The sequence below is a fragment of the Lampetra fluviatilis genome, chromosome 23 (assembly GCF_964198595.1).
Source record: "Lampetra fluviatilis chromosome 23, kcLamFluv1.1, whole genome shotgun sequence".
Classification (NCBI taxonomy): domain Eukaryota; kingdom Metazoa; phylum Chordata; class Hyperoartia; order Petromyzontiformes; family Petromyzontidae; genus Lampetra; species Lampetra fluviatilis.
In genome coordinates this window covers 5,863,399-5,996,112 of record NC_136297.1, presented here as the reverse complement: position 1 = coordinate 5,996,112, position 132,714 = coordinate 5,863,399, and the positions used below count along the sequence as shown (strand labels likewise).

Below are 132,714 nucleotides of genomic sequence, written 5' to 3'. Positions count from 1 at the left end.
AAGCCTAGGTCGACCCAGCCTTGAATAAGTGCCTAATGGTTATGGTGAGCGGTGTGTAAGCATCGGCACTCGGGAGACAAATGCGGCCTGCCGTCGTACCGCTCTTCCTCGTAGGTGCTTTCTGACAGCACTTTGCGCTTGTTGTCTGTGCAGGCTACATGGGGAGCTTTGCCTGTATGTGGACGTGGGCTGGGCGTGCGAGCTGCCCACCGCTAATGGGTCTGCGCGTGCCGCATTCATTATTCAGTAAAAACAAGAGCGAGTGTGACCGCACCCAACCTCACACACACACGCACGTGTCCACCAAAACACGCACACGCACATACACCCAAACTCACACACACACACACGCGCAAATACACCCAACCTCACACGCACACACACGTGTCCACCAAAACACACACACACACGCACATACACCCAACCTCACACGCACACACACGTGTCCACCAAAACACACACACGCACACACACGCACATACACTCAATCTCACACACACACACGTGTTCACCAAAACACACACACACGCACATACACCCAACCTCACACACACACGTCCACCAACACACACACGCACATACACTCAACCTCACACACACACACACGTGTCTACCAACACACACACACGCACATACACCCAACCTCACACACACACACGTGTCCACCAAAACACACACACGCACATACACCCAACCTCACACACACACACGTGTCCACCAAAACACACACACGCACATACACTCAACCTCACACACACACACGTGTCCACCAAAACACACACACGCACATACACCCAACCTCACACACACACACGTGTCCACCAAAACACACACACGCACATACACCCAACCTCACACACACACACGTCCACCAAAACACACACACGCACATACACCCAACCTCACACACACACACACGTGTCCACAAAAACACAAACACGCACATACACCCAACAACCTCACACACACACACGTCCACCAAAACACACACACGCACATACACCCAACCTCACACACACACACGTGTCCACCAAAACACACACACGCACATACACCCAACCTCACACACACACACACGTGTCCACCAAAACACACGCACATACACCCAACAACCTCACACACACACACGTCCACCAAAACACACACACGCACATACACCCAACCTCACACACACACACACACGTGTCCACCAAAACACACACACGCACATACACTCAACCTCACACACACACACACGTGTCCACCAAAACTCACACACGCACATACACCCAAACTCACACACACACACGCGTGTCCACCAAAACACACACACGCACATACACCCAACCTCTCACACACACGTGTACACCAAAACACACACGCGCACATACACCCAACCTCACACACACACACACACGTGTCCACCAAAACACACACGCGCACACATCTACTCATCTTCACTCAAACTCGTACACGTGCCCATCCATGTACCTTTGGGTGTGCTGATCATCACCAAAATTTGCGAACCCAGTACATCACCGTCCCTTGAATGTCTGCCATGAGACTAATGCGTATGGTCATTAGTCGGACTGTAAACACAATACTTGACCTTAGGAGACTGCATGTGCGTGTGTGTGTGTGTATTCTATGGGGAGTCGTAGTGTCGTGGTCAGCGCACTGCACTTCGAACCCGGCGAATCGAGTTCCATTCCCGCTCATAGCCAACATCGGTGTTGGATATTTGAGCCAAATCCTGAGTGTCGCCTAGGTCAACTGAGCCTTAAATGAGTACCTGGGTGCCGTGTGCAAACATCACCACTGCTGAGACAATAGCAGCCGAACGTAGCGCTCACCACACACCTCCCCAATATTTGTGACCACACCGACACCGCGGCATTCCGTGGCCGTGCTGGCCTTAAAATGATCTCGCTAACTTGCACTTGCCCCATTGAGCTACTTGGGGGATCTTTGCCTTTATTTGTATGTCAGGAAACGCGTGCATGTGCGCGCGCGCGCTGCAATACGATCCTGGTGACCCGCGTTCGATCCCTGGTCACGAGAGATCATCAGCTTCATCATCCCCCGGGGATCAATTGGTGTCTAAATCTGGTTTGGGTCTCCTTTAGGTTAACTCGGCCCAATGTGGTGGGGCGGCGGGCGGAGGGAGTTATAGACCCAAGGGTTTGAGTGAGACAAATGCGGTCGGGCGTGTGTATGCTTCTGGCCGAACCACCACGTTCTGTCCCGGGCCTTAATAATAATATGCATTGGCTAGCAACACTTAACGTCCCACAAGGTCTAAAATGGTAGGGGGAGGTTGTAAATAACGTATTCAATAAATAATGTGCCGTCAATTTAAACAACATCCAGGTGCATCAGCCTATCTATCCATCGGCGTTCTGAACCAACATTTTAAAGCAGCATTTAAAATCGTCATCATCAGCCATGGTCGATCCACCGTGGGATCAAAGCCTTCCAAAGCCGTGCCAGGTCACTAGAGTTGTTGTTTCACCATACTTTATGATTCCCCCCCCCTCTTCCCAAAAGGAGAGGTAGGGGGAGTGGTATCGGTTGAGATATCATCACGCACCACCGATGTTAGCCGTGGTCGTGAATCGAACTCGGTTCGCCGAGTTCGCAGCGAAGTGCGGCTTATCCATGGCTTGCACGCGTCATTTGTTTAAGCAGACACAACCTTAGAAGGGTTTCGACTTTTCTGGGTCTCATCGGCATAGTGTGACCCACGTAATCATTATTATTGATGAAATCAGGCGGCAGTCTGTTTTACCGCGTGAATCATGTTTTAGCCCCCAACCCTCAATCATCCCATGAGATTCTAGAGCAATGATTTGCAGCTGTCAAACGCAACCACGTGGGGAGCGGTGGCATCGTGGTGAACGCGCTGAGCAGCAATGTTGGGGTGTCGGGACTGTTGGCTACTCGTCACACGTGCCGTCTGACCAGGTTCTACGAATATTCGGTGAGAAATTCCGGTGTAGTTTGTTCAACCACGCAGGTGGGGAAGGCAAGTGACCAGGAAAGCTTCATCTGCTAGAGCGACCCCCCCCCCCCCCCCCCCCCGATAATATTTTTTTTTTGTTTTTTTACAAAAGCCAAACCGAATAAAATTACGATGTAAAGCAGTTCAACTTAAATTTCAATTTAAAGCTTTCGTGACTGCAGGGATTCATCTTCTTGGTTCTTTCGGTAAAGTCACGCTTGCATTGTGGCCGAAACGTCGTGAGAATTATTTTATTATGTTTTATTTTTTATTATTTTATTATTTCCATTCTACGTCACTTTACCGAAAGAACCAAGAAGAAGTTCAACTTACACACGACGATTCTCCACTCCACCCTACTCCTGACGCAATAATCTGCCTCATCCACCACCTCAATGTAAAATAAAATTAACCCGTAAAAACAAAGTTTTTCACTATAAATCCTTTATATGCGTGGCGGCTAGAGTCCTCTCGTCCTCTGGCTTGAGATGGCTGCCACCTATGGGTCAGATGATTGCCTGCCACCATTAAGCAATTGGTAATTAAATATAATTTATTTTTTCCTAAAAAGTGGAACATTTTGGAAAAAAATTTTCACGAAAATAAATTGTCACGCACAACGAGTCTGTGTGCAAAATGTCAGCTCGATTGGATCACGGGAATTGGGTAAAGTCACGTAGAAGGGAAAACATTTATTTATTTATTTATTTATAATAATGAATTACTTTTATATATTTTGTTTAAATTGAGTGACTTGCTTACTTTTACCTCTATTTTGCACTCCTATCGTTGTTGTTGTTGTTGTTATTGTTGCTGTAACTTGCTAATCCGCTCATACTGGACATCCGTGAAAAAGAGCTTCATAGCTCATCGGATTCCTCCTGCAAGGCTCTCATGTTGATCATCACAGAGATACACTCCGCAACTCCTGGCACAATCATCTGGCTCAACCACCACCTCAATACTCTTAGTTCTACACTATGAAATCTCTTTTACCAGTGGCAAAATATAATGGTAGGTTTTTACCCTTTTAACTGGTACAAAACTGACACCTTTATTCAAGGCATCATGTTTGCAATGACCACAACACAAGTAGTCAATAAAGCAAACAAAAAGAAGCAACTCTGATAAGGATAATAATATGCACTGTCCTTGAAGTTGATTGGCCCACACCCGAGACGGCTTTCTTTAGAGCCTAGTCCCCATTGGTGTAGGGCCCTAGTCCCCATTGGTGTAGGGCCCTACACCAATGGGGACTAGGCTCTAAATAAAGCCGTCTCGGGTGTGGGCCAATCAACTTCAAGGACAGTGCATATTATTATCCTTATCAGAGTTGCTTCTTTTTGTTTGCTTTATTGACTACTTGTGTTGTGGTCATTGCAAACATGATGCCTTGAATAAAGGTGTCAGTTTTGTACCAGTTAAAAGGGTAAAAACCTACCATTACTCTTAGTTCTTTCGGTAAAGTCACGTAGGTAAAAAATGAAATTAAAATTAATAAAAATAAAACAATAAAAAATAAAAAAAATCACGACGTTTCGGAGGCAACACAAGTCTCCGTCATCAGGTGGGACCGTCACATGATGCAGCAAATCTGGCTGTGACGGTCCCACCTTTTTTTTATTGTTTTATTTTTATTTATTTTAATTTCATTTTTTACCTACGTGACTTTACCGAAAGAACTAAGAGTATAAATCCTTGCAGTCACGAAAGCTTCAAATCTAGAATCACCACCTCAATGTCAAGTTGCAGCTGTTGCTCTACAACATCAGCAGCCATGCGTAGGCGGAGAAGTGTCCTCAATGTGCATTGTCCACCGTGGATTTAAATCTTAGCATAAGCAGACATTTGGTAACCTTCATCATGGGACCTCCTTTGCCAGTACCAAAATATACTAATAGGGGTGTTCCCCGCAACAAAACTGATACCTTTCGCAAGGAATCATGCTTACATTAACCACAATACTTGCAGTCAAATGCAAACAAAAAAGCAATACTCTGATCATTTATGCATTGTCTTTGAAACTGATTGGTCCACACCAGAGACAGCTTTCTTTGGAGCCTCGTCTCATATGGTGTTCGACCAGATGACGCCAAAAGGCGCACTTTTTTGTTTGCATTTGACTGCAAGTATTGTGGTTAATGTAAGCATGATTCCTTGCAAAATGTATCAGTTTTGTTGCCAGAAAAAGGGGAAACCCCCTATTAGTATATTTAGTGACCTGTTTCTCTTGTTTGCACTCATGTCGTCTTTTGTACCGTGCGTTGTCGTAACTTGCTGATCCGCCCATGCTGGGCACCTGTGGAAACAGAGCTTTACGGCTCATCGGATTCCTCCAGTCTAAATAATAAAGATTAAGATGATTCCGATGCTCTCTGTTGTACTGGCACACTTGCACACTTCATTGTGCCATTGCGGACTTTCCGATCGCGCGTTTTACCCAATCAATCAGCCTCGACAGAAGGTACGAGGGCAATCCTTCTTTAATGACATAATAATAATAAATAATAAATCTACTACTACTACTGTGACCTTGCTATCATACATATTTGTGCTCGAGAGACACAACGCTTCAGGTAAATCATTGGTTGCATGTGCCACCCGGGGTGGTACCGATGAGCCAGTTGTGGGCCATTGGCTTACGAGGGCCCCCAATCAATATTGGACCTAAATTTGGATTTAAAGCTTTCGTGACTGCAGGGATTCATCTTCTTGGTTCTTTCGGTAAAGTCACGTAGAAGGGAAATAATAAAATAATAAAAATAAAACATAATAAAATTATTCTCACGACGTTTCGGCCACAACGCAATCAGCCTTCCTTGGGTGAAGAACAGGTCTGTCGGAAAAACAGCGTCTGACAGACCTGTTCTTCACCTGAAGACGGCTGCTTGCGTTGTGGCCGAAACGTCGTGAGAATTGTATTTTATTATGTTTTATTTTTATTATTTTATTATTTCCATTCTACGTGACTTTACCGAAACAACCAATCAATATTGCACCTCTTTGATTTTGGGAGCCACGTGTACCCGTCCGAGCTGGTACCTGTGTCTGTTCTGTTCTGCGCGAAGGCGGCTCTCTATAGATCTTGCACGGGGAGTGGAGGGCCTTGTGAAATGAGATGAACGCTGACGAATTCGTAAGTGCCTTTAAAGTAAATAAATTGATAAATAATCTGGCGAGTGGGGAGTTGCGGTGCGGTGGGGGGGATGGTGCTGACGGGCTTGGGTCGATGGGAGATGTGCACTGCTGAGATGACACCACTGGTAGGGATGACATATACGGGCAATTCGAGCCCATGGGGGGGGGGGCAGAGAAGGCGAGGGGGGGGAGGTACATGGGGGCGGGGGGCGAGTGGAGTTTATGTGTATGCATATGTCTGTGTATGTACTTGTGTGTCTGTGTATAGGTGCTCGCGAACAGCACTTGCCCCAGAAGTCTGTTTAAGGCTATACGGGGGATCTTTGTCCTTTTTCGTGCGTGTATATTTATGAAAATGCGTTTATGTGTGTGTGTGTGCCTGTGGCCTCAACGTGTACCTAGCCTGGCACAAGCGCTGTGGTTATGTCACAGTCACTGATATTAGACGTGGCTGGGACTGTAACTGAGGTTGCCCGGGTACACACAGATTGACGTACACTTAGACAAAGATCCCACGCATAGCTCGTCACAAATTGTCGGGATAGGTGCTGTTGGTGAGCACCTATTAAGGTGGGAACGGCACACGAGAGGGTGGGTGGGTGGCCAACACCACGCCCAGCCTCTTTCGTCTCCACTGTGATGTTTGCGCACCGTACCAGCTGTACTCGTTTAAGGCCGAGCTGACCTAGGAGAGACTCAGGACCAGTCCAGATATTTGTCAACCATATTGATCGTGAGCGAGAATTGAACTTGGGTCGTCGGCTTCGGAGCGCAATGCGTTAACCACTTCACCACCGCTCTCCATACAGACAGACACAAAAGACAAAGATCCTTCGTATAGCCTTAACATACTATTCGGGCAAGTGCTGTTAGCGATCACCGATGAATACCGGCACGGGACACGAGAGCTGGGTGACCAGCACCACGCCCCACCACCACACACAGACAAAGACCCCCCGTATAACCTCCAGAGACTTTGGGGCAAGTGCTGTTAGCGAGTGGCCACGTGGGTGGCGATGTTTCCACACCGCACCAGGCACTAATTTGAGGCTGAGTCGACCAAGGGGGAGGTCCAGGACCGGTTCAGATAATCGTCGCCGGTGTTGGCCGTGAGCGGGAATCGAACTCGGGTCGCCGGCTTTGTAGCGCAGCGTAGCGCTAACCACTGCACCACCGCTCCCCAGCAGGCACCACGCGGACAGCACTTGCCTACTCCGTTAAGATCCCCTATTGGTTTTAAAGGACTGGGCAAGTGAAGTGCTGTTAGGGGCCGTCCATAAATGACATCACGCACATTGGGGGGGAGGGGATGGGTCAGACATTTGTGACGATGTGTGACGAGGGGGGGGGGGTGAGAAATGTGACGTCACATCAAAATGCGCAACTTGTAATAAATATAGACAACACGTTCTACTTAATTAAATAGACTTTTTAATAAATGTTTTCTCCTACAATATCAGAGGGCAGCGCCACATTAAATACGCACTACAATGACAATAGTTTAAAGCGATTTGAAGCATGTTTAGGTTTTTTTTGGGGGGGGGGCAGAACTTTGTGACATCATATTTGAGGGTGGGTCTGACTTTTTGTGACGCCGCGTGACGATGGGTGAAGGGGGGTGGGTAAAAAAATCGTCCAAAATCGCGTGACGTCATTTATGGACGGCCCCTTAGCGGGTAATTCCACAAGCACGTGCACACTGACCCCCCCCCCTATCCACCCCCCTCCGCCTCCCTCCCCCCCCAATATAAGTGATCTATGCGGCACCACTGGATCCTTAAACCCGCGTGGTCGCGCATGAACGAGAGTGGGAAGTGACACAACACCGCACACAGTGGGCTCGCACACACAGCAGGCAAGCTGACACTCCACTCACAGCCCACTCCGCTAACACACACTCACACTCACTCCTGTGTACTCAACGAAGAGCGAAAACAATCACACGTATCAACAACAACAAGCATGCTTTAACAAATCGTGCGCTGCACTCATTACACGCTATTCCTGCACACACGACCACTCGTATACAGCAGCAATGCAAACACTCGACGTTCTACACTCTTATACATATATCCGATCATACGCGAGACCCATAGCCACTTGTATTATATAGAATATACAGCCAGACACTTAGCGAACAGAGACACACGCGCGCATATTATGCGCGCACTCTAGACGCAGCGGCACAAGCGTATAGTCATACATACACAATGTCTGCTACACGAGAGTAGACTGACCACACACTCACACGAGACACACACACACTAGACACACACACTAGACACACACACACACTCACACTAGGCACACTCACACACACCACACTCACACACCACACTCACACTAGACACACACACACCCCACACTACACACACACTCACACTAGATACACCACACGACACACACACACACTCACACTAGACACACACACTAGACACACACGCACTAGACACACACACACACCACACACACTAGACACACACACACCACACGATACACACACCACACTACACACACACTCACACTAGACACACACACCACACACACACGAGATACACACACACCACACACACACGAGACACACACACACACTAGACACACACACTCCCACGAGGCACACTCACACTAGACACACACACACTCACACACACACACCACACGAGACACACACCACACTACACACACACTCACACTAGACACACACCCCACACACACACACGAGACACACACACACCACACACACACGAGACACACACACACTAGACACACACACTCACACTAGACACACACACACACACCACACACACACGAGACACACACACACACTAGACACACACACACACTCACACTAGACACACACACACACCACACTCACACACCACACTCACACTAGACACACACACACACCACACACACTAGACACACACACACTCACACTAGACACACACACACACCACACTAGACACACACACACGAGGCACACACCACACACACACCACACCACACGAGACACACACACACACCACACCACACACCACACTACACACACACGAGACACACACACACACCACACCACACTACACACACACCACACACACACACCACACCACACACCACACTACACACACACGAGACACACACACACACCCCACACACCACACCACACTACACACACACCACACACACACACCACACACACTCCCACGAGGCACACGCCGTCTCTTCGCGCACGACGTGTTCACCTCCTGCGCCGCTGTGAGAAGTCAGAGGGAGAGTCGTGGTCTCACCTGGACCCCAGGCGACTCATTCAGACAGCACAGGTGGGAAACCGTGTGCGTACAAGTGTGTGTGTGTGTGCGTGCAGGTCAACTCAGCCTCAAATGAGTACCTGGTGAGGTGTGTAAAACAACATCGCCACTGGGGAGAGACAAAGGCGGTCGGACGTGGCATTGACCGCCCACCCCTTCCTCGTGTGCCGTGGCGGCCTTCATAGGGGCTGCTCGCTTACAGGACTTGCCCCAACAGTCTGTTGAGGGTATACGGGAGATCTTTGTCTTGTGCGTGTGTATCTGTACGTGGCTAGATTTGAAGTTTTCGTGACTGCAAGGATTCATACTCTTTGTTTTTTAAATCCTTTATATTAAGTTCGCTTGCTTGCTTGCTTGTGCGCTTACGACCGTGCAAATCTTTCGGTCGTTTTTTAACCCACTTCCCGTGATCCAATCGAGCTGACATTTTGCACACAGACTCGTTGTGCGTGACAATTTATTTTCGTGAACAAATTTTCCCAAATTTTCCACCATTTAGGAAAAAAAAAATTCTTATTTAATTTAAAATACCAATGTGATAAAATGAAACTCTTACTCAAGAAAAACTGAAATAAATAATAAAACAAAACCGATGCCACGCATATAAAGGATTTATAGTGAAAAACTTTGTTTTTACGGGTTAATTTTTCTCGGTAAAGCCACGTAGGTAAAACAAATTAAATAAATTAAATCACGACGTCTCGGGCGCAACACAATCGTGCTTTCGCTAAGTTGTCCCCAACTGCAGAAGGACGCTTGTATTCCCGGTTCTTTCGGTAAAGTCACGTAGAAGGGAAATAATAAAATAATAAAAAATATACTTATATTAATATGAATCCCTGCAGTCACGAAAGCTTTCAATCAAAATTTAAGGACGCTTGTGTTGCGCCCGAAACGTCGTGATTTAATTTATTAAAAAAATTTTACCCGCGTGACTTTACCGAGAAAAGCAAAGAGTACCTGCACGTGTGTGCGGGTGTGTCCGTGTGCGGTAGTGTAGCGGTTCGGGTAGCGGCCAATTCGCTGCGCTAAGAACCCGGCGACCCAAGTTCGATACTGGGTCACGGTCGACACCAGCGACGATGATCTGAACCGGTCCTGGGCCTCCCCTAGGTCGACTCAGCCTCAAATGAGTACCTGGTGCGGTGTGTAAACATCACCACTAGAAAGACAAAGGCGGTCGGGCGTGGTGCTGGCCACCCACCCCCTCGTGTGCCGTTGCGGCCTTCATAGGTGCTCGCTAACAGCACTTGCCCCTACAGTCTGTTAAGGCTATATGGGGGATCTTTGTCCGTGTGCGGTGTAGCGGTTCGGGTAGCGGCCAATGCGCTGCGCTAAGAACCCGGCGACCCAAGTTCGATACTGGGTCACGGTCGACACCAGCGACGATGATCTGAACCGGTCCTGGGCCTCCCCGAGGTCGACTCAGCCTTAAATAAGTAGCCGATGCGGTGTGTAGACATGAACGCTGGGGAGACAAAGGCGGGCGGGCGTGGTGCTGGCCGCATCACTCCCACGTGCACGTGTCCTCGCCAACAGCTGCACGTGACCCAACAGTCTGTTCAAGGCTATATGGGGGATCTTTGTCTTTGCATGCAAGTGATTGACAGCGTTGTTATTCACGGAGGTTGTCTGACTATACTTCATCGCTCTAGGCAGTTAAGATATCACTCGCCACTGGCGTTAGCCGGGAGTGTGATTCGAAGCCAGATTTCTGGATTTGTAGCGCATACTCTTAGTATTTTTACGGTAAAGTCACGTAGGTAAAAAATGAAATTAAAATTAATAAAAGTAATAGAATAATAATAGTATTAATTTTAATTTCATTTTTTACCTACATGGTGACTTTACCGAAAAAACTAAGAGTATGAATCCTTGCAGTCACGAAGCTTCAAAATCTAGAATTTCTAGCGCAGTTTGTTAAAAAAAAAAATGTGTACTTTAAAAAAAAAATACATCGTTCCCTGACCGGGAATCGAACCCGGGCCGCGGCGGTGAGAGCGCCGAATCCTAACCACTAGACCACCAGGGAAGCCACGTTAGGGCAAGTCACACTCCACCACTACCACGTGTGCGAATTGAACTCGCAGTTACTGGCTTTGGGGTCCCCACCACCCTCTTTCTCGGCCAGTGGTTTGCGCAAGACACACAGCAACCTAAGTTGGCGTCCAGGTCACGGCTAACGTGGGTGGCGAGTGGTATCCGAATCTGTCCTGGGCTTTCCCTAAGTCAACTCAGCCTAAGGTGACTTTACCGAAAGAACTAAAGAGTATGGATTCATGCAGTCACGAAAGCTTCAAATCAAGATTCAGCCTAAGGTGTTGAAATGTCAGCGCTGGGGAGACAAAGGCGGCCGGGCGTCGTCCTCTCGTGCGCTGTGCTGGCTTTCACAGATGCTTGCTAACAGCACTTGTCCCAATATTATGATGTGGAGCCTACATGGGGGATCTTTACCTTTTTGTGGAATTATTCTTGGGGGTGGGGGGGGGGCTTTATTCAACAGTGGCAGTCGATGTAACGAAGATTCGATTAATAATCACGATTGCACTTTTGAATCGATAAACTATTTTACACTGCAGTACAGTTAATAGTAGCGGCCTCTAGTGGATGCCGAATTCACGTGAACCTATTATATAACTTACTCGAACCATAAACAGAGTCTGATGCATGCGGTTTGATCCATGAAAAATTTCAGAGCTTAACGAATCGATGTTTAATCAATGTTTAATCGATTCATGGTAACCCCTCTATCCACGAGGGCAGTGTGTTAATCCTGATCATCATTATTTATTCATGACGAATATATTGACAAATTGATTCAAACCACGGCTACGGGACTGACCCCTGCAGAGGCACAATATGCTCCAGATTATATGACGTCATACAGGTACACATTTCGATTATAAAACGCACCCCGCTCCGATTTGCCTTCAAACCCGTGCGTCTCATAATCGCAACAGGAAGGCGTTTACGCGCGTCTCTAATTAACCCATTATCACACACACACACATCTGTGATGCAGGTGAGTGGTGATGACGGGGTGTGATCGGGAGAGGAGGGCGGCGGGGGGGGGGGAATATGCAACACATTAATGATCATCATCATCATCATTAGTTAGGCACGGGTGATATCGCTTGTATATAAATGAAGTCGCTGCTCGCAACTCGTGGCTTCCACGTGGTGGGTTCGTTGGCCATCCAAGTGAGAGACGGAGCCGCGCAGCCAAGTGGAGGTGTGCATCGGCGTCTGGTTTGGTGTGAGAGTGTGTGAGTGTGATTCTGTGAGTGAGTGCGAGTGTGATTCTGTGAGCGAGTGTGAGTCTGTGAGCGAGTGTGAGTCTGTGAGCGAGTGTGAGTCTGTGAGCGAGTGTGAGTCTGTGAGCGAGTGTGAGTCTGTGAGCGAGTGTGAGTCTGTGAGCGAGTGTGAGTCTGTGAGCGAGTGTGAGTCTGTGAGCGAGTGTGAGTCTGTGAGCGAGTGTGAGTCTGTGAGCGAGTGTGAGTCTGTGAGCGAGTGTGAGTCTGTGAGCGAGTGTGAGTCTGTGAGCGAGTGTGAGTCTGTGAGCGAGTGTGAGTCTGTGAGCGAGTGTGAGTCTGTGAGCGAGTGTGAGTCTGTGAGCGAGTGTGAGTCTGTGAGCGAGTGTGAGTCTGTGAGCGAGTGTGAGTCTGTGAGCGAGTGTGAGTCTGTGAGCGAGTGTGAGTCTGTGAGCGAGTGTGAGTCTGTGAGCGAGTGTGAGTCTGTGAGCGAGTGTGAGTCTGTGAGCGAGTGTGAGTCTGTGAGCGAGTGTGAGTCTGTGAGCGAGTGTGAGTCTGTGAGCGAGTGTGAGTCTGTGAGCGAGTGTGAGTCTGTGAGCGAGTGTGAGTCTGTGAGCGAGTGTGAGTCTGTGAGCGAGTGTGAGTCTGTGAGCGAGTGTGAGTCTGTGAGCGAGTGTGAGTCTGTGAGCGAGTGTGAGTCTGTGAGCGAGTGTGAGTCTGTGAGCGAGTGTGAGTCTGTGAGCGAGTGTGAGTCTGTGAGCGAGTGTGAGTCTGTGAGCGAGTGTGAGTCTGTGAGCGAGTGTGAGTCTGTGAGCGAGTGTGAGTCTGTGAGCGAGTGTGAGTCTGTGAGCGAGTGTGAGTCTGTGAGCGAGTGTGAGTCTGTGAGCGAGTGTGAGTCTGTGAGCGAGTGTGAGTCTGTGAGCGAGTGTGAGTCTGTGAGCGAGTGTGAGTCTGTGAGCGAGTGTGAGTCTGTGAGCGAGTGTGAGTCTGTGAGCGAGTGTGAGTCTGTGAGCGAGTGTGAGTCTGTGAGCGAGTGTGAGTCTGTGAGCGAGTGTGAGTCTGTGAGCGAGTGTGATTCTGTGTGTGTGAGTGAGTGTCCGTCGTGATCGACTCTGCCTCAAATGAGCACTGCATCTCGTGCGGTGTGTAAACATCGCCACTGGGGATACAAAGGCGGCCGGGCGTGATGCTGACCACCCACCTCCTCTTGTGCCGTGCCGGCCTTCATAGGTTCACGCTAACCGCCCCAAGGGTCTGCTTCTGCTATAAGGGGGATCTTTGTGTTTTGTTGTGCATCGTGGTAAGTGTCGGGCAAGGTAGTTGTGTGTGTGTGTATACTGTTTTTGAATCGTGAGTACTATACTTTAATGGTAACTATTGGTTATGAAGTTATGACGATGGGGCAGAGTGAGTCGGTTTATGTTTTAAATGAGTTGTACACCCTTGAGGCCGGTGGTGGAAATTTCACATTTCTATGGCGAGGGGGGCGCGTCTTTCGCTGTGTTCAATTCGTGAACTACCCCCACCTCCCCGCTACAAAGTGGTACTCGTTTTGATCGATTCTGCAGAGATGGATGATGGGCGAGGTCAACAGAATCCTGTTGGGGGGGGGGGGGGGTTATCTCCTTCCGATTATGATCCGCTGAGAAGTACAAGATTTCTAATTAAAGAGCATTTAAATGCAGTGCTTTGAAAGTCCACTGCTGGATGACGTCTCCCTCCCACGTCGTGTAGGAACGCGGCGGTTTTCATCTCGATGGGAGTTTGACCATACTTCACCACTCGCCGCGCGTTACTCTAGTGTGGATTCCGAGGTGGCGTGAACAGGGCAGGCTGATGTTACCCGTGACCCCGGGGGAATGGAACTCGTAGCGCAGAGTGCCACGTGACACGCCACTGCTCCCGCACAACAAGGTACATGCCAGAGGTCGCAACCGGGTACCCGATAACCGTACCCTACCCGATACCCGGCTACCCGTACCCGGCCGGGTACGGGTAGCCGTTTGCGACCCTGGTAAGGCCGGGTACGGGTAGGCCGTGAGTCACTGGTGAGTAACCGTTTGTCACTCATTCGGGTAGGGTACGGGTAGGGAACGGGTACTCGGCCGGGTACGGGTACCCATTTGCGACCCTGGTGCGGCCGGGTACGGGTAAGGAATCAAACCCCGTTTGCGACCTCTGGTACATGCCAAGTGGTAATTAACTTCTGTGCTGGAGATGCAAGTTGGGAAGCGGGACAAAGAATATTCCTGAGACACGAGGAGAGGAACGCGTGGGATTGGAGGACGGGCAGTAGTTGGGAAGTCGCTGGGACATATGCACTTTTAAATCTATATTGACAATCGAATGTTTTAAAACTCCTTTGTGTTTAGTCTGTCCTTCCCCCGCACCTCCCTCCGATGAGCACGTTTTGGCTACGCACTGTGCGAAAGAAGTTCAACATACACGCGTTATAGTTGGCTGGCTTTCCATTGTCCGTGTAACGTTAGTAGTCGTTGACTATAGGATGGGGTCGATGGGACCGGTGGTCGAGGCGAACGAAGGAGACGATGTTGATGACCAGGAAGTTACATTTGCGCTTTAATTGGCTCATTCTGTATAATCTCACAGAAGCAGCCTGGGTTCGATTCCTGACCGTGGCGTCGGCCAAATATTCTCAGCTGTCCCATGTTTTTTTTAAATCCTTTATATTAAGTTCGCTTGCTTGCGTGCTTGCTTGCTTGCTTACGACCGTGCAAATCTTTCGGTCGTTTTTAACCCACTTCCCGTGATCCAATCGAGCTGACATTTTGCACACAGACTCGTTGTGCGTGACAATAAATTTTCGTGAAAATTTTTTTCCCAAATTTTACACCGTTTAGGGAAAAATAAATATTTAGTTACCAATTGCTTAATGATGGCAGACAATCATCTGACCCATAGGTGGCAGCCATCTCAAGCCAGAGGACGAGAGGACTCTAGCCTCCACGCATATAAAGGATTTAGAGTGAAAAACTTTGTTTTTACGGGTTAATTTTTTTTACTTGTGATGTTTGGTGTCGTGTCCGACGTTTCGGCTCCACGTGCTGTGAATTTCTTCATCGCTGCACTCTCATTTCATTCATCCGTCTATCCATTCGATGATAGATTTGTTATCCAGATCTTGCTGTGGGGTCTCCATCCAGGTTCACCCGGCCATAGAATAGTCACACCTGGCAAGGTGGTTTGTGAATGGTGGTCCATGAGCATTGGGGAGGAAAAAAAGTCTGGAGTTTTAGGTTTTCCTGGCTAACATCGATACATACATCGGGAATTGGTTGTCCGTCTCTCCACTCTCTTGATCTTGTCTGGTCACGTTCACATGTTTTAATCAGGTGAAAACTCGTAGGAGTCTCATTTGCAGGTAGCCTGTACATGTGTTCATCCATTTATTTTCCAGTCTGTCAGTTCATCTACGCCTGTCTTTTTTTGAGCTGTCCATCTTTGTGCTTATGTATTTGTCCTTCCGTTCACCCGTATAACCGTACCCATCCGTATGTCGGTACAATGCCCATGCGTCCATCTGTCCGGTAATACGTCCGCTTGTCATTTTGTCCACGTGCTCATCTCCCGATTTGTCCTTTCATCTGCCCGTAACGTTAGCCCTCTACCGTTCGTCTACCCGTCCCCTCTCGAGCCTCCGTCCGTCCACGTGAAGACTTTGAGGGCCTCTGTCTGGGCTGCTCTGCACAGTGACCGTGATGAGAGCGACTCGGCACTGAGCAGAGGAGGAGCCGGGAGGAGACCTCCCGTCATCGTCAAACAACGTCGTCTCCGTCGTCGTCGTCCTCGCCACCTCCGTCCTCTTCACGATGAGGCGGCTGCTGGTGCTGACCGTCGCCCTTCTGCTCATCGACTCTGTCGCGCTCGCTGTGGGGTCGCGGGAGGGCACGACGCCGCACCTCCCCTACAGGACCCGGAGAAGTGAGTGTATCCCCTCTCACGAGTTCATCTTGCAACGCAACAATCCTTGTGGGTCCGTCTCACAAGCCCCCAGGTTCCTAGAGCCAGGCACTCGTACGAGTCGTGTACCGCTCGCTGCTAATGCCCGAGGCTCTTTGGCAGTCTGAAGAAGCCTAAAAAAGCTTCGGTGTTGATATACGAGGCTTCGAGCCAAATCAAGCCAGTTTTTTGTATTCTTAATGTTCTCGACGTTAATGCCTGTGACTGGAATCCTCGTAAACAAATCGTTGTCACTCCTCGATCTTGTGGCTTTGCATTAATGCCTGAGATGTGTAGGCCAAGGCATTCTTAGCACTGATAGGGTTCACAGTTCTTGTCGGAGGCTCGTAGAGCCAGGCTAAGGCACGCACCGTTTATTTAGTTCACTCTTCATGCCCGGAGCTTGTACAACAAGAACCGTCACTTTGATTTTTATAATTATGTTTTCGTAGTTTGGGCTCTTGTAGAGTGAGGCTTTGGAATCGCAGTTCAATGTAGATTCGGTGATGTGATCTTTAATCCATCGGTGACCACGTGGGAATCTAACCTACCGGTTGCATCGCTTGCGCGTGACCAATCCCCGCCCCCACGTGTGCTTTCCCATGGCCGTGCGGATGAACCGTGTGTGTCCTGGAGCGGTGGTGCAGCGGTTAGCGCGTTGAGCTACGAACCTTGCGACCCGGCTTCGATTCCCGCTCACGGTCAACACCAGGTGACGATTATCTGAACCGGTCCTGGGCCTCCCCTAGGTCGACTCGGCCTCAAATGAGTACCTGGTGCAGTGTGTAAGCATCGCCACTGGGGAGACTAAAGCGGTCGGGCGTGGTGCTGGCCACCCACCCCCTCGTATACCGTTCCGACCTTCATAGGTGCTCGCTAACAGCACTTGCCCCTACAGTCTGTTGCAGCTATTGCAGCAGGGGGGGGGTGTATCTTCTTGGATCTTTCGGTAAAGTCACGTAGAAGGGAAGTAATAACATAATAAAAATAAAACATAATAAAATAATTCTCACGACGTTTCGGCCACAACGCAAGCAGCCGTCCTCAGGTGAAGACCAGGTCTGTCGGGGAGACAGCGTCTGAATGAAACACCACCACGCTTGGAGCGTATATTTAAGCTGGGTTCATTCAGACGCTGTCTCCCCGACAGACCTGGTCTTCACCTGAGGGGACGGCTGCTTGCGTTGTGGCCGAAACGTCGTGAGAATTATTTTATTATGTTTTATTTTTATTATTTTATTACTTCCCTTCTACGTGATGACTTTACCGAAAGAACCAAGAAGATGAATCCGTGCAGTCACGAAAGCTTTAAATCGTTGGGGTGTGTGTGTCTTTGTCTTTGCCCTGCCCCTGCTGCTGCTGCTGTGACCAGGTCTGTCGGCGGTGAGGCCGCTGCTCTCGTGCCCGCGTGGCTGTTCCGTCTGCTCTGCCGCCAACGGCTGCCTGCTGTGCGCGCCGCGCCTCTTCTTCCACCTGCAGCGAGTGGGCATGCGCCACCTGGGCCAGTGCCTCCTCGCCTGTCCCGCCGGACACTACGGACAGCGCAGCGCCATCGCGCACCGCTGCATGCGTGAGCAGCGCCCACCCACGCTCCTCGAGATACGACCACACCCACGCTCCTCGAGATACGACCCCACCCACACTCCTTGAGATACGACCCCACCCACACTCCTCGAGATACGACCCCACCCACACTCCTGAGATGCACGTCCCCCCTCTTCCTCCAGACGTGTGCCTCCCCCCCACACTCCTCGAGATACGACCCCACCCACGCTCCTCGAGATACGACCCCACCCACGCTCCTCGAGATACGACCCCCACCCACGCTCCTCGAGATACGACCCCACCCACAGTCCTCGAGATACGACCCCACCCACACTCCTCGAGATACGACCCCACCCACACGCCTCTGAGATGCACGTCCGTGTCCCCCCCCCCCCCCTTCCTCCAGACGTGTGCCCCCCCACTCCTCGAGATACGACCCCACCCACACTCCTCGAGATACGACCCCACCCACACTCCTCGAGGATGCACGTCCGTGTCCCCCCCCCTTCTTCCAGACGTGTGCCCCCCCACTCCTCGAGATACGACCCCACCCACACTCCTCGAGATACGACCCCACCCACACTCCTCTGAGATGCACGTCCGTGTCCCCCCCCCTTCCTCCAGACGTGTGCCCCCCCACTCGAGATACGACCCCACGCACACTCCTCGAGATACGACCCCACCCACACTCCTCGAGATACGACCCCACCCACACTCCTCGAGATACGACCCCACCCACACTCCTCGAGATACGACACCACCCACACTCCTCGAGATACGACCCCACCCACACTCCTCGAGATACGACCCCACCCACACTCCTCGAGATACGACACCACCCACACTCCTCGCGATACGACCCAACCCACACTCTGAGATGCATGTCCCCCCTCCCCTCTTCCTCCAGACGTGTGCCCCCCCCCCCCTCCTCGAGATGCGTCCCATTGCAGTGTGCTACATTGACCTGGCGGCCTTCACTGAATTCGCATACCCCGAGCTGCACTGCAGTGTCCTGTACTGGTCTCCACGAGCTTGATTTACACACCCCTGCCTACACCAACCTCCACTTGACTTTGGTGACTCGTGCTGACCAAACCCTCGCTGAACTTCGATTTAAAGCTTTCGTGACTGCAGGGATTCATCTTCTTGGTTCTTTCGGTAAAGTCACGTAGAAGGGAAATAATAAAATAATATAAATAAAACATAATAAAATCAGTTTTTTCGACAGACCTGTTCTTCACCCGAGGGCAGCTGCTTGTGTTGTGGCCGAAACGTCGTGAGAATTATTTTATTATGTTTTATTTTTATTATTTTATTATTTCCCTTCTACGTGACTTTACCGAAAGAACCAAGAAGATGACCTCTGAACTGTGAGCCCTAACCTTTAACCGACATGACCTTGCAGTCCGCACTGCACTCACTTGAACTTCACTTCACCCAGTAGCTCCTCGGCGCTGCCAGCTGCTGTTGGCCGACCTCGGCAAGCGCGCTCTATACTTGTCGGCCTGCCGTGCACGCCTCGCTAGGCGCTTGCCGACACGCCTGCTCGCCATGCCGACCTTACTAGGCACTCGCTAACACTCGCTAACACTCGCTAACACTCGCTAACACTCGCTAACACTCGCTAACACTCGCTAACACTCGCTAACACTCGCTAACACTCGCTAACACTCGCTAACACTCGCCCGCTGTCCACGCAGGCTGCCAGGTCCCGCACTGCGACAGCTGCTTCGGCCACTCGTTCTGCACGCGCTGCTCACGCGGACACTTCCTGCACCGTGGCCGCTGCGGGATCGGCTGTCCCAGCGGACACGAGGGTGACAACCGCACGCAGGACTGTCTCCCCACAGGTACGCTGGGGGCGGGGGGGGGGGGGGAGAAGTGGGGGATATGGACATGGGGAGGTCATTGGGACGAGAGGAACGCGCGCTACCATCTCTGATTATCATGGTTTGGTTACGTACGCCACCTAACCCAAAAACTTTTAATTATGAATAATATTAGTCGCGAAAGCCAAAGTGTTTAAACCAAATTAAGTTAAACTTGCATACATACAACCATATGGAATGACGAGAGAGGACATGGGGGACGCAATGCATGTGGACCCGCCTGCCTGCTCGTACGGATCGCGACACGGGGACCCAACTATTACAGTTACAAACCGAGCCATTGGGATATGGGAAGGGGGGGGGGGTGAACACACACCCAGGTCTGCCCACCGGTATACTGGAGACACGCTGGGGGGGGGGGGGGGTGTCGTTTGTGGAATATTGTGGATAATAAAATAATAAACAGACAAGGGTCTGTTTGACCACGTTAACAAAACCATAAACATCACCACCGCCACCCAGGGCAATTGTTCACCATATAGCCATATTATAGGCCGTTGGGTACAAGTGCGGTTTAGCGAAGATCTATTGATGCCGGTGAGGCACACCAAGAAGTGGTGTGGTCGGTGCCATGCCCGGCCAGTGACCTTTGGCTCGCCAGTGCTGATGTTCACATCCCGTACCAGGTTGTAATTTTAAGGCCGAGTTGACCCAAGGGAAGCCCAGAACTGGTTGAGATGTCACTGCCCACAGAAGTTGGCCATGACCTAGGGGCAAAAGTTGGTAGGGCACCCCTCGCTATTGCTACTACCAAAGATAAAGACAAATATCCCCCGTATAGCCTCAACAGACTGTTGGGGCAAGTGCTGTTAGCGAGCACCTTTTTTTGAAGACCAGAACGTGGTGGGTGGTCGGCACCCCACGCCCAGCCGTCTTTTGTATCCGTAGGGGCAATGTTCACACACCGCACCAGGTACTCATTTGAGGCCGAGTCGACCTAGGGGAAGCCCTGGACGGTTTCCAGAAAATCGTCACTGGTTTTGGCTGCGAATGGGAATCGAAATCTGGTCGCTGGTTCCGAGCGCGGCGTGCTAACCGCTCCACCATCAGCGGTGGCATCGCCAACTTCGACAAACGCCTCGAGTCTTCACAGCCGCGGCTGGTTCGTGGAGTTTGCTCTTGTTGCCTGCATTGCCGTCATCCTTGCCGTGTCCCCCACACGCGAGCCGGCAGCGTCCGTAATGAAATCATAAAGGGGGCAAGGGTTGCTTTCTGCCGTATGAAAGAAAAGTTGACTTTTAGCTCCGAAAGCATTAAGATTCTCTTGGACCAAAGATGTTTTGTTTTCCTATTAGCAATCCCTGGGCTAGTTTCTAACGTGACCAGAGGGTGTCATCAGCAGTGTGTGGCCCGTCTTAAAAAAAAAAAAACCCACCACTGGTCCAAAGTTTATTGCCTAAACTGCAAACTCTGCTGGAAAATATTGGTCCAGAAGGTGCATCGACTGGTGGGAGTGGAATGCTGTTGTCATTTCATGTTGAGAGAGACTCTTGCTTGTTTATGATTTTATTACTGAACGGACGTCTGACACGACCTGCCCACATGTAGTATGGGGAAATTGTGGGTGTGGAAAGGTGTGGGGTTGGTGGGTGGGAGGGGGACACGACTCTGTGAGCACGTGGGTGAGCACTTGGGGGCGGGGGGGGGGCACTGGTGGGGGCGGGGGGGGCACGGGGGCATGAGGGGGACGTGAGTAAACCCTGAAATGATGCACGCTATATTTAAATTTAGTCGCTGTGGAGGTGCTCTCTGCGCGTGGTCGAAATTGGATTGCTGCCTTGGTGTAGGTGAAATTCGTGATTGTTTGCTGTGCTGGTGATGAACTTGGTGTGCTACTCGATGTTGCTGGTTTATTCTGAGGATGACAGCAATTCAGTGGCTGCTGCTACTCTACGATATGCTGCTGAGCCTGATTCTGATGGTTATGATGGTTATGATGATTATTATTGTACTCGTGGTCATGCCACTGCTGACGCTGATGGTGATGGATGCTTCTGAGGTTAATGGGAATGATGCCGGTGGTGGTCGTCTTGGTGGTTTGGCGAGGATGATAATGCTGCTACTGCTGCTGCTTGAACCCCCAGTGGACTGCGAGGTGTCCACGTGGGGGGCATGGTCCGCGTGCGAACGGAGGGGGAGGACGTGTGGCTTCAAGTGGGGGGCCCAGGAGAGGAGACGTGGTGTGACCAGGGCCCCCTCCCCCCAAGGGCAGCACTGCCCGCCACTCCAGCAGGCTCAGCGCTGCCTCGTGCAGCCCAGGTTTTGCCCCGGGGACGGTGAGGATCATTGACAATGGTCGTCGTCATCATCATCCTCGTCATCGTCATCATCGATGACGTCGCCCGCGTTTGATGCAATTGTAATCGTTGATACGATCGGTAGATTTCCATCGTTGTCACCGTTATTGCGTTTCCATTCATCACTGCTGGTATTACATAACCGATGCATTAACACGCGTGTCCTCAACAGCGCTTCATGAAGAATAATCGCCAATGCAATTATACATTGACAACATGCTGTATTGGGTTGTATGTCAGCCTGCTTGCGAAATAGTAATAATATTTGGCATTTATCATGAATACGTTGACCATTATCAACATTATGATACATTTTTAATGTGTAATCTGAGGGCAACGTTACCGCATCGGTTTCAACTTTCACACGTCCACATAATCATTAACATCCACCACACCCGTGCACTTTTATAATTCGGTCGTATATAGAGGCATCTGAATTCAACCGCGCCTCGACATGCGCGCGTGTTTAAGTTTCAAGATTATTAAATTCAAGCCATGTGAGAGTTCGACAGACCAGGCGGTAACCTACGTCCCCTAAATGATGAAAGTCAAAACCAAGCGGAGCAATTAGGTAAATAGCAATCGGAACAAAAAAATTTGCATTCCTACGAGGCATGGAAAGTATTGCTCAAACATAAATCACCGTAAAATCGAAGCAAAATATTAAATTCCCTGCAGCTCCGACAGACTAATCCTGATACAGGTTACAAAACTATGTTTTGTAGAAACGATTAACAAATATAGGCTCCACCCACCCATAGCACTCTTACATGAACAAACAGATTCTATTTAGGATTTGTATAGCACCCTTTTCCAGGGCATGTCATATTAGCATCGGTGTAACCCCCCCCCCCCCCCCCACACGTGCACAAAGAGACGTCGATAACGTATCGTCAATTGCCATCGTTGCCGTGCGTTGCAGAGCTGGGACCGCTAAGGCAGAAGATGCGTTTGGAGCAGAAGAAGAGAAGAGGGTTCACGGTGACGAGGAAATTCGAGGTCGAGCCCTGACATCAACCCTGCCGCAACAACCACAACAACCACCACCACCACCACAATAACCAGCGATGACAAACTGACCAGCGGACAGCACTATGCCAACACCACTACCACCACGAGCGGCATCGTCAAGATTGAAACTGCGTAGGATTTTGCGGTTGTGCCGTTACAGCTCTCTCTCTGGTTTGTTCAAGTCGTACCTCGTGTTGTAGGCCACGATGTCTGACATGTGGTCTCCACGTGCGGCAGAAGAAGTTCCTGGAAACAAAACGTCGGACACTGCACCGAACAACACGCAGTGGAAGAAGACTGCGGCGTGTAAACGTTTCAACACTGCCATTTTTATGTCCGTTTTTCGTTTATAGGATCGTAAAATCCCCCACAGAACAACATGGTCCTTATATTGTGCTCATTGGAGAAAATGTCTTGAACATTTTAGAAAATCTCTGCTGTGATCGTTTAGGTTTTTGTACAAATATTTTTGCTTTTCAGGGTTTATTTGGGTGGGCGCTACAGTGCAAAAAAGTCTGTGCTAGTTGGAGACATGTGAAATAATGTCTAAGTTTTGGCCACGGGGGTTTGTACAAATAGTTGTTTTTGTAAAATCTTTTATTTACGTTAACATTTTTTTTTAGTATTTGGTTTGCCCTACAGTGCAAAAACAAATGAAATTTGCACGAGGTCACGTGGCCTACTTATTGCGAGTGCCCCACTATTTTTGAGTTTTTTATTTTGCGAAAAAAGTTTCTTATTTTTTTTTACATATAAATATTACGACTCTTTAGAATTATTACGGTTAACTGAAGTGGTTATCGTCGCTCGTAAAAAAGGGCGCAAAAATGAAAAAATAAAATTGTTGCAGAAATAAGGGGGTGGAGGGGGTGCATATGGGTTTTTTTTCTTTGCCCGTGTGTCGCAATCGCTGAAATTTGAGAACGCGTTGGTGCGGCCATGGATGTTTGTTTTGGTGGGAGACGCTGCGTCCAATTTTTGAAGATTAATTCGGGTGGCCACGCAGCGCGAGACTTTAAATGCTGCAGGTGTTTGCTTGAAGATTGAGAGCTGCTGCAAATGTGCCTCGGTATAGTTTGTCGCTTGTGCGGGAGTTGCTTTGTGTTGCCTGTTCCCCATGTTGAATGGTGCTGCAGTTTAACTGACATCTGCATTTATTCAATACCATTTTATATGTTTACATTACTGCTTTTTTATTGAAACCAACTTCATGTTTTTTGAATTATTACCACCCTTGTGATGCTTTATTATTACAATATCAATGTTAATTGCAGTTGCGCTGATTTTGACATTTGTATTTTTTACTTATTTATTTGTGTATTTATATTTTCCTTTGGGAACTAATTTAAAAACAGTTTTTATTTGCTACTTACAGCTTCAACATTTTTGTTTGTCATCGCGTTGGTTGATCGTCTTATTGCGTGGTGCAGAATTTGTCTTGAAAAGGGGAGAAGTCAATCAACAACTTTTAAACAAACCAAGACTATCAATTGGACCTAAAAGCAATGACATATTAATCTCAAGTTTTGTTTACAAATTTCAGCAGAAGTGGCATAAATCAATACACAAGTCTGTACCATAACTCTTCCCAAGATTCGGAATCTGCATCTCCTAAATCCTAGAAGTCTCAACTGATGCACCAACCCAAGGCTTGCTAGCTTAGGTTATGGTACGTTTTAATTCGTTTTTTGGCTTGGCAAATTTGATTGTGTATTTGCAGCAATCAGGCATGGCTTGATTAAATAATCCCTTGCAAAGACTACACGTGACTTGGGAGATTTAGTCACAATTCACGAGGAACGAATTTCCACCTTAAAGTCAATGGTGCAATATATTTGTCTCGAGTTGCAACTGTATTATAAACCCACACGTAGCATGTGTTTATGTACACAACACAGCATGTAAGTATATGCAGCATCTATCTATTTTACAACCGTATTTAATTTGTGTTTTCACGTGGCGTCACAGGCTCTCTCTTCCACCAGAGAAAAATCCTCGTCCAAAACATTCCATCAATATAGACGAACCTTCCTCAAGCAATTTGCATCAGCTGTTTACCACCAAGCCTATTTGCAAACTAATAATAGGAAAAAAAAATCTAACTTGGCAGTGACTGTTCAAGATAGTGGGGAAATTGAGTTAATTTTGGTAACGGTTACTTTGGGACTTTTTTTCTATAAAATAGTTGAGTACAGCCAGGGAGCATGTGACCAAAACCCTCCATGGCCATTGGCTGACCTCTTGTAAATCACTATCCAATTTTGGTGGCTCGCAAGACGGTCCAGGGAAAAAGTCCTCTTATCCGTGGTTTTGTGATGGACCAATATCATGGATCCTATTAGTCGCGGTGTTATCCAGAATTATTTGTAGGAAATGGTTGCGGATGATGTGGGTTTTTGTGGACTCGTGCAGATAATACGAGTCGTGGATAATAGGACCACGGATAAGAGGAGTTCTGTGGTTGTGTTCAGAACACCAGTGTTTTGAACAGAGCTGCAGTGTTATTGTTGGTGCATTATTATCCAAAAGTACTGCGCACGTGAATTGCGTTTGGGTTTTTTTTTTTCAGTAAATCTTTGCCAAGTTTCGCATTTAAGTTTGCCCATTAAGCGTGGCGTGGGCATTACCTAATATACATAACTGCTTGAGAATATGTGGTGTCTGGTCTGCCTTGTATCGATAGTGTAGTTATACTACATCCTTCAAATGTGACTCGTTCACCTGTTTTTGTCGTTTCTACTATCACTGAAACGTAGGCGCCCATCCGATTTCATGAAATTCAACGAATGCCATCGATTCGCCCAAAAGCGGGTGGCGTGCGATCGGTGAGGTTCAAGAATCGCTATTCAAGAAGGTCGTGGAATGGAGCTGAGTGTGATTGCACCAACCTGGAGGATGGCGATCGTGTTTGATGTTTGGCCATAGCCAAAAATTGAGTGGACGTATAAGGAAAACTAATTTCCTGGAATAACAGTACAATTATAATCGAGCGACACTGGAATGAATGACAAACAAAGTGGACAAGAATGCAAAACATGGATTCGCGACCACAATCTGGGGCGTGAAATTTTAGATGCCATGAAGAGGGCTTAAGGTGTTTGGCTTGGGCATGAAGTTTTATGACCTGGGATGGAGGGGGAAGACTTCTTTTTGAGGTGTGACATTTTTATACGAGAACCTGGAACGTGATTTGAGAGGGACGCCACTTTGGACACGAACATTTGAAGTGTGAAATGAAACCAGAATCTTGAGATTGAAATGTGACTTGATGTCAGCTGTGCATCGGAAGACACGGCCTGCGCAGATGAGACGCGCGGAATGGAGATGCAAGGCTTCAAGTCGTGGGTGGAGTGCGTAAATTAGAGATGTGGATCGCAGAAGGAAAAGCGAGTCGTGGTGTCCATCGCACAGCGAAGACGAACCGAGGGGACCGTTTATGGTGGGAACATGGCAGTGAAAGGTGGAGTGTCTGAAGGTGGACCTCGTAGTTGACACTTGAAGGAGGCAGCCGAGGTGGAGCAATAGATCACCAATGGACAATTGCTTTGTAATGGAGCAGTGGATGGAAAATGTCTGGAGGTGCATATTGTGTTTAACGTGCGCTGTAGCAATTTAGTACATCTTGGTACTGTGTGAAACATTTGTAAGTGGGCTCTGGACAGTGGTTTGCTCAACATTAGAGAAAATGTTTTGCAGTATTAAAGTGCCATTTCTGTATAATCTCTATAAAATCCAATGCTGAATGCTTGTTCGTCTTATGAATTGTAAATCTAAATACCAAATGATGTACTTTGTAATATTATGCAATTCCCTTTGTGCGGTGCGAATTGTAACTTGCATATTTATCAACTTGCAATTGTCCCTAGTTCGTGTCTACAAAATTAACATTGGAATGTGTTAAAAAAAAATATCCATAAAAATGGTCTTCGGGCTTATGTGAGCTACAGAATGTAATGTCGATTACCTATCAGTGTTACCAATTGTAATGCCGTTTGCACACTTAACCTCTGTATGCACACTACGAAATGTGGTGTCCATTCCCTATTAGCGCTACGGAATCTAATGTCGGTCTGTGTACCTTTATAAAATGCAATATTACACACTTTATAACGCAGTGAAGTCAATTGTGGTACAATCCACATTATCGTACAATAAATGTCCTCAAGATAAGCTAAAAAGTTATCTTAAATCGCCTCACGGAATGTACTTTATTGTATTCACTTTACCGTACGCGCTTATCAGCACTATGAATTCCAAACGCGCCGGTCAGTGTGAGCTATGAAATTAACTCCGTTGAATTAAACTCTCAGTATATTTGTTGAGCACATACCAAACAAAGTGTGTGTCATTTGTTTTAAATGTAACCGGTTGCCCTGATGATTCTGTTTATTTGTGCAGTTTGTCGCATTGGTGGCTGGTGTGACGCGTCTAAAGAGAATGGCAGTGTTCGTTAAAGTTCTGCACGGCGAGGTGTTTCGTCTGTTTAAGGGGCCCGCCCATAAATGACGTCACGCACCTGGGGAGGGGGCGGGGTCAGACATTTGTGACGCGGGGGGGTGAGAAATGTGACGTCACATCAAAATGCGCAACTTTAAATAAACATAGACAACACGTTCTACTTAATTAAATAGACTTTAAATTAATGTTTTCTTCTACAACATCGGAGTGCAGCGCCACATTAAATACGCACTACAATGACAATAGTTTAAAGCGATTTGAAGCGTGTTTTATTTCCAAAATTGAAATATGGTTTTGGGGGGGGGGGGGTGGGGGCAGAGCTTTGTGACGTCATTTGAGGGGGGGGGGGGGGTCTGACTTTTTGTGACGAGGGGTGGGGGGGGTCAAAAATCGTCCAAAATCGCGTGACGTCATTTACGGACGGCCCCTTAGACAATAAACGACATTGTTTCTTAAGATTTGGCCGAAATAACAAACGTTCGCCTTTTTTCCTCCTCGATGGTCAACACGTGCGACGGCTGCCGTGACCAATATGACTTCGCAACTCGTCGTGTTTGTGGTGTCGGATTGCCTGAGGTGACGCGTGGCATTGCACACCCTCCGCCACCCGACGGGGCCAATTTAATAAAAGTCGTCAAGTCGACAAGCGCGTCAATTTATTGCTGCTTCGGCAGTAACCCACCACCGGCCACTAAACCATCAGTGTGTTGTTGACTAGCAATGCCACAACGACGTTTCGCCGGTACTGCAGTTGCAAGCAGCATCGTCAGGCCGCTGGCAGAATTGTGGCAAATTCTGGCAGATAACATCATGGGACCTCTCTTGCCAGCATCAAAATATAAGAATAGGTTAATTGGTGTTTTACCCTTTTATCTGGCAAAAAAATTTTTTTATATTTTTTACTGGCAGATGAGGTACCAATGGTGTAAATGCTTACCGCGAGCTCTCATACTCTGATGGTGCATTGTCCTTGAGTTGTGCGCCTTTTGGCGTCATCTGGTCCAACTCATGTGAGACTAGGCTCTAAAGAAAGCTGTCTCGGGTGAGGACCAATCAACTTCAAGGACAGTGCATACATTATCAGAGGTGTTTTTTGTTTGCATTATGACTGCAGGTATTGTGGTCTATGCAAACATGACTCCTCGTAAAAAAGGTGTCAGTTTTGTGGCCAGATAAAAGGGTAAAAAACCAATTATCATAAGAATAGGTTTTAGCCTTTCTAGCAATAAAAAAGTTGTGTTAAGATGTTCAAATACCGAATTGAAACTTTTTGCAGGGAATCGTGTTGCTGCATTAAGCACATATACTTGTGTTGAACATGCAAACAAAACTAAACATTTGTTGGTAGTATGTGATGCATCGTCTTTGAAACCGATTGGTCCACCCCAGAGACGGCTTTCTTTTGAGCCGCGTCTCGTACAGTGTTCGACCAGAGGATGAACAGCACAAGGACAATGCACTATCAGGACATTGAGAGCTCGGGGTGAGCAGCTACAGCATGGGACCTCACCTTGCCACTGTGCCAGTATCAAAATATAAGAATATGTTTTACCCTTTATGGCAATAAAACAGGTGTGTTAAGATGTTAAAACACCAAATTTAAACATTTTGCAGGGACTCCTGGTACTGCATTAACCACATACACTTGTGGTGAACATGCAAACGAAATCACATGCTCCGGTAGTACATGATGCATTGTCTTTGAAAACTATTGATTCACACCAGAGACAGCTTTCCTTAGAGCCTAGTCTCAAACAGTGTTAGACCAGAGCAGGGACGTCACGCGGGTTTGTGTCACCCCCCCCCCACCCCCATGGACCACCAAAAGGGGGCTGGGTGATCACGTGTCCAGATAAAAGGGTAAAAAAACAATTATCATATTTTGCTACTGGCAAATGAGGTTCCAATGGTGTAAATGCTTACCCCGAGCTCTCATACTCTGATGGTGCATTGTCCTTGAGTTGTGCGCCTTTTGGCGTCATCTGGTCCAACACCATGTGAGACTAGGCTCTAAGGAAAGCTATCTCGGGTGTGGACCAATCAACCTCAAGGACAGTGCATTCATTATCAGAGTTATGTTTTTTTTGTTTGCATTACGACTGCAGGTATTGTGGTCAATGCAAAAATGACTTCTTTGTAAAAAAAAGTGTCAGTTTTGTTGCCAGATAGAACGGTAAAAAATCAATTAACAAGCTCCGGTAGTACATGATGCATTGTCTTTGAAAACTATTGATTCACACCAGAGACAGCTTTCCTTAGAGCCTAGTCTCACATGGTGTTGGACCAGATGACGCGCGCCTTTTATTATTATTTTTACCTACTTGACTTTACCGAAAAAAAACAGCATATATCCTTGCAGTCACGAAAGCTTCAAATCTAGAAAGAGCTGATATTATGTTGGTTTAATAACCCATCATTATTCACTTCTTTCGCAAAGCACGTGGCCAACCGTGCTAATAAGAGGTGTGGGTTAGCTTGGTTAAAGTAGTCTAAGAACAATTCTAGATTTGAATCTTTCGTGACTGCAAGGATTCATACTCTTAGTTCTTTCGGTAAAGTCACGTAGGTAAAAAATGAAATTTAAATTAATAAAAATAAAACAAAATCACGACGTTTCGGAGGCAACACAAGCTTCCGTCTTCAGGTGAAACCGTCACAGCAAAAATATCTGTATCACTTGATACAGATATTTTTTTTTCACTTGATACAGATATTTTTGCTGTGACGGTTTCGCCTGAAGACGGAAGCTTGTGTTGCCTCCGACACGTCGTGATTTTATTGTTTTATTTTTATTAATTTTAATTTCATTTTTTATCTACGTGACTTTACCGAAAGAACTAGTCTAAGAACACCCTGTATGACGGCTTCATTAGAGCAAGACATTTCATGGCTGCACCTTTGTTTGTTTTTTTTTCGTTATATTAAAACAAATATATCCCTCGTGACACCTTGGCCATAAACAGCGCGAGGTGTCAGAGAATTCTTCACTGCATAAATTAATACTAAATTTCGATTTAAAGCTTTCGTGACTGCAGGGATTCATCTTCTTGGTTCTTTCGGTAAAGTCACGTAGAAGGGAAGTAATAAAATAATAAAAATAAAACATAATAAAATAATTCTCACGACGTTTCGGCCACAACGCAAGCAGCCGTCCTCAGGTGAAGACCAGGTCTGTCGGGGAGACAGCGTCTGAATGACAGACCTGGTCTTCACCTGAGGACGGCTGCTTGCGTTGTGGCCGAAACGTCGTGAGAATAATTTAATTACGTTTTATTTTTATTATTTCGTTGCTTCCCTTCTACGTGACTTTACCGAAAGAACCAAGAAGATAATACAAAATTCTCACGGATAGAGGGGGCCCTTTAGCCGAGCAGCAATGCAAATGGAGCAACACAATTGAATTACGGACTGTAATTCGAATATTTCATGAACCTGACTAATAATCCCTTGAGGTGGAAAATTTCGTTCGCAAAGGTGTCTAGGGGATTTAAGTATGTGTGTTGAATTTCTTTCGCGCAGTACAAAAGCCAACCGTGCTAATCGGAGGTGCGGGGAAGGACAACAAACTAAACACAAAAGCAGTTCTAAAGAAATTAGTTTTCGATTTAAAAAAATGTCATGCTGCTCTTTGTGGGAGTGCTGGCCAATAAACATCTGCTAACCCAATTGCATTTCGCTTAACACGTTAGACATTGACGCTGATGAGCAGAGGTGTGGACTCGAGTCATGTGACTTGGACTCGAGTCAGACTCGAGTCATGAATTTGATGACTTGCGACTCGACTTGGACTTGCATAACAATGACTTTGTCCCACCTATGAGATGTGGACTCGAGTCATGTGACTTGGACTCGAGTCAGACTCGAGTCATGAATTTGATGACTTGCGACTCGACTTGGACTTGCATAACAATGACTTTGTCCCACCTATGAGATGTGGACTCGAGTCATGTGACTTGGACTCGAGTCAGACTCGAGTCATGAATTTGATGACTTGCGACTCGACTTGGACTTGCATAACAATGACTTTGTCCCACCTCTGCTGATGAGACTCAAACGGTTGACATCCGTCCAAAGTTGTGTTTGCTTAAACAAATGCTGCTGCTGATTAAAATATTGTTCTGGAATGTCAATAGGTTGATGGACTAAACATAGCTATATATGTGGAGACACAGAACGAAGTTGTTGATGCTGTTGTGTGCTTGTATTGCGGGGAGAAGAGATGGGCTATTGAGCCAGTAAACATGCAACGTTGAGGCTAGCGTATGTTAATTTAAAAAAAAATCCTGTAATCCAAACTTTTTACGTGGATATGAGACAATTTCTGAAGGGTCTACAAAATCTGGAAACATTTTGGGGAGTTTATTTCGGACCTGAAATATATTTACAAAATACAACGACACGTGTGAACCTACTGAACATCTGTGAAAAAGAAAAAGCTTCAGCGCTCATCGGATTTGTGCAGGATAAATGAAGATTCTGAGGATGTTCCAGAAGATTCGGTGAGGCTCTTCCGAACCTGGAAGTCAATTGGATGATTGTCTTCCGCGTGTTCAGTTGGGAAACCAGAAGCGGTGGAATCTTCCAGAAGACTCGGTGGGGCTCGTCCGAACCTGGAAGACAATTGGATGAATGTCTTCCGTCCGTTCAGTTGGGAAACCAGAAGCGGTGGCATCTTCCAGAAGAATCGGTGAGGCTCTTCCGAACCTGGAAGTCAATTGGATGAATTTCTTCTGTCCGTTCAGTTGGGAAACCAGAAGCGGTGGCATCTTCCAAAAGACCCGGTGGGGCTCTTCCGAACCTGGAAGTCAATGCGATGAATGTCTTCCGTCCGTTCATTTGGGAAACCAGAGGCGGTGGCATCTTCCAAAATACCCGGTGGGGCTCTTCCGTACTTGGAAGTCAATTGGATGAATGTCTTCCGTCCGTTCAGTTGGGAAACCAGAAGCGGTGGCATCTTCCAGAAGACTCGGTGGGGCTCTTCTGTACCTGGAAGTCAATGCGATTAATGTCTTCCGTCCGTTCAGTTGGGAAACCAGAAGCGGTGGAATCTTCCAGAAGACTCGGTGAGGTTCTTCCGAACCAGGAAGTCAATTGGATGAATGTCTTCCGTCCGTTCAGTTGGGAAACCAGAAGCGGTGGCATCTTCCAGAAGACTCGGTGGGGCTCTTCTGTACCTGGAAGTCAATGCGATTAATGTCTTCCGTCCGTTCAGTTGGGAAACCAGAAGCGGTGGAATCTTCCAGAAGACTCGGTGAGGTTCTTCCGAACCAGGAAGTCAATTGGATGAATGTCTTCCGTCCGTTCAGTTGGGAAACCAGAAGCGGTGGCATCTTCCAGGAGACTCGGTGGGGCTCTTCTGTACCTGGAAGTCAATGCGATTAATGTCTTCCGTCCGTTCAGTTGGGAAACCAGAAGCGGTGGAATCTTCCAGAAGACTCGGTGAGGTTCTTCCGAACCTGGAAGTCAATTGGATGAATGTCTTCCGTCCGTTCAGTTGGGAAACCAGAAGCGGTGGCATCTTCCAGAAGACTCGGTGGGGCTATTCCAAACACGGAAGTCAATTGGATGAATGTCTTCCGTCTGTTCAGTTGGGAAAACAGAGGCGGTGGCATCTTCCAAAAGACTCGGTGAGGCTCTTCCGAACCTGGAAGTCAATTGGATGAATGTCTTCCGTCCGTTCAGTTGGGAAACCAGAAGCGGTGGCATCTTCCAGAAGACACGGTGGAGCTCTTCCGAACCTGGAAGTCAATGCGATGAATGTCTTCCGTCCGTTCAGTTGGGAAACCAGAAGCGGTGGCATCTTCCAGAAGAATCGGTGGGGCTCTTTCGAACCTGCAAGTCAATTGGATGAATGTCTTCCGCGTGTTCAGTTGGGAAACCAGAAGCGGTGGCATCTTCCAGAAGACTCGGTGAGGCTCTTCCGAACCTGGAAGTCAATTGGATGAATGTCTTCTGCGTGTTCAGTTGGGAAACCAGAAGCAGAGGAATCTTCCAGAAGACTTGGTGGGGCTCTTCCGAACCTGGAAGACAATGCGATTAATGTCTTCCGTGCGTTCAGTTGGGAAACCAGAAGGGCGACATCTTCCGGAAGAGGAAGAGGGTTGCCATTGTAAGTAAGTACGCAGATTTCCTGTGAACGCGCAGCAGTTAAACTCGTTTTTTAAAACGAGTACAGTTCCTTTTTAAATAACACGTTTGTAGATTGGAATACGTTGTTGGGAATGTGTACACGAAGACTGAACTTTTAAATATATACTTTGTTTTATTGGCGTTAGACTTGGTGTTAGGCCTGCACGCTAGGCGAGGCGTTTCGGTAAACTGTGAACATTACACTAAAAACACGAGTTACATAATTATAGTCTGTGATAACATTATAACTGTGGTGTTCATACGTTCTATTGTATCGCCGCGCTAGCCTATCATCCCTCAAGAGTAGATTGAGTAAATATATTGTAATCATTGAATCTCAAAGGGCCAAATCAGCTCTTAGGCTACATTATGGGCGTCCCGTGAATGTTTTACAATTTACACTTTAGGGACTCAACAGTGGTTGTCATACACACAAACTTGCTTCCGTCATGGAAACGTGGAATTGCCACCACTGTCTCGGGGTCACCAACGGAGATGAGCGTGTGGCTCCTTTTTTTTGTGCTCGATTGTGTAGTCAGGAGATTTGTGTTTACACTGCGCAGTGTACATTTAAATTCTGCAACGCTTACTGCGTTTGTTTATATACTCATTCACATCCCTTCTGTTAAACCCCTGCTGGATTCAGGCTTTTTTACGTTGTGTAGGTTATGGGGGTTGTTTGACTATACTTCACAATCAGTGCGGGTTGTTGAAAGGGTTGGGGAGCGGTTGGTGGCGCCTTGGGATCTGTTCTCATATCACTCGCCACTTAGGCCTCAGCAAGGTAAGGTCATTTACCCTCTTTACCGGGTAAAAGGGTAAGGGTAAAGGTGTCGACATGCCAAGGGGTAAGGTAAAGGGTAGGGTAAAGGTAGCTCGGAAGAATTACCCGGTAGGGTAAAGGTAGCGCGAAGTATTACCCGGTAAATACGGTGCCTTGTTTACCGCTAGAAGCTCCGTGGCGCAGTCCGTGGCCTCCATTTAATAAGTAATTTTTTAAAATATTTTTTAAAAAACACGCTTTTATGAAATGTACTAGTAATGGCAGAACTCCAGGAAGGGGCCGCAAAGCTTGCCATAACGTAAGGGACCGTGGCCAATTACAGCCAACGTCAGTTGACCGTGGACAAGTAGACCCAAGCCGAAACATAACATGAAAAAAGAATGTTTAAAAATATATATATTTTTTATGATATAATATAGTATTGTCATCAGTATGACATAAGTATACCAAGTTTGCAGTCGATACCATATTGGGAAGTGGGTTAAAATTGAGTTACAAGATTTGAGGATACAACAACAACAAGCGTGTAAAATTGGAATCATCGAGAGTATTCTATATTAATAAAGCGCTCTACCTAGCATTTACCGTTATAAACCTTTTTCACGTGTAGTATCCCAGTAATTACCCTGTAATCGGGTAATTTGTATGGGTTAAGGGTAAAAGGTAGGCTAGTTGCTTTTTACCTTACCTGCTAAAGGGTAGGGTAGAGTGATTGTATTGTAAGGTAAAAGGTAGGGTAAAGGTAGTCTCGTTTTTACCTTACCTTGCCGAGGCCTAATCGCCACTGACACCAGCCGAAATTGCGCTCGGGTTATCAGTTTCATTCTGCGTTATGCTAATCACTGCGCCACCGCTCTTGCCAGACTCATTTTTCTAACTTAAATCTTTGAAAACCATATACGTATCAAATGATGTATAAACTTATTGCGGTATGATTCATTTAATCAATGCACCGGTTCACAGGAATTTAGGACGAGGACGATAGTTTGCCTTTGGCTCCTGCCACGGAGTGAAAAGTCACGATGGGATGCGATGGAGGAACCATTCCCAAGAGACACGAGCTGGTGAAGGGGCCTAAGAAGAAGGCACAGGTAGGGAGTGGGATTACTCCCGATGATGACTTTCCTCACTGGTGTCTCGATCCATGGCTCACCTGTCTCATGAGGCTGTCATGATGGCACAGTGGTAACACTTGTGGCACAACTTGGGCACTTCTATGTGTTTGCACGAGGCACGACGGTGGCGAAATGTTAACTCCTTCGCCGAGGATGCAGGGACATGGGTTCGATCCCCACCCTGACGCCTGTATATTTGGAGTTTACATGTTCTCCCCTTGGTTACGTGGATTTTTCCCCGCCTCCTCTGGTTTTGCCCTCCATATTTATAAACATCCGTTTAGAGTGTTTGGCTGCTATAAATTTCCACGCAAAAAGCAGCTTCATTGAACTATCATTTGTGGCCAGGTCACTTCTGAAAAATAAATATACAGCTCAAGTTGGTCTTACCTGGTAAAATAAAAAAAATAGTTTTAGTTATAGTTTTTTGTTCTCCCCTGCTCTGCGTCAGTTTCCTCCGTGTCTGCTCCCATCGCAAAAAAACAATGTCATTGGTGCTGGCCAAACATCCCAATGTAGGACTTACAACTTTCGTAAATGCAGGAAATCTGGACTTTCTTTGGTAAATAAATAACATTTATTGTTATAACTGCCCGATCAAATGTCTTTAAATTATCTTCTAACAATATTGTATCTTTATGCACTCAATCAAGTGCCTTTTTTATTGTCATTTATTTTTTCCAGAATTTGATAGTCTGTATGTCGTCACTGCTAGAGACCCCTTTATTAAACCATACTCGGCTCTGCGGTTTGTTGCCCTCAAAATGTGCCGTCGTTTTGTTCAGAATTCTGTTCATAAACAATGAATACAGAGGAGACCATTCTTAAAGTGATGAAGATAGAATATTACAATTAGTGGAGGAATGTTATGCAGATGTATTTACACGTTTGTACCTGTGCGTGTGTGTGTGTGTACGTGCTTGTCTTCTGTTGTGCAGAGTGACAAGGATGCGGACCTGGCGGCACGCTGGTTTTATTGCGCGCTGAGTCAGCAGCCACTTCGTCCGCCTATAGTGGCCTGTGAACTCGGCAGGTGAGCAGGAAGGGAGGAGGGGAGCAAAGGGAAGCAGAGAGTGTTTATTTCTGCACATTTGATGCGTGCGTGTGTGTAAGCTTTATTGATAAAATCAGTACCTGTTGCAGTGTGTAATCATCAGCACTTGTGATGCTGACTACACCCCACCCCACCCCCTTGTGTCCATACTGCCCATAAGTACTTGCCCGATTAGTCTATTCAAGGTGTTTTGGGGATCTTTGTGTGCAGGCTGTATAACAAGGATGCCGTCATCGAGTTTTTGCTGGAGAAGAGTTCGGAGAAAGTAGCTGTGGAGACTTCTGCTCACATCCGCACCCTCAAGGTACGCACATGCGTGTTGCACGTCATGACCTGCTGTGGCTGTGTGCCCATGTGTGTCCCTGGGCATGTCTACACTTGTCCCTTTGTGTATGGGGCATTATTGAAATGTGTCCCCATGTGTTCTCATGTGGGCCCCAACCATCTCCACATATCCCCCATTTGTATGGCGTTTTATGGGTGTGTGTTGCTTGTCTCCGTGTTTCCCCACGTCTTTGCAGGACTTGACCGAGATGCGCCTGACGGAGAACACGCTGTGGCAGGGCGAGCATGCACACAGCAAGGGCGGCCAGACCACCAACATTCCCGCCCCACGTTTCTGCTGCCCCCTCATCGGCCTTGAAATGAACGGGCGCCACCGGTCAGTGCCACAACCACAGCAGCAGCAATAATAGCAGCAGCAGCGGTAGTAGCAGTGTCAGAAGCAGTATCTACATCAGTAGCTACAACAATAGCTACAACAATAGCTACAGCAGTAGCAATATCTACAACAGCAGCAATAGAATGTGATCATGGCAAAGTGACCACTGTTAACAGCAGATGGCAACAGGAGCCATAGTATCATGTTTATGTGTGTGGGTCTAACGGAGCAGTGACATGATGGGCATTGCACTGAGTTATTAACCCAGCAACCTGCGTCGTACTCTTAGGTTTTTTAGGTAAAGTCACGTAGGTAAAACATTTTAATTAATAAAAGTAAAATAAAAATAAAATAAAAATCACGACGTTTAGGAGGCAACACAAGCTTCCGTCTTCAGGTGGAACCGTCACAGAACGATAGCTGTATCAAGTAAGAGAAATTCCAAGAAAACAGTCCTTGTATATATACTGGTTGACGGTGGGAGGAGCCAAGGCAGGCACCTGGATATTATTATTGTGAGGTTCGGTGCGGCTGAAGCACGCCGTTAGGAATGAGCCTTTGTTGTGTAGAGTGGTTGAACTCGGAGGTTCCAAGAGTTGTTAAGGTGCGACTGATGTAAATGTGCGTGTAAATGGGACTGAGCCTTTTGTTATGTAGAGGTGGTACGGCTGAAACCGCTGCCAGGAATGAGTCATTGTTGTGTAGACTGAGTCGGTTGTGGGCCTCCCCTAGGTCCAGCTATACTACCTGGGAGGTCTTGTGTAAATAATATATGATGGTGAAGGTGACTTAGCCTTCACAGGGTATATAGTGTTCTGTGCTAAACGTGAGACCTTGGGAGACAGACAGAAGGGCATGGTCCTGGCCGCAACAATCTCCCGTGTGCCATGTCGGCCCGAATAGGTGCTCTTTAACAGCACTTACCCCAAACAGTCTACAAGGCATGTGTTTTTGTCATTCAATGTGATCCTTTGCTTTTCAACTGAGTGACAACCCATTGTGTGAATTGTGATGGTATTCCTGCAGTTTTGTGTTCATTCGGGGATGTGGCTGCACTTTCTCCGAGCGAGCTCTCAAGGAGATAAAGTCCAACGCCTGCCTCAAGGTAACGCAACACCATGGGCCTGCGCTTGGACAGAGTTTTAAGGCTGTGGTGGAGAACCTATCGCGCAGGACCACCCTTCACTCGGCCCGCAGCCAAATTATTACGACCTGCAAATGATAATAGCACGTCGTTACAAGCATCTGAGCTGCACTAATAGGGTACTAGAGGGAAATATTTTCAAGCTGGCAACAAACTGTTGCTAATTTTAACACTGTGCTCAATCAGTAAATTAATGCGTTAATGTGTGGTTGCCCGCTGAAGTAATTTTTTCACCCTTGGGAAGCAAACGGTTCCCCACCGCTGAGCTCAAGGAGACACGCACGATGGCACGCACGTGCAACACGAGGACAGCAGAGAGGAGCTAACACGATGAGATAGTCATAATGAGGTGTGCTATGGTCAGTGTGGCGTGACATTTCAGGACGACGATGTTGTGGTGCTGAACAGCTCCGCAGAGGAGATCAAGCAGCTGAGGGAGCGCATGCTCGAGCGTAGAGAACGTGCCAAGATTGAGCGGGTAGGTACGGCGGTGACGCCAGCACCACCAGCACCAGTACCATCGGCACAACCAGCAACACCACCTGCATTATCAATAGCGTCATGAATATCAGCACTCATAATCAACGATTTTTGGGTTTAGATCGCGTTATTTATAAATGTGTCGTAACCCTCCACCACCCGACACGGCCAATCAGTAAAAAAAGTGTCACGTTGACAAAAGACAAATAGTTCACTGCTTTAGCCCACCGGTGTGTTGAAGCGTGAAACCACAACATTTACAATTTGAGTACGACGTTTCGCTGGTAATTGCATCCAGCATCATCGGGCAATTCGCCAGAATGGTGAGGCTCTGCTGTGTCTCCCGTTCTTATATAGAGCAGCAGCAGGGTGACGTCATCATTAACTCATTAACTCATCAGGTGCAAAGATTTGAGGGGGGGGGGTTATTGTAATTATATACTTGATTAGTAATAAGGCTATTGTTACGATGCGAGTTGTAGATTAGTAATCATTTGGAATGTGTTCTATTGTGATTATGCTACATTAATAATCAGTTAGTGCTTGTTTCCCTTATAAGGAATTGTAATGCATCTTATTTAATAATACGCTTCCAGGCCGCACTAAGCCTGTAGCTGTCTGAGCGATTAAAGTTATTTCTGTTTCTCTCAATCTCAATGGATTCTCTAATTAGTCTTTGCCAGTAGTAACTAGTTTTACACAACACTTCAACGTTGTCAAAATCAATTGAGTGTCCCTGTTGACAAGCATGTTCTGCCACTGCCGACAGTTGTGTTTGCGATAGTTTAATATTTCTCTGGTGTTCTTTTAGTCTTACACTAACGTTACGCCCTGTCTGTCCAATATAGCATCTGCCACATACACAATTAATCCGATATACACCTTCTGTTGATAATTTAGGTAATTCGTCTTTAGTGCACGTTACTAATTGTTGAATTTTGTGTACTGTACCAAATCTTACTGTAATGTTTTGCTTTTGCAAAACACGGGCTAATTTGTCAGTTACTCCTGAGTTAAATGGTATTTTTATTGTTTTAATAATCTGATCGCTTTCAGCAGTGTTGCTTTGCGATCGTGATTTGGCATTTAGTGCTCTGTTAATTTGAGCATTATTGTAGCCATTCTGTCTTAGTGCTTCTTTAACATGTTTAATCTCTCTCACTAGACTTTCATCATCTGACACTGTTTTAGCCCGATGTATGAGCGTCTTGATTAGAGAGGATTTCTGAGCTGGGTGATGATGCGATTTCGCATTCAGATAGGCATCATTGTGCGTTTGCTTTCTGTAAACGCTGTGTGTTATTTTACCATTTAGGCCATGCCCAAGTAAAATATCCAGGAACGGGAGTGTGTTATTCACCTCCATTTCCATGGTGAACTGAATGGCCGGGTTTTGTGCATTGAGATGATTTAGAAAATCGTTAAGTGTATCTTTACCATGTGGCCAGACAACCAAAGTGTCATCCACATATCTAAACCAAAAGGATGGTTTTAATGTGCTCGAGGCAAGTGCTCTGGTTTCAAAGTTTTCCATGTACAAATTTGCTATAGCAGGAGATAAAGGAGAGCCCATTGCTGCTCCCTCCCTTTGTTTAAAGAATTCACCTCTCCATAAGAAGTAAGTGTTATTTAAACAATGGTCAGCGAGTTTCGGAATATCTTTTGGTAAATCTGTATTCTTTACCAGTGTATCAAGTAATTTAAGCGACTCGCTCACTGGAACCTTAAATAACACTTACTTCTTATGGAGAGGTGAATTCTTTAAACAAAGGGAGGGAGCAGCAATGGGCTCTCCTTTATCTCCTGCTATAGCAAATTTGTACATGGAAAACTTTGAAACCAGAGCACTTGCCTCGAGCACATTAAAACCATCCTTTTGGTTTAGATATGTGGATGACACTTTGGTTGTCTGGCCACATGGTAAAGATACACTTAACGATTTTCTAAATCATCTCAATGCACAAAACCCGGCCATTCAGTTCACCATGGAAATGGAGGTGAATAACACACTCCCGTTCCTGGATATTTTACTTGGGCATGGCCTAAATGGTAAAATAACACACAGCGTTTACAGAAAGCAAACGCACACTGATGCCTATCTGAATGCGAAATCGCATCATCACCCAGCTCAGAAATCCTCTCTAATCAAGACGCTCATACATCGGGCTAAAACAGTGTCAGATGATGAAAGTCTAGTGAGAGAGATTAAACATGTTAAAGAAGCACTAAGACAGAATGGCTACAATAATGCTCAAATTAACAGAGCACTAAATGCCAAATCACGATCGCAAAGCAACACTGCTGAAAGCGATCAGATTATTAAAACAATAAAAATACCATTTATCTCAGGAGTAACTGACAAATTAGCCCGTGTTTTGCAAAAGCAAAACATTACAGTAAGATTTGGTACAGTACACAAAATTCAACAATTAGTAACGTGCACTAAAGACGAATTACCTAAATTATCAACAGAAGGTGTATATCGGATTAATTGTGTATGTGGCAGATGCTATATTGGACAGACAGGGCGTAACGTTAGTGTAAGACTAAAAGAACACCAGAGAAATATTAAACTATCGCAAACACAACTGTCGGCAGTGGCAGAACATGCTTGTCAACAGGGACACTCAATTGATTTTGACAACGTTGAAGTGTTGTGTAAAACTAGTTACTACTGGCAAAGACTAATTAGAGAATCCATTGAGATTGAGAGAAACAGAAATAACTTTAATCGCTCAGACAGCTACAGGCTTAGTGCGGCCTGGAAGCGTATTATTAAATAAGATGCATTACAATTCCTTATAAGGGAAACAAGCACTAACTGATTATTAATGTAGCATAATCACAATAGAACACATTCCAAATGATTACTAATCTACAACTCGCATCGTAACAATAGCCTTATTACTAATCAAGTATATAATTACAATAACCCCCCCCCTCAAATCTTTGCACCTGATGAGTTAATGAGTTAATGATGACGTCACCCTGCTGCTGCTCTATATAAGAACGGGAGACACAGCAGAGCCTCACCATTCTGGCGAATTGCCCGATGATGCTGGATGCAATTACCAGCGAAACGTCGTACTCAAATTGTAAATGTTGTGGTTTCACGCTTCAACACACCGGTGGGCTAAAGCAGTGAACTATTTGTCTTTTGTCAACGTGACACTTTTTTTACTGATTGGCCGTGTCGGGTGGTGGAGGGTTACGACACATTTATAAATAACGCGATCTAAACCCAAAAATCGTTGATTATGAACAATATTGGTCGCGAAAGCCTACGTGTTAATATCAGCACTACCACCACTGATCACGAGTACCTCTAGCACAACTACCTTCAGCATCACCGGTATCAGCAGCAGCGAATCCCAGTGCCATGACCAACAGCAGTAGCATCCACATCAACATTATAAGCAGCACCACTACTGTCATGATCATCAGCACCATCACCTCCATCATCACCAATAATGCATCATCAGCAGCAGCAACAGGAGGATGAGCATTAACATATGAACAGTACCACCACTTTAATCACCAGAAATATCAACATCACCACTAGCAGCAGCATAGCCACCTCCACCGACATCATCAGCATCTTCGTCACCTGCAGCGGTACCAGTACTCAGCACCAGCGCTAGGATCGAGATACAAATCTGAAGTAAAATGGGATGTTTTTAGATTTGAGTCAAAAATTGCGTGTGTGTTCCGAGATAATTGTTGTGATATCCCCATCTGTTTCTGCAGAAACTGAAGAGGGTGAAATCCAATGGCTCACAGAGCACTAAAGCCCTCGAAGGTACAGTTGCTCAGACACGTGTGATCGCTGTTTAGACAAGTACATCCTCAAATTACTGGGCCAAGTCAGTTGTGGGTTTTCCTGGTATATTCCTTTTCCTTTACAAAATCCAAAAAATTTTCCACAACTTAATTTCACCTATTAATAGTTTGTAATATATTGCTTTTCATGTTGCTTGAAATTAGTACGGTTGGCTACATGTGGTGTGAAATAAGTTTTAAATACATACAAACCACTGAAAATCACAAGCAAATTCTGAAAGGCACACTCCAATGCAACAGTACTGTAATATACAGTACGAAACTGGATACAATGATGAGAATTGTTATGGTGAATATAATTAACATAATTAGTTATTTGATATGCCTGTTTCCCGTATTTGTCTCCACATAAAACAAATTAATTTATACATCCCATCAGATTACACGGCCTTCTAGTAGTGCATTTTCAACAGCATTCGTATAACACAAGCGAACTCTGGATCGGTTTGACATTGTGTCACAGCAGCAGTTAGGCTTGCTGGAAACAAAGCTGGTGAGACAATGCTGCCAGATATGTATAGGCAAGTACCGTTTTAACTGAGACTGCCTAGCACATCACATTTTACTGGTAGGAACCTCCTGGTTACACCAGCCCACAGGGGATTATTGTGTCCGTCCGTCGTGCATCCAAAAATGGGAGGGGTGGGGCTGGGTGGAGAGGGTGGGGGTGGGAGGGGTGGGGCTGGGTGAGGAGGGGCTGGTCACCCCGTGGTGCCCTTATAAAACTCAACGTTTAACCTACTCGCCCGCCCTCACAGTCGGCCATATTTGCGGAATACACCACGCCGCCGTTGACCCTGGCCATTGACCGAGCAACCCAACGTCCTACCAGCTCCCTCCGCAGGACAATGTGTTTAGAGGCACTCGCTCTCTCTCTCTCTGACAATCTGACCAGGTGGTTAACTTCGGGTCGTCCTTGTGTACGCGTGCGTGTGTTACAGAGCCAAGCACATCCGCTCATGTCTTTAAGAGACCTTGGCCCGTGGCAGCAAGTCCTGCGGTGGAGGAGGTGGGGCTCAGGGCGGAGAAGGTTGCACGCCTCCCCGTGGAGAAGGTTGGCCCTACTGTGGAGGAGACCCACCTTCCAGTGGAGAAAGTTGGCCCCACAGAAGAGAAAGTTTGCCCTACAGAGGAGAAGGTCGGCACCACAGAGGAGAAATTGGCGGCGGGCCCCGAAGGGGAGGTGAAGAATGGCAAGATGCCTGTGGGCAAGCAAGGACGGGAGGGAAAGCGAGCGGTGGGAGCTGAGGACACAAAGTCGGCCAAGAAAGACGCGAAGCCCTGCTCGGAGACGTACAAGTCCCTGTTCACCTCTCACAGCTCGGCCCAGAAGGAGACGGCCCACTGGGTCACCTACAATCCCTACTACAATTGAGCCCGAGTGTGTTCTCGTTACATATAAATGCACGAACACGCTCACGCACATCTTCCCCAAACCCTCGGAGCACTGGAAGATGTTTCGGCATTTGTGGATGTAGTGGAATGTTTCCTAAGTTTTTATTGATCTCCCGGTGCGGCAGTTTGAACATGAGTCAATTTTCATAAATCCGCCCCCTACCCCCCCCGCCTCTGTCTACCCAGCAGTGTGGCTCGGTACACCACAAGTCACTCTGCAAATTCTGTGTGTGGCCATCGTGGAAGAGTAGGCCAAAATAGCCTGTAGAGGGCCTCTCCAGAGCTCCCTCGAATGGAGTCCCTTGCTCCAGCAGTAACATGAGCAAGTTATTGCAGTGCTGCACCTTTTCATCTTGAGCAATACAAGTTAATGTTAGATTTGGAGTGGTTGCATAGCGCACTGCACAATGAAGCCTGTGACCTGAGTTGTATTCCTGGCCTTGGCTAACATCCGTGATTAGTGATATCTAAGCTGGTCCTGAGCATCCCGTCAACTTTGCCAACCAGCATTGACCATACTTCACCATGTGAAGTACAACGCCCATGACTGAAGCAGCCTTGGGAGGGCTTCATCTCGCGTTGAATTGACAAAGGTGCTGTACATTATTCAGTTAATGGATGAAAATAAGACGATACTTTTTTTTCAATATGCTTGCGAGTTCTGATTGTGTTTTTTATTCTCAACATATTTCCATCAGGAAACATTGTCATTGTTTCATGAAGAGCCTGGGACTTGTTGAGCCTCTCTTGATTCTAGATTTGAAGCTTTTGTGACTGCAAGGATTCACACTCTTAGGTTTTTTCGGTAAAGTCACGTAGGTAAAAATAAAAAAAATAATAGAAGTAATAGAAATAAAATAATAGATCACGACGTTGTGTTGCCTCCGAAACGTCGTGATCTATTTTATTTCTATTTTATTTTTACCTACGTGACTTTACCGAAAAAACCTAAGAGTAAGCCTCTCTTGGTTAAATTCTGGTAAATGAAGAACATTGCTGTAATTATGCAGTACTGTGTTCAACTTCCTCCACACGTCTGTGCTTTTTTCCTGCAGAAATATAAAGGAGTGAATTCACATGAATTACAGCATAAACCCGTGCTTTCCGTTTAATATTAATTTTATATTCATCTTAACCACAATCCTTTCGGTTATGTTTCATTCTGTCAAGTAGTGAGTAAAATATGTATTGTCAAGTGTTTTAAGACTTCAGTTGTGCATTCATCATATAGGCTTGGTTTTGGCATCTGTTGACTAACATCAACATTATTACATAGCGGGCCACCAGGGTGAAAGCTTAAATGTGTTAAGGTCCTGTGGTTGAAACGTCTGGAGAAAGCCACTGGATGGTCTGTGTGATCCTTACATTATTGATGATCTTATTCACGACTAAACCACGTGAATTCCCCCATTCCCGTTACAATGAAGGAAACATTTAAGAAGATTCTATTTGGATATCTTGCAGATCAGTGCAACGTCGCATGAGATAACGGCCCACAGAAGTGGATATCACAGAATTCGTGGTTCACAAAGTAGGTGGCAGCACTTGCCACACACCCTACCACCGAGAGTAATGGATGAGTCAACATTTAATTCTCACATTTGGAATGTATCCCTTTGTGCAAGGGCCAGATTTTAGGCGCTGGTTGTTGGGTGCGGTCATTGGTGGCCAGGTTGAGACAATTTACTTGTAGACCCGTTTTAATCACATTCAACTCTAGTCTTACACCGTTTGAGACTAGGCTCGAAAGAAAAGCTGTCTCTGGTGTGGACCAATCAGTTTCAAAGACAATGCATACATTATCAGAGTGTGTTTTTTGGTTTGCATTCTCACCACAAGTATTGTGGTTAATGCAGACATGATTCCTTGTAAAATATTTCAATTTAGTGTTTTAACATCTTCACATCTGTTTTGTTGCCAGAAAAAGGGGAAACCCTATTCTCATATATTAAAATTACTGAAAGAACCAAGAATACGTCTACATTATAGACTGCCAGTACGCTCGCTCAGGTTAAGAACCAGGCTACAGTCTACATTATAGACTGCCAGTACACTCAGTACGATTAAGACTTTATCGAAATAACCAAAGAATTTGGTTCTTTACACTTCTGCAGATGTCGATGCCACCACCGCCGCCTATTGCACGGCGGTGGTGGCATGTTTGTTCGTATCTCTGAAAGTTCATAAGTTGAATATTCGTAAATAGAGTACATAAAATTGGATCACCCTTTACATACAAATATACAAAGTAAAAAAACCTCTGATCTGGCAACCTATTCCGAAACCATTGCCAGCTGTTATTGTAAACCACAGTTTACACAATCTCCACGAACGATTCCAGTCGACAATATCTCTTAACTGACTGTGAATCGGCGCGAAGAATCGATTCCCTTCAAAGCCCCCAAGACAAACAAACCAATGTAACGATTCCCCGACGTGTGAAGGAATCGATCAGGAAGTTAATCGAATCGAATCGCCGGCGAGGCAGAAAGAGTACGTGGCGATGGCGGAGACGGACCTGAACGCAACTCTCTCCGTGGCCGAGGCGGCGGTCAACGCCACGGCCAAGGTTCCCTCCACGCCCGAGGGCGTCGCACTCGCCTATGGCTCCCTGGTCGTCATGGCGCTGCTGCCCATCTTCTTCGGTTCTCTGCGCAGCGTCAAGTCCGCAAAGTCCAAGGTGAGAGGCGCGGTATTCCCCCCCCGCCTCCAGGCCGCGACCACGGTCTTGCCTGAGGGCGCCTACCGGGGGAGGCGCGCGTCACGCGGCGGGGCCCCGCAGAGCGAAGGGGTGGGGGATTATTGCGCCGGTTTGCTTAGGCCGCGCACCATATGTATGTGTGTGTTGAATTGTCCTCAGTGTTATCCATCAGCGGCCGTGGTCAAGCCACTGCTGGATGGACTGCTTCTTGAGCCGTCGCGAGCTTTTTACGATCCCGCGAATTGATTTCGTGTGCCCGTCTTCCTCTGTCGACGCGTTGAGTTCCTTGGCTGTCACTACGTTGATAATTGGTTTTTTACCCTTTTATCTGGCAACAAAACTGACACCTTTTTTTTTACAAGGAGCCATGTTTGCATTGACCACAATACCTGCGGTCGGAATGCAAAGGTGTCAGTTTTGTGGCCAGATAAAAGGGTAAAAAACCAATTATCATATTTTGCTACTGGCAAAGGAGGTTCCAATGGTGTCACTGCGTTGTTTCTTCGTTAGCATCGTCCCTTCGAGCCATGACGTGTCCTTTGCAAGTCCACTCGCTCTTTCTTTCTCATCAGTTATTTTTTTATTAAATTTGTATAATTAACCAGCATATGTTTTCTCGAACCCATATGGTTCCTCTTGCTGTGTCTCGTTAGAATGCGTTAACGTATGAATTGGAAATTAAAAAGGTGTATTAATTTAGAGTAAAATGTAACGTGTTTTTTTTTGTCAGGTCGCAGCCAGGTGTGTGTAAATAATACGTCTGTGCCGACCCTTGTCAAATTATGCTCGGGCGATACCCAAATAAATTTGAAAAAAAAGTTACAGTACTTGGTTATCCCTTATAAAAGACTCGCCCTGTATTAGCCATTCCTTGGCTTCCATTCCGTTATTATTCTTGATCATTGGCCATCATTCCTTCATGCCATAACGTGTCCTGCCCAATCCCACTTATTTATCTTAACAGTTTGAATTAGAGTGTGTCATTAATCCACGTGTACCTGTTTTTATCTCAATATAATGTGTTTGTCAATGAAATACGTCTGCCTTACTATTATATTAAATCATTTTACTTCTAACATATTCTTGGTTCTTTCGGTAAAGTCACGTAGAAGGGTAACAATAAAATAATAAAAATATAAAACAATAAAATTCTCACGACGTTTCGACTGCAACACAAGCAACCATCATCAAACTTACCGAAAGAACCAAGAATATGAATCCCTGCAGTCACGAAAGCTTTAAATCAAAATAGTACTCCTTGTGGTCTAGAAAGGCTAAGTATTTGATATTCATTCGTCCTGGTCAGAATGATTGATAGTAACGCATTTAACTCAGTGGGAAACTGATACAGTCATCCAAGCTGTTAAAACAGACGTAATAAAAAAACATACAACAAGGATAAAAAAAATTGTTTACAAGCATAGAACAGCTGTGCTGAGTTTCCGTGAGGAAGGTAACGATACAAAATCTGTAAGGAGATAAGCTCTCAAAATGTATTCTCAGGAACAAAGATCATGAGAATACATTTTAGGAATATTGGAGAAATAAAGACACATATATAATGCATATATAATATATAATGTCCCATAAATGTCATTTTATGGTGACAGTCACTATAAGTACCAATGGATATCAATTAGAGGAATTGATTTTGGATCAAAAGTGAAAATATTTGATGAAAATAAAATCTATATTTTTGTATGGACAAAACAGGCAAACATAACACGGTATGTATGCCTCAGGTAATTATTTAACGTGGACTGCGATCAAGAGCAGATTGGAGTGTGTTTGTAAAATTTAACTTCGCAATTTGCCCAAGGAAGAAAGTTTTCAATCGGTCCAATATTCTCCGGAAATATGAACACTGTGAAAATATCGGGCAACGACTGTGAAAAGAGGTACGGACGGAGAGGTGCATCCTTGTAATTTCATTGAGAAGCAGCTACAAAAATATACACAAATTACAGACATCTTAGTGCTTGTTGAGAAAAGTAAATGGGTTTGTACAAGAAACATTGACTAGCAGGCATGACAGTCAATAAATGAGACTAGTGATGGAATGGCAGGCAAAGGAGAAACAAGTATAACCCGTTAAAAACAAAGTTTTTCACTATAAATCCTTTATATGCGTGGCGGCTAGAGTCCTCTCGTCCTCTGGCTTGAGATGGCTGCCACCTATGGGTCAGATGATTGCATTGCACCATTAAGCAATTGGTAATTAAATATAATATTTTTGTCCTAAAAAGTGTAAAATTTAGGAACAAATTTTTCACGAACATTAATTGTCACGCACAACGAGTCTGTGTGGAAAATGTCAGCTCGATTGGATCATGGGAAGTGGGTTAAAAAACGACCGAAAGATTTGCACGGTCGTAATCAAGCAAGCGAACTTAATATAAAGGATTTAAAAATGCCTGCGAGCGTGACCACCGGGGAGGTGGAGTGATGAGATCAGAGGCCTCGTTCAGTTCAGGAGTTAGATATATTATTATAGCACGACACCATGTGGTAGGGCAACGACTTTTGAGGACTTTCATCCAGCAGTGGATAGATTGTGGCTGATGGCACTATTGGTAATAAGAATGAAGTACACCATTAATGTTTGTATTAAATTACCATTATATTCACAGTAAATGTGTTATCTTTAGACATTACTTCATAGGATATTCCATTTCAGTCTACTATATACAGCGTTTGTGATTTGAATTTCAAGAAAGTACACTAGACTTCAGCAGTTTTTTCTTGCTGTGGTTGTCCCACTTGATGACGATTGCTTGTGTTGCAATCGAAACGTCGTGATCTCTTATTTTTCTACCTACGTTACTTTACCGAAAGAACCAAAGAGTATGAAAGTACAATAGTTAGGTTTTAACTGTATAATATATCAAGCTTTGTGCTCTTACCCATTTTGAAGGTCGTGGCTGGTAAAACATTTACATTTCAAACGAGGGAAGTTGTATTGTCAATAGTGAACATTTGTGACGGAAAGCAATACTGTAAAATACATATAAAAGCAATTACAGTGGCATATGATAGATATTTACCTGGGAATTTTTTTTTGTGATTTGGGTATTTTTCAAGATAATCATGTGTAGAATCTTGGTCAAATTCCTTTCTGAATATATTTGTTTTTATTACCTGTTGGAAGGAAGCGAGAGTGACCTCAATATAGAAATCAAACTTAGCAGGTGATAGAAATAATGGGCTTTGTGAGACTGTATGGCTATACTGCTTCCTACATAAAGCAGGGTGGCATCTCACATCATTGTCATCAAACAAAATCTCTTATTCAAAGCAGTGGTTTAGGACTTGATCCTTGTGTGATCCAACAACCCCACCGACGAGTCTGCTAGGTTAAATACTCACACTCTTTTGACACACTTCTTGGCAACTAACACAACCCTCGACACACTAATCACCTTTACCACACCTCCTATCACCATCAGCACCACCACCATTATCACTAACTCCATCATCACCTCGCCTATCATTAACCCCACCAACACTCACCACCGCTACCAATCTCATCTTAACCATACTCTCCACTGCCACTCAACTTCATCACCACTACCTCCACCAATATCACCTCCGCCACCACTAACACCTGGTAATGCAGTAGGTGGCCATGATGTAACTAACACACATTGCACGTCGTGGCCCTGTCAACCCTGGAATGGGTCACCACATTCCTCTTGGAGTGGTGCCAATGCAACCTTTGAGCTAGATTCCTCCGAGTGCATCTGGTACAGCGCCTCGGTCTGTGAAATCAAGAAGGAGTCATGCGCCTCCACCGTGCTGATTGGGTTTCGTGTTTTCTTTCATCGGCACTCCTCGCCCACGTGCAGCGACGATGAGCGTCGAGTTCTTAGATTGCCACCCTTTCAGCAAATTGCTCGTCCATTCAGCCGCTGTCTAACATAGTCCGATCGTCAGCTGCAGTAAATACGATCGGAGTGTTATATTTACCTACTACAGAATTTCCAAAAGGGAAGTGCTCCTTGGAAATGCGAGTTGCAAGATTTCCTTCTGCTATCAGAACTGCAGTGGCGCAGTGGTTAGAACTTTGAATGCGGCAGTCCGAGTTAGTTTTTCTATTCACGTTGTGGGCCAGCGTGGTGAAGTATGGTCAAGCAACCGGTATGATAGACAGTCTTCTCGGTTCTTTCGGTAAAGTCACGTAGAAGGGAAGTAATAAAATAATAAAAATAAAACATAATAAAATAATTCTCACGACGTTTCGGCCACAACGCAAGCAGCCGTCCTCAGGTGAAGACCAAGTCTGTCGAGGCGACAGCGTCTAAATGAAACACCACCACGCTTGGAGCATCTATTTAAGCTGGGTTGGAAGGGGGGGAAAATGCGCTTTGACAAAATAATCTGCATATCAAGAGGAATTTAGCATATTTATGGGAAATGCAGGAATGCGACTTGATATGCAGATTCTTTTGTCAAGGCGCATTTCCCCCCCCTTCCAACCCAGCTTAAATAGACGCTCCAAGCGTGGTGGTGTTTCATTTAGACGCTGTCGCCTCGACAGACCTGTTCTTCACCTGAGGACGGCTGCTTGTGTTGTGGCCGAAACGTCGTGAGAATTATTTTATTATGTTTTATTTTTATTATTTTATTACTTCCCTTCTACGTGACTTTACCGAAAGAACTAAGAAGAAGAATCCCTGCAGTCACGAAAGCTTTAAATCGAAATGATAGAGAGTGTGGGCAAGTTTTTCAGTTTGAAGCAAATTGACAAAGGGCTATAAGACTATATTTGCTGAATAGGGAATTATATTTTCATCATGTCAAAAAACATGCCACTAACCATAAATAGATATAAATAGTTTGAAATGCCTTTGATGTCCATCCCTGTTATATTGTTCTGAATTGCAACAGTTTGCATGTTGGCTTATTTTGTTTGACTGTTTGAGTTTTGCATTTGATCCCACTGAGTTACCCAAGCGCATCTAATCCGTGCTCATTTATAAAGCAGTATGTGCTTCATAGTGAGAAATAAAACCCCATTAATGAGCAGACATAAAGCAATCTTCCATATTAATAGACAGCTATTAATACGGTTTGTTTACCGGGACATTCGTCTCAACACACTGGCTCCTCGCCACGAGTTTTTGACACTTAATCCGTCTGAATTGGAGTCCGCATTTCAGTCGAGTGTTTAAAAAGAGGGCACTTTTTTGGGAACTTTTATTCTATATCACAACTTTGCTATCGGCGTCACGTCATCATGAAATTACCCTTCGTGTGAGAGAATGGCCCGCAGAAATAGATATCACCGAGCTGTTGTTGAGATCCCTTCAGGGGTGAATCTTGTGTAGACGGTAGTGGGGCGGGGGGCAATTATGTCTCCCATGACATGTATTTCTCAATGCCAAATTGGGCAGATTTTATTTCAGATGAGAATCCTCTTTAGCTTCTGACCCCAATTTGCCAGGGCCTGTGGCAGAGGTCGCAACCGGGTACCCGATACCCGTACCCTACCCGATACTCGGCTACCCGTACCCGGCCAGGTACGGGTAGCCGTTTGCGACCCTGGTGTGGCCGGGTACGGGTACGGGTAGGCCGTGAGTCACTGGTGAGTAACCGTTTGTCACTCATTTTGGGTAGGGTACGGGTACGGATAGGGAACGGGTACCCGGCCGGGTACGGTTACCCATTTGCGACCCTGGTGCGGCCGGGTACGGGTAAGGAATCAAAACCCGTTTGCGACCTCTGACCTGTGGGTATTTCCAGCATTATGATCATGAGCCACCTATGCATTTACCAGTTTTGACTCCTGATCAAGATGCACAATGCTAATAGTAATTAGTATCTAAACCTTGTCTGGGCCATTCGGCCTTAAAAAAAGCAAGCCTCTGCCCGGACTCATTCGCTGAAAATAGACTTGCACTACTGGGTTTGTGTTGGTATCAACTACATGTCATGCTGTCTTTGAATATGTTCTCACTAAGCATCATATCCTAAACCATGGCCCCAAAAGATCGTTCAGCAGAGGAATGGAAGGGCTGCCCACGGCACTCAGAAACCCCATCAACTGGCTCGGTAAACTGGACTGTTTTGAGTTTTTACATTCAGCAGCACGCCAGAAGAAGATTAACCAACTGTCCGTAACGATTTGAAAACGATGATCTCATTGTTCTGTGTGTTTGGATGCCTGTGCATCTATGTGGGTTTGTGTGGTAGTGTCGTGGTTAGCGCGCTGCGCTATGAACCCGACGACCCGAGTTCGATTCCCGCTCACGGCCACCACCAGTGACGATTATCTGAAACGGTCCTGGGCCTCCCCTAGGTCGACTTAACCTCAAATGAGTACCTGGTGCGGCGTGTAAACATCGCCACTGGGGAGACAAAGGCGGTCGGGCGTGGTGCTGGCCACCCACCCCCTCGTGTACCGTTCCGGCCTACATAGGTGCTCGCTAACAGCACTTGCCCTGACAGTCTAAGGCTATCCGGGGGATCTTTGTCTTTGTTTGTGTGTGCATTTGCATTTGTGCCTGTTTGCATCTCTGTTAGTGTGCCTATCTGTGCATCCTTGCATTCCTATGTACAGTGATACCTTGGTTCACGAACTTAATTCGTGAACTGACTCTGGTCGTGAACCGAATTGGTCGTGAACCGAGGCACATTTTCCCATAGGGTTCAATGTAAATCCGGTTAATCCGTTTTGACCTTTTTTTTTGGTTTTTGAAGCACAAAAATATGAAACAAATGACAATACACATTACTGTAGTACTGTACAGTATAGTAATGTATAAAGAGAGAACACTAACCTTGCTTGAGATGACTTCTGGCATGGAGGAAGGCAGGTGGGAGGCGAGTGGGAGACAGTAAGCACTCAAACGGGTGAACTGTACAATACAGTAAGTACAGTATTGTACAGTACAGTAGTACAGTACAGTACTGTATGTGCTAAAAAGCACACCAAAAATCAAAAAGTCACTGAAAGTGTCTTCACAGTACTCACAGTACAGTACTTCTTTCTGTGTCTCTGCTTCTCTCCACGATCTTCCTACAGGAAGTCACGACCACGTGACAGCCTGGAATTAGCATAAAAATGGCCGCGGCTCCTGTTCATGAACCGAAGCGGAGTTCGTGAACCGGAGCATATTTTTATGAACTTTTCTGTTCGTGAACCGAGTTGTTCATGAACCGAAGCGTTCGTGAACCGAGGTATCACTGTACATCTGTGTGTCTGCGTACATGCTAGTTTATTTGTGTGTATGGGGAGTGGCAGTCTCGGGGTTAGCGCACAGCGCTACGAACCCAGCGACCCGAATTCGATTCCCTCTCATAGCCACAGACAGTGGTGAATATTTGAATCGGTCCCGAGCCTCCCCTAGGCCAACTCAGCCTTAAATGAGTACTTGGTGTGATGTATAAACATAATCACTGGGGAGACAAAGGTGTCTGTGCTTGGTGTTGGTCACCCACCCCCTCGTGTGATTCACCGGCCCTCATAGGTGCTCGCTGACATCCCTTGTCCCAACAGCCTTTTAAAGGCTATACAGGGGACCTTTGTCTCTGTCTGTCTTCCTGTGTTTGTCTCCGTGCGTCTGTATGTTTACGTATTTGTGTCTGTGTCCCTCGTGTTGTTTTTTTCGCAGACGACGTCGGACATGACAGAGACGATCACGAGCCGCGACGCTGCTCGTTTCCCCATCATTGCGTCCTGCACGCTCTTTGGCCTCTACCTCTTCTTCAAGGTGCAATGTCACCGCTCGCGCACGCACGCACGCACTCCACCGCCACATGATGCACGCATCAACAACAACCGCCATTGTCGTTGGCGGTTGTTGTTGATGCTTCGCCCGCTATACCACACACACGCACACTACTCGTAGATGAAACGTAGCAGACATTCACGCTCGGTATGCCCACCGCTGGAACGTAGTGCATTCGGGACCAATGTAGCAGACACCACTAGTGTATGGTACGCATACCAAGAGCATGCCAGCGCACACCCACAAGACCACTGATACTTAGGACATAAGGTGCTGATTTGTGGTAGACTTACACCGCACTTGAGACTGATGTAGCATAGCACCGCCGACACACAGCAGGCACCACTACCATTTAGCACGCATACCAAGAGCATGTTAAAGACACTGCAAGCATGTGGCTCAGAACACTCGTACATAACATAAACTCAAGACGTTTCGGCCACAACGCAAGCAGCCATCCTCTGTGGCCGAAACGTCGTGAGAATTATTTTATTATGTTTTATTTTTATTATTTTATTACTTCCCTTCTACGTGACTTTACCGAAAGAACCAAGAAGATGAATCCCTGCAGTCACGAAAGCTTTAAATTGAAACTCGTACATAACATATTCACTATTAATACATCACGCACACACACACCGCTAGTATGTGACACACAGCCGTATTACATGCACACACAGCACATAGACATAGCGTGCACAGCACTTTCAACTCCAGTAAACAATCACACGTGCACACACACATGCGCGCGCCACTGACATGCGGTGATTACTGTGAAGCCATGGTGCCAGGTTGTGTTCCCATACCACCCGGATTTGATGATCCGTGCGAAGTGAGAAACTTGATGATCCATGCGAAGTGAGAAACTTGATACAAAAATAACTAAACACTTAATTAAAATCGAGTCTAAGCGCACGCCCCTTGCTGGGAGCATCGTCTGTGTGTGCGTCTGTTGAATACGTGCGCAGTTATGTGTGTGGGTGTAACAGATTGTGCATGTGTGTGCATGTGTGTAAGTGTATTTGTGTGTGATGTGTATGTGTGTGTGAAACTGCATGGGTGTACAGACTTAATAGGGCATCTGTGTCTTAGGTGTAAAATGTGTGTATTTTTTTACATATGGGTTGTATATGTAACAGTTTCTTTGTGTATGGGTGTTTATTTTTATGCGTGTGCAGCTGCTACTTTATGCATGTGCATTGTTGAAACTGTGTCGTTAAGTATGCGTGTGCGTTTTGGTGTAAGCATTTCTGCATGTGTATATGGATATGTGTGGGTGTAACTGTGTGTGTGTGTTTGCTTTGGTCCACTCAGCCTCAAATAAGTACCTGGTGCGGTGTGTAAACATCGCCACTATGGAGACCAAGGCGGCCGGGCATGGTGCTGGCCACCCACCCCCTCGTGTGCCGTGCCGGCTTTCATAGGCGCGCGCTAACAGCACTTGCCCTAACAGTCTGTTCAGACTATATGGGGGATCTTTGTGTTTGCTTATATTTCTGTGCATATACTATGTGTCCTCAGGTGTTCTCGCAAGAGTACATCAACTTGCTCCTCTCCATGTACTTCTTTGTGCTGGGGATACTGGCTCTGTCACACACGATCAGGTGAACACACACACACACACAAAGATAAAGATCCCCTATGTAGTCTACACAGGCTGTTGGGGCAAGTGCTGCCACTGCGCACCTATGAACGCCAGTGCAGCGCAACGTGGGAGGTGTTGTTTTTGGTACCATGTCTTTTTGTCTCTGTGTTCTACGTTGTCAGTCCTGCCATGGCCCGGGTATTCCCGGGTGCAGCCTTCGCCTCCCAGTATCAGCTGCTCTTCACACAGGGCACTGGGGAGGCACGTGAGGGTAAGTCTACACGCACACACACACACAGACACCCGTAGACGCACACAGACACACAGACGCAGGTGGACACGGGTAGCGCCACGACACGCAGGCATAGACTCTCACACAGTACCGAGTGTACGCAAATTGACACAAAGAACACCTAGCCACGCACACGTAGCAATAGACGCACACCCACGACGACACGCGGACATGCATCGGGGTGCACGCAGTGGTACCAACACACGCACACACACCAACAACGACACAGTGACATACACATGTACGCACGCAGGCGCTCAAAGCACACTCGCAAAACAGTTGTGCGTTGTGTTTTGGCCACAGTTGAGACGCTATTTTCCTGTCCTGGTTTATGCAGAGATCTTGAACTACGAGTTTGACCGTAAGGACCTCTTCTGCCTTGTGCTGAGCTCTATCGTGGGCGTCTGGTACATCCTCAAGAAGGTGTGACCTCCTTTCGCTTTCCTGGAATCTGCAATGAACACACCCACATCGCACAATCACACCTGTACACTCTCGCTTGCACCCTTGCTTGCGTTCTTATTTTAATTCATCGTCTGACGAATAATCACCACCTTGTCCACGCTGTGGGAAACTGCCACAGTGTAATGGTTAGCAGCACATTGGACTTGCAATCCAGAGGTCGCCGGCTAGATTCCATCGTAGAAACAATTGTGCAGGTTTCTTAAATCCCCCTCGCCCCACCTCCTCTGCCCACCCAGCAGCAGGATAAAATTGGTTACACCACAGTCAGTCAATCGGCAGGTTTGCGTGCGGTGGGGTTAAAGTTTGGTTGACGCCCACTCCTTCCAACATGTCAACGTTGAAGAGTAGACCCTCGATTTGTGTTCGCTCTTGTGGACGCCTTTTCTGCCGGCAGTGGGAGTGAGCAAGCAATTTCAGGGCTGCGCCTTGCAAGTACAGTAGTATTATTACGAACGAAGTTTGTGCCGACTGGTCGTGCCACTGGTTGTGCCGTTAAAACCGTGGTTGTGTCGGCCGTGTCGCGCTGAAGCACTGGATCGCCAACAACCTGTTTGGGCTGGCATTTGCACTGAACGGAGTGGAGCTGCTTCATCTCAACAACGTGTGCACCGGGTGCATCCTGCTGGGCGGCCTCTTCATCTACGACATCTTCTGGGTGTGCGCACGCACTCACGCACTCACGCAATCACACACTCACTCACGCACGCACTCACGCACTCACGCACGCACTCACGTACTCACGCACGCACTCACGCACTCACGCACTCACGCACTCACGCACGCACTCACGCACTCACGCACGCACGCACTCACGCACTCACGCACGCACTCACGCACGCACTCACGCACTCACGCACGCACTCACGCACGCACTCACGCACTCACGCACTCACGCACGCACTCACGCACGCACTCACGCACTCACGCACGCACTCACGCACTCACGCACGCACTCACGCACTCACGCGCACGCACTCACGTACTCGCGCACGCACTCACGCACTCACGCGCACGCACTCACGTACTCACGCACGCACGCACGCACTCACGCACGCACTCACGCACTCACGCGCACGCACTCACGCACTCACGCGCACGCACTCACGTACTCACGTACTCACGCACGCACTCACGCACTCACTCACGCACTCACGCGCACGCACTCACGTACTCACGCACGCACGCACTCACGCACGCACTCACGCGCACGCACTCACGCACTCACGCACTCACGCACGCACTCACGCACTCACGCGCACGCACTCACGTACTCACGTACTCACGCACGCACTCACGCACTCACGCACGCACTCACGCACTCACGCGCACGCACTCACGTACTCACGTACTCACGCACGCACTCACGCACGCACGCACTCACGCACGCACTCACGCACTCACGCACGCACGCACTCACGCACTCACGCACGCACTCACGCACTCACGCGCACGCACTCACGTACTCACGTACTCACGCACGCACTCACGCACTCACGCACGCACTCACGCACTCACGCGCACGCACTCACGTACTCACGTACTCACGCACGCACTCACGCACGCACGCACTCACGCACGCACTCACGCACTCACGCGCACGCACTCACGCACGCACGCACTCACGCACTCACGCACGCACTCACGCACTCACGCGCACGCACTCACGTACTCACGTACTCACGCACGCACTCACGCACTCACGCACGCACTCACGCACTCACGCACTCACGCACTCACGCGCACGCACTCACGTACTCACGTACTCACGCACGCACTCACGCACTCACGCACGCACTCACGCACGCACTCACGCACTCACGCACTCACGCACGCACTCACGCACGCACGCTCGATTGCTTGCGCACATATGTACACGTAACAACAATGACACCAGCCGCCATTCGTCACTAAGTAGCGGTGAGGTTACCACAGCGCTTGTGCCAGCCAGGTGCCATGGGTTGACTGACAAATGGCTGGCAGATGCACCACCTCTGCTCCCCACTGTGCCAACTTTTGCTGCGTTTTAGCCACCTGGCGCTTTGCTCATTGTTATCAGAGTCGCTCCTCTGCCCTTCAGCTGCCTCGTAGCGTCCATTTCGAACTTCCCCTAAAGAAGCCGACCTTGATAAACGCTGATTACAGTCATCGGCAAGTCCACTCGGCTCCAAATCCTCCCGTACCACATCAGCACATCTGATCGGTCATCAGCCCTACCTGCAAACGCATAACGTGCCCGCACGCACACAAGCACTTGTAAAGAGAGATCTTCCATGCAGCCGTACAGGTTGTTGGGTGAACTGCTACTGGAAATCTGTGAAAAAGAGCTACTTATCTTCTCGGTTCTTTCGGTAAAGTCACGTAGAAGGGAAATAATAAAATAATAAAAATAAAACATAATACAATCATTCTCACGACGTTTCGGCCACAACGCAAGCAGCCATCCTCAGGTGAAGACCAGGTCTGTCGGGGAGACAGCATCTGAATGAAACACCACCACGCTTGGAGCGTATATTTAAGCTGGGTTGGAAGGGGAATGGCGCCTTGACAAAAAAAATTGCATATCAAGAGGAATTTAGCATATTTATGGGAAATGCAGATATGTGATTAGTACTACTTGTGAAATGCGTAGGAGGTGGGCGGGGGGTTTCAAAGTCATATTATGCCCGTGCATTATGCAGGATTAGCAGCATCAAAGGGAGGGGATCCCTGCAGTCACGAAAGCTTTAAAGAGCCACTTAGCTCATTGGATTCCTCCACAGTCTAAAATATTAAGATTCTGCTGTGAGCGAGCATCTTTGAAGGCCGGAACGATGCTAGTGTACTCCGGACCACGACGGGTGATCTCTTGTCACACCGCACCAGGTTTTGAGTGAAGGCTGAATCGACCTAGGGAGGAGGCCCATGACCAGTTCTGATATCACCAGCGCTGTTCGCTGAGGCTGGAAACCCAAATCATTTGGTTGGGTTTATAGCGCAGTGCTAATCAATAGAAAACTTTATTTTCATAATGGATTATTAAGATGAATCGGCACCAGTAACAATCACTTGTGCTCGATGAATGGATGCGTTGTCGCATGTCTTTCTGTGTTTGTGATCGTTTCTCCGCGTGTGTGCGCATGTGTTTCTTTTCATGCTTCCGTTCCATCGCCCAGGTGTTCGGCACTAACGTCATGGTGACTGTGGCGAAGTCGTTCGAGGCTCCGATCAAACGTGAGGCCGCTACGTCCGTCTGTCCGCTTGAGTGGGGCTCGTTTGGTATTGACTGACAACACAATCGTTCGTGCAGTTTGTCACAAGGAACACATTCCTGTGGAGGTAGCTGGTAGGAACGTTGAGTTGCTCGGTCAATGGCCAGGGTCAACGGCGGCGTGGTGTGTTCCGCAAATATGGCCGACTGTGAGGGCGGGCACAAGCCGGCGTGAGTAGGTTAAACGTTGAGTTTTATATGGGCACCACGGGGTGACCAGCCCCTCCCCACCCAGCCCCACCCCCCACCCAGCCCTACTCTCCCCACCCAGCCCCTCCCCACCTTCCCCTCCCCACCCTCCCCTCTCCACCCAGCCCCACCCCTCCCATTTTTGGATGCACGACGGACAGACTGCCACAATAATCCCCTGTGGGCTGGTGTAACCAGGAGGTTCCTACCAGTATAACGTTTACTTAGAGGTGGTCGGATGGCTCGGAAGGCAGAACGCTGATCTTGGCCATAAAATGAGCCACCCGGTGAATTGTGTTGTCAACATCAACGCTCGTTAGAAAATGGGGCAGCCGGGCTTGTGGGGGAGGCTGGCTACACCGCCTCTTCACACACGTGCATTGGTGGCCTTGTTATGAGCTAGTTATCCTCACCCACCTTGCGGGAAAATAGTTATGCGATTCACGAGTGCTGTCTTGTTGCAGTGGTGTTCCCCCAAGATCTGCTGCAGAGGGGATTGGAGGCCAGCAACTTTGCCATGTTGGGACTCGGCGACATCGTCATACCAGGTCCGTCCATCCATTTGTGCATTCGTCTGTCTTCCTACATGTTTGTGTGTGTGTATGTGTATGCCCTTGCTTGCCTGTCTGCTTGTCTGTCCATCTGGGTGCCTGACTTTCTTCTCTTTACCTGCCTGTGTCTGTCCGGCTCTCGTCTGCCTGTCTGTCTCAGTTGCACTATTTCCGTGTCTTATCTGTGTGCCCATCATTCTCACTGTCTGCTTACCTGTCTGCCTGTCTCATTTGCACTATTTCCCTGTCTGTCTGTGTGCCCATTATTCTCACCGTCTGCCCACCTGCCTCCCTGCCTGTCTAATTCCATGGGCAATGGTCTATATCATGTATTAATATTGCAGTGGAGTCTGTTCTCTACGACATGGATCAAGATCTGCAACATAAACGACAAAAGTTTGTTAATTGTGCAAGGCGACGTGCTCGGTGCGGGCGCTTGTTTTGCCCGTAGCGTTGATATCACAAGACAGCTCTTGACTAACACCTTGGTCCTTGGGAGAGTGAGGCTTAGATTTAATGTTGGTGTCAAGTCTGTTTCACTGCAGGTTTACCCGAGGCTTACTTACAGCGTTGTCAGCTTCGTTCAATGCGAATGAAGCCTAATGTAAAGTCGTATTGTCTTATTTCAGGAATCTTCATTGCCCTCCTGCTCCGCTTTGATATCAGGTAACAATTTACTTTGCAAATAGTGAGTTGTTTTTTCTCGGAGTGTTTTCTCGTGTGCGTGCGAGGTAGTTGCTCGCGCACTGCGCTATGAATTAAACCCTACAAGCCCGCACTGTGTGGGGAGGCCATCATGCAGAAGCGAATCAATGAAGGGCTGTATTTAACTATCATTATTTACAAGACAAAAAAGAGACACCCAGACCCTGCGGTCAAACCCCGGCTCCCAGTGGCGCTGGCTTCGTGTCTATGGCATGGCCATTATTCATGTACTGAGCAGTGTTTTACTTTCTACTCTATAATCCAGGTGGCCTACGTTGAATTCCCGGCAACGGTGGTCATCAATACCTTATAGGTGTCTTAACCTGGCCTGGGCTTTGCCTATGCGCAACTCTCTTTGTGATTAATGTGTATGTATACGTAATCGGAGTTGCGTGGGGAAGGCCAACAAACTAAACACAAAAAGCAAGACTTTGTTCCTACCAACTGTAAGTGGGACCTTTATCATCATCATCATCTGTGTTTGGAATGAACAGCCTGAAGAAAAACAGCCGCACGTATTTCTACGTCAGCTTCCTTGCCTACATCCTCGGCCTGGGTCTCACCATCTTCGTGATGCACACCTTCAAGCATGCTCAGGTGAGCGTGTGACCCTTCACCCTGATGGCTACACGACCAGCACAGCGGCGGTGTCTCTCTTTCTTGATTTGAAGCTTTCGTGACTGCAGGGATTCATCTTCTTGGTTCTTTCGGTAAAGTCACGTAGAATGGAAATAATAAAATAATTAAAATAAAACATAATAAAATAGTTATCACGACCTGTTCTCCACCTGAGGACGGTTGCTTGCGTTGTGGCCGAAACGTCGTGAGAATTATTTTATTATGTTTATTATTTTATTATTTCCTTTCTTTCGGTAAAGTCACGTGATTTATTTTATTTTATACCTACGTGACTTTACCAAAAGAACCAAAGAGTATGGTGTCTCTCTTGTCATACTAGATGGCCTAAGTCCAGAGGTTGCCAGTTCATTTCGATCTCCTGGCGCATCACGTTGAAAACGTTGGGCATGTTTCATAAATCCTCCGCCGTGGTCGATACAATGAGTACCCCATTGTGGGAAGTCTCCAGTGGTTTTCCCTGTGGGCAAACTCGACCCCCACCATAGGAACATGGAGTTTCCACCACTGGCTTCGAGCTGTTCATGGGAGATGAGGTCTGCCGTAAGCTAGTTTTTTAGTGGGCAATCCACTTTGAATTGTTTACTGAATGTCCATGATCCTGTGATCTCATGTGTTTTCCTAACCACGTGTTCCTTTGTCCCTGTGTTCACTGTCCTGTGTGCCTGTGTTCATATGTCTCGTGCCATCTCTCTGTGTGTCCTTGTCGTCTATCCTCCGTCCCCATGTCCCGGTGTTTCCCCATGTCCCGGTGTTTCCCCATTATCTCTTCTTTGTCTGTGTCTAACCGTGTCCTCTCGGTATCGAAATGCTTCCTGTCCCCATGTGTGTGTTTGTCTGTGTCCCCTGCCCTGTGTGATTGTATTCACATGTCCCATGTCTCTGTGTATGTCTCGTCTCTTGTCTGTGTTCACATGCTCCCCGCCCCCCCCCCCCCCCCGTGTGTCATCGTGTCCCTCTGTCTCCTCCGTTTGCATCCACGTGCTCCCTTCTCACCCTGGTGGTGCATGTCCCTGTGTTGCCTGTCCCCGTGTGGCGTGTTCCTTGTGCCTGTCTCCCTGCAGCCGGCGCTGCTGTATTTGGTCCCTGCTTGCATTGGGCTGCCTGTGCTGGTGGCTCTGCTCAAGGGAGAGGTCAAGGAGATGTTTAAGTGAGAGATTAAAACACACACACACATAAAGTGACATGTATACACACGCACACAAGAACACTACACATATACATGTGTGTCGTGTCCTTGTGAGTATGAACACGTAAAAAGACACATGCACATGAATATGTACACACACAAACACATGAACATGCACATATACACAAACGCACATAAACATACACATGTACGTACGTGAATGCATGCATATGCGCATAATCAAGTATATACAGGACATACGCATAACCACATACATGACAATTTGCAGCACTCAGCTGTGAGCCTTTCATATTGCGACCTCTGTTCCGGTAGTCAATCTCATGTCTGTGTAATAAGACTCTTTGAGACGACTTCTGGAATCCGTCTTTTATTCACTTTGGGTTACAGCTACTTCACGCTGCCGATAGACAACGTGAAGGCGCAGATAGACCGAGAGAGACGCAACCGCCACGTGGCAACTCGGAGCCCCGCTCCCGCGTGGCTCCTTCCTCCGTTGGTTCCCGTTCTGACCACGTGTCGTTCCTCTCTACCCCTATTTTTAATACCCGGGTCACGTGGTGCGCTTCAGCCAATCCTCGTTAGCCTGCGTCGAATCTTCCAGGCTCCCTCGTCAGCTCCCGGGACCACGCCCCTGACTCATCTCCCCATTGGCTGAGGCCAAAGCCAGCAGAACCAATCTCCATAGCTGTCACCCTTCCATCACGTCAGGGCCATGCCCCCAGGCTTCCCCCCATTGGCTGTAAACCAGGACCGGCAGAGCCAATCACCATGACAAGGTGTGATACGTCAGTGAGCCGGATATTCTCATATTACATCTGTCTTGGTGTGTGTCTGTGTGTGGGGAGCGGTGGTACAGTGGCTAGCACGCTATGCTACGAACCAGGCGACCCGAGTTCGATTCCTGTTCACGGCCAACACCAGTGACAGTTATCTGAATAGCTCCTGGGCCTCTCCTAGGTCGACTCAGCCTAAAATTACTACCTGGTGTGGTGTGTAAGCATCGCCACCAGGGAGACAAAGGTGGCCTGCTGTGGTGCTGGTCAACCACCCTCTCGTATGCCGTGCCGGCCTTCATCGGCGCTCGCTAACAGCACTTTCCCAAAAACATCTGTGAACGCTACACAGGGGATCATTGTCTTGTGTCTGTGTGTCTGCGCATTTGTGTGTCTTTGTGAATATGTCTGCATTTGTGTGTGCCCATCCCTGCCAGCAATTCTCTCTCTTTCCTCCCTGTCTCTGTTTTGTCCACATCTCCACCCCCGCCTCTTTCTCTCTCTGTCCACCTTCCACCCCCACTCTCTCTCTCCCGTGCTTCGTGCCTTCTAAAGCTACGAGCTGCCCTTGGAGGATCCCCTCCCGGGATCGGACGATCCCCCGCAGACCCCTCCTATCGCCAGTGTGGGGGAGCAGGGGGCCCCCACCCCCCTCCCCAACCCCGGCCCCTCCCAGTCCCCCCGCCGGAGACGTTAATGGCTGAGGGGGAGCTCACGACCCCCATCCTACCCCCAACGTACGCCGTACAGCGGTACAGCATGCGAGTGCCCTCTAGCAGACTAACCGACTCGCCACTAACTCTGCTGTGCCCTCTCCCTCTCTTCAGTTACCACTAATGCAATAACTCAATAACCAAGTATCCTCATATAGAGAGATTGGCCCCCATTGCAGGAATGTGGAATTTCCAGCGTTGATTCAGGGCCACCAGAGGAGATGAGTTGATGTCACACCCGTTGCTCGCATGTGTATTGGAATTGGAACCTTTTGAGCAATTACACTGGTAAAAAAAAAAACATTTTTTTCTGGCCTTGGACTTTTGCAGCTGTTTTAGACTAATTTCAGGGTAGATTTGAAGCTTGCGTGACTGCATGGATTCATATTCTTAGGTTTTTTCGGTAAAGTCACGTAGGTAAAAAAATTTAACTTTTATTCATCTTAATTTTTTTACCTACGTGACTTTACCGAAAAAACCTAAGAATATAATTTCAGGGTGCTGATTCCAAATCTGATCTCAGATTTGCTCTATCACATCTCATTTTTATGCTATCGGCATACCCCATTTTCATTGATTTTACCCAAAATTAACTGTCACTTATGATTGCAAGTTGTTGCGAGTCAGTGACTGCTTTAGTGTAAAAATATGGTGCTGTATTTTTAGGATAGTGTGTTTATAACATAATTTTATGCAGATATCCACATTTATTTAATATTTTTCTTCTGCAGTTTTTATTGAAAATGCAATATTTGATATCTCAAAAACCTGATGTGATAGACAAAAACCGATGCCAGATTTGGAATCGGCACCCCAAAATTTCCTTAAAGCCGTTGGAATATCTTATGCCAGAAAAAGTGTGTTGACCAGTGTAATTGGTAAATTTACTACCCTTGTACACCCTTTGGTTTTCCTTGTTATAGGCAGCGTGACACATGTCTTTTTATACCTCAATCCTGTGATATTGCTATAAAGATGTGCAAACGCATACGTGGATATAAACAAGTAAACCCGTAAAAACAAAGATTTTCACTATAAATCCTTTATATGCGTGGCGGCTAGAGTCTTCTCGTCCTCTGGCTTGAGATGGCTGCCACCTATGGGTCAGATGATTGTCTGCCAGTATTAAGCAATTGGTAATTAAATATTTACTTTGTTTTCCCTAAACAGTGTAAAATTTTTGGAAATTTTTTTTCACGAACATTAATTGTCTCGCACAACGAGTCTGTGTGCAAAATGTCAGCTCGATTGGATCACGGGAAGTGGGTTAAAAAACGACCGAAAGATTTGCACGGTTGTAAGCAAGCAAGCACGCAAGCAAGCACGCAAGCAAGCGAACTTAATATAAAGGATTTTTAAAAAGTTTGATTCGTGCACGAACTCGCTGACAGTGGAAAGTTTTTGATAGCAGAATCCAAGAATCCCCGTGCGCCCCTAAACGAGCGTTGCGGTGATGCCGATTGCACGGTGCGCGCTGAGCATTGACAGGCACCGATGTTCCCCAGGTATGAAGAGACACCCCCGGAAAAAGCTACCGAGGACTCAGTGCTCCCCAAGGGGCCTGAGGACAAGAAAGGCGACTGAATCCAGCTCGCCGATTTACTCAGTTTTTTTTATTATGATTATTATCGTTATTGTCATTAACGTTATTATGATGATATTAATTTCATTTTTGTATTATTTAAACAAAATGAAATGACCCGCATTTTGTAATTTTTTGTCCGTTTTAAATTTTATTTTGCTTTTCGTGCTAATCTTTTTTTTCAATCGGGCTGTTCGCCTTGACGCGGGTTAGCTCGTGCGGATTGAAGTGTTGACGCAATGCAGTTACTGCTGCACGGCACCGTCAGTCGGAGATGGAGCAATGCTTTGTTTTTGGCCATAACCGAAGCCTCGGATGGCGTTTAATCAAACGGCAGAGGGTGTCATGAGAGATGTCTTCTTGCCTGCAAAACAAATGTCTCATTCAATTTATGTTTCCATTGGCCAGACAGATCTCCGCCAACTCTGTATCATTGCCATGCCAAGTTTCCAGGGTTGCTCATAATAAACTCGGTGCAGGTGACAATTCACCAGCGAGTGTTTGTTTTAAGGTTTCTCCAGCAGTTATTCATGTCTTGGAGGGGCGTGATCACTCTGCCCTGCTGCGTTGGGATGGTTTTAGAACATGACATCGGAGGTGGTGGTTTATAACACGGCGCAAGTCCCTGGTCATGTTCATCCATCCCCAGTACTGACCGGCCTTGCGCCAGCTTAATTTCCAAGATCTGACGATGATTAGGCGTATTCCGAGTTAGGTTTGGCTGGTGAAATGTATTTTAACGAACCAGTATCACCCAACCCTTGTTGAGCTTGGAATGCTGTACCAGTCATTGTTCAGAACTACTTCCATACAGTCTAAACTGAAACAAGTCACAATGCAGTTTGGCTAATGTGTGAGTTGTCTTAATTTATTCCGGATCATGAGTCATTTATTTCAGCGGCAACACGGTCGCTATAACCTCTGTTCTCTTTGAACTATTGTTGTTTCAACACATGATATGGTTCGTCAGTGTGCCCTCGTTCCAAGACTTTAACTCCAAGCAAACCCCCTCAATCTGTCAACAGTAAAGATTTCTGAACGCAGTTTGTGTTCAGGGTTCTGTTGCTGACACTGGGAAGAATTACTTTGGCATTTTGTTCATTTTCTTTTGGAGTAGCAACCTTGAGAGCGGGGGATTGATTCGCTGCAAATACGGCAATGCAATCATGTTAAATTCAATGGACGTGGCTGAAGAAAGAGATCAATGAGAGTGTCATTCGTTTTCAACGGCTGTTACAAAAATAAAATTCGGCAAATTTCACGCACTTCCATGAAAGTTAATGGACGGCTTACCCAGACGTGACTCGTGGTGGAGCTTTGTCACGTGGTGGTTATCGCAATGCGGTATAAACCCAGGTGGCCCTTGGCAATCAAGTTCGATTGCAAAGGTTAGCAGCGGTGGCGAGTGATATCCGAACCGGTCCTAAGGCCTTCTCGAACCCACACTGACCAGTGTGGTGAAGTATGCTTAAACAATTTCCCCCTGTGACCAGCACGGCATGGGTGAAGGACTCTTGAGGTAGGAATGGATTGACACAAGGTTGCATCATTCGGGAAGGTAACGGTGCAGTGAGCTCGATTACACGATGGCTTGTTTTCATATTTAACATTGCCCCCTTTACGCAAACGGAGGTTAACCTCCAATAACGTGGCAACCCATCAACATTGAACAGGCCTGACAAGCCTGCTGAGGAGACTCAAAATGTCAAAACCGCTTCACCATTGGCGTGTTGATGCAAGTGCTTCTGCCGGACGTGTGTGGGGGCGGTGGGAGCCCTTGAGTTGTTTTTTTGTATCATGGTATTGAGAGCACCGACCAAATATTGTTTGGGAAAGCGATTCAAGATTTCCCACTGAATGGTTGCGACGGTGCGAACGTTTGGCTTGTGTGTAAAAGGGTTCTTTTTAAAGAGTCGATCGAGATTTTACCTTTCAACTGACGTTTTGCAGCAAGACTTGATGCGCTCTCCTGTCACGTGTATGCATTGTATGATATTGTTCCTCTGGTTTCAGCCGCAGTGTTTTAAAGTTTAAAAAAAAAACAAGAAGCAAATAAACTACCTTGAGAATTAATCGAGTTTGTACCGCGAGAAGTTTTCACGTTTGCAAGTGCAGTGCAAATCGGGTTGTTACGCCGTACGAATCCCATCAGCCAGGCGACCTAAGTGTGAATGGTTTCATTAGCATTGGTTGACCACAGGAACAAACTCTGGGCTGGTTTTGACAATCAGTGTCTCACCAACAGAGCGAGTGAACGCTGGTGATCTGCGGGACGTTCATATGCAAGGGCCCCTCTGTTAGCTGTGGGTCCCAGTGGAGCGCAACACTCTACAATGCACGACACGGAATGCGACACGCGGGGTAGACAGCGCTCCCCCTGCCGACGGGAAGAGGCAAAAGCCGAGAACAAAAAGCCTACAACACCTGGTATTCCCAGGCAGTCTGCCATCCTAGTACTAACCAGGCTCGACCCTGCTTAGCTTCCGAGATCGGGCGTATTCAGGGTGATATGGTCGTAGGCGAAAGCTCGGTGAAGATTCACTAAATTCATCTCTAATGTACGGGTACTCATCTTGAAATAAAATTGTTCAACTTCCCCATAGTGTGAAGATAACTCCAGCAGTCATCCTCGCATTCACGGTGGAGTTCAACTCGAGACGTCTCGGTGCAAACCCAAGTGGTGGTCTCAGCTCTGGAGCAACATCTCAGTTCTGAGCAGCTATCTCAGAGTAAAAGTTGTCACCATATGTATATACAGTACGTGTGTGTGTGTTTAAACCATGACGTCCAGACTTTGTTCATCCACTGATGGATGAATCCCTACAACACGCCGTGTCTGTCCTGTCCTGGGGGTTGATTGAGCATACTTCACCACGCTGGTGGACGGTGCGGGTTGGTGGGGAAGTGGTGGGGGTGGAGAGAGGCTGACCTGGTGCGGATATCACTCGACACCACCGATGTTAGCCGTGCCCGGGATTCTAACTCAGCTCAGCAGCTTCACTGCACCGTGACGCTGAGAGCCACGGCGCCCTAAGGGCTGTGGTCTTGACAGTGGCAGAAGTGAGCTCTGGGCTCGCGATCTGTAGCTGGTGGTGAACACGAGTTTCATGGGAAACGCTCATTCGCTGTGAAAACAGCATCAGCAGAATCCTGATAACGTTAGAGATGAATTTACTGAATCTTCACTGCGCTTTCGCCTACGACCATATCACCCTGAATACGCCCGATCTCGTCCGATCTCGGAAGCTAAGCAGGGTCGAGCCTGGTTAGTACTTGGATGGGAGACCGCCTGGGAATACCAGGTGTTGTAGGCTTTTTGTTCTCGGCTTTTGCCTCTTTCCGTCGGCAGGGGGAGCGCTGTCTACCCCGCGTGTCGCATTCCGTGTCGTGCATTGTAGAGTTTTGTGCTCCACTGGGACCCACAGCTAACAGAGGGGCCCTTGCATATGAACATCCCGCAGTTCACCAGCGTTCACTCACTCTGTTGGTGAGACACTGATTGTCAAAACCAGCCCAGAGTTTGTTCCTGTGGTCAACCATTGCTAATGAAACGATTCACTCCTGTGGTTTTCACACCTGATGATGATTGCTTGTGTTGCAATCGAAACGTCGTGAGAATTTTCTTGTTGAATGTATTTTATTTCATTATTTCCCTTCTACGTGACTTTACCGAAAGAACCAAGAATATGACCAAGAGCTGTTAAACAAATGGAACACAGGCTCACCCCGAGTTGGCAGAGCTCCCCACAGACTTAAATATGCAAGTTCCACTCTGTGCGAGTCGCTCACGCAGAGCGGGGCTGGCGGGTTCTCGTCTCTAGGGGGCACCGCTACCTCGGCCTCAAGCTGACGACAGCTTCGCTTTACTGCTTTTATGCGTCCACTGCTGGATGAAAGTCTGCCAAAACCACGTCGGTTATAGTTTTTGTTAACCGTGTATCGCCACGCTGGTCAGTTTTTGGGTTTGCGACGTCACTTTTATTTCTGGCGCACGGCTAAAACATTTATTTAGAGCTGCCTCATTGAACGTTCACAGCCCTCTGTCAATCCACTGCTGGATGAGGGCCTCCACATGCCGAATACTAACCAGGCTCGACCCTGCTGGGGCTTATTTGACCGCGCGTCCACGCTGGTCCCTGGGGGTTCGTGAGGGCGGGAATCTCTGTACATAGAAGTGGGGTGCAACAAGCGGGTGTTGTGCACTGCCCTCTGAAGAGGGGATAGTGGGGAATGAGAGTTGGCGTTTTGCACTTATTTACATTATGGGACCTGATGAGAATAACATGTTAAAAACTACGAATTTTGATGACCAATTTTTTTTTACTGGCGTAAGAACAGTTGAACTATTAGTTGCGATTGAGTCACATCCTTTAATCAATAAAAAAAAAATGATGGCTACTAAATCATACTCATTTATATTTAAAGTAAAATGATGAAATTATCTAGGTAAATGCATTGCAGCAGAATGCTTTCCTGTCAGCACCGGCGATAATGCATTGAGCAGCGCGAAATCCACAAAATAAAAGTAATTCTTTACACATCCCATCAGCCAGGTGACCTGAAAGTGAATCGTTTCATTGGCAAAGGTTGAACACAGGAACAAACTCTGGGCTGGTTTTGACAATCAGTGTCTCACCAACAGAGTGAGTGAACGCTGGTGAACTGTGGGACGTTCACGTGCAAGGTCCCCTCTGTTAGCTGTGGGTCCTAGTGGAGCACAAAACTCTACAATGCACGACACGGAATGCGACACGCGGGGTAGACAGCGCTCCCCCTGCCGACGGAAAGAGGCAAAAGCCGAGAACAAAAAGCCTACAACACCTGGTATTCCCAGGCGGTCTCCCATCCAAGTACTAACCAGGCTCGACCCTGCTTAGCTTCCGAGATCGGACGAGATCGGGCGTATTCAGGGTGATATGGTCGTAGGCGAAAGCTCAGTGAAGATTCAGTAAATTCATCTCTAATGTACCGGTACTCATCTTGAAATAAAATTGTTCAACTTCCCCATAGTGTGAAGACTCCGCCTGCAGTCATCCTCGCATTCACGGTGGAGTTCAACTCAAGACGTCTCGGTGCAAAGCCAAGTGGTCTCAGCTCTGGAGCAGCAGCAGCAGCCTCCCAGTTCAGCATCTATCTCAGGAGAAGAGTTGTGATCATATTTATATAGAGTATTTGTGTGTATTTGTGTGTATTTAAACCATGACGTACACACTTTGTTTATCCACTGATGGATGAATCCCTGTCCTGGGGGTTGATTGAGCATACTTCACCACGCTGGTGGACGGTGCGGGTTGGTGGACAAGTGGTGGGGGTGGAGAGAGGCTGACCTGGTTCGCATATCACTCGACACCACCGATGTTAGCCGTCCCCGGGATTCTAACTCAGCTCAGCAGCTTCACTGCACTGTGACGCTGAGAGCCACGGCGCCCTAAGGGCTGTGGTCTTGACAGTGGCAGAAGTGAGCTCTGGGCTCGCGATCTGCAGCTGATGGTGATCACGAGTTTCATGGGAATCGCTCATTCGCTGTGAAAACAGCATCAGAGAAACCTGATAACGTTAGAGATGAATTTACTGAATCTTCTCTGAGCTTTCGCCTACGACCATATCACCCTGAATACCTCCGATCTCGGAAGCTAAGCAGGGTCGAGCCTGGTTAGTACTTGGATGGGAGACCGCCTGGGAATACCAGGTGTTGTAGGCTTTTTGAAAGTTTTTGCGTTTTCGTGTCTCCAGGGGGCGCTATTTAGTCCACGTTTCACACGCACGAAGCCGAACTGGCGTTTCAATGTCTGTAGGGGGGCACTGCCTATTCAGGGTCAAACTCTTGACTACTTGGGATTCAGAATTGGAATTCATCAGGTTTTTATTTGCTGAGAGTTCGATGTTAAATTGCATAACCACGATATACATGACAGTGGCTTGTGAGGAGGCCTTCATCCGGCAAGAGCTGTTAAACAAATGTAACACGCTCACCCAAAGTTGGCAGTGCTCCCCACAGACTTAAATATGCAAGTTCCACTCTGTGCTAGTCGCTCACGCAGAGCGGGGCTGGCGGGTTCTCGTCTCTAGGGGGCACCGCTACCTCGGCCTCAAGCTGACAACAGCTTCGTTTTACAGCCTTTGTGCTTCCACTGCTGGATGAAAGTCTGCCCAAACCACGTCGGTTATAGTTTTTGTTGACCGTGTATCGCCACGCTGGTCAGTTTTGGGGTTTACGACGTGACTTTTATTTCTGGCGCACGGCTAAAACATTTATTTAGAGCTGCCTCATTGAACGTTCACAGCCCTCTGTCAATCCACTGCTGGATGAGGGCCTCCACATGCCGAGTGGGTAATGGGGCTTATTTGACCGCGCGTCCACGCTGGTCCCTGGGGGTTCGTGAGGGCGGGGATCTCTGTACATAGAAGTGGGGTGCAACAAGGGGGTGTTGTGCACTGCCCACTGCAGAGGGGATAGTGGGGAATGTGAGTTGGCGTCTTGCACTCGTTTACACGACGGGACCTGATGAGAATAACATGTTAAAAACTACGAATTTTGATGACCAATTTTTTTTTACTGGCGTAAGAACAGTTGAACTATTAGTTGCGATTGAGTCACATCCTTTAATCAATAAAAAAAAATGATGGCTACTAAATCATACTCATTTATATTTAAAGTAAAATGATGAAATTATCTAGGTAAATGCATTGCAGCAGAATGCTTTCCTGTCAGCACCGGCGATAATGCATTGAGCAGCGCGAAATCCACAAAATAAAAGTAATTCTTTACACATCCCATCAGCCAAGTGACCTGGGAGTGAATCGTTTCATTAGCAATGGTTAAATACAGGAACAAACTCTGGGCTGGTTTTGACAATCAGTGTCTCATCAACAGAGTGAACGCTGGTGAACTGTGTGACGTTCACGTGCAAGGTCCCCTCTGTTAGCTGTGGGTCCTAGTGGAGCACAAAACTCTACAATGCACGACACGGAATGCGACACGCGGGGTAGACAGCGCTTCCCCTGCCGACGGAAAGAGGCAAAAGCCGAGAACAAAAAGCCTATAACACCTGGTATTCCCAGGCGGTCTCCCATCCAAGTACTAACCAGGCTCGACCCTGCTTAGCTTCCGAGATCGGACGAGATCGGGCGTATTCAGGGTGATATGGTCGTAGGCGAAATCTGAGAGGAGATTTAGTAAACTTATACCCAGCGACAATTATTCCGGCTGATACGGCTGATGATATTTTCACAGCGAGTCAATGTTACCCACAAAACTCGTGTTCACCACCAGCTACAGATCGCGAGCCCAGAGCTCACTTCTGCCACTGTCAAGACCACAGCCCTTAGGGCGCCGTGGCTCTCAGCGTCACGGTGCAGTGAAGCTGCTGAGCTGAGTTAGAATCCCGGGCACGGCTAATATCGGTGGTGTCGAGTGATATCCGAACCAGGTCAGCCTCTCTCCACCCCCACCACTTCCCCACCAACCCGCACCGTCCACCGGCGTGGTGAAGTATGCTCAATCAACCCCCAGGATCGTACAGACAAGGCGTGTGACCAACGGATTAATGAAGTCTGCACGTTGTGGTCAAATACACACACACACGGACTATACGTAAATATGGTCATTGATCTTCCTCTGAGATAGCTGCTCAGAACTGAGATGTTGCTCCAGAGGTGAGACCACCACTTGGGTTTGCACCGAGACGTCTTGAGTTGAACTCCACTGTGAATGCGAGGATGACTGCAGGCGGTGTTTTTACAAAATAAATTAAGTTACGTTGTCCAAAGGTGGGTCACAACTAGGTTAGAGATAAGTTTACTAAATCTCCTCTGAGCTCTCGCCTACGACCATATCACCCTGAATACGCCCGATCTCGTCCGATCTCGTCCGATCTCGGAAGCTAAGCAGGGTCGAGCCTGGTTAGTACTTGGATGGGAGACCGCCTGGGAATACCAGGTGTTGTAGGCTTTTAAAAAGTTTTTGCTTTTTCGTGTCTCAAGGGGGCGCTATTTAGTCCACGTTTCACGACCTGACTTTTATTTCTGGCGCACGGATAACAAATCATTTAGAGCTGCGGGATCGAACTTCAACAGCCCTCTGTCAATCCGCTGCTGGATGAGGGCTCCACATGCCGAGCGGGTAATTGGGGCTTATTTGACCGCGTGTCCACGCTGGTCCCTGGGGGTTCGTGAGGGCGGGAATCTCTGTACATAGAAGTGGGGTGCAACAAGCGGGTGTTGTGCACAGCCCACTGCAGAGGGGATAGTGGGGAATTAGAGTTGACGTTTTGCACTTATTTACACCACGGGACCTGATAAAAACAACACGTTAAAAACTATGCATTTTGATGACCAGTTTTTTTTGTTGGCGTTAGAACAGTTGAACTATTAGTTGCGATTGAGTTGCATCCTTTAATCGATCAAAAATTATGGCTACTAAATCATACTAATTTATATTAAAAGTAAAATTATGAAATTCTCTTGGCACAATGGTATTGTAGGAGAATGCATTCCTGTCAGCACCGGCGATAATGCATTGAGCATCGCGAAATCCACAAAATAAGATTATTTCTTTACACATCCCATCAGCCAGGTGACCTGAAAGTGAATCGTTTCATTGGCAAAGGTTGAACACAGGAACAAACTCTGGGTTGGTTTTGACAATCAGTGTCTCACCAACAGAGTGAGTGAACGCTGGTGAACTGTGGGACGTTCACGTGCAAGGTCCCCTCTGTTAGCTGTGGGTCCTAGTGGAGCACAAAACTCTACAATGCACGACACCCAATGCGACACGCGGGGTAGACAGCGCTTCCCCTGCCGACGGAAAGAGGCAAAAGCCGAGAACAAAAAGCCTACAACACCTGGTATTCCCAGGCGGTCTCCCATCCAAGTACTAACCAGGCTCGACCCTGCTTAGCTTCCGAGATCGGACGAGATCGGGCGTATTCAGGGTGATATGGTCGTAGGCGAAAGCTCAGTGAAGATTCAGTAAATTCATCTCTAATGTACCGGTACTCATCTTGAAATAAAATTGTTCAACTTCCCCATAGTGTGAAGACTCCGCCTGCAGTCATCCTCGCATTCACGGTGGAGTTCAACTCAAGACGTCTCGGTGCAAAGCCAAGTGGTCTCATCTCTGGAGCAGCAGCAGCAGCCTCCCATTTGAGCATCTATCTCAGGAGAAGAGTTGTGATCATATTTATATACAGTTTTTGTGTGTATTTAAACCGTGACGTACAGACTTTGTTCATCCACTGATGGATGAATCCCTGTCCCGGGGGTTGATTGAGCATACTTCACCACGTTGGTGGACGGTGCGGGTTGGTGGGGAAGTGGTGGGGGTGGAGAGAGGCTGACCTGGTTCGCATATCACTCGACACCATCGATGTTAGCCGTGCCCGGGATTCTAACTCAGCTCAGCAGCTTCACTACACCGTGACGCTGAGAGCCACGGCGCCCTAAGGGCTGTGGTCTTGACAGTGGCAGAAGTGAGCTCTGGGGTCGCGATCTGCAGCTGATGGTGAACACGAGTTTCATGGGAATCGCTCATTCGCTGTGAAAACAGCATCAGCAGAATCCTGATCAAGTTAGAGATGAATTTACTGAATCTTCTCTGAGCTTTCGCCTACGACCATATCACCCTGAATACGCCCGATCTCGTCCGATCTCGGAAGCTAAGCAGGGTCGAGCCTGGTTAGTACTTGGATGGGAGACCGCCTGGGAATACCAGGTGTTGTAGGCTTTTAGAAACTTTTTGCGTTTTCGTGTCTCCAGGGGGCGCTATTTACTCCACATTTCACACGCACGAAGCCGAGCTGGCATTTCAATGTCTGTAGGGGGTCAAACTCTTGACTACTTAGGATTCAGAATTGGAATTCATCAGGTTTTTATTTGCTGAGAGTTCGATGTTAAATTGCATAACCACGATATACATGACAGTGGCTTGTGAGGAGGCCTTCATCCGGCAAGAGCTGTTAAACAAATGTAACACGCTCACCTAAAGTTGGCAGTGCTCCCCACAGACTTAAATATGCAAGTTCCACTCTGTGCGAGTCGCTCACGCAGAGCGGGGCTGGCGGGTTCTCGTCTCTAGGGGGCACCGCTACCTCGGCTAGAAACTGACAACAGCTTCGTTTTACAGCCTTTGTGCTTCCACTGCTGGATGAAAGTCTGCCCAAACCACGTCGGTTATAGTTTTTGTTGACGGTGTATCGCCACGCTGGTCAGTTTTGGGGTTTACGACGTGACTTTTATTTCTGGCGCACGGCTAAAACATTTATTTAGAGCTGCCTCATTGAACGTTCACAGCCCTCTGTCAATCCACTGCTGGATGAGGGCCTCCACATGCCGAGTGGGTAATGGGGCTTATTTGACCGCGCGTCCACGCTGGTCCCTGGGGGTTCGTGAGGGCGGGGATCTCTGTACATAGAAGTGGGGTGCAACAAGGGGGTGTTGTGCACTGCCCACTGCAGAGGGGATAGTGGGGAATGTGAGTTGGCGTCTTGCACTCATTTACACGACGGGACCTGATGAGAATAACATGTTAAAAACTACGAATTTTGATGACCAATTTTTTTTTACTGGCGTAAGAACAGTTGAACTATTAGTTGCGATTGAGTCACATCCTTTAATCAATAAAAAAAAATGATGGCTACTAAATCATACTCATTTATATTTAAAGTAAAATGATGAAATTATCTAGGTAAATGCATTGCAGGAGAATGCTTTCCTGTCAGCACCGGCGATAATGCATTGAGCAGCGCGAAATCCACAAAATAAAAGTAATTCTTTACACATCCCATCAGCCAAGTGACCTGGGAGTGAATCGTTTCATTAGCAATGGTTAAATACAGGAACAAACTCTGGGCTGGTTTTGACAATCAGTGTCTCATCAACAGAGTGAACGCTGGTGAACTGTGGGACGTTCACGTGCAAGGTCCCCTCTGTTAGCTGTGGGTCCTAGTGGAGCACAAAACTCTACAATGCACGACACGGAATGCGACACGCGGGGTAGACAGCGCTCCCCCTGCCGACGGAAAGAGGCAAAAGCCGAGAACAAAAAGCCTACAACACCTGGTATTCCCAAGCGGTCTCCCATCCAAGTACTAACCAGGCTCGACCCTGCTTAGCTTCCGAGATCGGACGAGATCGGGCGTATTCAGGGTGATATGGTCGTAGGCGAAAGCTGAGAGGAGATTCAGTAAATTCATCAATAACTTAGTTATGACCCACCTTTGGACAAAGTGACAACCTATTGTGTGAAGACACTGCCTGCAGTCATCCTCGCATTCACAGTGGAGTTCAACTCAAGACGTCTCGGTGCAAAGCCAAGTGGTCTCATCTCTGGAGCAGCAGCAGCAGCCTCCCAGTTGAGCATCTATCTCAGGAGAAGAGTTGTGATCATACTTATATACAGTTTTTGTGTGTATTTAAACCGTGACGTACACACTTTGTTCATCCACTGATGGATGAATCCCTGTCCCGGGGGTTGATTGAGCATACTTCACCACGCTGGTGGACGGTGCGGGTTGGTGGGGAAGTGGTGGGGGTGGAGAGAGGCTGACCTGGTGCGGATATCACTCGACACCACCGATGTTAGCCGTGCCCGGGATTCTAACTCAGCTCAGCAGCTTCACTGCACCGTGACGCTGAGAGCCACGGCGCCCAAAGGGCTGTGGTCTTGACAGTGGCAGAAGTGAGCTCTGGGCTCGCGATCTGCAGCTGATGGTGAACACGAGTTTCATGGGAAACGCTCATTCGCTGTGAAAACAGCATCAGCAGAATCCTGATCAAGTTAGAGATGAATTTACTAAATCTTCTCTGAGCTTTCGCCTACGACAGGGGTCGGCAACCTGCGGCTCCGGAGCCGCATGCGGCTCTTTTGAACCTTGACCGCGGCTCCGGGGCGGATGCTAGCGAGGGGAGGAGGCGCACTGTGACACCTGCTCTGGCGTTGCCGCTGCTGACAGGTCGCCGCTCCGCTCCACACTGCCCGCCCGGTGACAGGCAATAACGTTGCCGTTGCTTTGTCACATGTTTGGAAGAAGTAAAAACCTTCCTGGGCAACAAAGAGCTCACCTTTGCTGAGCTGGAACAGCCAGAGTGGCTGGAAAAATTACATTTTATGGTAGACATGACAGCACATCTAAACACGCTAAATACAACCCTTCAGGGGAAAGGAGGCACAGCCCTGCACATGCTGGAGGAGGTTTTGGCATTCGAGCGCAAGTTGACAGTGTTTGTCAAAGATTTACAGAGAGGTACACTGTCTCACTTTCCCTCTTTGAGAGAGTTCAAACAAAGTCATGATACGATAAATTTGGAATATTTCAAGTCTGCAATCACCACAATGCAAAGTTCGTTTGGGAAACGATTCTGTGAGTTCAGAGAGGAAAAAACGACATTATCATTCCCTGTCACTCCCCTGGCGATCGATCCATCCCTATTGAATATGACTGCATTTGCAGGTGTAAGTCAACCTGATCTTGAGATGGAACTGGCCGATATAGCCGACAAAGATATATGGGTGTCCAAGTTCAAATGCTTGACCGCTACTCTTGAGGATGTTGCCCGTCAGAAGGCCATTCTGGCTCAGAATCATAAATGGAGTGATATTGAAAACCTTCCCAAACAGGACAAACTTGTATTCGAAACATGGAATGCCATCCCCAACACTTATATAAACATGAAAAAGTATGCATTTGGAGTCCTGTCGATCTTCGGCTCCACATATGTATGTGAGCAGATCTTCTCCAACATGAACTATATTAAAAACAAACATCGATCACGCCTCACAGATGACAGCTTGCAAGCCTGTGTGAAAATGAAGGTGACGTCTTACAGCCCTGATGTGCAGACACTGTGCACTGAGGTTCAGGAGCAAAAATCCCATTAACCAGGTAATTTAGCTATTAATTTGCAAAAATATATTTTACATTGTTAAGTGAAAAAGTCATTTTTTTATTCAGATTGACAGCTGACTGCACGATCCTATATATATAGCAATAAGGTAAGAAACAATATATGCAGTGTTATATTTGTTTTAAATGTTGCAATGGTTTTGCGGCTCCCAGTTTATTTTTTCCTTCGGAAACGGGTCCAAGTGGCTCTTTATGTCTTAAAGGTTGCAGACCCCTGGCCTACGACCATATCACCCTGAATACGCCCGATCTCGTCCGATCTCGGAAGCTAAGCAGGGTCGAGCCTGGTTAGTACTTGGATGGGAGACCGCCTGGGAATACCAGGTGTTGTAGGCTTTTTGTTCTCGGCTTTTTCCTCTTCCCGTCGGCAGGGGGAGCGCTGTCTGCCCGCGTGTCGCTCACGCAGAGGGGGCTGGCGGGTTCTCGTCCAAGTCTAGGAATTAAATATTTTAGTTTGCCCTCTTTCAGCCGTATCGTATCAGTGTCAATTTGGATCAAGGTATTTAAGGTAGCTGCCGCAAAGTGTTCGGAACCACCTAGTTTCTTCAAACTCTTTGGTTCTATTGGTAAAGTCACGTAGGTAGAAAACATATCTCCATGGTGCCACCTCTGTCATCATTAAAAGTGTCTCTGTGAATAAAATAACTAAAGTTTAAGTGTGAATGTCATTTGACATCATTTCTACTTTTTTTCATTTTATTCTGGAATGCTGTGATGTCTGCCGGCCGAGTCGCCCTTGCAAAAGATAATCTTAGCTCAAATGGCTTGATGGGAAATGAGCTTCTTTAGAATAATTGGCTGCTCGAAATGTCCACGTGATAATAAGCCACTTCGTTGAGCTATCATTTGTGGCCAGGTCGCTTCTGAAAAAGAGCTATGTAGCTGAGTGGGCCTTACCTGGTAACAAGTAAACCCGTAAAAACAAAGTTTTTCACTATAAATCCTTTATATGCGTGGCGGCTAGAGTCTTCTCGTCCTCTGGCTTGAGATGGCTGCCACCTATGGGTCAGATGATTGTCTGCCAGTATTAAGCAATTGGTAATTAAATATTTAATTTGTTTTCCGTAAAAAGTGTAAGATTTTGGGAATATTTTTTTCACGAACAATAATTGTCTGGCACAACGAGTCTGTGTGGAAAATGTCAGCTCGATTGGATCACGGGAAGTGGGTTTTAAAACGACCGAAAGATTTGCACGGTCCTAAGCAAGCAAGCACGCAAGCAAGCAAGCACGCGAACTTAATATAAAGGATTTAATAAGTATAACCCGTAAAAACAAAGTTTTTCACTCTAAATCCTTTATATGCGTGGCGGCTAGAGTCCTCTCGTCCTCTGGCTTGAGATGGCTGCCACCTATGGGTCAGATGATTGTCTGCAGTATTAAACAATTGGTAATTAAATATTTAATTTGTTTTCCCTAAACAGTGTAAAATTTTAGAACAAATTTTACACGAACATTAATTGTCTCGCACAACGAGTCTGTGTGCAAAATGGCAGCTCGATTGGATCACGGGAAGTGGGTTAAAAAACGACCGAAAGGTTTGCACGGTCGTAAGCAAGCAAGCACGCAAGCACGCAAGCAAGCGAACTTAATATAAAGGATTTAAAAATATAAATGTAGTTTTCCAGTTACCTTCTGATTCTTGAGGCCGAGGTAGCGGTGCCTCCTAGAGACGAGAACCCGCCAGCCCCCTCTGCGTGAGCGACACGCGGGGTAGACAGCGCTCCCCCTGCCGACGGGAAGAGGCAAAAGCCGAGGACAAAAAGCCTACAACAGCTGGTATTCCCAGGCGGTCTCCCATCCAAGTACTAACCAGGCTCGACCCTGCTTAGCTTCCGAGATCGGACGAGATCGGGCGTATTCAGGGTGATATGGTCGTAGGCGAGAACTCAGTGAAGCTTCAGTAAATTCATCTCTAATGTACCGGTACTCATTTTGGAATAAAATTGTTCAACTTCCCCATAGTGTGAAGATAACTCCAGCAGTCATCCTCGCATTCACGGTGGAGTTCAACTCAAGACGTCTCGGTGCAAAGCCAAGTGGTCTCATCTCTGGAGCAGCAGCAGCAGCCTCCCAGTTGAGCATCTATCTCAGAAGAAGAGTTGTGATCATATTTATATAGAGTATTTGTGTGTATTTGTGTGTATTTAAACCATGACGTACACACTTTGTTTATCCACTGATGGATGAATCCCTGTCCTGGGGGTTGATTGAGCATACTTCACCACGCTGGTGGACGGTGCGGGTTGGTGGACAAGTGGTGGGGGTGGAGAGAGGCTGACCTGGTTCGGATATCACTCGACACCACCGATATTAGCCGTGCCCGGGATTCTAACTCAGCTCAGCAGCTTCACTGCACCGTGACGCTGAGAGCCACGGCGCCCTAAGGGCTGTGGTCTTGACAGTGGCAGAAGTGAGCTCTGGGCTCGCGATCTGCAGCTGATGGTGAACACGAGTTTCATGGGAAACGCTCATTCGCTGTGAAAACAGCATCAGCAGAATCCTGATCAAGTTAGAGATGAATTTACTGAATCTTCACTGAGCTTTCGCCTACGACCATATCACCCTGAATACGCCCGATCTCGTCCGATCTCGGAAGCTAAGCAGGGTCGAGCCTGGTTAGTACTTGGATGGGAGACCGCCTGGGAATACCAGGTGTTGTAGGCTTTTTGAAAGTTTTTGCGTTTTCGTGTCTCCAGGGGGCGCTATTTAGTCCACGTTTCACACGCACGAAGCCGAGCTGGCATTTCAATGTCTGTAGGGGGGCACTGCCTATTCAGGGTCAAACTCTTGACTACTTGGGATTCAGAATTGGAATTCACCAGGTTTTTATTTGCTGAGAGTTCGATGTTAAATTGCATAACCACGATATACATGACAGTGGCTTGTGAGGAGGCCTTCATCCGGCAAGAGCTGTTAAACAAATGTAACCCGCTCACCCAAAGTTGGCAGTGCTCCCCACAGACTTAAATATGCAAGTTCCACTCTGTGCGTGTCGCTCACGCAGAGCGGGGCTGGCGTGTTCTCGTCTCTAGGGGGCACCGCTACCTCGGCCTCGAGCTGACGACAGCTTCGTTTTACTGCCTTTGTGCTTCCACTGCTGGATGAAAGTCTGCCAAAACCACGTCGGATATAGTTTTTGTTGACCGTATATCGCCACGCTGGTCAGTTTTGGGGTTTACGACGTGACTTTTATTTCTGGCGCACGGATAAAACATTTTACTTAGAGCTGCCTGATTGAACTTCAACAGCCCTCTGTCAATCCACTGCTGGATGAGGGCCTCCACATGCCGAGTGGGTAATGGGGCTTATTTGACCGCGCGTCCACGCTGGTCCCTGGGGGTTCGTGAGGGCGGGGATCTCTGTACATAGAAGTGGGGTGCAACAAGGGGGTGTTGTGCACAGCCCACTGCAGAGGGGATAGTGGGGAATGTGAGTTGGCGTCTTGCACTCGTTTACACGACGGGACCTGATGAGAATAACATGTTAAAAACTACGAATTTTGATGACCAATTTTTTTTTACTGGCGTAAGAACAGTTGAACTATTAGTTGCGATTGAGTCACATCCTTTAATCAATAAAAAAAAATGATGGCTACTAAATCATACTCATTTATATTTAAAGTAAAATGATGAAATTATCTAGGTAAATGCATTGCAGGAGAATGCTTTCCTGTCAGCACCGGCGATAATGCATTGAGCAGCGCGAAATCCACAAAATAAAAGTAATTCTTTACACATCCCATCAGCCAAGTGACCTGGGAGTGAATCGTTTCATTAGCAATGGTTAAATACAGGAACAAACTCTGGGCTGGTTTTGACAATCAGTGTCTCATCAACAGAGTGAACGCTGGTGAACTGTGGGACGTTCACGTGCAAGGTCCCCTCTGTTAGCTGTGGGTCCTAGTGGAGCACAAAACTCTACAATGCACGATACGGAATGCGACACGCGGGGTAGACAGCGCTTCCCCTGCCGACGGAAAGAGGCAAAAGCCGAGAACAAAAAGCCTACAACACCTGGTATTCCCAGGCGGTCTCCCATCCAAGTACTAACCAGGCTCGACCCTGCTTAGCTTCCGAGATCGGACGAGATCGGGCGTATTCAGGGTGATATGGTCGTAGGCGAAAGCTCAGTGAAGATTCAGTAAATTCATCTCTAATGTACCGGTACTCATCTTGAAATAAAATTGTTCAACTTCCCCATAGTGTGAAGACTCCGCCTGCAGTCATCCTCGCATTCACGGTGGAGTTCAACTCAAGACGTCTCGGTGCAAAGCCAAGTGGTCTCATCTCTGGAGCAGCAGCAGCAGCCTCCCATTTGAGCATCTATCTCAGGAGAAGAGTTGTGATCATATTTATATACAGTTTTTGTGTGTATTTAAACCGTGACGTACAGACTTTGTTCATCCACTGATGGATGAATCCCTGTCCCGGGGGTTGATTGAGCATACTTCACCACGTTGGTGGACGGTGCGGGTTGGTGGGGAAGTGGTGGGGGTGGAGAGAGGCTGACCTGGTTCGCATATCACTCGACACCATCGATGTTAGCCGTGCCCGGGATTCTAACTCAGCTCAGCAGCTTCACTACACCGTGACGCTGAGAGCCACGGCGCCCTAAGGGCTGTGGTCTTGACAGTGGCAGAAGTGAGCTCTGGGGTCGCGATCTGCAGCTGATGGTGAACACGAGTTTCATGGGAATCGCTCATTCGCTGTGAAAACAGCATCAGCAGAATCCTGATCAAGTTAGAGATGAATTTACTGAATCTTCTCTGAGCTTTCGCCTACGACCATATCACCCTGAATACGCCCGATCTCGTCCGATCTCGGAAGCTAAGCAGGGTCGAGCCTGGTTAGTACTTGGATGGGAGACCGCCTGGGAATACCAGGTGTTGTAGGCTTTTAGAAACTTTTTGCGTTTTCGTGTCTCCAGGGGGCGCTATTTACTCCACATTTCACACGCACGAAGCCGAGCTGGCATTTCAATGTCTGTAGGGGGGCACTGCCTATTCAGGGTCAAACTCTTGACTACTTAGGATTCAGAATTGGAATTCATCAGGTTTTTATTTGCTGAGAGTTCGATGTTAAATTGCATAACCACGATATACATGACAGTGGCTTGTGAGGAGGCCTTCATCCGGCAAGAGCTGTTAAACAAATGTAACACGCTCACCTAAAGTTGGCAGTGCTCCCCACAGACTTAAATATGCAAGTTCCACTCTGTGCGAGTCGCTCACGCAGAGCGGGGCTGGCGGGTTCTCGTCTCTAGGGGGCACCGCTACCTCGGCTAGAAACTGACAACAGCTTCGTTTTACAGCCTTTGTGCTTCCACTGCTGGATGAAAGTCTGCCCAAACCACGTCGGTTATAGTTTTTGTTGACGGTGTATCGCCACGCTGGTCAGTTTTGGGGTTTACGACGTGACTTTTATTTCTGGCGCACGGCTAAAACATTTATTTAGAGCTGCCTCATTGAACGTTCACAGCCCTCTGTCAATCCACTGCTGGATGAGGGCCTCCACATGCCGAGTGGGTAATGGGGCTTATTTGACCGCGCGTCCACGCTGGTCCCTGGGGGTTCGTGAGGGCGGGGATCTCTGTACATAGAAGTGGGGTGCAACAAGGGGGTGTTGTGCACTGCCCACTGCAGAGGGGATAGTGGGGAATGTGAGTTGGCGTCTTGCACTCATTTACACGACGGGACCTGATGAGAATAACATGTTAAAAACTACGAATTTTGATGACCAATTTTTTTTTACTGGCGTAAGAACAGTTGAACTATTAGTTGCGATTGAGTCACATCCTTTAATCAATAAAAAAAAATGATGGCTACTAAATCATACTCATTTATATTTAAAGTAAAATGATGAAATTATCTAGGTAAATGCATTGCAGGAGAATGCTTTCCTGTCAGCACCGGCGATAATGCATTGAGCAGCGCGAAATCCACAAAATAAAAGTAATTCTTTACACATCCCATCAGCCAAGTGACCTGGGAGTGAATCGTTTCATTAGCAATGGTTAAATACAGGAACAAACTCTGGGCTGGTTTTGACAATCAGTGTCTCATCAACAGAGTGAACGCTGGTGAACTGTGGGACGTTCACGTGCAAGGTCCCCTCTGTTAGCTGTGGGTCCTAGTGGAGCACAAAACTCTACAATGCACGACACGGAATGCGACACGCGGGGTAGACAGCGCTCCCCCTGCCGACGGAAAGAGGCAAAAGCCGAGAACAAAAAGCCTACAACACCTGGTATTCCCAAGCGGTCTCCCATCCAAGTACTAACCAGGCTCGACCCTGCTTAGCTTCCGAGATCGGACGAGATCGGGCGTATTCAGGGTGATATGGTCGTAGGCGAAAGCTGAGAGGAGATTCAGTAAATTCATCAATAACTTAGTTATGACCCACCTTTGGACAAAGTGACAACCTATTGTGTGAAGACACTGCCTGCAGTCATCCTCGCATTCACAGTGGAGTTCAACTCAAGACGTCTCGGTGCAAACCCAAGTGGTGGTCTCACCTCTAGAGCAACATCTCAGTTCTGAGCAGCTATCTCAGAGGAAGATCAATGACCATATTTACGTACAGTCCGTGTGTGTGTGTATTTGACCACAACGTGCAGACTTCATTAATCCGTTGGTCACACGCCGTGTCTGTACGATCCTGGGGGTTGATTGATTCACCACGCCGGTGGACTGTGCGGGTTGGTGGGGAAGTGGTGGGGGTGGAGAGAGGCTGACCTGGTTCGGATATCACTCGACACCACCGATGTGAGCCGTGCCCGGGATTCTAACTCAGCTCAGCAGCTTCACTGCTGTGGTCTTGACAGTGGCAGAAGTGAGCTCTGGGCTCGCGATCTGCAGCTGGTGGTGCACACGAGTTTCATGGGAAACGCTCATTCTCTGTGAAAACAGCATCAGCAGAAACCTGATCAAGTTAGAGATGAATTTACTAAATCTTCTCTGAGCTTTCGCCTACGACCATATCACCCTGAATACGCCCGATCTCGTCCGATCTCGGAAGCTAAGCAGGGTCGAGCCTGGTTAGTACTTGGATGGGAGACCGCCTGGGAATACCAGGTGTTGTAGGCTTTTAGTTCTCGGCTTTTGCCTCTTCCCGTCGGCAGGGGGAGCGCTGTCTACCCCGCGTGTCGCTCACGCAGAGCGGGGCTGGCGGGTTCTCGTCTCTAGGGGGCACCGCGACCTCGGCCTGAAGAATGAGAAGGTAACTGGAAAACTACATTTATATTTTAACCAGGTAAGTCCCACTGAGCTACATAGCTCTCTTTCAGAAGCGACTTGGCCACAAATTATAGCTCATCATCGTGTGGACATTGATTGCAGCCAATTGCTCTCAACGGACATTGATTATAATTCATGTGCAGGGGGAAACCGGAGGACCCGGATGAAATTCCACACCTGCACGGAAATGACAAATATACAGCAGGCGTCACCTACCTATAACCATCCCGCAGTTCATCAGCGTTGACTGACGCTGATGATGAGACACTGCGTGTTGAAACTGTCTAAAACCAGTCATCGCCAAGCCTGACTACTGATGATGCACTCAATGTCGAAAACCGATCCAGAGTGTTGCTTGTGCAAAAACTAAAAACTAAAAATACATTTTGCACACTATCAAAATGCCATGCGGATGATGGTATGTGTAAAAAAATAATTACAGAAATTTTTACATTGCTATGCAAATATAGGATACAACATTAATAAGGAAATATATTATTTCGTTGCTGATAATGATTTTGTGTTAGCTCGTTTGCACCCCCATATGATAAATCCACTGCTGGATGAAGGCCTCCCCATACCACGTCGCTCATAGCATCATATAGGGATATATTACCATACTGCGAGTGATATGTTCACCATCCAGAATGTTCTAACTCTGGCTCAGAATCTACACCACACCTCACCCATGCACACACTCATCGATCCACCCACTCACCCATCCACCCACGTATTCAGTCACACATCAACACACTTACCGCTCACCTAATCACACGGTAACCCACCCTCTTATTCATCCGCTTGCCCACTCACACATCCATGCACTCACCTATCTACTCACCCATCCACTCACCTACCTTCTCATCCACCCATTCACATGCCCATGCACACACTCACCCATCCACTCACATACCCACTCACCCATTCACCCACTCACCCATTCACATGCTGATGCACACACTCACCCATCCACTCACATACCCATTCACCCATTCACCAACTCACCCATCCACTCACCTACCCACGTACCAATGCACATTCACCCATACAATCACATACCCATCCATTCACCCATCCACTCACCTACTCACTCACCCATTCACCCACTCACCCATCCACTCACCTACCCACGTATCAATGCACATTCACCCATACAATCACATACCCATCCATTCACCCATCCACTCACCTACTCACTCACCCACCCACACACTCACCCATCCACTCACCTACTCGCTCACCGACCTACTCACTCACCCATCCATCCACACACTCACCCATCCATCCACACATTCACCCATCCACTCACCTACTCGCTCACCGACCTACTCACTCACCCTTCCATCCACACACTCACCCACCCACACACTCACCCATCCACTCACCTACTCACTCACCCACCCACACACTCACCCATCCACTCACCTACTCGCTCACCGACCTACTCACTCACCCATCCAACCACACACTCACCCATCCACACACTCACCCATCCACTCACCTACTCACTCACCCATCCACACACTCACCCATCCACTCACCTACTCGCTCACCGACCTACTCACTCACCCATCCAACCACACACTCACCCATCCACACACTCACCCATCCACTCACCTACTCACTCACCCATCCACACACTCACCCATCCACTCACCTACTCGCTCACTGACCTACTCACTCACCCATCCAACCACACACTCACCCATCCACACACTCACCCATCCACTCACCTACTCACTCACCCATCCACACACTCACCCATCCACACACTCACCCACCCGCTCATGCTGCCTCGGCGATCAACTCGGCTTTAAATCCAGTTCGTGTTTTATCCCTAGCCCGGATTAGGGTTCTTATCGGAGTTTGCCAGGCCGGGGATTATAGCCGGCACGGGGAGGCGAGACGGGCGGAGAGACGGGGAGAGACAGGGGGAGATGGGAAAGGATGACAGAAAGAGAGAGAGACACGGCCGAGACGGAGGGAGGCAGAGACGGAGGGAGACAGCCACGGGGCATTGTCTAGACCAGGGTTCGGCAACCAAAATAACAAGAAGAGGCAGGTTTGTTCGAATTCAGAAGAAAAAAACCCGCCATATTTCAGGAGCCGCAATGCATTGTGGTGAATACGAGACAATGGTCATTTTTTTTTCTTCTTGGTTCTTTCGGTAAAGTCACGTAGAAGGGAAATAATAAAATAATAAAAATAAAACATAATAAAATAATTCTCACGACGTTTCGGCCACAACGCAAGCAGCCGTCCTCAGGTGAAGAACAGGTCTGTCGGAAAGACAGACGCTGTCTTTATTATGTTTTTTTTTATTATTATTTTATTATTTCCCTTCTACGTGACTTTTCCGAAAGAACCAAGAAGATGAATCCCTGCAGTCACGAAAGCTTTAAATCGAAATACAATGGTCATTCATAAACAACGCGTCACGAAGCAGCAGCAGTCCCTTAAAGAGCCGCACGCGGCTCCTGAGCCGCAGTGCTCACGAGCCCTGGTCGAGACGCTGGGGGGAAAGGGCTCTATTTGACCTCGCTCTGACCTGCCCTCGAGCATCGCGTCTCTCTGTATCGTGTCTCTTTGTCTCTGGGTGAGTCTTTGCGTCTCTCAGGTAGTCGCTGCGTGTCGCTGTCAATATTGTTGCGGCTCTGGGTGACTGTGTACGCGTGTCCGTGACTCTGTCTCGAGTCGTCATTGTCTTTGTGTCCGTGTGTCTCGCCGTGTCCTTGTGTCTGCGTCTCCCACTTCGACATGAAAAACATTATGAACTGTTCATCATTGGTTTTTTACACTTTTATCTGGCAACAAAACTGAAACCTTTTCTTACAAGGAGTCATGTTTGCATTGACCACAATACCTGCGGTCGGAATGCAAACAAAAACACAACTCTGATCATGTATGCACTGTCCTTGAAGTTGATTGGTCCAGACCCGAGACAGCTTTCTTTAGAGCCTAGTCTCACATGGTGTTGGACCAGATGACGCCAAAAGGCGCACAACTCAAAGACAATACACCATCAGAGTATACTCCTTGTAAAAAAGGTGTCAGTTTTGTTGCCAAATAAAAGGGTAAAAAAACAATAATCCCATTTTGCTACTGGCAAAGGAGGTTCCAATGATTATGAGCAGTTGCTGAGCACAGGTCCAAATACCCAAAACGTCAAGCAGCCAGCAACAAACCGAACGATCGAAGTTGTAATTCGGTATCGTGAAAGGGGCTCAACAAATATGAAATTAGATGAGACGAGAAGAGTGTAACGCGAGTCAGCCATTGAGCTGAGCAAGGCATATTGTTGTAAGAGCTTGGGAAAAGGGATGGTGGAGATGAGAGGAGGGAATTCCAAATTAGAGCAGTGTGAGGGACGAAGCAGAGACAAAAGTGATGTGACCTGCAGTGTGGTGAGTGGGTAGGTGGGTGGGTGAGTGTGTGGTTGAGATCTGCAGTGTGGTGAGTGGGTGGTTGGATGGGTGAGTGTGTGGTCACAGCTCATTTGCCGTGCAAAATATATATGCATTATTGAGCCCCCCCCCCTCCCCAAAAAAAACCACAAAAGTGTATTTGTATAATGTTTGCATGGTGTACAGTCTGAAAAGTACCCACATTGCAAATTTCAAGTTTGTTGCATGTCGGGAAGTGCACTAAACATTTTTAACACATTCACAACTTTGCCTTTGATATATATGGAGATATTGTTGTAGGCCCTCCTTTAGGTCATCCATTCCACGTTTAAATAACAGCTGAGCGACGGTAGCGCGGCCATCGGAACCATATAAATCTTTAATTATGATGGCACCATTCATGCTACACAGCTAAAGCTAGGAGGAACAAAATAGTTGACTGAAGAAAATGAGTGTCGTGTTTCATGAATTTACCTTGAGTCGAACATTTTTAGTACATTTTACATCTGTAAATAAATAAAGATTTGACTACTTTTTTTTCCCAATGTGTAATACTGGGCAAACTTCGGCCCTTCCCTCCTCCACAATACAGGGGTTTTTTTTTTTGGTTATATCGCGTAAATATAAATGTGTCGTTAAACTCGCCACCACCCGACACGGCCAATTAGTAAGGTTTGTCACGTGATCAGAACACGGCAATCCGTTACTAGTACAGCACAGTAATTACAGGCGGAGCGTCGTACTCAGAGTGTAAATGTTGTGAATATACTCTTCAACACACCGGTTTGTGCTGTACACGTTCTGTTTACGTGACAAACCTTACTAATTGGCTGTGTCGGGTGGCGGCGAGTTTAACGACACATTTATATTTACGCGATCTAACCCCAAAAAAACCCCGATATTATGGATGATATTGGTCGTGAAAGCCGACTTGTTATACTGACCCTGCCCTTCTATTAGCCTTAGGCCCCCTACCCTTTACACTATGAGACCTCATTTACCAGTGGCAAAATATAGTAATAGGTTTTTACCCTTTCAACTGGTACAAAACTGACACCTTTATACAAGGCATCATGAGGTCTCATAGTGTAAATGCTTACCCCGAGCTCTCAATACTCTGATAGTGCGCTGTTTTTGAGTTGTACGCCTTTTGGCGTCATCTGGTCCAACACCAATGGAGACTAGGCTCGAAGAAAAGCTGTCTCGGGTGTGGACCAATCAACTTCAAGGACAGTGCATATCATTATCATTATCAGAGTTGTTTCTTTTTGTTTGCATTTTTGACGGCTTGTGTTGTGGTTATTGCATACATGATGCCTTGTATAAAGGTGTCAGTTTTGTACCAGTTGAAAGGGTAAAAACCTATTACCCCCTACCTTTGTAACGTGAATCCGGCCCTGCCCGTGTCACAACGCTAGGCCATAGGCCAGTGTTCTTCACGAATATTCAGAGAGGGCCCATATTCGTTGATAAGACATCAGTGTGTGAGGGTCCGCGACACATTTGAAACCGTTGGGGTTTGACAGGTGAGGGGGGGGGGTGTTTTCACTATTTGTGTATTCATATTTTTGGTTCTTTCGGTTCAGTCACGGAGAAGGGAAATAATAAAATAATATAAATATAAAACACTAAAAATTCTCACGACGTTTTGTGTATACATTTTCTTGCTGTGGATTTCACACCTGATGATGATTGCTTGTGTTGCAGTCGAAACGTCGTGAGAATTTTTTATTGTTTTATATTTATTATTTTATTATTTCCCTTCTACGTGACTTTACCGAAAGAACCAAGAATATGAATGCCTTCAGTCACGAAAGCTTAAAAATCAAATTTAATCTCAAACTTTGTTTACCAGTGTATAATGTATGCACTGTCCTTGAAATTGATTGGTCCACACCCTAGACAGCTGTGAGACTAGGCTCTAAAGAAAGCTGTCTCGGGTGTGGACCAATGAATTTCAATACTGTAAAACATTTATTGTTTTATTTTCATTATTTTATTATTTCCCTTCTACGTGACTTTACCGAAAGAACCAAGAATATGAATCCCTGCAGTCACGAAAGCTTCAAATCGAAATGTATTTGTGTATTGTCGGGTGCCGCACTAAAGGCCATCAGGGGTCTTGCAATGAACAACGCTGCCATAGGCCATCGCCCTTCGCCGGTATTTCTCCTGTCACAGTGGCAGAGGTCGCAATCGGGTACCCGATACCCGTACCCTACCCGATACCCGGCTACCCGTACCCGGCCGGGTACGGGTAGCCGTTTGCGACCCTGGTGCGGACGGGTACGGGTACGGGTAAGGAATCAAAACCCGTTTGCGACCTCTGCACAGTGGTCACCACCGCTCCACGCACCTCCTCGTGTCTCCCCTGGCCAGGTGGTTGACTGATGAGGATGATGATGATGATTATCATCATTATTCGTGGATTACTATCATCATTACATCGCATTGCAAGTGAGAGATGGTGGAGTCTTGCGGAGGATAGACCATGGTTGACGACGCACATGAAATGTGTCCGTGGAACTACGCGTACGTTTCACATCAATGATACTAATAATTAACTCGTAGATATTACATTTTCTAACTTGTGAACATTAAAAAACTTGATATATATCTGTGATTCTACTGCTGCTGCGTTGGCAGCGGTGCACAAGCACAGCTAACAACAAACACTCAACTCGTTCCATGTCAATAACAACACGTGTGTCTGTGTGGCCTTTTATGCGTTATAAAGAAGGGCCATTTGCCCGAAAGGTCGCCTGTTATATATTTTACAGTTCAAGGCCACACACGGTGTTATTCGCGAATGTGTCGAGTATTTTTTTTTATATTAAAACATACAACGGCCGTCTTAAATATTTCGTGGAATTGGGGGTACAACTCTGCCCCCCCCCCCAAATCGACCACCCAACTCCGTCCCCCATCATGCAGCCTCTCTCTGCCTACGACCTCTAGAATGTATGTCTCTCCCTCCGTCTCCCCTCTTTGTCTCTCTCCCTCCCACCCTCTCTCCTCTCTCTCTCTGTGTGAATCCACTTTTACCAAATTGCTCAATTTTCCGCCAATTTTTTTCCTTGAGGCAGCAGCAGCCACGATGCCCTGATTGCGGGAACTGCGCCGCGTCGCCATGGCTACGGGGCCCGTACGCCAACCCCCTAATTACACCCCCCTCCCCCCCCCGTAATAGCCCCCTCACCCACCCTCTCTGCCCCTCCCCTCACCACCCATCCACCCACTCTGCCCCTCCCCTCACCACCCATCCACCCCCTCTGCCCCTCCCCTCACCACCCATCCACCCCCTCTGCCCCTCCCCTCACCACCCATCCACCCCCTCTGCCCCTCCCCTCACCACCCATCCACCCCCTCTGCCCCTCCCCTCACCACCCATCCACCCCCTCTGCCCCTCCCCTCACCACCCATCCACCCCCTCTCCCCCTCCCCTCACCACCCATCCACCCCCTCTCCCCCTCCCCTCACCACCCATCCACCCCCTCTCCCCCTCCCCTCACCACCCATCCACCTCCTCTGCCCCTCCCCTCACCACCCATCCACCCCCTCTGCCCCTCCCCTCACCACCCATCCACCCCCTCTGCCCCTCCCCTCACCACCCATCCACCCCCTCTGCCCCTCCCCTCACCACCCATCCACCCCCTCTCCCCCTCCCCTCACAACCCATCCACCCCCTCTGCCCCTCCCCTCACCACCCATCCACCCCCTCTGCCCCTCCCCTCACCACCCATCCACCCCCTCTGCCCCTCCCCTCACCACCCATCCACCCCCTCTCCCCCTCCCCTCACAACCCATCCACCCCCTCTGCCCCTCCCCTCACCACCCATCCACCCCCTCTCCCCCTCCCCTCACCACCCATCCACCCCCTCTCCCCCTCCCCTCACCACCCATCCACCTCCTCTGCCCCTCCCCTCACCACCCATCCACCCCCTCTGCCCCTCCCCTCACCACCCATCCACCCCCTCTGCCCCTCCCCTCACCACCCATCCACCTCCTCTGCCCCGCCCCTCACCACCCATCCACCCCCTCTGCCCCGCCCCTCACCACCCATCCACCCCCTCTGCCCCTCCCCTCACCACCCATCCACCCCCTCTGCCCCTCACCACCCATCCACCTCCTCTGCCCCGCCCCTCACCACCCATCCACCCCCTCTGCCCCTCCCCTCACCACCCATCCACCTCCTCTGCCCCTCCCCTCACCATCCATCCACCTCCTCTGCCCCTCCCCTCACCACCCATTCAACTCCTCTGCCCCTCCCCTCACCACCCATCCACCCCCTCTGCCCCTCCCCTTACCACCCATCCACCCCCTCTGCCCCTCTCCTCACCACCCATCCACCCCCTCTGCCCCTCCCCTCACCATCCATCCACCTCCTCTGCCCCTCCCCTCACCACCCATTCAACTCCTCTGCCCCTCCCCTCACCATCCATCCACCTCCTCTGCCCCTCCCCTCACCACCCATCCACCTCCTCTGCCCCTCCCCTCACCACCCATCCACCCCCTCTGCCCCTCCCCTCACCACCCATCCACCTCCTCTGCCCCTCCCCTCACCATCCATCCACCTCCTCTGCCCCTCCCCTCACCACCCATTCAACTCCTCTGCCCCTCCCCTCACCACCCATCCACCCCCTCTGCCCCTCCCCTCACCAAACATCCACCCCCTCTGCCCCTCCCCTCACCACCCATCCACCTCCTCTGCCCCTCCCCTCACCACCCATCCACCCCCTCTGCCCCTCCCCTCACCACCCATCCACCCCCTCTGCCCCTCCCCTCACCACCCATTCAACTCCTCTGCCCCTCCCCTCACCACCCATCCACCCCCTCTGCCCCTCCCCTCACCACCCATCCACCTCCTCTGCCCCTCCCCTCACCACCCATCCACCCCCTCTGCCCCTCCCCTCACCACCCATCCACCCCCTCTGCCCCTCCCCTCACCACCCATCCACCCCCTCTGCCCCTCCCCTCACCACCCATCCACCTCCTCTGCCCCTCCCCTCACCACCCATCCACCCCCTCTGCCCCTCCCCTCACCACCCATCCACCTCCTCTGCCCCTCCCCTCACCACCCATCCACCCCCTCTGCCCCTCCCCTCACCACCCATCCACCTCCTCTGCCCCTCCCCTCACCACCCATCCACCCCCTCTGCCCCTCCCCTCACCACCCATCCACCTCCTCTGCCCCTCCCCTCACCACCCATCCACCTCCTCTGCCCCTCCCCTCACCACCCATCCACCTCCTCTGCCCCTCCCCTCACCACCCATCCACCTCCTCTGCCCCTCCCCTCACCACCCATCCACCTCCTCTGCCCCTCCCCTCACCACCCATCCACCCCCTCTGCCCCTCCCCTCACCACCCATCCACCTCCTCTGCCCCTCCCCTCACCACCCATCCACCCCCTCTGCCCCTCCCCTCACCACCCATCCACCCCCTCTGCCCCTCCCCTCACCACCCATCCACCTCCTCTGCCCCTCCCCTCACCACCCATCCACCCCCTCTGCCCCTCCCCTCACCACCCATCCACCTCCTCTGCCCCTCCCCTCACCACCCATCCACCCCCTCTGCCCCTCCCCTCACCACCCATCCACCTCCTCTGCCCCTCCCCTCACCACCCATCCACCCCCTCTGCCCCTCCCCTCACCACCCATCCACCTCCTCTGCCCCTCCCCTCACCACCCATCCACCTCCTCTGCCCCTCCCCTCACCACCCATCCACCTCCTCTGCCCCTCCCCTCACCACCCATCCACCTCCTCTGCCCCTCCCCTCACCACCCATCCACCTCCTCTGCCCCTCCCCTCACCACCCATCCACCCACTCTGCCCCTCCCCTCACCACCCATCCACCTCCTCTGCCCCTCCCCTCACCACCCATCCACCCCCTCTGCCCCTCCCCTCACCACCCATCCACCTCCTCTGCCCCTCCCCTCACCACCCATCCATCCCCTCTGCCCCTCCCCTCACCACCCATCCACCTCCTCTGCCCCTCCCCTCACCACCCATCCACCTCCTCTGCCCCTCCCCTCACCACCCATCCACCTCCTCTGCCCCTCCCCTCACCACCCATCCACCCCCTCTGCCCCTCACCACCCATCCACCTCCTCTGCCCCGCCCCTCACCACCCATCCACCCCCTCTGCCCCTCTCCTCACCACCCATCCACCTCCTCTGCCCCTCCCCTCACCATCCATCCACCTCCTCTGCCCCTCCCCTCACCACCCATTCAACTCCTCTGCCCCTCCCCTCACCACCCATCCACCCCCTCTGCCCCTCCCCTTACCACCCATCCACCCCCTCTGCCCCTCTCCTCACCACCCATCCACCCCCTCTGCCCCTCCCCTCACCATCCATCCACCTCCTCTGCCCCTCCCCTCACCACCCATTCAACTCCTCTGCCCCTCCCCTCACCATCCATCCACCTCCTCTGCCCCTCCCCTCACCACCCATCCACCTCCTCTGCCCCTCCCCTCACCACCCATCCACCCCCTCTGCCCCTCCCCTCACCACCCATCCACCTCCTCTGCCCCTCCCCTCACCATCCATCCACCTCCTCTGCCCCTCCCCTCACCACCCATTCAACTCCTCTGCCCCTCCCCTCACCACCCATCCACCCCCTCTGCCCCTCCCCTCACCACCCATCCACCTCCTCTGCCCCTCCCCTCACCACCCATCCACCCCCTCTGCCCCTCCCCTCACCACCCATTCAACTCCTCTGCCCCTCCCCTCACCACCCATCCACCTCCTCTGCCCCTCCCCTCACCACCCATCCACCTCCTCTGCCCCTCCCCTCACCATCCATCCACCTCCTCTGCCCCTCCCCTCACCACCCATTCAACTCCTCTGCCCCTCCCCTCACCACCCATCCACCCCCTCTGCCCCTCCCCTTACCACCCATCCACCCCCTCTGCCCCTCTCCTCACCACCCATCCACCCCCTCTGCCCCTCCCCTCACCATCCATCCACCTCCTCTGCCCCTCCCCTCACCACCCATTCAACTCCTCTGCCCCTCCCCTCACCATCCATCCACCTCCTCTGCCCCTCCCCTCACCACCCATCCACCTCCTCTGCCCCTCCCCTCACCACCCATCCACCCCCTCTGCCCCTCCCCTCACCACCCATCCACCTCCTCTGCCCCTCCCCTCACCATCCATCCACCTCCTCTGCCCCTCCCCTCACCACCCATTCAACTCCTCTGCCCCTCCCCTCACCACCCATCCACCCCCTCTGCCCCTCCCCTCACCACCCATCCACCTCCTCTGCCCCTCCCCTCACCACTCATCCACCCCCTCTGCCCCTCCCCTCACCACCCATTCAACTCCTCTGCCCCTCCCCTCACCACCCATCCACCTCCTCTGCCCCTCCCCTCACCACCCATCCACCTCCTCTGCCCCTCCCCTCACCACCCATCCACCCCCTCTGCCCCTCCCCTCACCACCCATCCACCCCCTCTGCCCCTCCCCTCACCACCCATTCAACTCCTCTGCCCCTCCCCTCACCAACCATCCACCCCCTCTGCCCCTCCCCTCACCACCCATCCACCTCCTCTGCCCCTCCCCTCACCACCCATCCACCCCCTCTGCCCCTCCCCTCACCACCCATCCACCCCCTCTGCCCCTCCCCTCACCACCCATCCACCCCCTCTGCCCCTCCCCTCCCAACCCATCCACCTCCTCTGCCCCTCCCCTCACCACCCATCCACCCCCTCTGCCACTCCCCTCACCACCCATCCACCTCCTCTGCCCCTCCCCTCACCACCCATCCACCCCCTCTGCCCCTCCCCTCACCACCCATCCACCTCCTCTGCCCCTCCCCTCACCACCCATCCACCCCCTCTGCCCCTCCCCTCACCACCCATCCACTTCCTCTGCCCCTCCCCTCACCACCCATCCACCTCCTCTGCCCCTCCCCTCACCACCCATCCACCTCCTCTGCCCCTCCCCTCACCACCCATCCACCTCCTCTGCCCCTCCCCTCACCACCCATCCACCTCCTCTGCCCCTCCCCTCACCACCCATCCACCTCCTCTGCCCCTCCCCTCACCACCCATCCACCTCCTCTGCCCCTCCCCTCACCACCCATCCACCCTCCTCTGCCCCTCCCCTCACCACCCATCCACCTCCTCTGCCCCTCCCCTCACCACCCATCCACCCCCTCTGCCCCTCCCCTCACCACCCATCCACCTCCTCTGCCCCTCCCCTCACCACCCATCCACCTCCTCTGCCCCTCCCCTCACCACCCATCCACCTCCTCTGCCCCTCCCCTCACCACCCATCCACCTCCTCTGCCCCTCCCCTCACCACCCATCCACCTCCTCTGCCCCTCCCCTCACCACCCATCCACCTCCTCTGCCCCTCCCCTCACCACCCATCCACCTCCTCTGCCCCTCCCCTCACCACCCATCCACCTCCTCTGCCCCTCCCCTCACCACCCATCCACCTCCTCTGCCCCTCCCCTCACCACCCATCCATCTCCTCTGCCCCTCCCCTCACCACCCATCCACCCCCTCTGCCCCTCCCCTCACCACCCATCCACCTCCTCTGCCCCTCCCCTCACCACCCATCCACCTCCTCTGCCCCTCCCCTCACCACCCATCCACCTCCTCTGCCCCTCCCCTCACCACCCATCCACCTCCTCTGCCCCTCCCCTCACCACCCATCCACCCCCTCTGCCCCTCCCCTCACCACCCATCCACCCCCTCTGCCCCTCCCCTCACCACCCATCCACCTCCTCTGCCCCTCCCCTCACCACCCATCCACCCCCTCTGCCCCTCCCCTCACCACCCATCCACCCCCTCTGCCCCTCCCCTCACCACCCATCCACCCCCTCTGCCCCTCCCCTCACCACCCATCCACCTCCTCTGCCCCTCCCCTCACCACCCATCCACCCCCTCTGCCCCTCCCCTCACCACCCATCCACCTCCTCTGCCCCTCCCCTCACCACCCATCCACCTCCTCTGCCCCTCCCCTCACCACCCATCCACCTCCTCTGCCCCTCCCCTCACCACCCATCCACCTCCTCTGCCCCTCCCCTCACCACCCATCCACCCCCTCTGCCCCTCCCCTCACCACCCATCCACCCCCTCTGCCCCCCCTCACCACCCATCCACCTCCTCTGCCCCTCCCCTCACCACCCATCCACCTCCTCTGCCCCTCCCCTCACCACCCATCCACCCCCTCTGCCCCTCCCCTCACCACCCATCCACCTCCTCTGCCCCTCCCCTCACCACCCATCCACCTCCTCTGCCCCTCCCCTCACCACCCATCCACCTCCTCTGCCCCTCCCCTCACCACCCATCCACCTCCTCTGCCCCTCCCCTCACCACCCATCCACCTCCTCTGCCCCTCCCCTCACCACCCATCCACCTCCTCTGCCCCTCCCCTCACCACCCATCCACCTCCTCTGCCCCTCCCCTCACCACCCATCCACCTCCTCTGCCCCTCCCCTCACCACCCATCCACCTCCTCTGCCCCTCCCCTCACCACCCATCCACCTCCTCTGCCCCTCCCCTCACCACCCATCCACCCCCTCTGCCCCTCCCCTCACCACCCATCCACCTCCTCTGCCCCTCCCCACACCACCCATCCACCTCCTCTGCCCCTCCCCTCACCACCCATCCACCTCCTCTGCCCCTCCCCTCACCACCCATCCACCTCCTCTGCCCCTCTCCTCACCACCCATCCACCCCCTCTGCCCCTCCCCTCACCACCCATCCACCTCCTCTGCCCCTCCCCTCACCACCCATCCACCCCCTCTGCCCCTCCCCTCACCACCCATCCACCTCCTCTGCCCCTCCCCTCACCACCCATCCACCTCCTCTGCCCCTCCCCTCACCACCCATCCACCTCCTCTGCCCCTCCCCTCACCACCCATCCACCTCCTCTGCCCCTCCCCTCACCACCCATCCACCTCCTCTGCCCCTCCCCTCACCACCCATCCACCTCCTCTGCCCCTCCCCTCACCACCCATCCACCCCCTCTGCCCCTCCCCTCACCACCCATCCACCTCCTCTGCCCCTCCCCTCACCACCCATCCACCTCCTCTGCCCCTCCCCTCACCACCCATCCACCTCCTCTGCCCCTCCCCTCACCACCCATCCACCTCCTCTGCCCCTCCCCTCACCACCCATCCACCTCCTCTGCCCCTCCCCTCACCACCCATCCACCTCCTCTGCCCCTCCCCTCACCACCCATCCACCTCCTCTGCCCCTCCCCTCACCACCCATCCACCTCCTCTGCCCCTCCCCTCACCACCCATCCACCCCCTCTGCCCCTCCCCTCACCACCCATCCACCTCCTCTGCCCCTCCCCTCACCACCCATCCACCCCCTCTGCCCCTCCCCTCACCACCCATCCACCTCCTCTGCCCCTCCCCTCACCACCCATCCACCTCCTCTGCCCCTCCCCTCACCACCCATCCACCTCCTCTGCCCCTCCCCTCACCACCCATCCACCTCCTCTGCCCCTCCCCTCACCACCCATCCACCTCCTCTGCCCCTCCCCTCACCACCCATCCACCTCCTCTGCCCCTCCCCTCACCACCCATCCACCTCCTCTGCCCCTCCCCTCACCACCCATCCACCTCCTCTGCCCCTCCCCTCACCACCCATCCACCTCCTCTGCCCCTCCCCTCACCACCCATCCACCCCCTCTGCCCCTCCCCTCACCACCCATCCACCCCCTCTGCCCCTCCCCTCACCACCCATCCACCTCCTCTGCCCCTCCCCTCACCACCCATCCACCTCCTCTGCCCCTCCCCTCACCACCCATCCACCCCCTCTGCCCCTCCCCTCACCACCCATCCACCTCCTCTGCCCCTCCCCTCACCACCCATCCACCTCCTCTGCCCCTCCCCTCACCACCCATCCACCTCCTCTGCCCCTCCCCTCACCACCCATCCACCTCCTCTGCCCCTCCCCTCACCACCCATCCACCTCCTCTGCCCCTCCCCTCACCACCCATCCACCTCCTCTGCCCCTCCCCTCACCACCCATCCACCTCCTCTGCCCCTCCCCTCACCACCCATCCACCTCCTCTGCCCCTCCCCTCACCACCCATCCACCTCCTCTGCCCCTCCCCTCACCACCCATCCACCTCCTCTGCCCCTCCCCTCACCACCCATCCACCCCCTCTGCCCCTCCCCTCACCACCCATCCACCTCCTCTGCCCCTCCCCTCACCACCCATCCACCTCCTCTGCCCCTCCCCTCACCACCCATCCACCTCCTCTGCCCCTCCCCTCACCACCCATCCACCCCCTCTGCCCCTCCCCTCACCACCCATCCACCTCCTCTGCCCCTCCCCTCACCACCCATCCACCTCCTCTGCCCCTCCCCTCACCACCCATCCACCTCCTCTGCCCCTCCCCTCACCACCCATCCACCTCCTCTGCCCCTCCCCTCACCACCCATCCACCCCCTCTGCCCCTCCCCTCACCACCCATCCACCTCCTCTGCCCCTCCCCTCACCACCCATCCACCTCCTCTGCCCCTCCCCTCACCACCCATCCACCTCCTCTGCCCCTCCCCTCACCACCCATCCACCTCCTCTGCCCCTCCCCTCACCACCCATCCACCTCCTCTGCCCCTCCCCTCACCACCCATCCACCTCCTCTGCCCCTCCCCTCACCACCCATCCACCTCCTCTGCCCCTCCCCTCACCACCCATCCACCTCCTCTGCCCCTCCCCTCACCACCCATCCACCTCCTCTGCCCCTCCCCTCACCACCCATCCACCTCCTCTGCCCCTCCCCTCACCACCCATCCACCCCCTCTGCCCCTCCCCTCACCACCCATCCACCTCCTCTGCCCCTCCCCTCACCACCCATCCACCTCCTCTGCCCCTCCCCTCACCACCCATCCACCTCCTCTGCCCCTCCCCTCACCACCCATCCACCCCCTCTGCCCCTCCCCTCACCACCCATCCACCCCCTCTGCCCCTCCCCTCACCACCCATCCACCTCCTCTGCCCCTCCCCTCACCACCCATCCACCTCCTCTGCCCCTCCCCTCACCACCCATCCACCCCCTCTGCCCCTCCCCTCACCACCCATCCACCTCCTCTGCCCCTCCCCTCACCACCCATCCACCTCCTCTGCCCCTCCCCTCACCACCCATCCACCTCCTCTGCCCCTCCCCTCACCACCCATCCACCTCCTCTGCCCCTCCCCTCACCACCCATCCACCTCCTCTGCCCCTCCCCTCACCACCCATCCACCTCCTCTGCCCCTCCCCTCACCACCCATCCACCACCTCTGGTCTAACCACTGCCGACTTAAGGCCTCCCCTCGACGACATCATCATCCTGAGCCATGGTCATTCTACTGTTGGATGAAGGCCTCAACCACGCCGTGTCGGTCATGAGAATAAATTGACCATACTTCACCGCTTTGGTCAATATAATCGCAGCTACCCCCCCCCTCCCCACCAACCTCTCCTTCATTCAAATTCTCAACCTGCTCCCACCGCCCCCTCCCCCTTCCTCCAATTAGTGCCACGCCCAACAATCACCCCGCCCCGCCCCCGAACCAATTAGAGTGATAATTAGGTCACGTGCTCACTGTCACACTCACACCTGGCCCGATACAAGACTCTTTTTTTGGTTTGGCCATGTTTGTTTGTTGTAGTACGGAGTAAGACTGATGGCAACCACGACCACAAGTTGTCTTGTGGTCGTGGTTGTTGTTTGACTTGCATCCCACTGGGATTTTTGCACACAGCGTTGGTGTACGGTGATTTTTCTGCAATATTGTGCTGCCTTTTCTTAGATTTTCTGTTTGCACTTAGTCACTTTAAGATGTTTTCTTGTTCATGTTTTTTGTTTGTTGCAGTTGCACCCGATTCAAGAGCCGAATGGCTCACAGGGCTATACCTAATAAATGAAACTGAAATGAAACTGAATGTGGCCACGTGGTTGAACCATTCCAAACCCTTGTATCCGAACAAAAACACGATAAAGAGACAGACGAAGGTGTAGCGAATGTGACCAGCTGGCTCATGTATGTAGTATGTATGTTGAACTTCTTTTGCACCGTACGTAGCTACCCATCATAATACTCGTGGGTGCGGGGGGATGGCCAACAAACTAAACGCAAAAAGCAGTTCTAAATAAGTTCGTTATCAATTTCGATTTAAAGCTTTCGTGACTGCAGGGATTCATCTTCTTGGTTCTTTCGGTAAAGTCACGTAGAAGGGAAGTAATAAAATAAAAAAATAAATAAATATAAAACATAATAAAATAATTCTCACGACGTTTCGGCCACAATGCTGTCTCCCCGACAGCATTGACGGCTGCTTGCGTTGTGGCCGAAACGTCGTGAGAATTATTTTATTATGTTTTATTTTTATTATTTTATTACTTCCCTTCTACGTGACTTTACCGAAAGAACCAAGAAGATTCATTATCAATCTCGATGATTTAAAAGTGCGATAGCTCCAGTGGCGTCCTCATATCGGAGGGAAGAGGGTTTTCAGACGACCGCAGAAGCACATCTGAAAGCAATTGTTGAAACGTTGGGATAATAATGGTTAATACATTTCTCAATGTAGCGTAATTCGCCCAAGGCAATCCAAGCGCTTTGCATGAAGCTTAAGTGACGGAGGAAGCAGGTGAGTTTGAAGACGCGATTTGAAAAGTGTCACGGACTCAAGATCCACGAATGGACCGAGGAAGGAAGGGGGATTCCACAATCGCCGAGCCTGGCTGCAAAAAGAATGTATCCCGTCTTCTGCCATCGAACAAAGTGTGGTCTTTTTGGAATGCTAGTGACTTTAGACCAGAATCGGCAGATTTTATAAAACTTCATGAGATCGGTGATTGTTTTCAGAGCCAACTCATTCAAGGCCTTAAACGTGAGAAGTTGAATAATTTGTATTTAAAGCTTTCGTGACTGCAGGGATTCATATTCTTGGTTCTTTCGGTAAAGTCACGTAGAAGGGACTTTACCGAAAAAAACAAAAATATAAGTTGAATAATCTTAAAGTCGATTCTGTACTTTACAGGGAGTCAGTGTAGGCAGTGCCGGATTATCTTAGGAGCAAAAGTATCTCCATATGTTTTTTTTCGATTTAAAGCTTTCGTGACTGCAGGGATGCATCTTCTTGGTTCTTTCGGTAAAGTCACGTAGAAGGGAAGTACTAAAATAATAAAAATAAAAAACAATAAAATAATTATTTTTATTATTCTATTACTTCCCTTCTACGTGACTTTACCGAAAGAACCAAGAAAATATCTCCATATGCTACGGGCCCCGCACTTAAAAGGGCCCCGCGCTAAATGCTTTCAAGCTATCAATTCCGGTTCAGTGATTCTGCACTTGCTCTATTACTCTAGTACTATACTGCCTTCAACTTTTATGAACGACTGGGTGTTTATGGTTAGCGATTTGTCGTATTATCTGGCTGTATAGCAAATGACAAATTACAATGACTTTACTATGCAAGTACACAATTTGTGTGTTTTAATATGTATGCGTTTTTTTATTTGAGGCTCCTTTCTAACATATGCTACAGGCCCCGCACTATCTTAATCCGGCACGGAGTGCAGGGTGGAAAAAACAAGAGTCGTATGGTGACACGATTCTGATCCGGTTAAAATCCGGGCAGTTGAGTTTTGAATATATTGTAATTGTGTTTGTAGGGAACCCGGCGAGTCGAGTTCGATTCCTGCTCACGGCTGCCAACACCAGTGACGATTATCTGAACCGATCCCGAGCCTCCCCTAGATCAACTCAGCCTCAAATGAGTACCTGGTTCGGTGTATGTAAAAATCCCCAATGGGAAGACAAAGGCGGTCGGCCGCGGTGCTACTCGCTAACATAACTTGCCCGATTATTCTTACAGGCTATACGGGGGAGCTTTGTCTTTGGTGTGTATGTGTGTGGAAGGGCGGTCATATGGTGTGTCTGTGTGTATGTGTGTGGAAGGGCGGTCATATGGTGTGTCTGTGTGTGTGTCTGTGTGTGTGTCTGTGTGTGTGTCTGTGTGTGTGTCTGTGTGTGTGTCTGTGTGTGTGTCTGTGTGTGTGTCTGTGTGTGTGTCTGTGTGTGTGTCTGTGTGTGTAGCGGTTAGCGCGCTGCGCTATGAACCTGGCGACCCGGGTTCGATTCCCGCTCACGGCTAACACCACCAGTGACGATTATCTGAACCGGTCCTGGGCCACCCCTAGGTCGACTCAGCCTTAAATGAGTACAAGGTGCGGTGTGTAAACATCGCCACTGGGGAGACAAAGGCGGTCTGGCGTGGTGCTGGCCACCCACCCCCTCGCGTACCGTTCCGGCCTTCATAGGTGCTCGCTAACAGCACTTGCCCCTACAGTCTGTTAAGGCTATACGGAGGATCTTTGTGTGTCTGTGTGTGTGTGGACGGGCTGTCACGTGTCGATAAAGGCTGCCCGCGATAACGGCGCTAATCTCGTGGCACACGCGCCGCGCGTTGATTGATCGCGCGTGACCGGGGGCCAAAGCAATTATGAGCGCATTCACACAGCCCCCCCCCCCACCGGCTCGACCCACACACACGGGACACCCCTGCCCCCCACGGTGCGTAAGTATATATGTTAGTGGGGGAGCGGGGCGGTGACGCAGGGGTGAGCGTACTGCGCTACGGACCTGGCGACCCCCCCCCCCCCAGTTCCATTCTAAAAATAAGCAAATGGCTCAGTGGGTCTTACCGAGTGAGATTTTTAAAATAAACATTTTATTTGTATATTTTTTAAAGTGCTTTGTTTACCTTGCCTCTTTGATTTGCATTCCTTTCGTACGTTTGTATCCGTTGTAACGTTCTTACCCGCCCCTCCTGGACATCTGGGACAAAGAGCTTTCTAGCTCATCGGATTCCTTCAGTATAAATTAATATTCAGATTCTCGCTCACGGCCACCAACACCGATGACGATTATCTGCACTCGTCCTCCCCCTCGGGCGACTCCATCTCAAATGGTTATAGTAGTAAACATCGGCGAAGGGGAGACAAAGGCGGTCGGGCGTGGTGCCGTGACGACCATCATCGGTGCTACTCGCCAACAGCACTTGCCCCAAGTCTGTTCAGCCTATACGGGTGATCTTTGTCATTGTGAGTGTGTGTCCAGTACATTTAGATAGCCCTCGTGGATGTCAAATACAAAGCGTCGTGGCTCTGCTGATGAGGCCCAGAAGGTCGAAACCGCTTGATATGAAGCGGTGTTCTCCACTGAGCTATTAGCTTCCTTTTCAGAAGCGCCCTGGCCACAAATGATAGCTCCACGAAGTGGCTTATCACGTGGAGAATTAGAACGGTAAAATAAGCTAAAGCGGTGTTCTTCACAGCAAGGCCCGCGGGTCACTGGTGGCCCCTGGTGACCCCTGGTGGCCCCTGGTGGCCCCTGGTGGCCCCTGGTGGCCCCTGGTGGCCCCTGGTGGCCTTTAGGGCGGCCCCCTGACGGGCGGACCCCGACAAAACACAACAAATGTGAAAACACCGCCCCCATCATCGTCATCATCGTTCTGCTGTCAAGCCCACAATGGTTTCAAATGTGTGGCAGCCCCTCACACCGATGATGTCTTATCGGCGAAGGTGCCCCCCCCGCCCCCCCCCCGCCCCCTCCCTCTGAAAGTGAGTAAAGAACACTGATATCAACTCGAGATTTGAAGCTTTCGTGACTGCAAGGATTCATACTCTTAGTTTTTTCGGTAAAGTCACGTAGGTAAAAAATTAAAATTAAAATTAATTATTCTTTTATTTTTATTCATTTTTATTTCAATTTTTTACCTACGTGACTTTACCGAAAAAACTAAGAGTACTGATATCAACCTTGCTGCCGGATCGTATTAGCCTACAATGCCAATAGCTCGGCCGAATAACTAATATATATTATATTCTTAGGTTTTTTCGTCGTGGCTGTGACGGTACCACCTGAAGACGGAAGCTTGTGTTGCCTCCGAAACGTCGTGATTTTTATTTTTTATTTTATTTTACTTTTTAATGTTTTTACCTACGTGACTTTACCGAAAAAACCTAAGAATATCAATCATTGCAGTCACGAAAGCTTCAAATCTAGAATTAATATATATTAATATATAGATACAACAAGGAGTTGCGATTGGTGTGGCTTTTAGGAGGTCATTGCCCCAAAACGTCGCCTGTTATCTGTGTGTAGGGGTGTTAGAGAGAGAGCCCGTTATGCATGGCAGCTTAGGGCAAACAAACACAGTGGGCGGGGCTACGTGAGTGCACAGGGGAGGTGCTCTCTACGACGTCCGCGCCAGGCACCCGGGGGGGCCCCACCCCTCAGCGGGGGGTTGGGTATAAAAGGGGATGTATCGGAGGGCTCGGGGTTCTTGTTAAGCTAACCAGTGAAGACTGAAGACGTCTTAGCTAGAGCCCTGGACTCCCCTGGTTCGCCGTCCTTATCAGGGCCGAACAGGACCGAGCCAGCGGCGTGGTCCCGAGATCCAGAGCCGGTGCTCCTGTCAGCGCTGGTCTGGGACTCAGGGTACCGGGCCCGACTTACCAGTGTCGGGCCAGATAGCCTCCCCTAGCCCGTTAGAGGAGGACTAGGAGGCAGGCTAGAAAGTAGCTAGCGCGTGTATCCCCAGCTAGCCGGGTGAGGGGGCCGACACCCCCTCTAGAGTTGTATGCCACAACCGTGCTGTGTGTAATAAACCCGTGTGCCTCCAACTCCGGCGTCCAAGAGTCGTGAACTCTATTACATGTGTATACGTTGTCGTTTTCAGGCCACGCAAGTGGTGTTATTGCACCGCCGATTAGCACGTTGGACTGCGTACGGTGCGAAAGAAGTCCACCGTGCATACGGCTCCATTGACGAATGATGTCACGGTTGTGATGTTGTTGTTGTTGTTGTAAATTGCCGTTGTGCCGCCACTGACAACGCAACAGCAGAAGCAGCAGCAGCGGCGTCGTGAAATCATTCACCAAGTAATAAAGTGTTTGATTTGAAACAAACGCCAGGTGGGGGGGGGCTCTGTGACGTTCAGTTGATCGATTTCGCTGCGGTTCGGGCCACTAAAATTGAGCGCTTGAATATGCTGCGAATGCATTCCAGAAGTTGATATGCGGGTGAAATTGCAGTTTTCGTCTCATTTTGCATCGATTAATATTGTTAATATATTTTTGTTAGTTTTCTATAGGATGTCATTTTTCAATCAGTGTGTGTAAATATAACATAGTGCATGCATTTCCTGTATAGTATAGTTATGTGTGTGTGTATATGCCTCGTGTATGTGTATGGGGAGCGGTCGTGCAGCGGTTAGCGCTCTCCAGCCACGAAACCGGCCACCCGAGTTCGATTCCCGCTCACGGCCACGAACACCGGTTCAGATTATCTGTACCGGTCTTGGGTCTCCCATCGGTAGACTCAGCCTTAAATGAGTACCTGGTGCGGTATGTAAACATCGCCACTGGGGAGACAAAGGCGGCCGGGCGTGGTGCTGGCCACCCACCCCCTCGTGTGCCGCGCCGGCCTTCATAGGTGCTCGCTAACAGCACTTGCCCCAACAGTCTGTTAAGGTTATACGGAAGATCTTTGTCTTTGTGTGTATGTATGTGTGTCTATATGCGTTAGAAGTGTGTGTGTGTATACATGTTATGTGTCTACATGGATGTGTGTATATATTGTATAATGTATATGTGTATACATTGTATACGTGTCGGTTTGTATGTATGTTGAACTTCTTTCGCACCGTACCTAGCCAACCGTGCTAATCGCAGGTGTGTCCACACAATGTACACACACACCCACATTGTATATGTGTGTGTGTCGACATTGTGTGCATGCAATGCGCATGCGTCTATACATTCTGTACGCGTGTGCATTGCGTACATGTACACGTGTGTATGCGTCAACACGGCACGTGTGCGTACATTGTGTACGCGCGTGTGTATCTATCCACGTTGCATCTGTATGAACGCGTCGTCGTTGTCGTCGTCGTCCGTGCGACACGTTGCAGACACGCGGCGGGCGCGAGTCGCGGGGCACCGGAGAGGATGCGATCTGATCTCCTGCGAGCTTCCCGTAGGACCTCCTCCTCCTCCACCCTCCATCTCCCCTTGACCCCCCCTCACCCCGCATCCCCTCCGGGTACCCCCCTCCACCCCCCCCTCCACCCCCCCCCTTGCCCCCCCCATCTTCACCCCCTCCACCGTTCCCCCCCCCCCCGCGCCCCGTGCCGGCACAACAAAGCCCCCCCCCCCCCCAGTCTGTATAAAGAAGCAGCAGCAGCAGCCTGTCTGTCTGGACGCGTTAGCAACAACGTGCCGGGTGCGGGCGTCACTCGCGGCGGCTGCGATAAGAGCACGGGGAGGGTGGTGGGGGTGTTAGTGGGGGGGGGGGGGTGTTAGTGGGGGGGGGTGTTAGTGGGGGGGTGGGTGATGTTAGTGGGGGGGGTGATGTTAAGGGGCGGGGGGGGGTGATGTTAGTGGGGGGTGGGTGATGTTAGTGGGGGGGGGGGGGATGTTAGTGGGGGGGGGGGATGTTAGAGGGGGGGGGGTGATGTTAAGGGGCGGGGGTGGGTGATGTTAGTGGGGGGTGGGTGATGTTAGTGGGGAGGGGTGATGTTAGTGGAGGGGGGGGGTGTTAGTGGGGGGGTGATGTTAGTGGGGGGGGTGATGTTAGTGGGGGGTGATGTTAGTGGGGGGGGTGATGTTAGTGGGGGGGGGGTGATGTTAATGGGGAGGGATGATGTTAGTGGGGAGGAGTGATGTTAGTGGGGGGTGGGTGATGTTAGTGGGGGGTGATGTTAGTGGGGGGGGGGGGTGTAGTGGTTAGCGCGCTGCGCTACGAATCCGGCTACCCGGGTTCGATTCCCGCTCACAGCCACCAACACCAGTGACGATTATTATCTGAACCGGTCCTGGGCTTCCCCTAGGTCGACTCAGCCTTAAATGAGTGCCTGATGCGGTGTGTAAACATCGCCACTGGGGAGACAAAGGCGGTTGGGTGTGGTGCTAACAGCACTTTGCCCCATCAATCTGTCATGACCATACGGGGGATATTTGTCTGTGCATCTATGCGGGGGAGCGGTGGCACAATGGTTAGCGCGCTCCGCAACGAACCAGGCGACTCGATTTGGGTTCTCGCTCCAAATACCCGCGACGAAATATCTGCACCGGTATCAGTCAGGGCCTCGGCTAGATCGACTCAGTCTTCAATGTGTAGGGGAGTAAAATGGGGACGTGACGTCAGGTGTGCCGTTCAGTGCGGTGACGTCACGTCTCCTAGGGTACTTAAGGGATACCCCGTGACGTAGGCGGGGTCACTGTGGGAACGGGTAGAGTACGAAGGGTGAAGAGGGAACCAGGGGTAGAGAGAGGGATCGAGTGGTGAGTCTGGGGAGAAGCCGGTGGTAGCCGTAGAGGTGCTTCTCTCTCCGCTCGGTGGAGTCGGCAGACTCCACGATCCGACACGAGAGAGAGAGAGACCGGAGCTAGCCGGCAGGGACCCGGACTCAGAGTAGGACCCCCCTAGCCCCTGGGAGTTGGGTACCCTGCTGTGTGTTATTGTAACAGCTTTAATACATTTCAATTTAAAGCTTTCGTGACTGCAGGGATTCATCTTCTTGATTCTTTCGGTAAAGTCACGTAAAATGGAAATAATAAAATAATAGAAATAAAACATAATAAAATAATTCTCACGACGTTTCGGCCACAACGCAAGCAGCCGTCCTCAGGTGAAGAACAGGTCTGTCGATAAGTCTTATCGACAGACCTGAAGAACCTGACGACTGCTTGCGTTGTGGCCGAAACGTCGTGAGAATTACTTTATTATGTTTTATTTTTTTTATTATTTCCATTCTACGTGACTTTAACCCGAAATAACCAAGAAGAGCTTTAATAAACCCTGGCGAAAGCCCTGAACTTACCTCCGTCTACGAGTGCGTCCGTCGGAACTTCTCTACAAATGGTTACTGGGAGGCGACCGCGTGCAGTTGTGAAAGGTTGTGGCTGCGGGCAGGGAGGAGGAGGAGGTCACCGGGCAGACGCAGGTGCTGTGGGCAAGGGCGTTAGTAGCTCCATTATCAGCTCAGGGGGTGCGACAATCGGTAAGGTGGGCCCCCCCCCCCCCCCCAAATTTTTGATTTTCCTCGCACTGCCGCACCTCGGCTGTTATATATCGCGGCTCATTTCGCCTAACCACATCGCTACGCTCAAGGTCTCGAACATTTAACGCTGTAGGGGGGGGGGGGGCTCCGTTTTAAATAAAATGTTGTTCTTCGACACTTGCTAACACGTGGTGGTTGTCTGGGGGGCCCCGACTCGTAGCTTCGGGCACCAGAGTGTGGGGGGCAAGGCACCCCCAGCCCCTTCCGCTAGTTCAACCGCTGGCTGAAGGGTTGTTGGCTTGACCGAGATGGTGCGGTGCGTTACAGATCGGCACTGGGGGAGACAAAGGCAGCCCGGTCAGGCGTCGAGCTACTTAGCCACAACCACCCACCCCCCCCCACCTCCTCGTGTATCTACATTGAACTTCTTTGGCACCGTACGTAGCCAACCGTGCCGATCGGAGGTGCGGGGCAAGGACAACAAACTAAAGAAATGACTTCGTCAATCTCGATGATGATGATTTAAAAGTGCTGAAGCTCCAGTGGGCTTCCTAAATATCAGAAGAACGTTCCAGACGGCCACAGAAGCGCATCTGAAAGCGCGCGATGCGGAATCTCTATGAGCAGCCAAAAGCCGCCGCTGCTGCTGCTGCGGAGTTCGCTTGATGGTTTAAGCTCCTCGTGTGACGTAGCGGCCTTCAGTCGTCGTCGCGAACAGCAGCACTTGCCCCACCCCCAACGGGGTCTGTCGAAAGGCTACCCGGGAGATCTTTGTCTTTGTTGCTGGACTGCTCGCCTCTCCCCGCCTCACAAGGAGGTGGCACCGAGCGCTTGTGGACAAGCGCGGATCGTTTTCGTCGCTAATCCAGCATGAAATGAGTGCGGAGACGAGGTGGAGAGACCAGGGGGTGCGAGAGAGCGAGGGGGAGTTGGGGAGAGTGCGGGGGGGTGAAGGGTGGGAGGAGAGAGAGTGGGAATATGATGGAGAGAATTGCAGAGTGACAGAGAGAGAGTTTAACACGTAGGCTTTCGCGACCAATATTATTCATAATCAACGTTTTTGGGTTTAGATCGCGTTATTTATAAATGTGTCGTAACCCTCCACCACCCAAAAACGTTGATTATGAGAGAGAGAGTTAAGAGTGAGGTGGTGGTGGTGGGGTGGGGGGAGGAGAAGCAGACATTGGAGAGTGACTGGGAGAGTCGTGGAAGAGAAAGAGATCGGTGGAGGAAGGTCGAAAGGAGTGGGAGTTGGAGAGATAAGGAGAGATGGCGACAGAGTAGGGAAAGAGTTCAGAGACCGACAAAGAGGAGGTCAAATTGAGCCACACCGATCCCTCTCTCTCTCTCTCTTCGCCTCGCATCTCCCACAGCACTGCCTATCCCCTCTCTCTTTTTTTTACGATCAGTGGAAACAAGAAGATGCTCCGTGTAGTCGGCACTTTGCTTCGTTCATCATTTCGTTTTTTACTTTGCTTTATGTAAACCCCCACCTCTCGCTCACTCTCTCGGTCACTCTCTCGCTCACTCTCTCGCTCACTCTCTCGGTCACTCTCTCGCTCACTCTCTCGCTCACTCTCTCGCCCACTCTCTCGCTCACTCTCTCGGTCACTCTCTCGCTCACTCTCTCGCTCACTCTCTCGGTCACTCTCTCGGTCACTCTCTCGCTCTCTCTCTCGGTCACTCTCTCGCTCACTCTCTCGGTCACTCTCTCGCTGTCTCTCTCGCTCGATCTCTCGCTCGCTCTCTCAGTCACTCTCTCGCTCACTCTCTCGCTCACTCTCTCGGTCACTCTCTCGCTGTCTCTCTCGCTCGATCTCTCGCTCGATCTCTCGCTCACTCTCTCGGTCACTCTCACTCGCTCACTCTCGTTCTGCACGCAGCCCTTCTCGCAGTCCGACGGCCTCCGACGGGTAGCTCATATCAGCATGCAGAGCTCCCCGTCATCTGCCACCGAGCACACGGCCTCCTCCATCGCCCACTGCTCCTTGAAGGCCGGCACGGCGTGGGTCAGCCGCGCCGCATGGCGGAACTCCAGCCCACACACCCCCTGGCTCCGACCAGAGCGCGGAAGATGCCCAGGCTGCTGGCCGGACGTTTCCCTCAACTCTCCTTTCATCCCTTTTATTCCCCTCCAGTCTCTCGCCATTCCTCTCTCTCTCTCTCTTCCCTCTCTTCTGCATCGTCCATCTCTCCCCTCTGCCTCTTGCTCCTTCCTGCACCCTCCTCCCTCCATCTCTATCGTTCTCCTTTAATTTCGCTCTTCCACTCCTTCGACCTCTCTCCCTTCTCTTCATCGCTCGTTCTACCCCCCCCCTCTCTCTACTTGCCCCCCCCCCTCTCTACTCCGCCCCACCCCTCTCTGCTGCTTTTACCTCCCTCTGTCTCTCTTTTTATTTTTTTAAACGATCAGAGGAAACAAGAAGATGCTCGGTGTAGTCGGCACTTTGCTTCGTTCATCATTTCGTTTTTTTGTTTTTTTTAATGATTTGCTTCATGTACCCCCCCCCCTCCCCCTTTTTTAGATGAAAGATTTCACGTTCTGCTCTCCTTACCCCTTCCCCCTCTCTCTACCCCCCTCTCTGCCCCCCCCCTCTCTCTACCCCCCCCCCCCTCTCTCTACCCCCTCTCTGCCCCCCCTCTCTCTACCCCCCTCTCTCTCTACCCCCCTCTCTCTCTACCCCCCTCTCTCTACCCCCCCCCCTCTCTCTACCCCCCCCTCTCTCTACCCCCCCTATCTCTACCCCCCCCCCCTATCTCTCTACCCCCCTCTCTCTCTACCCCCCTCTCTCTCTACCCCCTCTCTCCCTACTCCACGTCGCTCTCTCTATCGCTCGCTCTCTTTTTTCCCCTCCACTCTCTCCCTCTCCACTCTCTCCCTCTCCACTCTCTCTCCCTTTCTCTTCTCCGCTCTCCCCCCACCCCCTCCCCGCTCTCTCGCCGCCGCTCACTGCGCCGTCACAAATCGCTGTAATTGGAGGATGAGGCGCAGGGATGAGACGCAGAGCGGAGCGTGGATCTTGGGGGGCGGAGGGGTCAGGCCGTGGGGGGGCGGGGGGGGTAAATGTCACTGGAGGTCACGAGAGGTCACGGGCACGTGGGGTGGGGAGACGCGTGCACCGGCGCGTGACTTGAGTGTGACGTCATTATTTAAAGGCGTACGTGTGGTGTGACGTCACGGGCATCGGGACGCGTGTCAATGGTGCAGGTGCGCGCGTGAGAGGCGTGACGTCACTTGGGCTTGATTGTGTGCGTGACGTCATTCGTCGACATTTGCTTAAATCTAAAGGTGTGTGACGTCACTGACGCAGGTGTGCGTATCCCTCCCCAGTCTCCCTCTTCTCCTCCCACCCTCACCTCCCCTCCCCCAAGCCCCCGTCTCCCTCCTCATCTCTCCCCATCTCCACCCCCCCTCCCCCACCTTCGTCTTGCTGCCACCTTCAAATTTCTCCCCCCCCCACCCCCCTTATTCACCCCCCTTATTCACCACCCTTATTCACCCCCCTTATTCACACCCCCACCCCCTCACCCCCACCCCCCTCACCCCCACCCCCCTCCACCCCCCCACCCCCCTTATTCACCCTCCCCACCTCCCCACCCCCCTCCACCCCCCACCCCCTTCTTCACCCCCCCCACCTCCCTTATTCACCCTCCCCACCTCCTCACCCCCCTCCACCCCCCTCACCCTCACCCCCCCTCCACCCCGCCCCGTCTGTAAGAGGCGCGACGGAGTCTGCGAGCTCCCGTCCCACAAGCCCCCAGGCGACTCTCGAACGAGTTGAAGGGGAATCGACTTTGACGGGAGAGGCGATGGAGGGGGGAGGGGATTGGAGGGGGGAGGGGGTGGGTGGGTGGGTGGGGGTTGTACTCGGAATAGGAAACGTGCCGTGTTCGCGAGCACCTATTAAGGCATAGAAAATGGTACAGGGGTGGTGTGCGTGTGTATTGTTGCGGCAAAGACAAAGATCGCCCGTATAGCCTTAACAGACTGTTGGGGCAAGTGCTGTTAGCGAGAAGCACCTATTTAGGCCAGAACGCTGCACGAGGGAGTGGGTTGGCCAGCACCACGCTCGACCGCCTTTGTCTCCCCAGTGGCAATGTTTACTATACTCATTTGGGTCTGAGTCGACCTAGGGAATCCCCATAACCTGCTCAGATAATAGCCACTGAGCGGGAATCGAACTCGGGTGGCCGGCGTACCGTGCCGGCCTTCACGGATGCTTCTCGCTAACAGCACTTGCCCCAACAGTTTGTTAAGGCTACACGGGGGATCTTTGTCTTTTTTTTGCGGCGTAAGTGGCAATGATGGTTAGTGCACTGCGCTCCAAACCCAGCGACCCGAGTTCGATTCCCGCTCACGACCAATAACTGTGCCGATTATTTCAACCGGTACTGGGCCTCCCCTAGGTCTACTCAGACGCAGTGGGTAAAACATCAGCAATGGGGAGACAAAGGCAGCCGGGCGTGGTGTAGGTCATCCTCCCTCTTCGCGTGCCGTGCCGGCCTTGATAATTGTTAGTTAATAGGCGCTCGCGAACAGCACTTGCCTGTTTAAAGGTTGTTAGGGGGGATATTTGTCATTGTGAGTGTGTGTTGTGAGTGTCTGTATATTGCGCGTGTGCTTGTGTTGGCAATATCGTTTCAAACGCTCTCCCGGGACTATGAACAGCGATTTAGTGATGGTGGTGGCTGTGGTTGGTGGTGGTGGTGATGATGGTGATGATGATGGTAATTGCCAGGGAGGTTCTGGCCCCGCGGCGGTAGAAATAGGAGGGGGGGGGAGGAGGAGTGGGGGGGGTTAGGGACCGCTCTTATGATAATTGACGCCTTGGGGTAAAGGGGGGGGGGGGCAAGCGGGGGAGGGGGTAGATCGCACCCCCACGCTCCATAGCATTACATTTACCACGCTGCATTGCTATTGTATTGCGTACTATGTAACCCTGTACAATAATCCACGGTCTATAGTATATTACATTACACCACAATATTGCAATATAATACCGTATGACACTTTCTACACACGCTATGCGACTACACTATACAATAGCACGCTACGCAATGCTATGTTATATTATGTTACATTATGTAATTCTATATCTTGGTACACGACTAACAAATACGACCGCATGATACTACACAATATAGTACAATTCTATATACAATATCGCACAACATCGTCAGCCATGGGCAATCCACTGCTGGATGAAGGCATCCCTCCCCCCCCTCACGGATTCCGCGATCCGCCCGGCTCCTTCCTGGGCACCCGGGCTGATTCCGTCGCTCCATCTCCGCGTTGGGGGTCCTCATCTTCTCGGTAAGGCCCACTGCGCTACATGCAGCCGTGTTTCAGAAGCGACCTGGTCACAAATGATAGCTCAACAAAGTGGATTCTCTTTCGATTTAAAGCTTTCGTGACTGCAGGGATTCATCTTCTTGGTTCTTTCGGTAAAGTCACGTAGAATGGAAATAATACAATAATAAAAAGTAAAACATTATAAAATAATTCTCACGACGTTTCGGCCACAACGCAAGCAGCCGTCCCTCAGGTGGAGAACAGGTCTGTCGAGAAGACCGAGTCTTGAGAATTATTTTATTTTTGTTTTATTTTTATTATTTTATTATTTCCATTTTACGTGACTTTATCGAAAGAACCAAGAAGAAAAAGTGGCTTCTCGTCGTGTTGAAACGTATAGCAACCAAATGCTCTCGAGAGGTTCATTTTCCACCGAGTAAAGCCCAGTGAGCTAGGAAGCTTCTTCTTCGAGGGCGACTCGGCCGGCAGACAACATCAAAGCATTCCTGAATGACAGACTGAATAAAACGTTAAAAAAACACCAATTATTTAACGCATTTTGATTCTAAACATGGAGGGAAAACCCGGAGGACCCGGAGAAAAAAAAAATCCTCAGCACCACGGGGAGAGAGACACGCAAACTCCAAATATACAGGCGTCGGGGTCGGGGTCGAACCCACGATCTCCTGCATACCAGGCGAGGTAGTTAACATCTCCTAGCCACCGCGGCGAGATAGAATTCCAGACTTCAGTTTAATTTATTAGGTGTAGCCCTGTGAGCCATTCGGCTCTTGAATCGGGTGCAACCGCAACAAACAAAAAACTAAAACTTGAACAGGAAAACATCTCAAAGTGACTTTGCGCAAACAGAAAAATTCAGGAAAAAACTGCAAAGTCTTCCAGAAAAAAAGCACCTTACACAAACGCTGTGTGCAAAAATCCCAGTGGGATGCAAGTCAAACAACAACAACCACAAGACAATTCTAGATTTGAAGCTTTCGTGACTGCAAGGATTCATATTCTTAGGTTTTTTCGGTAAAGTCACGCTGTATCGAGTACTTGATACAGCTATCGTGCTGTGACGGTTCCACCTGAAAACGGAAGCTTGTGTTGCCTCCGAAACGTCGTGATATTTATTTAATTTTTATTTAACTTTTATGAATTTTAATTTTAATTTTTTACCTACGTGACTTTACCGAAAAAACCCTAAGAATATGAACCACAAGACAACTTAGATTTAAAGCCATCATTCTAACTCCCTACTAAAACTTACATCACCGTGACGCCAGGCACACTGTGCTAGACGATAAACCGCAAATCCAAACTCCGACCGCGCTCTGCAATGCGATTCCTCCTCGCCCTTAGCTCGATGCGACTTCGCGTTGTCCGAGTTCGTGTACAAAATACATGCGGCTAGCCTATTCTTACAGAAAATTCGCTTCATGCGGTTTTCATTCAATGTACATGCGCCTATGCGGTCGGGCATGGGACAACATTGTGTGTGTGTGTCATGTATGTCATCTCAGTCAAATTTCGATTTAAAGCTTTCGTGACTGCAGGGATTCATCTTCTTGGTTCTTTCGGTAAAGTCACGTAGAAGGGAAGTGATAAAATAATAAAAATACATATTTTATTAGGTTTTATTTTTATTATTTTATTACTTCCCTTCTACGTGACTTTACCGAAAGAACCAAGAAGATCATCTCAGTCAGTCGACCCGTGGCACCTGGATCTGCCCCGTGACCTCCTGCCAGCGGGCGTTCGACACTTCACGTGGCCTCAACGTGCACATGGCCTGGCACAAGCGTCGTGGTGACGTCACCGCCACTTAGTGGCGAATGGCGGTTGTTGTTGTGTGTGCGCGCTACTGGTAGGCAGCTGCCTCTCACACACAGATACACACTCAGAGACACGTAAGAGATGCATGCACATAGAGATACATTCAAATAGAGATACACACAGAAACGCAGAGAGACACATTCACATAGAGATACACGCAAATCCATAGAGATAGATACACATAGAGATGCATTCACATAGAGACACACAACCATACGTAGAGATACATACACATAGAGATGCATTCACACAGAGACACACAGACATACGTAGAGATACATACACATAGAGATGCATTCACATAGCCATACACGCAAATCCATAGAGATAGACACACATAGAGATACATTCACATAGAGACACACAACCATACGTAGAGATACAGCTATCGTGCTGTGACGGTTCCACCTGAAGACGGAAGCTTGTGTTGCCTCCGAAAAGTCGTGATTTTTATTTTATATTTATTTTACTTTTATTAATTTTAATTTTTCACCTACGTGACTTTACCGAAAAACCTAAGAATATGAATCCTTGCAGTCACGAAAGCTTCAAATCTAGAATTAATACCCCATACAAAACTACACAGACATATACCACTACAGTTTCTAGTTTTTTTAAAATTTTTGCGCGCGGCAGCGATGTGGTTCAGGAGCTCGATTCAAATGGTGGAGGTTTGCTGCTGGTCACGACGAGAGGGTTTCACGCAGAGAGAGAGTGGTGTCGCCGCTGTTACTTCTCCTCCGTTGAAGGATCGCAGATCAAATTTCGATTGAAAGCTTTCGTGACTGCAGGGATTCATCTTCTTGGTTCTTTCGGTAAAGTCACGTAGAAGGGACATAATAAAATAATAAAAATAAAAGTAATAAAATAATAAAAATAAAACGTTATTAAATTTCGATTTAAAGCTTTCGTGACTGCAGGGATTCATCTTCTTGGTTCTTTCGGTAAAGTCACGTAGAAGGGAAGTAATAAAATAATAAAAATAAAAGATAATAAAATAATAAAAATAAAACAAAATAATAAAAATAAAAGATAATAAAATAATAAAAATAAAACGTAATTAAATTTCGATTTAAAGCTTTCGTGACTGCAGGGATTCATCTTCTTGGTTCTTTCGGTAAAGTCACGTAGAAGGGAAGTAATAAAATAATAAAATAAAACATAATACAATAATTCTCAACGACATTTCGGCCACAACGAAAGCAGCCGTCCTCAAGTGAAGAACAGGTCTGTCATTCAGACGCTGTCTTTCCGACAGCCCAATTCTTCACCTGAGGACGGCTGCTTGTGTTGTGGCCGAAACGTCGTGAGAATTATTTTATTATGTTTTATTTTTATTATTTTATTACTTCCCTTCTACGTGACTTTACCGATAGAACCAAGAAGATGATCTCAGACCGCATGGGTGGTTACTGTGCGGTCAGTAGTTTGTGTTGCATGGCCACAATCACACGACTGTGACTCGTGTCTCTAATGTATCTCCATGGGTCTCAGTAGGGCTTTGTCTCTATGAGTCTCTTTGTGTCTCTGTGGGCCACTACGTGTCTCTGTGTCTCTATGGGTTTACTGTGCGGTCCATAGTTTGGGTTGCATGTCCACAATCGCACCCTGAACCACACACACCACATCCTGCACAACACCCTGCACTACACACACCAAAGACAAAGCTTCCCCGTATAGCCTTAACAGACTGTTGTTAATGAGCAGCACAGCAAGGGGTAGCAGCATAGCCGCCTTTTTATCCCGAGTGCTGATATTTACACGCCGCGCCAGGAACCATCGCTACACACACCATGCAGCATCAACACAGCCACCATACCACACCCCAGGACCACACACACAAACACCCTGCACCACACACACACCCTGCACCACACAAACACCCTCCACCACACATACACCCAACACCACACACACAAACACCCTGCATCACACACACACCCTGCACCACACACACACCCTGCACTACACAAACACCCTCCACCACACATACACCCAACACCACACACACAAACACCCTGCACCACACACACACCCTGCACCACACAAACACACCCTGCACCACACATACAAACACCCTGCACCACACACACACCCTGCACCACACAAACACACCCTGCACCACACATACAAACACCCTGCACCACACACACACCCTGCACCACACAAACACCCTCCACCACACATACACCCAACACCACACACACACCCTGCACCACACACACAAACACCCTGCACCACACACACACCCTGCACCACACACACAAACACCCTGCACCACACACACACCCTGCACCACACACAGATACACCCTGCACCACACAAACACTCTGCACCACACATACAGACACACTGCACCACATACACAAACACCCTGCACCACACATACAACCACCGTGCACCACACAAACACCCTGCACCACACACACACACACCCTGCACCACACAAACACCCTGCACCACACACACACACACCCTGCACCACACAAACACTCTGCACCACACACACAAACACCCTGCACCACACACACAGACACCCTGCACCACATCCTGCACCACACACACAACTACCCTGCCCACACACACAAACACCCTGCACCACACACAACCACCCTGCACCACACCCTGCACCACACACACAGACACCCTGCACCACACACACAAACACCCAACACCACACATACACACACCCTGCACCACACACACAGACACGCTGCACCACACACACAACCACCCTGCACCACCCCCTGCACCACACACACAAGCACGCTGCGTGCACTAAAGAAACCACGTCCTCACCACCACCACCACGCACCCCGAGGCAGACAATGGGACACGTGTCCGCCTGATTTGGTGAAATTGATGTCTTGAATGAAAAGCGGACGTGGCGGAGGGGGGGGGCTTAGGGGGTCTGAGTGTGGTGGGGATCGCCCCCCCCTCCTCCCTCCCCCCTCCCACCCAAACGCAACCTTCCTACACATACACCCACAGGCACACATGCTTGTACAATGCACACACTTAGTCACGCAAAGAGACAGATACACGTACTGACATGTCCACACCAAAGACACAGATCTCCCCCATGCTATATCGTCCTTGATGGCTGATGGGGCAAGTGCGGTTAGCGAGTAGCAGCACCTATGAAGGCCGGCACTGTGGCACGCGATGGGCTGGGTGGACAGGATCACTCCAGGCCAGAGGTCGCAACCGGGTACCCGATACCCGTACCCTACCCGATACCCGGCTACCCGTACCCGGCCAGGTACTGGTAGCCGTTTGCGACCCTGGTGCGGCCGGGTACGGGTAGGCCGTGAGTCACTGGTGAGTCACCGTTTGTCACTCATTTCGGGTAGGGTATGGGTAGGGAACGGGTACGGGTAAGGAACGGGTACCCGTACCCGGCCGGGTACGGGTACCCATTTGCGACCCTGGCGCGGCCGGGTACGGGTAAGGAATCAAAACCCTGTCTTCACCTGAGGACGGCTGCTTGCGTTGTGGCCGAAACGTCGTGAGAATTATTTTATTATGTTTTATTTGTATTATTGTATTACTTCCCTTCTACGTGACTTTACCGAAAGAACCAAGAAGATGAATCAAAACCCGTTTGCGACCTCTGCTCCAGGCTCCCTTTGGTACCCCCTTGTAACGTCGTTTACGCACCGCGCCAGATACTCATTTGAGGCTGAGTCGACCTAGGGGAGCCTCAGGACCGGTTCAGATGTTCGTCACCGGTGTTGGCCGTGAGCGGGAAATCCCAGCTCGGCTCGCCGGGTTCCCTAACCGCTGCGCCACCGCTCCACACAAAGACAAAGTTCACCCGTATAGCCTTAACATGCTGTAGGGGCAAGTGCTGTTAGCGAGCACCTATGAAGACCCCCGCTCCACACACTCACCCACACTCACGCACACACACGCGGTGGCTGATTGTTGCCACCAGGAAGAAGGAGAGATTGACATCTCTTTGTTAATGTCGCGACGTGTGCAAGAGTGTCGCCTATTCGTTTTGAAACAGGAGAGATGTTAATCTATTTAATGTCGCAGCTGTTTGTCGCCGTCGCTCACGACGACGATGATGATGATGATGCCGATGATGTTGCTACGCGCGCTCGTACCGCAGCTGCTGGGTTGGTGGGTCACGCAAAGATGGCGCCATTATACTGGTAGGAACTTCCTGGTTACACCAGCCCACAGGGGATTATTGTGTCCGTCCGTCGTGCATCCAAAAATGGGAGGGGTGGGGCTGGGTGGAGAGGGGAGGGTGGGGAGGGGCTGGGTGGGGGGGTGGGAGGGGTGGGGCTGGTCACCCCGTGGTGCCCTTATAAAACTCAACGTTTAACCTACTCACGCCGGATTGTGCTCGCCCTCACAGTCGGTCATATTTGCGGAACACACCACGCCGCCGTTGACCCTGGCCATTGACCGAGCAACCCAACGTTCCTACCAGCTCCCTCCGCAGGAATGTGTTAGATTCGCGTCAACGCACCGAACACCTGGTTCTTGTCTGTAGGAGCCAGTACAGCAAGTAGGTTATTAGTTGGGTACATCGGGGGAATGGGGGGGGGGGCAATGCCCAGCCCAAACTGGGCATCTTCATTAATTTATTTGCAGTAGTTCACAATTAATCTAAAAATATATATAAATGAATTAATTATATGCGCATCACACCACAGAAATAAGCACACGTATGAAGGCAATCATCATCACTCCCGTTCAAACCACTAGAATGCCTAACAACAATATAACCATGATCGTCAACAGCCTCATTCTCCATCGTATTACATTGATCACCACCACCACCACCAACACCGAGCATCAGAAACATTACGCTTGAAATCACCACCACCACCAACACCGCCCACAATCCATACCGTCACATCTATGATAGACAAAGATGCCCCGTATAGGCTTAACAGACTGTTGGGGCAAGTGCTGTTAGCGGAGGAGCACCTATAAAGGGCAGCACGGCACATGAGGGGGTAGGTGGCTGGCCAACACCACAACGCACTCATTTCAGGCTGAGTCTACCTACGGCACACCCAGGGACGGTTCAGATAATCGTCGCTGGTGTTGGCCGTGAGCGGGAATCCAACTCGGGTCGCCGGGTTCATAGCGCAGCGCGCTCACCGCTACACTACCGCTCCCCACATCCATTATAACAACCATCACAATCACCACTATCACGTGCAAAGATCCCCCGTGTAGCCTCAACAGACTGAAGGGGCAAGTGCTGCGAGCGAGCAGCACCTGTGAAGGACGGCACGGCACGCGAGGGGGTGCGTGGCCAGCGCCACGCCCGGCCGCCTTTGTCTCCCCAAAAACTCGTGTTTGATACCTCGGGGAGACCTAGGACCGCTTCGAATGTTTACCACTGATGTACTGGTGGTGAGCGGGAATCGAACTCGGGTGGCTCGAGTTCGAATGCGCTACTGGAGAACAGTGGCGAAGTGGTTATCACCGCCATCACTACATCACCATGACTACCATCACTACATCACCACCACCATCACTAACACCATCATCACTACCACCATCACCACCACCATCACCACCATCACCATCACTACATCACCACCACCATCACTAACACCATCATCACTACCACCATCACCACCACCATCACTACCATCACCACCATCACTAACACCACCATCACTAACACCACCACCATCATTAACACCACCACCATCATTAACACCACCACCATCACTAACACCGCCACAAATACCATCACCATTACTACCACCACCATCACTACCACCATCAATCACTACCACCACCATCACTACCACCACCATCACTACCACCACCATCAATCACTACCACCACCATCACCGCCATCACCACCACCACCATCACTACCACCACCATCACTACCACCACCATCACTACCACCACCATCACTACCACCATCAATCACTACCACCATCACCACCATCACTACCACCACCATCACCACCACCCACATCACCACCACCACCATCACTACCACCACCATCACTACCACCACCATCACTACCACCATCAATCACTACCACCACCATCACCGCCATCACTACCACCACCATCACGAACACCGCCACCTCACGACAACATGAACGGATCTACAATGTACCCACGGGAGGGGCATTCCATTTCAAGATTTTAAATAAGACTCTACGCATTAAACATAATAAACCATTCAATGTACTTTCTCGGGTAAATATCAATAAAATATCAATAAAATATCAATTCTCGGGGTGTGAAGGGGCGAAGGTTTGGGGGGGGGGGGGCATGTCCCCATGGCTCCCCCCTCCCTCTTGGAACCGCCACGGCATAACAATCACCACCATCACCACCATCACCATCATCACCACCATCACCATCATCATCACCACCATCACCATCATCACCATCACCATCACCACCATCACCATCATCACCACCACCACCATCATCACCACCATCACCATCATCACCATCACCATCACCACCATCACCATCACCACCATCACCATCACCACCATCACCACCATCACCACCATCACCATCACCACCATCACCACCATCACCATCACCACCATCACCATCACCACCATCACCATCACCACCATCACCATCATCACCATCACCACTACTCCCTTACCCACCACCATCATCACCACTACCACTCCCATCACCACCATCACCGCTCCCAGCACCACTACCATCACCGCTCCCACCATCATCGTCACCACCACCACCACCACGCCATCCCCTCTCCATCTTCTTTCTTCCCCACCCCACTTCTTGTCTGCATGAAGGGGAAGAGAGGGGGGTGGTTGAGTGTGTGGGGGTCTCAGACCCTTCGGGGGTGGTGGTGGTGGTGGGGGGGGGTCGAGGTGGGGGGTGGTAGGGGGGGGTTGTCTGTTCTGATTGCCTTTTTAAATTCCCTGCCAAATGGATGCGAGCAGCGGTCGGCGGCGGCGGCGTCTGCTAATTGCCCTGATTGACGATAATGGCAACAGCGACAGCCGCCACGAGCACGCATCCATCACCCACCAACCACCCAGAATGTGTTATAAGTGGCCCGACCACGCTGATGAGACCCACGACAGCCGGAACGGGTGGTCGCACTCAGATGATCAGACCCACGAAAGGCGAAACTGGTGGTCGCGCCCTGCTGATGACACCCACGAAATTGGAAACCGGCGGTCGCACCCTGCTGATCAGACCCACAAAAGGCGAACCGGTGGTCGAACCCTGCTGATGAGACCCACGAAATGGGAAACCGGCGGTCGCACTCTGCTGATCAGACCCACAAAAGGCGAACCGGCGGTCGAACCCTGCTGATGACACCCACGAAATGGTAAACCGGTGGTCGTGCCCCGCTGATGAGACCCACGAAACTCGAAACCGGTGGTCGCACCCCGCTGATGACACCCACGAAATGGGAAACCGGTGGCCGCACCCCGCTGATGAGACCCACGACAGGCGAACCTGCTGCAGAATCGGGGGTTATGTCTGCTCATAAAGCTACCGGTGCCGGGGAGGGAAGCCTTCATTCGCGTGTCACTGATAACTGCCCCGATACCACCACGCGTAGTCTGATAGAACAAGCAGACTACGTCACTCAGCTACCCCGATACAACCACGCGCACTCTGGTGGAACAAGCAAAATACCCCACTCAGCTACCCCGATACAACCACGCGTACTGTGATAGAACAAGCAGACTACGTCACTCAGCTACCCCGATACAACCACGCGTACTGTGATAGAACAAGCAGACTACGTCACTCAGCTACCCCGATACAACCACGCGTACTCTGATGGAACAAGCAGACTACGTCACTCAGCTACCCCGATACAACCACGCGTACCCTGATGGAACAAGCAGACTACGTCACTCAGCTACCCCGATACAACCACGCGTATGCTGGTGGAACAAGCAGACTACGTCAATCAGCTACCCCGATACAACCACACGTACGCTGGTGGAACAAGCAGACTACGTCACTCAGCTACCCCCATACAACCACGCGTACCCTGATGGAACAAGCAGACTACGTCACTCAGCTACCCCGATACAACCACGCGTATGCTGGTGGAACAAGCAGACTACGTCAATCAGCTACCCCGATACAACCACGCGTACGCTGGTGGAACAAGCAGACTACGTCACTCAGCTACCCCCATACAACCACGCGTATGCTGGTGGAACAAGCAAAATACCCCACTCAGCTACCCCGATACACCACGCGTACTCTGGTGGAATTAACAGACTACGTCACTCAGCTACCCCGATACAACCACGCGTACGCTGGTGGAACAAGCAGACTACGTCACTCAGCTACCCCCATACAACCACGCGTATGCTGGTGGAACAAGCAAAATACCCCACTCAGCTACCCCGATACACCACGCGTACTCTGGTGGAACAAGCAGACTACGTCACTCAGCTACCCCGATACCACACGCTGTGTTCTGGCGGGACAAGCGGAATACTGCACTCAGCTACCACTAGGCCTCGGCAAGGTAAGGTAAACGTGTAAAAACAACGAGCCTACCTTTACCCTACCTTTTACCTTACCACAATACAATCACTCTACCCTTATTTTTTACCCTTTAGCAGGTAAGGTAAAAGGTAAAAAACAACGAGCCTACCTTTTACCCTACCTTTACCCTTACCCCTTGGCATGTCGACACCTTTACCTTTACCCTTTCACCCGGTAAAAAGGGTAAATTACCTTACCTTGCCGAGGCCTAACTACCACCTCGGATGCCACCGTGGAATTGCTTCCATTCCTTACAACATTAAACGTATACAATTGTAGGTGGACTGCTGATTTAGTTTGCAAACGCCATAGAAAGAAAGAGCAATGCACACGCCGTATTGTGCGTGTGTTTACACACTAAGCGTGGTTATTCATTGACAGATTAGCACGTTTGGCTGCGTACGGTGCGAAAGAAGTTCAACATACATAGACGTACATTACGCTGCAGCCAATTCACATATTCAGGGTTAAACGTGCATATTCAGATCATCCCAAAAAACAATAATGGTATAATACTGTACAACCGCCGTTGTAAATCCACTGCTGGATGAAGGGCCTCCACACTTTGCGTGGATCATCGATGTGCGGGGACGGGGCTCGTTTGACCATACTTCACCGCAATGGCCAGTGCGTGTTGGTGATGGGGAGTTGATAACTATAGGCCCTGTTCGGATATTGTTTTATAAATCCCGTCTCAGCTCAATGGGCCTTACTGACTGAACTGATATCGCTCACGCACCGATGTTAGCCGTTCATAGGCGCAGTGTTCATAGGCGCAGTGTTCATAGGCGCAGTGTTCATAGGCGCAGTGTTCATAGGCGCAGTGTTCATAGGCGCAGTGTTCATAGGCGCAGTGTTCATAGGCGCAGTGTTCATAAGCAGAGTTCATAGGCGCAGTGTTCATAGGCAGTGTTCATAGGCAGTGTTCATAAGCAGTGTTCATAGGCGCAGTGTTCATAGGCAGTGTTCATAAGCAGTGTTCATAAGCAGTGTTCATAGGCGCAGTGTTCATAGGCGCAGTGTTCATAAGCAGTGTTCATAAGCAGTGTTCATAAGCAGTGTTCATAAGCAGTGTTCATAAGCAGTGTTCATAAGCAGTGTTCATAAGCAGTGTTCATAAGCAGTGTTCATAGGCGGGTTTATTAGCGCAATGCGATAATCACCGCAGCCACCGTTCCACCCCTCTGCATCAGTGTGTTTGTATGCACAAGAGTCGTGTACCTGTGTGTGTGTATATATATAGTATAAACACACACACGTGTGTGTGTGTGTGCATCGTGGGTATATGTGCACGCATGATAAAATATGACCATACTTCACCACGCTGATCAGTGTGTGTCGGTGAAACGGCGGGCGCGGGAGTTGTGGATCTAACACCGGGTTCTAACACGCCACGCGCCGCTGGTGTTCGCCGTGGCCCGGGATCGAATTCAGGTCGCCGGGTTCATGGCGCAGTGCGGTTACCACTGCGCCAAAGGGTGCGCGCGCGTGTGACGCGTTGGTGTGACGCGTGGGTGCGCGCGTGTGACACGTGGATGTGCGCGTGTGCGCGTGTGTGTGTGCGCGTGTGCGCATACCAGAGTTGTATAACGCGCGTGCGTGTTTGTGTCGAGTGGGGGAGTTCGATTCCCGCACACGCCTGTCCGCCTTTGTCTCCCCAGCGTTGATGTTTACACGCCGCATCGAGTACTCATTTGAGGCTGAGTCAATATAGGGGAGGCCCAGGACCGTCACTGATGTTGGCCGTGAGCGGGAAGCTATGAAGGCCGGAACGGAACACGAACGAGGGGGTGGGTGGCCAGCACCACGCCCGGCCGCCTTTGTCTCCCCAGTGGCGATGTTTACACACCGCACCAGGTACTCATTTAAGGCTGAGTCGATATAGGGGAGGCCCTGGACCGGTTCAGATATGCGTCACTGGTGTTGGCCTTGAGCGGGAATCGAACTGGGGTGCCCGCCCGGCTTCGTAGCGTAGTGCGCTTCACACAACACATGCTGTACGCACATGCTTACGACATATATGTGCGAGTCTGCGAGTACTCTGTATACCCTGTATATATATAAAATACAAAGATACTTAAAAGTGCATAGCTCCCAGTGGCTTCCTCATATCGGAAGGAAGAGCGTTCCAGACGGCCGCAAATGCGATGGGGCGAGCCAAAAGCCACTGGTGCGAGGATGGCCGGAGTTCTTCAAGAGGTTGCGTGACGTCTTGGAAGACGTGGACCTGCCCACGCTTTACCCCACCGCGCGAGACATCTCCATCGACTCATCGACTAACTGTGCCGCGGGCTGCCTCAGGGAACACGGAGGTGGGGGGAGACTCAAGGCTCTTGCGCCGTTATTTCAGCTGCCGCGCCTGGAGATCGAAACGGAAAGTGCGAGCGCGCCGGCAGCTTCCCTTCGTGTCTCAGTTAAAAAAAAAACGTAAAAGCGATGGCAACGAATTGTTCGCTAATTAATTCATTGTTACGAGACATTCCGACGTGGTATTGTGCGGAAATCCGGTAACCGGTATTTGTGTGATTGCGGTTACCGATATTGTAAAAAAAAAAGATTTTAACAATTGTGATATGTGCATAAGTCTGTGTGTATTTAGCGGTGTGTATGTACTGTATATATATGCGTATTTAGAAATGTGTATAGAAAAATGTGTTTTTATATAGTTGTGTGTAGGTATGTATGTGCATTTACAAATGTGTGTATACATGCATGTACGGTACATGTGTGTGTATGTATGCAAACCTACACACACATGTGTATATGTATGTAGAGAGCGGTGGCGCAGCGGTTAGTGCACTGCGCTATGAACCCGGCCACCCGAGTTCGATTCCAACTCACGGCCAACACCGGTGACGATTACTTGAACCGGTCCTGGGCCTCCCATCGGTCGACTCAGCCTCAAATGAGTACCTGGTGTCGTGTATAAACATCGCCACTGGGGAGACAAAGGCGGCCGGGCGTGGTGCTGACCACCCACTCCCTCGTGTGCCGTGCCGGCCATCATAGGTGCTCGCTAACAGCACTTGCCCCAACAGTCTGTGCAGGTTGTATGGGCGGTATTTGCTTTTTTTCTATCTATGCATACGTACACACATTGTAATATTACACACACGTGTGTTATAACAAAACACGTGTAGGCATTGTCGTATATATTTAGGCACGTGTAGTTATATATATGTGCGTATACACTATAACGCGATCTAACCCAAATGATAAACCTTTATTATGAATAATACTGGTCGCGAAAGCCTCCGTGTTAAACACTACATGGCATACGTAGTGAGGAGCGGTGGCACAGTGGTTAGCGACCTCTGCTCGCAATGTGAATATGAACCCGAGCGAGATCCGAGTTCGATGCCCGCTCACGGGCCAACATCGGTGACGAATATCTGCACCGTTCACGGTCCTCCCCCTAGGTCGACGCAGCCATAAAACAAAATTAGCACCTGGCCGCGGTGTGTGGCACATCAGCGATGGGAAGACAAAGGCGGCCGGGCGTGGTGCTGTCCGCCTACTCCCCTCGTGTGCCGTGCCGTTCATAATTATACCACGTGGTTGGCTAAGAGCATTTGCCACAACAGTCTGTTAAAGGCTATACAGGTAATCTGTGTATGTTTGTGTATTATATAAGCATGTATGTACAATTAAACACGTGTGTGCTTTTGTCTTTGTGTACGTGTGTGTGCCTATATGCAATATTACCCGCGTGTGTGCAGTGATAAAATATAACAAATCGACGGATTGCGAATTAAACTCCGCGGCTGATGAAACGACTGAAACGGAACAGACGACTCGAGTCGCGAACGGCGCGTCGCGTTTACATGAGCGCGACGCGGTCGCGACATCTGCCGCGTGCGACTCGGCCCCTTGAACGCGATGTGACCTCTATCGTAACCTTCATCGTCATCAGCGGCAGCAGCAGCAGCAGCAGTAACATTACCACCACAATCAGCAACGACAACAACAGCAGCGTCATCATCATCAGCGGTTATATCAGCACCGCCATCAATGTCATTATGATTATCATCATCAGCATCAGCAACACCATCATCAGCAAGCATCAGCCTCATCAGCAATCATCAGCCTCATCAACAGTACCATCGCCATCATCAAAAGTAACAGCAGCGCCGTCATCAATGCCATTATGATCATCAGCATCAGCAACACCATCATCAGCAAGCATCAGCCTCATCAACAGTACCATCGCCATCATCAAAAGTAACAGCAGCGCCGTCATCAATGCCATTATGATCATCAGCATCAGCATCAGCAACACCATCATCAGCAAGCATCAGCCTCATCAGCAGTACCATCGTCATCATCAAAAGTAACATCAGCGCCGTCATCGCCTCTATCCCCTCCCCCCTCGTCTGCGATCGTCATCACCCCCCCGCCCCATCTCCCATCACCGCCCCTCTCTCATCACCATCTCCCATCATCATCATCTCCATCTCCCAACATTACCATCATCACCATCATCGTCATCTCCCTCATCACCATCTCCCATCATCATCACCATCATCACCATCATCATCACCATCTCAATCATCACCATCACCACCATCTCCCATCATCACCATCATCACCATCTCCCATCATCACCATCACCATCATCACCATCACCATCATCACCACCTGCCCCCCATCTCCTCCGTCGTTGCTATGGTCACCCCCCACCCGCCCCCTCCAACGTGCGCATGACCACGTGACGAGTACTCACGCGGGGAGGAAGGGGGGCGCGGTGGCGGAGCCCCTCCCCTCGACCCCGGCAAGATGAGTCGCCCCCCCCCCGTCTCTGATCCGATTCTCACGCCACGTGTCTGATGGGGGGGGGGGTCTCCCGTGCCTGGGTCCAGTTGCGTCTCTTGAGTCCGAGTTCCTGGCAGTAGCTCTGCTTTCCTGGTCCCGGTACCCACTGATATGACCCCCCCCAACCTCCCAGTACTGCCTCTGATCAAAGTTCAAGTCCCGTCTCTGACCTAAGTCACGAACCGTCGTCTCTGATCCCATCAATCCACGTCTCTAGAGTCGTCACTCTGCCCCTCTCTTTGTTTCTGGTCACCCTCGTCAACTCCAGCGCCGTGTCTGAGCTCAAACAAGTCTCCACGTCTCTGAGATCATGGCCACGTTGCTGATTTAACTTGTTTTTCTTCTTTGCCCATCTGTTTCTCGGCCAACAACTCGCCTGCCTTTGATCACGAAGTCAGCTCCCTCCGTCTCTGATCCCCACCCACGTCTCTTCTCACGACTCCCCTCCTTCTTACTGCCCTCGCTGTCTGCGCCGGCTTCCATTCGTGAACTCAGCGTCGTCTCTGATCTGAGCCAAGTCTCCACGTCCTTAACAAATCTCCCAACTTCACCCTCGTGTTCATCACTCTGTCAACAAGTCTCCGTCTACCGCACCGAGTTGAGGTCCCGTCTCTGATCGCGGCCAAAGTCCCCGAGTCAAAGTCGCCGTCTCTGACAGCAACTTGATCTCGCAGGTCTCGCAGGGTGCCCATCGATGGCTCGCCGCGCTCTCAAAGTCGCCCTCACCGCTCCACCCCGTGCGGCCGCTGCCGATGCTGCTCAGAGTCTCTCGCTCTGTCGTTCACTCTCGCGCCTATAGAGAGCACGGGCCGAGGGGAGGAGTGGACGTGGCGTGGGGGAATGGGGGGGGTAGCAATGAGAGAAGGTAGAGGAGGATGAAGAGGGGAGGGAGAGATGATGGTTGGAGAGTTCGGAGGGGAGGGTGCT

The 132,714-nt window shown here is 49.7% G+C and overlaps 3 protein-coding genes, 14 non-coding genes and 3 pseudogenes across 20 annotated transcripts; 11 read left to right on the top strand and 9 right to left on the bottom strand.

The window, feature by feature from the left end:
- Nucleotides 1-11,386: 11,386 nt before the first annotated feature.
- TRNAE-CUC (transfer RNA glutamic acid (anticodon CUC)) lies at nt 11,387-11,458 on the bottom strand. The gene has a single exon. It is a non-coding gene; the product is annotated as a tRNA-Glu (tRNA).
- Nucleotides 11,459-12,594: 1,136 nt separating this feature from the next.
- On the top strand, nt 12,595-23,810 carry LOC144940891 (R-spondin-3-like). Its single transcript, XM_078867389.1, has 6 exons — nt 12,595-12,658; nt 16,389-16,619; nt 18,010-18,207; nt 19,883-20,032; nt 22,156-22,347; nt 23,291-23,810. Exons 2-6 carry the CDS (start codon nt 16,508-16,510, stop codon nt 23,377-23,379), a joined length of 741 nt encoding a protein of 246 aa, XP_078723515.1. The 5' UTR covers nt 12,595-12,658; nt 16,389-16,507; the 3' UTR covers nt 23,380-23,810.
- A 10,074-nt stretch (nt 23,811-33,884) lies between these two features.
- Nucleotides 33,885-45,637, top strand: RTF2 (replication termination factor 2). 3 transcript variants are annotated; one of them, XM_078866917.1, is made up of 9 exons: nt 33,885-33,946; nt 35,714-35,841; nt 36,804-36,898; nt 37,130-37,223; nt 37,441-37,580; nt 38,607-38,685; nt 39,089-39,202; nt 42,952-43,003; nt 43,986-45,637. In XM_078866917.1, the coding sequence occupies exons 2-9, from the start codon at nt 35,773-35,775 to the stop codon at nt 44,417-44,419; spliced, it is 1,077 nt and encodes a 358-aa protein (XP_078723043.1). In that variant the 5' UTR covers nt 33,885-33,946; nt 35,714-35,772; the 3' UTR covers nt 44,420-45,637. The 3 variants fall into 3 exon arrangements, with proteins under 3 accessions (XP_078723043.1, XP_078723041.1, XP_078723042.1); XM_078866915.1 differs by having other exon boundaries at nt 33,885-33,950; XM_078866916.1 differs by lacking the exon at nt 33,885-33,946 and adding an exon at nt 33,977-34,150.
- A 1,258-nt stretch (nt 45,638-46,895) lies between these two features.
- Nucleotides 46,896-68,831, top strand: HM13 (histocompatibility minor 13). 2 transcript variants are annotated; one of them, XM_078866914.1, is made up of 12 exons: nt 46,896-47,119; nt 54,754-54,852; nt 56,392-56,474; nt 56,638-56,726; nt 57,085-57,170; nt 57,742-57,867; nt 60,365-60,422; nt 61,113-61,196; nt 61,829-61,865; nt 62,399-62,501; nt 63,605-63,690; nt 65,019-65,562. In XM_078866914.1, the coding sequence occupies exons 1-12, from the start codon at nt 46,943-46,945 to the stop codon at nt 65,158-65,160; spliced, it is 1,170 nt and encodes a 389-aa protein (XP_078723040.1). In that variant the 5' UTR covers nt 46,896-46,942; the 3' UTR covers nt 65,161-65,562. The 2 variants fall into 2 exon arrangements, with proteins under 2 accessions (XP_078723040.1, XP_078723039.1); XM_078866913.1 differs by lacking the exon at nt 65,019-65,562 and adding an exon at nt 66,682-68,831 and having other exon boundaries at nt 46,898-47,119.
- A 339-nt stretch (nt 68,832-69,170) lies between these two features.
- On the bottom strand, nt 69,171-69,279 carry LOC144940954 (5S ribosomal RNA; annotated as a pseudogene).
- Nucleotides 69,280-69,953: 674 nt separating this feature from the next.
- On the top strand, nt 69,954-70,072 carry LOC144940968 (5S ribosomal RNA). The gene has a single exon (XR_013639181.1). It is a non-coding gene; the product is annotated as a 5S ribosomal RNA (ribosomal RNA).
- A 1,495-nt stretch (nt 70,073-71,567) lies between these two features.
- On the bottom strand, nt 71,568-71,686 carry LOC144940967 (5S ribosomal RNA). Its single transcript, XR_013639180.1, has one exon. It is a non-coding gene; the product is annotated as a 5S ribosomal RNA (ribosomal RNA).
- Nucleotides 71,687-72,350: 664 nt separating this feature from the next.
- Nucleotides 72,351-72,459, top strand: LOC144940951 (5S ribosomal RNA; annotated as a pseudogene).
- A 1,336-nt stretch (nt 72,460-73,795) lies between these two features.
- LOC144941001 (5S ribosomal RNA) lies at nt 73,796-73,914 on the bottom strand. The gene has a single exon (XR_013639212.1). It is a non-coding gene; the product is annotated as a 5S ribosomal RNA (ribosomal RNA).
- A 666-nt stretch (nt 73,915-74,580) lies between these two features.
- On the top strand, nt 74,581-74,709 carry LOC144941006 (5S ribosomal RNA; annotated as a pseudogene).
- Nucleotides 74,710-75,589: 880 nt separating this feature from the next.
- LOC144940966 (5S ribosomal RNA) lies at nt 75,590-75,708 on the bottom strand. The gene has a single exon (XR_013639179.1). It is a non-coding gene; the product is annotated as a 5S ribosomal RNA (ribosomal RNA).
- Nucleotides 75,709-76,363: 655 nt separating this feature from the next.
- Nucleotides 76,364-76,482, top strand: LOC144940962 (5S ribosomal RNA). Its single transcript, XR_013639175.1, has one exon. It is a non-coding gene; the product is annotated as a 5S ribosomal RNA (ribosomal RNA).
- Nucleotides 76,483-77,801: 1,319 nt separating this feature from the next.
- Nucleotides 77,802-77,920, bottom strand: LOC144940999 (5S ribosomal RNA). The gene has a single exon (XR_013639210.1). It is a non-coding gene; the product is annotated as a 5S ribosomal RNA (ribosomal RNA).
- A 1,957-nt stretch (nt 77,921-79,877) lies between these two features.
- LOC144940958 (5S ribosomal RNA) lies at nt 79,878-79,996 on the top strand. Its single transcript, XR_013639172.1, has one exon. It is a non-coding gene; the product is annotated as a 5S ribosomal RNA (ribosomal RNA).
- Nucleotides 79,997-81,423: 1,427 nt separating this feature from the next.
- Nucleotides 81,424-81,542, bottom strand: LOC144941005 (5S ribosomal RNA). Its single transcript, XR_013639216.1, has one exon. It is a non-coding gene; the product is annotated as a 5S ribosomal RNA (ribosomal RNA).
- Nucleotides 81,543-82,207: 665 nt separating this feature from the next.
- On the top strand, nt 82,208-82,326 carry LOC144940949 (5S ribosomal RNA). Its single transcript, XR_013639171.1, has one exon. It is a non-coding gene; the product is annotated as a 5S ribosomal RNA (ribosomal RNA).
- Nucleotides 82,327-83,663: 1,337 nt separating this feature from the next.
- Nucleotides 83,664-83,782, bottom strand: LOC144941008 (5S ribosomal RNA). Its single transcript, XR_013639217.1, has one exon. It is a non-coding gene; the product is annotated as a 5S ribosomal RNA (ribosomal RNA).
- A 655-nt stretch (nt 83,783-84,437) lies between these two features.
- Nucleotides 84,438-84,556, top strand: LOC144940997 (5S ribosomal RNA). The gene has a single exon (XR_013639208.1). It is a non-coding gene; the product is annotated as a 5S ribosomal RNA (ribosomal RNA).
- Nucleotides 84,557-85,892: 1,336 nt separating this feature from the next.
- Nucleotides 85,893-86,011, bottom strand: LOC144940998 (5S ribosomal RNA). Its single transcript, XR_013639209.1, has one exon. It is a non-coding gene; the product is annotated as a 5S ribosomal RNA (ribosomal RNA).
- Nucleotides 86,012-86,627: 616 nt separating this feature from the next.
- Nucleotides 86,628-86,746, top strand: LOC144940985 (5S ribosomal RNA). The gene has a single exon (XR_013639197.1). It is a non-coding gene; the product is annotated as a 5S ribosomal RNA (ribosomal RNA).
- The last annotated feature ends 45,968 nt before the right edge of the window (nt 86,747-132,714 follow it).

Coding starts and splice junctions, on each gene's coding strand:
- LOC144940891 (XM_078867389.1), top strand. CDS start 16,508: ATGAGGCGGCTGCTGGTGCTGACCGTCGCCCTTCTGCTCATCGACTCT. Junction 16,620..18,009: donor CCCCTACAGGACCCGGAGAA/GTGAGTGTATCC, acceptor TGCTGTGACCAG/GTCTGTCGGCGGTGAGGCCG. Junction 18,208..19,882: donor CATCGCGCACCGCTGCATGC/GTGAGCAGCGCC, acceptor CTGTCCACGCAG/GCTGCCAGGTCCCGCACTGC.
- RTF2 (XM_078866917.1), top strand. CDS start 35,773: ATGGGATGCGATGGAGGAACCATTCCCAAGAGACACGAGCTGGTGAAG. Junction 37,581..38,606: donor GAAATGAACGGGCGCCACCG/GTCAGTGCCACA, acceptor GTATTCCTGCAG/TTTTGTGTTCATTCGGGGAT. Junction 43,004..43,985: donor GAGCACTAAAGCCCTCGAAG/GTACAGTTGCTC, acceptor CGTGTGTTACAG/AGCCAAGCACATCCGCTCAT.
- HM13 (XM_078866914.1), top strand. CDS start 46,943: ATGGCGGAGACGGACCTGAACGCAACTCTCTCCGTGGCCGAGGCGGCG. Junction 56,475..56,637: donor GCTCTGTCACACACGATCAG/GTGAACACACAC, acceptor CTACGTTGTCAG/TCCTGCCATGGCCCGGGTAT. Junction 61,197..61,828: donor CGGCGACATCGTCATACCAG/GTCCGTCCATCC, acceptor GTCTTATTTCAG/GAATCTTCATTGCCCTCCTG.